This window comes from Haliotis asinina, chromosome 9 (assembly GCF_037392515.1).
Source record: "Haliotis asinina isolate JCU_RB_2024 chromosome 9, JCU_Hal_asi_v2, whole genome shotgun sequence".
In the NCBI taxonomy this organism is placed as follows: domain Eukaryota; kingdom Metazoa; phylum Mollusca; class Gastropoda; order Lepetellida; family Haliotidae; genus Haliotis; species Haliotis asinina.
Window position 1 is genome coordinate 7,537,373 of NC_090288.1, and position 115,035 is coordinate 7,652,407.

At 39.1% G+C, this 115,035-nt stretch overlaps 7 protein-coding genes across 7 annotated transcripts in view; all 7 read right to left on the reverse strand.

Annotated features, from left to right (window-relative positions):
* The window catches only part of LOC137296844 (C-type lectin domain family 4 member E-like), a 4,189-nt gene extending 1,904 nt beyond the window's left edge, over positions 1-2,285 (reverse strand). Inside the window, exons 1-2 of the mRNA XM_067828712.1 lie at positions 1,988-2,285; positions 387-566 (exon numbers count right to left, since the gene is read on the reverse strand). Coding sequence (XP_067684813.1) covers positions 387-566; positions 1,988-2,285 — 478 coding nt within the window. The remainder of the gene's footprint in view (positions 1-386; positions 567-1,987) is intronic.
* Positions 2,286-10,547: 8,262 nt separating this feature from the next.
* LOC137296787 (perlucin-like) lies at positions 10,548-13,668 on the reverse strand. Its single transcript, XM_067828641.1, has 3 exons — positions 13,371-13,668; positions 11,348-11,527; positions 10,548-10,777 (listed from the first exon to the last, which is right to left on the reverse strand). Exons 1-3 carry the CDS (start codon positions 13,666-13,668, stop codon positions 10,548-10,550), a joined length of 708 nt encoding a protein of 235 aa, XP_067684742.1.
* Positions 13,669-18,230: 4,562 nt separating this feature from the next.
* On the reverse strand, positions 18,231-27,273 carry LOC137296775 (C-type lectin domain family 17, member A-like). The gene is made up of 3 exons (XM_067828626.1): positions 26,976-27,273; positions 19,290-19,469; positions 18,231-18,460 (listed from the first exon to the last, which is right to left on the reverse strand). Exons 1-3 carry the CDS (start codon positions 27,271-27,273, stop codon positions 18,231-18,233), a joined length of 708 nt encoding a protein of 235 aa, XP_067684727.1.
* Positions 27,274-47,672: 20,399 nt separating this feature from the next.
* Positions 47,673-53,695, reverse strand: LOC137296538 (C-type lectin domain family 17, member A-like). Its single transcript, XM_067828344.1, has 3 exons — positions 53,638-53,695; positions 48,531-48,710; positions 47,673-47,848 (listed from the first exon to the last, which is right to left on the reverse strand). Exons 1-3 carry the CDS (start codon positions 53,693-53,695, stop codon positions 47,673-47,675), a joined length of 414 nt encoding a protein of 137 aa, XP_067684445.1.
* Positions 53,696-62,815: 9,120 nt separating this feature from the next.
* LOC137296721 (uncharacterized) lies at positions 62,816-76,776 on the reverse strand. The gene is made up of 3 exons (XM_067828551.1): positions 76,470-76,776; positions 64,126-64,305; positions 62,816-63,341 (listed from the first exon to the last, which is right to left on the reverse strand). Exons 1-3 carry the CDS (start codon positions 76,774-76,776, stop codon positions 63,103-63,105), a joined length of 726 nt encoding a protein of 241 aa, XP_067684652.1. The 3' UTR covers positions 62,816-63,102.
* A 17,378-nt stretch (positions 76,777-94,154) lies between these two features.
* LOC137296741 (collectin-12-like) lies at positions 94,155-96,985 on the reverse strand. Its single transcript, XM_067828578.1, has 3 exons — positions 96,688-96,985; positions 95,831-96,010; positions 94,155-94,390 (listed from the first exon to the last, which is right to left on the reverse strand). The coding sequence occupies exons 1-3, from the start codon at positions 96,983-96,985 to the stop codon at positions 94,155-94,157; spliced, it is 714 nt and encodes a 237-aa protein (XP_067684679.1).
* Positions 96,986-104,472: 7,487 nt separating this feature from the next.
* Positions 104,473-106,264, reverse strand: LOC137296839 (C-type lectin domain family 4 member E-like). The gene is made up of 3 exons (XM_067828707.1): positions 105,967-106,264; positions 104,872-105,051; positions 104,473-104,734 (listed from the first exon to the last, which is right to left on the reverse strand). Exons 1-3 carry the CDS (start codon positions 106,262-106,264, stop codon positions 104,496-104,498), a joined length of 717 nt encoding a protein of 238 aa, XP_067684808.1. The 3' UTR covers positions 104,473-104,495.
* Positions 106,265-115,035: the final 8,771 nt, after the last annotated feature.

Sequence of the window (115,035 nt, forward strand, 5' to 3'; positions counted from 1 at the left end):
GTTTTTGATTGGTCACTGAGATCGTTTATGGCTCGGCTGTCGTTGGGAACTGAAGCCTCATAATCTCATTGTTCCCTGAGAGGGTATTTTAGGCATGTCGTTTAAGATTACAATAGGCATTAATCTTCTAGTCTGATTGTTCTTCAAATATTTCATTGTGTCTCATAACAACTAATAGTATGTTGGCATCGGGGATATCCTTGCTTTTCACGAGCGTTAGCTTGTGATAATGCTGGTTCAAATTTCCAATGGGAACAATGGGTAGAACTTTTGGTATTCCATGCCGTGGAGATTCCTATAAGTGGTATAAAATCACTCACTCACTGACAGTGTGCATATGATTGTGATTCCTATTAATAGACCAAAACAATGACACATGCACAAACCTGATGACGACTTGATCTGCTTGACGACGTGGTTCTGCTTGTCCTCGCTGTCAATCACAACAAAATGTTCTCCTTTTGACGAACAGTCAGCAAGGCCATTGTCGTACGGTATTTTGTCAGGATGAAGCTGGTAGCAGATGTTGAGGAGGCGGTTGTGGACGTATCCAAGCGGACAAGAACCTCGATAAACAAACCACATGTTTCAACACAATCAGATGAGTAAAATACTGACAGAAGTCAGGGTGTAGTGTCCTAGACAGTTTCTAACAAATGTCACATCTTCATATTAATTTAATCAAACTTTGAGGTTCTTGAGAACCATATATACGTTTGTATTTGTTTATTAAGAAGCGTTCATGTCCTGTCCTGCATATGCACCACCATGTCAACTTCCTCTCTATTGCATACACAACATTCTTGACTATTCCTTGCTCCGTCGTCATTCACCGGACGAAGGGACATGGAATAACCCAGAAACATTGTGCACATGATAAAGAAGAAGTTGATATCTATAATATTTTGTCTTATACTGTTACCTTTGTTCTCCAATACCGGATGCTACTAGACTAGCTGTGTACTATCAAACTTGCATTGGAACATACTAGTCTTGACATGGTTGTATACGGACATGAGAGCTTCAGAATAACCACATGCGCATAAACCATACATCATACGCACGTGTTTGTTAACCACTCTCAGGTAGTGGCGACTGAAAAAACCCAGAACATTCAAGAAGGGGAGGTCAAGATGCGTTTGTGATGATACACGTGCAGATGCGTATGTGCGCCCACGTGTGTTGTGTACCTGAGCAATCGGAATAGGCATTGCATGTGGTCGCGGGTGATACATGGATAATTAAACGTGCTTTTGTGTAAATAATTCAGTATAATATTTTCACTCGGGATACCAAAAGCTACGGTCTCCACACAACTGTGACAGTCATGAGTCGGATGACTGCGGGTATTCATGCCATAATGGCACCCGTGACACAAATGTGTTGTATATTGTGAGTGAGTGAGTGAGTGAATTAACGTCACCTCGACAATATTTCAGTCTTAAGGTGACGAGAAATATTTCACAATAAATTTGAATTGTTAAATAATTGTCATAGGTGGTGTCTAAAACTACCACGGAAAAGTAAAAACACATTTAACAAAGACAATACCATATGAAAAAAAAAGCTATAGGCGGTCGCTAACAACAGAAGGGGCCACCTTGGAGACCATGGGGATTAGCTACCTGCAGAGACCCTAGTTGGATTTACACCATCCCTTCAGTCACTGGTGACTAGGAATATTTAGCCGAAATTTCAAATAGCAAATATATGTTTAAAAAATTGGTAAGTATAAAATTTTACGTTGAAAGTTTTGGAATTAAGTGAGGAATCAAAAGGCAGATGTCTGCCTCTGGTGTTTGAGTGCCTGCATATGGTTTTACGCAACTTTAAGAAATATTCCAGAATTATCACTAAGGTGGACACCTGAAATGAGCTTCAGACATTGTAACTATCAGACATTGTAACCATGTGGGGAATCGAACCTCTGTCCTCAGCCCTGATTGCTATTAGCCACGTAAAAGTCACGAATATTATAAAGTCTCACTTGTTGTTAAGCTGTAATACACAGTTCCGTTCTCGTGCTCTCCGTCTTCGGGTGACATAAACAGAACATCATGGAACTGGCACCGTCGGTGTTGCCGTCTGTAAAAGACAGATACACACGCTTCGTTCTGGAGGCAGAGAAGTACACATCGTGTACGACTGTAAATATTGGAAATTTCAAACATGAAAGGTTTTGACACAAGAACATGGTCAAAATCTTTCCATTTAACTCCAAATCCCGTGTTTATCAAAGCAGGCATATACTTCACCAGACAAAGGAATAGTAGCGTCCGAATCATTGCGTCCTTCTTATCTGAAATGGCAGACAACGTGTGGTAATTGATAAAGGCGTTGACTATGTTTGGACATAGTGTGATCGGTGGTCCACTTTCAAAGCGCGAATGCATCCTCTGTTGATATGTTACCATGGATTTAGTCAATGAAATCAGTGGACTCGGTGTCTTGAATTCTAGACATACTAAAGAAAACATGTAAATGAGAGCCTGTGAATGCTGTTTATTCTGGCTGACGGTCGTTTATGACAATGCAAGCCTTTTAACCAGGAACTAAACAAGTAAATTTGCAAATGCAGATTGCTACTAATATTGGTAAATATTCTGCAGGAGTCATATCACTCCAGATATCCAAATGTCATACCACTATTTAAAAGAACCTCTAAACAATGATTTTGTTGAGTGTTCATTGTATTCTTGATCGTCTTAATTGAAATTATTAGTTTTCTTTTTGCTGTTTAGACATATGTAGGCATACACCGGTTAGTTAGATTTGTTTGGTTCACCACAAAACTTTACCTCAGTTAAATCAGTATGAAGTCTCAGGTTTACCTTTGTTATCACACAGCCATGATAAGGTTAGCTTTCAAGTTCCATCTGGAGGCTGGAGGAACATTAGATGGATTCACATGTTTTGAGTATTAATGAACGGTCTCTTCCAGGGAGATTGTTGTAGAACGAGCAGTCAGGTCGATTCTGTGTGGTTTGAGGTTGTAAATGATTAATTGCGTCCCTGTACCAGTATGTAAAATATCTTGTTTGAACCACCAAGTTATAAGCAATATAACTGCTCCAGTATTTTACCTTGAGCCAGGTTTGCTGTACAACCTCTGAAACTTCGAACATTTCAGTAATCTTAAATCTTACCTTCTTCACCAAGGAATTGTGTACATTTACTAAAGTTTCAGTAAGTATACCTAATTCCTAAATTTAAGAAGCAAAATTATACGTATATGTGTCGTCTTATTGTATGTAAAACACTGCAGTATCAAAGCTTGAGTGTAGTTCACTCTCATTAACTCTAAGTAGTTGGAAAGAAGCTGCTGACAGATGAAACAATACACACTTCTCTCTTCAGAATTGTTATGCTGCGAGTTGTTCATGCGAATCATTAATTCATTAACGTACACACGATCCACATTGTATATGGAGATTGCAATACCCCGAGGTACCACTGCGGGATACCAGTGATGACTAAGGTTTTAAGCATCTGTTTTTTGAGAGCAAGACATGTTTCTGATATTGATTTTGTCAAATTCATTGTTATTGTATTTCAAGCAAACGGTTCCTCTTGAACCGGGTAGCATAGTGGTCAAGGCGTTCGCTCGTCACGCCAAAGACCCGGTTTTGATTCTCCACATGTGAAGTACATTTCTGGTGTGCCCATTGGTGGAATCTTGCTAAAATGGTGGGATAAAACTAAACTCACCTACTCCTCTTGAACCAGAAAATGGTTTTAAGATTGCTTCTATATCCCTGTTATCCTGATTGCATCCATCACGAGGAATACATTCGGAAGTTGACTCAGTGAAACATAAATATATTTTCATTTCACTTTTTAAATGAACCTTTCTGAGCACATGTAGTATAACGATTTCTTTCTTGCAAGTTGGTGATAAAATCGTATCGTGAAAGTGAAAGACCACCAAGCAGTGGCGGACCTCGGAAAACGACGTTATGATGTGACGCCATCACGTCGCAGCAGATTTGCCAGTGCACCAGATCCTGCTCAACGTCTTCGGTGAACTAAAGCGGCGCGGCTGCATCCGCAGCTCGTCCGTATTTGCTTCCGTTCTGCCCAGCCCCGCACTTCTTGTATGCGTGTGTGAATTTCACTAACCCACTCCGCACTTCTTGTAGTTCACAGGTTTTCGATTTTGTAATGACGTCACATGTGTTTGTTTAAGGTTTTTAATAAAAAAATGGTCAAAGTAAAGTTTAAAATTATGGAGTGATTATTATCCTCAGTATTTCTGTTTAGTGGACTGTTTTATTTTGTGTTGCTTAACTTTTGTACATATGTTTCATGTCAGCTGTAATGTACTCGGACATCAGGATTGCGTTCCCTTTATATTTTCTTCTACACTTGTACTTTACGGGAGCTTCTTTTACTCCAAATCTCCAAAGCCACGCCAGTTGCGGAATATATTTTGAAAAGCATACTTATATAGACAATTAACTGACGACGTCGTATTTAGATTTTTTCTTTATGCACATTCCGATACGGGAGTTTCTTTCTTTCCAAATCACACACAAATATTGAGCTTTCTGAAAGCCTCTCAAGTTGCAAAACATATTTTTCGTATATTTTACAAACCAGGATTTAAATAATCCATGTACATTCCGATACCAGGGCTTTTAACATGTAAATTAATGGAGACATGACAGAAATTATCTTAAATCTGTTTTGAAAGAATCTAATCACGGCTGCGTAAAACCGAGTTCCTTTCCTGAAGGGCGAGGTGATCTATTCAGCATCACATAGTGCCAGTAGTTTCACATTGTGTCCATTCACAGATGTAGAACTTTGATTCCGACCTTTCCCTGTATTGCCACAGAAATGCATTGTCTCGCTTTCTGGCCACGAGGCAGTCTCCCAGATCATTACCATTTATCGTGTAGCCTGGCCTCCAGGCGAAGTCGGTGATAGGTCGGCCATCATGAAATATATGTTGTTCATCATTTGCCGCATCAGAACCATCGATAAGTAGTTTGTGGTCACAGTTGCTGAAAGTTTCAAGCAGGCACTTTGATCTTTTTCTATTGAAACCACAAACAACCATGTTACTAATGATAGAAGTTACGTGTATCTGACAAGACCAAAGAAATACAATTAATAGTGTCGGACAAATGCCAGATAGTAAAAGTTCAATAACCTGTCAGTAATTATGATACCCTTCCCTTAGGGCTGATCGGATGGCTGGGGGTCTACGTTGTCCATATGTGACTTCATATTCAGTGGCTGGCTTGTCAGTGTTCATGGGACAAGGAATGTTTCGACTCCATATTTTTCCCCTTACTATAGAGGTAGGTGTGGTATTTGTGTTATTGGTTTATCGCCGTCCTAATTTAGGGTATTTATTTCACTAATCTCAACTATTTTCAGTGAATATACATAAATCCTTCTACTATCGATCTAGGAATTGTGGAATCTGTCACACAAGGATTTGGAGGAGCCATTTTCAGCGTCCCATTCAGCTACAGATATTTTGTCAGAGCTTTGGAACAAGAACAAAAAATGAATTAAATAAAGGAAGACATGAAATAAAAAAAATGAAAATGTCATACGATTCATGACACTTCGGCGTTTACCTAACCAGAAAACAAAGCCATGGTATAATCCAAAAAGATTATAATACGGTTTCGATGGTAGTCAGGTGATGTTTATTGTTAATCAGTTAATTCAGTGACTAACAACATGGATACGATGTTGAATGCCATCGACGGGTGGACATGAAGAAACATTTACAAACCCGATGACTACGTGATCTGCTTGGCGATGTGTTTCTGCTTGTCCTCGCTGTCAATCACAATAAGGTGTTCTGTGCAGTCAGCAAATCCGCCGTCTTGAGATATGTCGTCAGGATGAAACTGGTACAGATGGTGAGGAGGCGGTTGTGGACATATCCAAATGGACAAGCACCTAAGATATACAATAAGCTTTAACACCAATACATATGGGGAAAATCGCTCAACACTTATGACTCCCATATAGCCATTTTTACATTCGAATCATAATCATGTTTGCATGACTATTTGAACCTTCGGGAACACCATATCTTGTGATTATATGCTGCGATCAAAGGCGAGCATAATATGTAATGGTTTGTTATAAAAGGAATGAACTATATTTTTGAACAACAATTGATAGTTTTAGTTAGTGACTGAAGTCTGTTTTAGTTAGTGACTGGTTGGAATATTACATCGGTAACATCTCAGTCATAGCTTGACGAGACCAGTCAATGTATTCATTATTACAAATCCAATGAGACTACTGGAATATTATGGACTTTCCCTTGAATATGGAAAGTAGACTTTGCAAGATATTGTCATTGCATGCCCTACTTTGCCCCAACGGATGATTTGATCGTTGTAATTCATATTTTGACACGCATGTGGTTTTGACTCGGAGATCCATGTTACGACGTAAACGGCAATGTGCGTATCTCTATTATTCTCAGTGGGTTGAAGTATTGTAAAATTATTGTTCCAACACATTCACAGCTAGATTTAAAATTGCCAGATTTTTTAAACGTATTACGTTTGTTCTTTTAACGTTTGGGTAAGTATTTCATACAATCGCCTGGTTGTAAATCGAAACAGGGTCCGTGAAGGTAGCAAAAGTACTGTAGTTCCCCATGGTTCCTAGTATGGCGATCTACTTTCAGTTGTTGGCGATCTATTCCGGGTTTCATATTATTTTCTGGAGACACAGAAGTACACGCCTTGTAATTTCAAACATGAAAGGTTTTGACACAAGAACATGGTCAAATGTTTCCCATTTAACTCCAAACCCTGTATTAATCAAAGCAGGTATATGGTTCACCAGACAAATGAAAAGCAACTTCAGAATCATCGCGTCCGTCTGAACTAGACGCCAGCCAATGATGCTCAATTGTGCTGAACACGGTGAGGTCATGCCATGCTTGTGTATAACAGTCTTAAACCCCAGTGATAAATGCATTTAAGAACCATTCGATCCGACCAACACCAAAATCATCACCAAAAAATAATATATTCTTGAAACATTCTTTCAATAGCCTATGCTATTCTTCCCACTGCCTCTAATTTGACTAATATATCCTAACGTAATATCGTTGTCGGGATATATGTCTTGAGACACTCGAATGACTTCAGACTCTTATTTCATACATGTAGTGAGGGTGTCAACATGGATACCACACCGACCACACTGCTTTTAATACCGCAACGTTTATAGCCTGTCATATACCATATACATTAGAAGTTGTATAAATTGACACTCACTATGACCGGGAAAAAATGTCGGATCATACAGCGTTTTAGATGATTCAGTGCCCCCTTGCTTGATACTTTTCAAACCATAACATACATTGTCACTGGCTTATGATCAATATACCAGTAAATTTTGAACACTTAACTTTTCATGCCCAAATGCGCACCGATATTGATTGGATTTCGAAACTATCTTATACAGTACGTCTGTCACTGGCTCTGTTATGACTTTTCAGGAGGTAAGAGACTTGAGTCTCGAATATATGTTAATTTGGCTTTGATATTTCTAATGCTGTTTCCTCTATGAAAGAAATACGAATATCAGCAGTTTGGATCAAATACATCCACAAAGCGGTTAGTTGGATTAATCGATGAACTGAAGAGACGGGTGGTCGGTCAGGTGCACTGAGAGACTGATGTGGTAATAGAGGACAGTCTGACTGACTGAAGTTGTACCGCTGTAACGAGACTGTTGAACTGGTTGGTGACCTGTAGAAAACTGTACACAGTTGAAACCACATACATTTCTTCAGAATTGTGCAGTTGTTAGAGAAAATGTTATACTGGCTTTGGTTGCTTCACATTATAAATTCATTAGTATTTTTGTTGGAGGCAATGAAACATACATCAATATTGTTGAAGAATGCAAATGAATTGTTTGGGGAAAACAACATCCCTAGGAACTGCGGCATACCATTAGTGACAAAGGTTTTTATTATCGTCTTCTGAGAGCAAGTAGATGAAGACGATTCTTATGGATTCACAACTTCTTTATTCTGTATAGGCGACTTTTCGACATAGATTCCAATGTTGTTGTCATGCAAGTGATACATGCGATACATGAGAAGTGATGTGTTTATATGAGATGTTGAGCATTCGATGACTACTGTTATGAGGTGAAAATTAGTTGTTTGTAAAGTAGATGAGATTGACAAAACAGATGGTTTTCAGTACTTTATCTTACCTACACATAAAATCGTTTTTTGACTGGCTAAGAACTTTTCTATAATTTTTTTATGTACACCGATGGGAATGCCGAACTCTGGTTGGTACTTAGTGACAATAGTTCTCTATCTCGAATAACACTGCATCACGTACGCGTATGATGTATGGAAATTACAGATGTTTTGCGAATGCTAATCGGTGGAAGGGATTGGTTATAAAATGGTTATAATATATTTTTCTGAAACACTGTTTTCGAGTGCAGACATGCTTTTTCTGTTGTTTGCATCACAGGGAATAATTATGAAAGATGATTGGAACTATTCCCAATCTCACATGTGTGCTTCTGAAGGGTTATGATCCCAATGACAGTGTTCCTCCAAATGAATTTGCTTGACTTTCTAAGCTATATAGACTGGTTGCTTGATTGCCATTTAGAAGCTGGTGGATGACATGAAAGCAAATGGTATGGATTTAAAACTTCTTTAATGTATACAACCCGGAATGAAGGGGCATGAAGTAGCCCAGTAACGTCGTGTTGTAAACATTAAAGAAGTTGTAAAGCCATACCATTTGTTGTCATGCTATATGGACTGGTAGATTATGAGTGTAAATGCGCTGAAACCATTGCTGTTATAGTTATTGATGGGTTCTGTCATCATTTGACTGGGACAGTTTTATAGAGAGGTAAAAGCTTCTTACTTGGTCTTGTTTTAATCTCATACAGATTAATACATGAATAACAGCACGATGAATTACATATTCATATACTGCATTGAACCCTTGTAGATACGTTCCATTGTCAGTTGTCCTGTGAAGATCCGGGTTAACCCATGCTTGTCATAAGAGGCGACTGGCCGGAACGGATGGATAACTTGTTATCGTATCCCAATTGCGTAAATTGATGCTTATGATATTGATCCTTGGATTGTCTGGTCTAATCATTATTACTGACAGACCGCCGTCACATAGCTGGACTATTGCTGAATGTAGTGCAACCAACCAACCGACCAACCAACATTGCATTCAAGCATGATCTTGATATCATAATGTCTTTCAGAGTTGAGTATTATTCATGTCAAACAAGGAGACCTAACATTTAAGTTACTGAAACACCATATTCTCATTTCACTTTTACAAGGGTTTCATTCCGCGAGTTTGTGAATAATTATTCAGCGTCACATTGGCGTTTTCCATCCACATAACGCCATTGTCCATGCCCGTGTGTTTGATCCCACATTCCGATGGTACAACATGGAAAGACTGACCGGGAGTAGCAGTTTCAAACTTAATCCTACGCTATGCTGAAAGTTTGTGTTCAGAGAAGATGTAGAACATTCATGAACGTGAATTAACATCCGCTCGTAGCGCTGAAGACCAGGATTCCACTCACCATATGAGTACAATGTGTGAAGAGCATACCTAGTGTCCCCCGCCGTGGTATTGCTGGAATTTTACTAAAAGCGGCGTAAAACCCAATGCACTCAGCTCTGTTGCTTTACTGATAATATAAACAAAGAGGATCACCCAATGTGGTATACACAAACTTGATGAAACTAAGCATTCTCGTTTACGATGTCACTGACTGACTCTTCCGAAATAAGACGTTTGTAACTTTGATCATTCAGTTGTTTAGCCAAGCAAGAGAATTGGTCTTCAGGAACCAAATGTTGCGACTACCGGGATTGAGTGGACGGACTCGCAATCGTACTGTTACCTTGCGCCAATTGCGCAGTGCGATGATCACGATGCTAGCCATGGAGGTGTGAAGTTCATAAACCACTATTTACAGTGCGCCTTCATAAATCAGGAGGATTGAAATACATAAGTAAAATTCACATTCAGGTCTGCCGTTGTTATTAGTATCATCTGTCCAAATAATTCTATTCCAGCTGAAAATTGTGAAAACGAAATGAATGCTTTTCATGCCAACATACCGAGAGACTATGAGAGCAGTCCCTTGGTGTTTTCTCCTACACTTGTATTTTACGACAGCTTCTTTCACTCCAAATCACAGACGAACATTGTGGGTACTGAAAGCCTCTCAAATTGCAAAAAACAAAATTTCATATATCTTATAAACTATGATTTAGATAATTCATGTACAATCCGATATATAACTTATAACTTGTTGTTTATGTGACATATCAATTACCTTGAACATCAACTTTCAGAGAAGGAAACACGAAAACTAAAGCCAGATTTCAACTACTCAGGAGTGCAAGGATCATGCACGTGGGATCGGGAAGGGTCCATTCTGTGAAAACCGAGATGATCTCTAACATTGCTTATTTCGCAAATTCTGTTGCAAGAGGACACACTACCAGTAATTTCACATAATGCCCATTGATTTCAAAGGTCTTTTTCACAGATGTAGAACTTTGTTTTCGACCTTTTCCTGTCTTGCCATAGAAATGCCTTGTCACCTTTGTTGGCGGCGATGTAATCTCTGTCATCAGAGAGATTTGTCGGGTAGCCTGGCTTCCAGGCAAAGTAGGTCATAGGTCGGCCATCATAGAATACCCATTGTCCTTCATTTGCCGCATCAGAACCATCGATGAAGTAGTTTTGGGCCATAGCAGCTGAAAGTTTCAAACAGGCACTTTGAATATCCCTTTTCTATTGAAAAAAAACCCGTGCCAAAAAATACTGATGAATTAAGTAAGGTGTATCTGAACAAAGCAATGAAAATACAATTGATAATGTCGGACATAGTCCAGTTTGCAAGAGTTCTCTGACATATCACTGATATGATACCGTTCACAGAGGACTGTTCGGGATTCAAAGGTCCAGGTTTTTACCGAAGTGTGGCGTCAGATCCAGTGGCTGGCTTTAAATGGCTAACCTTATGTCAGTACCAAAGATAAAAAGAGATCATTAACCTAATCTCACTAGACTCGCAAAATACAATTTTATTCATAATATATGATGTTAGTAACGCGGAAACACTGGGTTAATAATATCTATTATTTTTATTAAATGTGCCTAAAATCTTTCTTGTATCAGAAGAGGAATTATGGGATCTGCAACAAAAGGATTTGGAGGAACATTTGCTGCAACCTCTCTCGCTAAGGAGATTTTGTTAGAGCTTTGGAACAACCTTATGATGTTGAATGCCATCGATGGGAGGCTAGGAAGGAACATTTACAAACCCGATGATGATGTGATCTGCTTGACGACGTGGCTCTGCTTGTCCTCGCTGTCAATCACAACAAAGTGTTCTCCTCTTGACGAACAGTCAGCAAGTCCATCGTAGTAACCGACGTCGTGAGCATGAAGCTGGTAGCAGAAGTTGAGGAGGCGATTGTGGACATATCCATACGGACAATCTCCTAAAATACACAACGAAAGTTACACCCGTTGAAAACAATAGTGCAACACTTATGACTTTAACTTCCACAGAACCATTTACATTCAAATCGTTATCATGCTTGTATGATTATTTTGACCCCTTAGGTGCACCATACATTAATAACATGCTGGGATCAAAGGCAAAGATCACGTGTCATTAAGCTAATTTGTAGTCGAAGTTAACCGTTTTCGGTTGTAAGCAATTCCATTGTCGATATGCAGCTATGGGAACTTAGGAACTGACAGCTGTTATTTGTGGCAGATTATTAGTATGATTATTATTAATAGAATGCATGTCACTAAGGGCCATTGCCAAATATGTTCATACGCGGAATGCAGGTCACTAAGGGCCATTGCCAAAGATCTTCAAACCAATCCCCAAGATCAACATTAAAAAACTGATGACATCAATACAGTTAGCGTTCAGGTAGATGATTCCTCAGAGGAAACCATCCTTTGCAGAACCACAAACTTGTAATCCTGTTTCGTCAAGTCGAGTGGTACAAATTCTGGATTCGACGTCATTCGACTTAAATGCGTTTTGAAATTGCCGCCCATGTGCCGAGTGTATAGACAAATGACTTATCCCTAGAGCTTTGTCTCAAACTCGATGTTACCGGAACTTTATGTCACTGGAAGGTTCCCTGGTTGAAGGAAAGTCGAATTCATAACTGAACGTTTGTGTTTGGCATAAAAATAAAAATACAAGACGGAATGTCTTGGAGCATGTACGGGATAGTGGGTGTTCATAAATTTATACTACTGTAAACATGACGTGAAGACTAGACAAAATCTTAATGGATAACGGCACGTCACTGACATCCTAAACAGGGTTGTATTACATTTCCATGAACATCCTTAAACACACGGTCCGTCGTTATAAGTCACATCTTGAACGTGCCACGGGTGACTTCTCAGTCCAGAGGCAGTAACAGCCCAACCATGGCCCACGAGAGGTCGAGATCTCAATCCCATAGTACATAGTTAGGACATTATAGTTCAGAATGATCCTCCAGCTAGTGAGGGTTACACAAGATACTGACACTGTGCTTTGTCATTGATACCTATCTGGTTTCTTGAATCCCAGAATCTTCAACCTGACTTCTTAATGTCATTTGAAAAGTCAATTTTGCAAGGAATTTAATGAGACAACCCAACACATTATCAGTGGATGCCCAGTTTGCCACAAACTGAGAATTTAAGCAAGACGTGGCATCGCTTGATCGTTGTCTTTCTTCCTTTGACACACAGGTGCTTATGACTCGGAGATCCATGTTACGACCTAAGCGACAATATGTGAATCTCTAGTATTCTCTTACTTAGGTTCGAATGTGACAAACCAACAAACATGACGCAATTCTTTCATATATCTCAAATTCTTTCTTCCTTTGTGTTGATAATTTTGTGTAATTTTGTTGAAATATTGCTCATGATCTATGCTATACCACTTCTCGTGATGCTAAGTATTTCAAACTGACAGTGGAACTTACGTTGACCAGGACATTATGAATGTTCCTGATTAAATATACACATCTGAACCATATTGATATTTCACATTCACAAGAAATATCTGTTGAAATCAGACAATTGTCCGTGTGTGGCCTCTGGATATAGCCCCATGTTAATAGTGTGTGAGTGAGTGAATAGGGGTTTAAACCGGTCATAGCAAAATTCCAGCAATTTCATTGTTGGGACACCAGAAATAGATTCCGGATTATGCAACCAAGAGGGGAATCACACTGTTCTATTGTTCGAAATGATAGCTGCCATTAACTTTGTGAAAGCATACTCTCTGTCACTCACACGGATATTATAAAGTCTCACCTGTTGTTAAGCTATAGTACATAGTTCCATTCTCGTGCTCTCCGTCTTCAGGCGACATGAACAACACGTCATGGAGCTGACACCGTCGGTGTTGCCGTCTGTAAAAGACAGACACACAAGCTTCGTTCTGGAGACACAGAAGTACACACCGTGTGTGACTGGAAATGTTTGACATTTCAAACGTGAAAGGTTTTGACACAAGAACATGGTCAAAAGTTTTCCATTTAACTCCAAACCCCATGTTAATCAAAGCAGATGTATAGTTCACCAGCCAAATGTAAATCAGCGTCAGAATCATTGTATCCTCAACAAGACGTCATCCAGTTGTTGGTGATTAACTTCGTGGAGTGGCATTTACAAGCTGGTGTAATGAATAAGGACGAGAGTTCTGTGGATATACAGCCTCTTGGATATTAATAAACGTCGCACTCATATTAATATTAAAGAAGTTTTATATCCATCGAACTCTCCTCGATTTTGATTGGTGATACATCTAGCGTTAAATTATGTTGCGTACCTCGGAACTAGACGCCAGCCAATGATGCTGAATTGTGCTGGACACAGTGTGGTCTCTGACCCTCAATAAGTGATTGTTTTGTTGATTCGTTGCCATGAATTTAGTGTCAGTGGCATGTACAGCTCTCGAGTCTTGTTTTCTAGATATACGTATTGACATATGTAAATGAGAATTTTAACGACATCATACTGAAATACAAAAGAAACGTTGTAATATTGGAAATGACATCGAAGTATCAATGGACTATTTGAACTTATTTTTCAGAGAAAAATATACACTGAAAACATTACTTGTGGTCGTATGACCTGTTTTGCCCAATACAGTATTACTTGACATTCAAGTTAGAACTGTCCTCACATGGAGAAATGGAGATGCACGTGCATTCAGACACTGCCTCTGTAAAAGGCAACCGTACACTTGTTTTCTAACTATAGCTCTGTTCTTTCTGAACAGTAACTCATAGCTAAGCTCACAGCATAGCAAACAGCTGTTATATGTAGAAAGCCAAGGAATTGTGTCCTGTATCTTCCAGTTGTCCTAATTTCTTAATGTGCCTCCACATTTAAGTACTAAAACATGAGATTTGTCCAGATTACTTTTCAAACCCCATTTACCATAGAATATTTGTAAAGCACCTATGTTCCTTTGTAATTAGAGGACTATCTGAAAACTGCCCAAAATCGTCTTCAGACAAATATATTTTATTATAACAGAAACACTGTCCCATGAATTACGTTCAAGTAAAGAGCAAACCAAAGCGGGCCCCTATTAAAGTCTCTTCTTACAGTAACACCTTCCCTTTGATTCCTCGAGAAATATTTCTGAACTAGAGATTGTAGTAAGAACATATTAATTGTCAACCGTGAATTTACAGATCGCCATATTGGGAATATTTCTAGACAACAAACTAACAAAAACAACAGTAAAGCGTTGCCACTGGTAGCGTGTTGTTGGATTATCCCCTGAATCAATTATCACTAATCATACTTCAAGGACATTTGCTTCGCTCAATGCTTGTGGCAAAGTTCTGTTTGGCACAGGTCTACGTGACGAATGGTAGCAAACAGTGTCAGACGCCTAAGCTCCATAGAGTGGTTGATCATGGCCATGTTTGGGCAGAGTTTTAACATAAGTGTTAGTGTTGATCATCGCTAAACACTAGCCATTGTCTATTCAGGTTATTATCCTGTTTTGGAAGGTGTAAACAAATTAACTGAATATATGACTTTTATTATTTCAGTATTTAATTCTGATTTTGTCTATGCTTCAGGTAAGTGAAATCCCACGATAACAGACAGGTACAAAACTACCCCTTCAGTTCAGCTTACCGGTAAATTCTGAACACTTATCAAACTCCGTATGCCAAAATGCGCACACATGTTGACATGAGTGAGTGACTGAGTGAGCGAGTTTAGTTTCACGCTGCACTCACCAATATTCCAGCTATATGGCAGCGTTATGTAAACAATCATGTCTGGACCAGACAATCCAGTAATCAACAACATGAGCATCGATCTGCGTAATCGGGAATCGATGACATGTGTCAACCAAGTCAGCGAGCCTAATCACCCGATCCCGTTAGACGCCTCTTACGAGAAGCATAGTCGCCTTTTATGGCAAGCATGAGTTGCTGACGACCTATTCTATCCCGGGACCTTCACGGGTCACATGTTGATATGATTTAGAAGTAAGAGACTAAAGTATCTAATATATGCTGATTTGACTTTGATGTTTCTGGTGCTGTTTCCTCTTGTATAAAAGAAATACAAATATTAGCAATTCGCAAAGTGGTTCATTGGATTAACCGATGACCTGAAGAGACGGGTGGTCGGTTGAGTGCACCGATGTGGAAAAGGAGGACAGTCTTTCTGACTGAAGCTGTAGCACTATAGCAAGACTGTTGAACTGGTTCCTGACCCATAGAAAAGTGCAAGCAGTTGGAGCCACAAACATTTCTTTATAATTGCTCAGCTGATATAAAAGTGTTTTAATGGCTTTTGTTTATGCAAATTTATATAGTCATTTGTATTCATGTTGGAGGCAAGATACATCGATATTTTTGAAGAATCCAAATTGTATGGGGAAAACAACACCCCGAGGTGCCACTGCGTGATACCGTTGATGACAAACGTACTAATTATTGGTTTCTCAGGGAAAGACATGTTTCTGAAAATGCATTTGTCAAACACATTAATATTGCATTTCAAACAAACGGGTCCACTTGAATCAAAAATAGTTTTAAGATATTTTTTTGCCGACGCGTTGTTTTTTGAGTGGAACCATGTATGTTCTGTTGTTGTGTTCGCACCATAGAGAATAGATCTGAAAGGCGATTGGAACCTTGCTCAAATACGTGAAAAACGATATCGTCACTGTAACCACTTCACTGACGGGGTCTCTAAGTATGTCTTATATTTTGTAGTACTTCATACTTTTCTTAGACTCACTATGGCGTTTGGAGTTAGATGTACATATCTGACATGTCTGGACATGAATAGGTGTTATCTAATATGCATCATGACAATGTGTTAGAAAAATAAATAAAAACTTCACATGAGTGCTTCTGAAGGGCCATGGTCCCTTTGACAGTGTTCCTCCACATCAGTTTGACATTTTACTGATGAGGCAGATTCTGAGTGTCAATACGTTGAACCCACCACAATAAGTTTGTGAGGTTCCGTCCTCATTTCACTGAAACAGTTTAAGGAGTGGTGAAAGGTCCTTCCTAGGTAACGTTTCATTCCGTTTAGATTAGCATACAAATATCGGCTTGATGTCTTATAGACATATACACTACCTTGACGATTCGGGTTAGAATTGGTCGTCAGTAACCCATGTTAGTCATACGAGGCTACGAACGTGATCGGATGATCAGGCTCGCTGTCTTGGTTGACACATGTCATTGCCCCATATTGAGTAAATTGATGCTCATGTTATTGATCACTGGATTGTGTGGTACAGGCACTTATCTACTGACTGACGGCATATAGCTGGAATAAAGCTGAGTGTAGCGTCAAGCAATCAACTAACCAACGTTTTCAAGATATTGGCCTCGATATCAATCTTTCAGAAATGAGTACTATCAATGTCAAACTGGGACAAACCTAACATTTTAATTATTGAAACATGAAAATTTAAAAATTCTCTTTTGAGATGTCACTCACTCACTTTCTTTTTCGAAACAAGACATTGTGACTTTGATCATTCAGTTGTCTATCCGGGAAAGAGAATTGGTCTTCCTGCAATTCTTGTGACTAACGGGTGGACGAACTCGCAGACTTGCTTGTCACTTGTCATCGTGTTCAAATTATGCAGAGCGATGATCATAATGTTGAGCTTGGAGGTGTGTGGTTCATAAAATATTATTTACAATCCACCTTCATAATCCAGAATATTGCTAAGGAAATACATTCACATTCAGTTGCTTCGCTGCTTATATGAGTAGCAGCTATCCAAATAATTTTATTTCAGCTGAAAGCTGTGCAAATGAAATGAGTTTCTTTTATGTCCACATTCCGTGAGATATTATGAGAGCAGTCTCTAGACGTTTTCTCCTACACTTATATTTTACGAGAGCCTCTTTCACTCCAAATCACAACCAAATATTGTGCTTCTGAAAGCCTCTCAAGTTGCAAAATGTTTCGCATATTTTACAAACCACGATTTAGATAATTCAGGTACAGTCTGATACCGCGCTTATAACATGAAAGTTTATGTGTCACATCAATTACCTTCAACATCAACGTTAAAGGAAGGAAAACGCGAAAACTAAAGTGATTACAGTGTTTGCCCCAACGCCGAAACGTCGAACTCACTGCAATAAAAAGCTAACTGTCCATAGAACCTGGTTTTCCTTTACCTCTACAACTTCTAAGATGCCTGCCAGGGACGAAAACTCAAGCTACCCAGGTATGCCAGAAACATGTAGGTAGCTAAGTCCCAGATTTCAGTTACCCAGGTGTGCCAGGAACATGCAGGGAGCTAAGTCCCAGATTTCAGGTACCGAGGTGTGCCAGCAACATGCAGGTAGCTAAGTCTCAGATTTCAGTTACCCAGGTGTGCCAGCAACATGCAGGGAGCTAAGTCCCAGATTTCAGTTACCCAGGTGTGCCAGCAACATGCAGGTAGCTAAGTCCCAGATTTCAGTTACCCAGGTGTGCCAGAAACATGCAGGGAGCTAAGTCCCAGATTTCAGTTACCGAGGTGTGCCAGAAACATGCAGGTAGCTAAGTCCGAGAAGAGTTCATCCTGTGAAAAGCTATTTGATCTCTAACGTTGCTTATTTCACAAATTCTGTTGCAAGAGGATAGACTACCAATAATATTACAGATTGTCCATTGATTTCAAAGGTCTTTTTCACAGATGTAGAACTTTGATTCCGACCCTTTCCTGTCTTGCCACAGATATGCCTTGCCACCTTTGTTGGCGGCGATGTAATCTCTGTCATCAGTGGTATTAGTCGGGAAGCCAGGCTTCCAGGCAAAGTATGTCATAGGTCGGCCATCATGGAACACCCATTGTCCTTCATTTGCCGCATCAGAACCATCGATGAAGTAGCTTTTGACCGTACTTGCTGGAAGATTTAAAGAAGTACTATGGACATATTTCTTTTGAAAAGTGAAAATTATTACTTTAAATGGACATAAAATGACATGAAAAGTGACATAATTCCCGCAGCAAATTATCAAAGTGATGAAAGTGAAGGTCGTAGTTTAAAATAAAGTTAAATGTGAATGGTTACGTGAAGGTCACCAAAATAGACTTGGGTATCCCCTGGATATAGCTTGGTATCATATATGAAGAGAATCCAGTGAACAGATCTTGACATGGGCGGATCTAGAAATTTGTCGACGTGGTCTTAATTAATTTTGAAAAGGGACTCAGGGGGTAGAAAATAAAAGACTCTAGTCAACAATTCTTCAGATATTCAAATTCACGTATCTACGGCGAAGGGCGGGGCCTAATATTACATCCCGCTTCGCGCTCAACGCGCGGCAAGGGATGGAAAAAAAATAGGAGTGTTTACCCTACTAATCCCAAGTCTCCAATACTTTCTGGGAATATACATAAAATCCCGCCGTTATCGAAATCGAATGAGAAATTGTGTAATCTTTGACAAGCATTTTGAGAAACATTTGCTGCACCCTATTCCGCTACGGATACTTTGTTAGAGCGTTGGAACAAGAACAAAAAATGAATTAAATAAAGGAGGGGTGAAAGGGTAATACGATTCATGACGTTTACCTAACCAGAAAAATCCATGGTATATTGAAGCACCATTACAATATGGTTTCGATGGTGGTCAGGTCATCGTTGTTGTTATTCAGTTACTTCAGTGACTAACAGTATGGATATGATGTTGATTGCGATCGATGGGTGGCTAGGAAGGAACATTTACAAACCCGATGACGATGTGATCTGCTTGACGATGTGGTTCTGCTTGTCTGCGCTGTCTATCACCAGCAAGTGTTCTCCTCTTGACGCACAATCAGCAAGACCGTCGTTGTAATATATATCGTCAAGGTGAAGCTGGTAGCAGATGTTGAGGAGGCGGTTGTGGACGTATCCAAATGGACAAACACCTAAGATACACTATACCAGTTATCGACGATACACATGGTAAAAAAATAGCGCAACATATATGGCTTTTAACTCCCATATATAGTCAGTTTGCAGTGAAAACGTAACGATGAAATTAATTTTAAACAAAAAGGTAAATCAATAAAATAAGATCGTTAATGCTCATAGTTTTATCTTCCCAACAGAACATTTATATCTCAGAAAGTTAGGAAAAAAGTTGTTTAACAAAAGTTCACAGATTCAAATGGCTATTATTGCCTTTCAAGGGGATATGGACATTAAATGAAACACCAAGAACAAGTTAACGCTCATCACATACCGCACATGCATTTGTTTCACTATTCCAACTATAGCGTGTACTTTATTTGCTTTCTTCTGTTGAGTGAAATTCATCAGTACCTTTTCACTGCAAACAAACTATAGACATTACCGTTCGCGTCATAATAATACTTGTACGATTATTTTGAACCTTCGGGCACATCATGCATTGATTTTATGGACGTGCTAAGATCAAACGCGAGTACCACATGCAATACGTTTTCCCGTCATTAAGCAAATATGTTTCGATAAACCACATAGTGTATAACTTGTAAAATTGATCGATGTCGTTGTTGGTAAGGCAAATAAGTAGGTAATCGATTGTCAGCTTCTCAAAGGTGTTGAATTATTGGTATGTGAAATGATATTATGTCACTGGGGTTTTTGAAAACGATATTGGCTCACATCCATCGACTTGAGCCGATTGGAAAGAACAAACATGAGCAAACTGATGGCATTAAGGATCATTAGCGTTCAGGTCGATCAAGAGTGACAACTCCTTAGAAAGATACAGTCATGCTCAGATCACAAGACTTAATCCAGTTATGTCAAATAGCGTGTCAAAAGCTTGTGGATTCGATCTCGCCGTTTGTGCAATGAAAAGGTAATCATTTTAGTTTGATGAAGGGTGTATAACGTTGCATATGAAAAGAGACAGTGTCAATATCAATCAACATTTGGAGGCCACACATACGTTCCCGTTCCGGGTGGTTTCCATCTTCGATGTCTCCACTATACCACTATAGATGGATGTACCTATGGCACAACCCGATAATGTCATTAATGTTCATTTTATTACCTCCCTTTGCTGGCTCCGCATTCTCACAGTAGCCAATTATCTAAGCCAACGTCACAACCGAGCTTGCCGGTGTCAACGAAGATAGCGGTCACAGCTGCGAAGGTTTGTTCGCACGGCGACTTAAATTTGTGGAAATCATACTGACAAATTGACAGGTCCGAAACTTAAAAAAGTGTATATGCAAGAACTCCTTGCATCCAGTCTATAGTGGAGATTCATTGGAACTTATACGTATACGCAAGAGACATGGTCGTTTCATTTCAAGTAGTTTCACCCGAGCTGTTCCATTCTATTTCCAAACTAGGTCAGTTCATCCAATACTAGTGTTGTTCCACCCCTAATCAAATCTGTCATACCCAACTAATTGAAATACTATCGAATGTTATTAATGCTTTGTCTGATTATCTTCATCAGAAATGTTTCACAAAAATCAGGTAAGTGCTGTTGTGTCAGTGTTGAGATGACACATAGGACTTTCTCATCTAATCTGAAAATTTAAATGAACATTTAAATAAGTCAACACAGACTTAGACATTACACTTTGTGCCATGGCGACTGCATGTTCGGAAGATCTGCTTCTCGTCTTAAAAACCACAGGGTTCTATGTCCACTTTTGACAAATTTGAGTTAATACGCTCGGGGTAGGTTTTGGAGCATAATCTATTACTCTAGCAACTTTTTACTGTGTTTTCTTGATTTGAAGGTGTTTTTTTTTCAAGAGCATATTTCATGCGAAATCCCATGTTGTTAGTTTTCCAGTGACTAATTAGTAGGCTCTGTTTGATCACATAACCTTGAGATTTACCAATTTTGAAGTGATCTTCATATTGAAATGGGACATCTAATTCATGTCTTGATTCTGCTTTATTTCCTTAGATATAGTCGTTATGAAAGCACAAAGAGGTTTAAACGATAAAAGCTGTGTTTTCGACACTTAAAACGCTTTGGTTTCGAGAGAGATGACGATTTCTTTGGTCAAGTGTTCTATCTCCAATCATTTTGAGAGAGTTTCGTATTTATTTTAATTCATTTGCCCTTTTCTGATACTGGGTGCTATATCATGTGCAAAATTACAAAGAATTCGATTAAATAGTTTCGAAGACATGTTTCTCCTAAACGTCAAGATCGATTTTCTGGAAAATAGGTTTGTGTGACTTTGTACTTTGTACACTCTGGTCGTCAGAGTCGCAGTCTGCCTGACCCGTGAAGGTCCCGGGGTAAAACTAAACTCACTAACTCACTCACTCGCAGTCTGCCTGACAGTAATAATGATAATGATCATTGTATGCTAGGATGAAACAATCTCTAAATGGTTTGTAACTGTGTGGGGTGAAATAACCTGGGTGAAACAGTCTGGGGTGAAAATGTGCTGAGATCAGCGTGTTTAACGTCAAATAACCCGTTATAGCTCCGGAGCATTTGTAACGGGATGTTACAAATTATTTGTCAGTTGTAGTATCTGAACTGAACTGTTTCATTACTGGTAAACGTGATGAAAATGATCTAACACAAAGCGAGTGGTTTACACACAGTAAGATTAAACATCTTTGAAATCCTTCTGACTGTTTAACTGAATTTGGTCACGATGTTACACAATTTCTTGCAGCGCGTGATAGTCTTCCATGTGAAATCTGAAATTTGTTTGGACAACGACATGTTATCAGATACCACCAGCCACGAGGAAATAATCAAAGACATCTTTGATAATTATTAGATCGAGCAAATCACATGAAAGAGGAGACATTCCTCCACAACTCCTAAAGAATGCACATTCCCTTGTTGTTCATTTACATGCATTGTTTAATGTTATTTTGATTTAAGAGTATTTCCCTCTGTTTGGAATGTTGGTTTACCCGGGTTTATTCGGGGTAATAATGATCAGATTGCCTGTACGCTTTGAGCATGCATAAACATAGGTATGTAGCACTACAGGAATGCTACATAGAATGTTATCATTATCATTTCTGATACCTTATCTATAACGAGGGAACTATGTCTGATCTCAGCAATTATCGATGAATATCCGTCTTAAGTGGCATTTGGAAAACATACGCTTATATTCTTGAAAGAAGATTGCGTAGATGGGTTTAATGATTTACTGAAAGACAAGGAGAAGTAAGAAATACACCGATTATTTGTTCTACAATAGATAATATGTTATCACTCCATACAACTGTTGGTGATATATAGCCCATTTTACATTGTATTGTCCAAACTGCTTTACTCCTTTTAAAGATATCTGCTAGATAGTTTTAATCACCCAGTCTGTGATGATCTGTCCTTCGTCGACAGGGTTATATATATTATATGTATGTATTATGAATTTATAACTAGTTTCAGTTATGATATGGCTGAAATATTGCTGATGTGACGTTATAATTAAATATTAATTAATTAATTAAATATTTTGCTTTTATTCATAAGTACATTTGTAGCGTAACGCATCTTTTTTATGTTGTTTTAAATCGATTTCCTCAGGGACTTCGATATTATTCATAGAACATCATTGTTATATTTTCTACTTGAAAAGGTCCTTAGTATGGTGATCTACCTTCAGTTGTTCGTACTCTATAGCACGTATTTACATTGTCTTGTCTATATTTTTTAGTTAATATCTATTATATACTATCTGTTTTACAATCCTTGACAGGTGTTTATATATAGGAAAGGAAAACCAGGTTCTATGGATAGAGTTCTATATTGCAAGGTGTGCGACGTATCGATGTAGGTAGTAACACCGGTACCGTTATCAACCAAGTGATACATAGAGTTGTAGCATGGGGATTATATATCGCGCCGCAAGTGTGTATATATAATTGCAAGGTTCATATACACTGGGTTGCTGATTAATGGTTGAGCAGAGTAGGATGATGTACAGAGTAATAGTGATTAAACAACATGTTGAATGAGTTTATACAATAGATAAGTTGATATATACTGAGATGGTTGAAGAGAGTAGGTTGATGTACATATTGATTGGGTGTGATTACCATACACAAAAGGGGAGCATGGAAGCCAGTGGACGGGGTATGGGTGGTGATAGGCTGAGGAGATGAAATAACCTGGATCCTTGTCCATGGTCGGCTTGAGGCGCCGGATTTTTGTGGCTTCTAGAAGTTTTCTAATCTTATTGTCTGAGCGATTGGTTTCCAGGATTTGGATGTTGTCCCATAGGATGACATGGTCAGGATTGCCTTGGGTGTGGTCGACTATAGTGGATTTGGAATCTTTTTCTGGACTGAAGCTTAGTGTTCTTTAATTCGTAGTGCGAGAGGGCGAGACGTTTCACCTCTGTAAGACTCTCCATACTGACATTGAATCTGGTAGACTACTCCTGTGAGGTCTCCTTTAGTTGTTGATGGGTGGTGTCTGTGGCTTGGATGAGGTTTTGGATGGAATTGCCTTTCTGGAACAGAACATCTACACCTGCTTGCTGCTGAAGAAGTCGTCTTATCTGGTGGCTGACTGCTGGGATCCATGGGATACTTATTACGAAGTTTGCTGATTGCCGACGGGGTGCCTTAACTCTTGGGTTAAGGGTGGATCTGATGACGATGTTACCTAACTCCTGGGGATACTGGTTATAATGAGTTAAGATATGACGAAGGTTGTTTAGGTCGATTTCTCCGCCATGTCTTCACTCATAACCAGTATCCCCGGGTGTTTAGTTACATTGAGATTTGGTTAGGTTCCTTTGCCATGAATAATGGTAACATACTGATATTTTGAAAATGTGGGTTTGTTCTGTTTCGTTTTCCGTGTCTCGGTTACAGCGAATGAGTGAAACCAGGGATTTAAGGAAAACCCTGAAAGAATTAGTGATTGTGTGACGTCAGCGTGACCCCCAGGGATTTCATGTATTACGAAAAATATTCAAAGAATTTCATGCAAGTCTTTGTCGAAATAGAGAACACCAAATATATAATGCCCAGTATAGAGTATATGCTGATTATATTCATTTATTGGGACTAGATGTTATGACACTGGCTATTACTCTTCATTCTCGCAGTTACATCTCAATTTACATTGGTTAGAACCACAGATACATTCCTAGAAACATTGACCACCACAATTCGGTTCGGAAATCACAGCAGTTCGGACACTTCTTTGTCCTTTGTCACATCATTCCAACACAGAATTCATTTGAGGCGACAGTTTATCAGACGTTTATCCAATCCAAACTACTGAACTTTTACCGCAATTCACGTTTAATCCTGAGTAAATAGCGAATTCTTTTTAAGAGTCTTCATGACTTCTGATAGATTTTGTTCGACCGAAAACTTTGTATCATTGTATATTGGAAAATAGAATATTCTACTCTTTTCACATCAATGCCAGTGTTATTAGTGTTACGTTTAACAGAAATAGGAAATAATTCTGCACATATTATGAATAGGTAAGGTGCAATAGGGTCTCCCTGTTGACATCCCCGACCCAGACTGGAAAAAAAATTAGAAATATGTCACGAGTTTATTAGAGCACTAAGGCTATTGCGAGTAAAAGTGTCCATTCTCTAAGGGAGAGGCCAAGAAATTAAATGCGTCTCCACATTTTTTCGATAAATGCCCACTCTATAAAAGTCAAATGCCGTTTACAAATCAACCGTTTCTGTGAGTTTACAGTGAGAAGAAAGTTGGTCCACGCGAAGGAAGAAGAATACCCCTATTTGCTCACCAAGTATGATGAGAAAGGGGCAAAAGAAGCACGAACTCAAGATATAATGCAGCGAGAAAATTATCTTGGCACCCTGACATAAAGTGGTAGTTAGCCTAGAGTGTCATCAGTAACTTGCCATAGTTTTCAACTCCAATGAAGTGAACGATAAAATGAGACTCAACAGTCCACTGTCAAAGTTACAAACATTACCTCCATACATTCACTGATATAATAAGAGGATATGTCTGTAATTGAACACCATGAAAATCATTAATTTAATTAAATAGCTTGAAATTCCCGATTTCACGCATTCCCTAGTAACATGTGTATATGTAAAAGAATAGATCATTTACCATTGTCACAACTCTGCACATTGTGACGATTCAAAGAGAAATCGAATGAACTATATTTGTGAACGCAAATCAATAGAATGTCTGTCGGTTTTGATCTTCAGCGAGTGGTGGATTAAAATGTTACATCGGTGCATTTTCATGTTACATCGGGGCATTTGAGACGATGTCCAGTCAATATATTTCTTCTTATTACATTTGAATCCCGTCGACGTAGAGATTCTTACATGCGAAATGTAAGTTTAAATATGAAATAGTCTAGCTATTTTACTTTCAATTCCGACAGGTACGAAAATTGCCTAAGTTTGTTTTCATTAATTTAAGACCCCATTTACACGAGGCCGCGACCACTCTGCCTTCTCTCTGCGTTCTGAAGATTGCCAGGACGCCAAACCCATGTCCATGTGTATCTGCTGTGGCGTCCCTTGTGCCTTGCTTGTACGACTTAATTAAGCTGCCAGGTTTTAACATTTTAGTGGCGTTCTTGGAGCGTCTTAGTTGTCTCTCTATCCTCCCTCTGTCTTCCACTGCCTTCTATGTACCATCATATGCAAATAACGGCGTCCGTTCAGCATTGTCTCTGACTTTTCGCCGATCATTGTGTTTTTCTTGTGCATTCATTGGCGTCCGCTCTGCCTTCTCTCGAGATAGAGATTCGTACGCGCATATTTCTTTTAAGTATGAAATAGTCTAGTTCTAGTACTTAAATTGCCTGAGTTAAGTTTTAAATAATTTATTAATATACAACTTTCAAGGTCACGATATGGCTGAAATACTACCGATAGAGCTGCAAACTTTACATCACTCACTTGGCTTGTGTCTGTCTCCTGGATGTGTTTTTCTTGTGACTCTCCTTATCAGCGTATGTTCAATAGTAAACATTGCAGTAATGTTCAATAGTAAACATTGCAGTAATGTTCAATAGTAAACATTGCAGTAATGTTCAATAGTAAACATTGCAGTAATGTTCTAGGAGTGAGTGAGTTAATCTTTATCGTCACTTCGCCAATATTATCGTTACCAGAACAATTATTGATTATATCATGCATGTATCAATACAATTAGAAATTAAAAAGAAACTGTTAACTGAGAACAGTAAAACACGTATCCATTTAAAACTTGTAAATGTAAAACATCTCAACTACATATAAAAAGACAATGTAAAATTGACTATAGATTGCCAATAACTGAAGGCAGGTCACCAACCTCAGGACATGAAGACTTACAGTACATTCGTGCATGGGCCCTAGCTGGACCTATACCATCTCTTCACTTGTCACCACGTTTCGCCATTTTAGCCGTAAATTAAAACAACGTATGTTCTACGGTTAAAACTAACAGTCTCAGTTTACGTTGAATGTTTTGGGACTATTATCAAGTCTCACCTGTTGTTAAGCTATAATACACAGTTCCGTTCTCGTGCTCTCCGTCTTCAGGCGACATGAACAACACGTCATGGAACTGGCACCGTCGGTGTTGCCTTCTGTAAAAAAAGGACACGCAAGCTTCGTTCTGTAGGCACAGAAATAAACATCGTTTACCACTGTAAACATTGGAAATTTCAACCGAGGCGGTGTTTGACATAACGACATGATTAAAAGCTGTCCATTTAGCTGCAAATGCCGTTGTAGTCAATGCAGGTGTATAGTTCACCAGACACAGGAAAAGTAGCGTCCGAAACATTGCGTCCTTCTCGGCCAGATACCAGCCACCGTATGATGATTGATGGTGGAATGAATTTATATTTGGATATGGTCACACAATCAATTCGTTATCCGTTCATGCTGCTATTGATCTATTGCCACTGAGTTTAGCATGAGTGAAATGAGACCGTGTGTTGCCCCTTTCGCATGGTATACCTTTTGGAACATGCAAAATGAGTATGTGACTATGTTTTAAGCGCTTGAGATCTTACCTTCACATAAATTACTTTCATTGGTCAATGGCCCTTTAAAAGTTTCTCTGTCACCCCTCCCAGAATGGTGACACTTGAAAACATATATGCTGCCACGGGGACGGACATATCACCACCGGGGACGTGTATCACTAACAATCGTATGACACCATAATATGACGAAAATGGAGTTCGAAAACCGACTTTCACATTTATCTTTTACACTAAATTGTTCGTACACTCAACCGATTAACCATTTTATACAGCAATTATAACCTTTTCAGAGTATGTGTCACTCATTTTAAAAATCCAGGCAAGAGGCAGACGCCATTTTGTTTACATGTCATGTAGTCAGTGGCGATCTTCCAATTACAATAAGATGATATTTTGTACATTAAACATGATGGTGAGATAAATGTGTTGTATCTGTCTTCCTAGCGTGGCGTACACCAAACCATATTTCCCTGATAGAAAGGCACAACTTATAGTATAATGTGATACTTGACAGAATTTGGTTGTTTGTGAATGTTGTCTTTGATTGTAGGATGCTGATTGCACAAAATCAAGTCTAATGTCTGTGTTAGAGTATGTGAATTACGATCATCGTACCAAAAATGGACTCTGGTCTTGTCTCGTCTGTTCCCCTTGCACATCTTCCCGGCTGATCATATCAGTAAGGCATTAGATCACGTTGTGAAATGTCACTGACCTGACGTGTACACGCAAGATCTGCTCACGTAGGGAGCTGTGCACTAATATTTACCGATGGCATTGAGAGTTATGTGTCCTGCCAGGAGGGGGATTACACCGAATGTTTGCTCAATACATAAAACAGACGTAGGCGATAGAATTTCGGTGCACTTTGGACATGTACTGAAACAATTATAGGTCGTTTGAATACATGAAATTTTAAAGAAACTTATTGAAATGGTTTCTTTGTGACACAAGTTTACCTAAAATACCTGAGAACAAGGCACGTGTATGTGCAACGGGATACACTAGTCCAGTGGTCAACAACATGAGCATCGAAACTGGAGTAACATGATATGTCAACCGCGAACGCCCTTACAAGTATGGGTTACTGAAGGCCGGTTCTACCCCGAATGTTCGATTGTCCTGAAAATCAGAACTTTACTTCGGTTTATTTCATTTCATGAAACGGCAAACGCATGGATACGGCATGACCGCGACACTAGTATATATGGTCAGAAGACCGATGGTAAGCACCCACATGGAAACGTCGCTCTATGCAACAAAATAAGAAGTTGTCATCCATAAAGTTGTATGTTTCATTTTTGAGTCACGAACTTCTGGAATTACCTAAGCTGGTGTCAATCCAAACAATTACCTCAGCTGGTGTCAATCTATAGCCTGTTTCTATGTCGTATTGTCTCCTGTAACTAACATAATTTAGATTTACACACTAGTTTTAAATTCATAACTCTGATATTCAGTTTGTTTTGATGTCCTTCGTTGACTGGATGTTTATATTTTACAGGTATGTATGTTGAAATCAAAACTCGTTTTAGTCACGAAATGAAAGATGTGACTGTAACTCGTAACTCATGCTCTATCCAACGCGATCTTACCCAAGTAATGGCATTAATACATTATGCAAAACGGTAAAATTCGGCAAGCATATCCTCAATCGCTGCTTTATAACCGGTATTTAACGGGCACAAATTTTACCTTTTCTGTTGCCTTGTTGCACTGATGTTCTATATCAATATTAATACTGTTCAGTTGAAGCACGATAAAGTTTAATCAGGAAAGTAGTCTGTCATAATCTGACAGTGGGCCATCACCATGGATCACCAATCACGGGCTTCAAGAACGATCCCACACATAGGCATGATGCGGGTTTTGTCACACAGGTCTCTCAGTCATGGATGTGTAAGAAAGAACAACCATCATACCCAGTCATGATAATTTTCGTCCTCCGAAACATGTGCTCCATGAATGAATCAATACTGTATATTCGACGAAAGCTTTAAGACAACTGTAACACTCGTCCACAGATACATTTTGTGACAAATGTTCCGCTACATCACAATATATGTAACAACTGTCCCGAAATGGACCACAGTCTTTCCCGCCAGCTGTTTCTACAATTTTCTTTTTAACACTTTCTGCGTGATCATGCTTCTTTGGAATTCATTCTTCCTTAGCTCTGCATGGAGCCTAGTATGATCTACCTTTAGTAATTGGTAATCTACAGCCCGTTTTCATATTGTATTGTCTTTCATGGTTAAGATATTTTAGATTTTGATACTAGTTTTGAAATGATGTCTTTCATATTCTAGTTAATTCTACTGTCCTTCGCTGACAGGTTTCACAATTTACCTTTGCCACTTGTGACATTAAAGCCTGTTTTAGGCCCGATATGGCTGATAAACTGTCGATATGACTAAACATTTTAAGTCCCCCACTTTCTTATCTCTGAGATACTAAGATACATTATAACACGTCACAATTTAATTCTGGACTCACAAAAGTCCAGAAACTCTCAGCACTGTGGCCACTCTCTCACAGGGGATTTCGCAAAATTAAACATACAGCTGTTATGTATATGTGCTAAGGATGAAAAAATGAAAAAAAATTTTTTCGAAAACTCAAAATTTAAACTCGCTCGCCCATGGGCACGCCCATGGGCGAACAGTGGCCAATGGGTAGGCCCATGGGCAGGCCCATGGGCGAAAGTGTTTAATTTCATCCAGAATAAATGTTTTGGAGGTTGTAAATGAATGAAAAAATGTTGATAAGTATCATGACACAAATTTCAGCTTGTTGTGACTTGACTCTGCTAACTGACAGCGATTTTAAAAAATCTCGCCCATGGGTGAAAAACATATTGGCCCATGGACGAGAATAATTAATTTCATTGAAACTACATGTTTTTTTCCAGGCTTTGCAGCTTTTCAGTGAATGAACGTGTATTTATTATTGTCTTGACACGAAATTAAGCTTATTTTGACTTAATTCGGCTAATTAAGAGTGATTTTTCAAAAAGTCTCACCCATGGGCGAAAACCATTTGGCCCATGGGTGAGAATATTTACTTTTACTCAAAATTCACCTTTTCCCATGTTTTGGAGGTTGTGAATGGATGAAAGTATGTTCATAAGTATCATGTCACAAAATTCAACCCATTTTGAATTAATTCCGTTAATTTAGAGCTATTTAACAAAATCTCACCCATGGGCGAAAAACATTTTGGCCCATGGGCGAGAATATTTCCTTTTACCCCCAAACCCATCTTTTCCAATATTTGGAGGATGTAAATGAATGAAAGTACATTTATGAGTATCATGACAGAAATTTCAACTCATTTTGACTTAATTCCTCTAAATGAGAGCAATTTGAAAACTCTCGCCCATGGGAGAAAGACATTTTGGCCCATGGGCGAGAGTATTTGCCTTCACTCAAAATACATCTTTTCCTGTGGTTTGGAGGTTGTAAATGAATGAGGATATATTTATGAGTAACATGGCACAAAATCCAACTCATTAGGACTTAATTCTGCTAATTGAGACCGATTTTCAAAAACATCTCGCCCATGGGCGAAAAACATTGGGTCCATGAGCGAGAATATTTCCTTTTCACTCCAAATACATCTTTTGTAATGTTCTGGAGGATGTAAATGAATGAAAGTGCCATTGTGAGTATCATGACACAAAATTCAACTGATTTTGACTTACTTTTGCGAATTCAGGAAGATTTTTAAAAATATGCCAGAATAATTACTTTTACTCAAAATACATCTTTTCCTGTGTTTTGGAGGTTGTAAATGAATGACGATGTATTTGTAAGTATCATGGCACAAAATTCAACTCATTTTGACTTAATTCTGCTAATTTTGTAACAAGTACAAGAATCTGGACTTCCACTTAAATTTTCATAGCTTTTTTTATTGTCTTGGGGGTTGTAAATTTATGAATGAAAGTGTGTTTATAAGTATCACGACAAAAAAATGAAATCATTCCGGTCTTAATTCGACTAATCTCGCTCGTGGACGAAAATATTTTTGTTTGCTTGTTTTCTTTATTTTGCAAACATATGGTTTAAAAATAGATGAAATTCGAATGAAAATTCAGTTTAATTTCGTGAGTTTAGTTTTATGTCGCACTCAGCAATATCCCAACAATATGGCGGCGGTTTGTAGATAATCGAGTTTGGATCAGACAATCCAGTGATCAACAGCATGAGCATCGACCTGCACAATTGGGAACTGATGACATGTGTCAGCAAACGTCAGCGAGCCTGACCACCCGATCCCGTTAGTCACCTCTTACGACAAGCATAGTCGCCTTTTATGGCAAGCATGGGTTGTTGAAGCCCTCTTCTACTCGTTAATTAGCGTAGAGACAGGTCCTGCTATTCACGGGTCCCGAACACAGAGCTTTACTTCCAGCAACATATAACAGTACACTTAGAATGCTAAGCCTTGAGATTCTTTTGAATTTAGGTATTCTATAAATATAACAAAATTCAACCTATATCTATGAAGTTGAAGTTATTTGTGAAAGCCCTAATCAAGAGTGACCAAACTCCAGTGACTATGCTGGGACACATTAATAAACGGTGTTGTGAGATCTTTAAACTGTATTGAAATATGTCTTGTCAATTCCACTGACATTCATCAAATGTACCTACTTTGTAGTTTTAAGTGTACCTACCCAGTTTAGCATGTTTCGTTTTAATAGTGTGGTCTCCATTTTTAGTAATTCCCGTTTGCCCGTCCCGGCTTTTCTTCGTCCGAGGTTTTATGGGGTATTCTCCTATTTGTCAGACCAGAAATAATCTACAGCAGGGGTAGGTCACTCCCTTGTTTTCTTTACCATTTGTACTAATTAGTATGCGCCTCCTCATGCTCCAATGCACACAGTGACCTGATTCGTCTCCATCGCAACTTAGGCTGCGTTTAACAGTACTTCAGCCAGTTTACTGTATCAGTCGAAATCTTACAATGAATGAATGAAGAGTAAGAAGTATATGTGAATGAATGGAAGAAATGATAAAAGAAAGAAGTGCATATGCGAATGAATGAGAAAGATATAATAAAAGAAAGAAGTACATATGTGAATGAATGAAAGAATAAATGATACACCACGGCCATTCCTTCCAAAACATGCTAAAGAACGCAAAACTATCGTTAGGTCACATGTGTTAACATCAGCTTGTTATTGTCTAACTGGTCAGACGTAACAATTGTCAGACAGGTTAAAACAACAAACTATCTGGTTGACTGCACAGCTGCCTGTTGACGTAGTCTACCCACATCACCTACTTTTCCTGCGTAACCTTCATCTACATCACCATCCTTAATATATTGAGCAGAGAGCACAGAAGGCCCTATAGCTGTAACCACTGAACCGTGGTGTCTCTCTGCTCCCAAGTTCCCAAGTGGGGGTGTCTTTTTCTACCTATTCCATTAATCTTTAAAACATCTAACAAGTTCAACGCATGCATAAGAGTATTTTTTATGTATTATTCAGTTGATAAATTATTATTTCATGATACATATATGTACAATATTTTGCTTCGATTCTGTAACTGCCCACATTATGACATTGAAACCATTCTGATTTATCGAGTAAAATACGATTGTATAGTTTTGAGTTTGAATCTTGGCATATTTTACCGGTTTGCCACTTTTGCACTCTACCTGTTTAAAGGGGGCGTGCATATTTTGGTGGTTTTTAGTATTCCATCTATTCATTTGGATTTATTAATTTATTTGTTTTTGTTTTGTTTTGTTTTGTTTTTTACTGCTAGCGGGCCTGTTAGTCTGCTTTGATAACTGTAAATTTATTCTGACGTTTGACGAGCGGAACATGAAGTGTTGTTATCATGTGTGTTATGTAATTATATTATTGGTATGGAGCGGCATTGATATGTATGTTTATGCTTGCCAATCCAGTCCCGATTACTTGAGGAGATTAGTTTAAACTATAGATTGACGTATCCATACTATTAATGTGTAATCATTATATCGGGCTATGAGGAATACGTAATGTAATCAAGATTGACTTTGCATTTACTTTTCTATTTTTTAAATAAATTTTCACTATTTTTGCTTCACTCGAAAAGATTTACTTTGGATTTCGTGATTGTGGTCTCTAAGTATTTTAGAAATTATGTTGTTGAGACAACTGGAACTGTTGATCTGCAGTCTTTCAAAATTCCTTTTCACGAGATATATTCTCCCTTTTTACCAGTTCTCAAAATGAACATATAGCTGTTTACACAAAGGTATCTTCCCGTAAAATAAGTAGGACGAAATGTGAAGCATAGCAGCGCATTTGCCATAACTGAAGTTGTTAAAATGATCCTGAAAACTGTCATTTTCAACATTCACCTTGCAGGCAATTTTATCAAGAAACTAAATAACTCATTACTAATGGAAGGAGTGAACTGAAAGCCCATTTTATTAACTGAAGTCATTGATTGAACTCGCCAACATCGATTCACTTACATTCCTGTACACGTGTCTTATTTCTTTTCCTGAGAACACTCATTTTACTTTTTTTATAGAAAATCCGTATAATCCGTAATCTAATCCCATAAAACAACACCGTTGTCACTACACCAAACGATTTTGACCACGACCCAAAACAAAGGTTTAACTTACAGGACTACCTGTAAGATATCCCTTTCTTGATAACGAGTTTAACAGCTACGCCGAAATGCTGCTTACCTTATAAGAAGTTGTACATCCATAGAACTTCCGTGTTGTTTTCCAAATGATAATGACCTGAACAGATATTATTTGTCAGAGACTTCATGAGTGATTTTCAAGTTCTAATCCACACACTGATTTCCACTTTTTCATCATTTTTACTTTTATCTCAGTTTGCTGAGTATCTCAGCATAACTCGCAAAGACAATGGAAACTGAGCGGAACGATGACACTTCTGTTTCTTCCGCGTTCACTTACGTAATTTCCGCAAAGCGCCTACGACAATTTGCGCCGAAAAAGTCATGTCTCGTCCGCTGGTCTTGTTTATTGGAGTAAAACAGCTGCCGCTTTCAAGTGTATTTTACTTGTCATATACAAAATTCATCCATGGATCACATTAGGTCATTAGGGGACACCAGCTTTGAAATGAACAGGTGTTCGTGAGTGTATATGGATGAAAAGGACTGATTGCGCAAGACGCGCAGCCAAATATCTCACATTCAAAGGAAATCTCGAATTGATTGTTTTATAAGGCGTCGAGCTGACCAGTTGGTTTTGGTGTTGTGTATAAACCCCCTTTGCAAGAACTTTGTCAAGCATACCTGCTTTGTCCTTTTGCAAGACCTGCACATAGTAGTCTTTGAAAGACATTGACATTTATGTGCAGGTGCTCTGGAAAACCTTGTCCGGCACGATATTCCTTCCAATTTAGTTATTGTGTGCATGCTGCATTTCAATTTTGGAAATGTGCTTAAAACATATTTTGATTCTCAAAGAATGTGGTTCGTTTAGCAAGCAAAATATTGCTTTGATTAACACTTCACCAGTACCATACAGTATTACAGAATACACAAAACCGGATACACAAAAACGACAAATTATAGCATTGTGATTAGGGGTATATGGAGTTATAGGAGTCCATTTTTATCCACCGAGACAAGTCCTACACGCCCTGGTGGGGTGTGGATTCGGGGAGGGGGTAACGGAGGAGATGACCAAGACACACGTACTCCATACGCTATCATGGTCTTCCTTACTGCTTGAAGATCGACCTTTTCTCACTGTGGTCTATGATTCGGTGAACGGAAAAGAACTTATTCACTGTGAAAACCAGGAAATAGTTGAATCCGTCCACGATTTTATCATAAAGCACAAAGCTTAATTTTTTAACAGGAAACTAATTAACTTGTTAAAAACTTTCTCACAAATGTTCAGTGTTTCTACAAAGAGCTAGTCAGACACAACAAACCATAACTCTATTTTTCATGTTTACCTATATGATTGTTGTATTTGATGTAATGATATGTATGCATATGTTATTATATGATAGTTCATATGGATGACGACACATGCTTCATTTATATTTTGTATTATATGCTGTATGGGTGAGGTACAGTAAAGTTCTTCTTTATTCTTTATTGTGGCCACTGTGTCACAATATGCAGTTTACATGCTCACAGACCCTCGATTCACGATGACGCCAACTTTCTCGACTACTGTTCGTGCGACGACTATCATTCAGGAATTGGTTCCACAGCTCATTCTTTCACCGATGTCTTTGTGTATGTGTTTTAGCTCGTTAATTAGCGTAGAGACAGGTCCTGCTATTCTCGGGCACAAGTTCTCCAAGGTCGTCGACGCTCCGAGTGTCATTAGAACAGTGTTGAGCACTGTCACACTCCACTGCTTTTCGACAGTCCTGTTGTGTATTGATAAAACAATCGACAATCCGGGTGTGAACCAAAAGAGGATACCACCATTCTCATCGGTGGATGAAATGGGATGAAGAAAACCCGCATACTCTTCATCACATTGCTACACCGTATTTACCATAACGGATGTTTAAATATCACTTTATGTAAATACAGCATCAAAAGAAGCTGAAACCATGTATTATATTAACATGGTACTAACTATAGTCGATTCGAACCACTGCTTTACAGTTCACTGACTGCCGTGGATGCAGGTTTTTCCCACGTGGCGGGGTAAAACTTAATGATCTATTCTCCCTCGCAAGGCCACGTGAACCAATCAGAAATGGACATTCTTAAATGGGGTAGGAGAAATGTGCCCTGTAGTTCTTATGAACCTTGATCTTTCAGGTACATTTCATCAGTTGTGTACAAATACTGGTCTAGAATAATGTTTCAAACACTTTAATACGTATTGATGCAGGGGCTCCATATATGTTCTTGTTTACGTCCCGCTCGTCAAACGTCAGAATAAATTTACAGGTATCAAAGCAGACTCACTCGCTGGGCCACTAGCAATAAAAAAACCCAAACAAAGCAAAAACAGATAAATCAATTAATTTAAACAAATAGATGGAATACTAAAAACCACCTAAATATTAGTATGCACGCCCCATTTAAAAAGATAGAGCGCTAAACTCAAAACTATTCAATCGTATTTTACTCAATAAATCAAAATGGTCTCAATGTCACAATGTGGGTAGTTACAGAATCAAAGCAAAATATTTTACATGTTTATGTACGTTTTATTTAGCAAAGCCAGAAAAATCCCCGACAAACACGGCCGCTTCTCCGCAATATGTGGGTTTGTGAGAGTGAGGGTACTCCCTACAAGGCTCACTCCCATTAGTTAACAAGGCGCCCTCCCAATTTATGTATTTTTTACTCGATAGGTACGGAAAATTAATTAGGCGATGTGGGTATGTCATGACTGGTTGATTTCTCAGGATAAGGTGAATTGGGTATGGCAGAGTCGATATACTATGATCATAGGGGATTTAGCAACCATGTTGGAGTGAAGGAATGACAAAACTCCGTGATAGATTAATGAGTGTCTTTTTTAAGCATTATGAAAATGGGAATGGTAAATTAACACAAAATGCCCTAGACCTGTCCAGCGTGTCATACATATATATATATATACATATCATAAAATAATAATTTATCAACTGAATAATACATACAAATACTCTTATGATTATGTATAACATCACATTTTAATAAAAAGATGCATGCGTTGAGCTTGTTAGATGTTTTAAGATTAATGGAAGAGGTAGAGAAGGACACCCCCACTTGGGAACTTGGGAGCAGAGAGACACCACGGTTCAGTGGTTACAGCTATAGGGCCTTCTGCGCTCTCTGCTCAATATATTAAGGGTGGTGATGAATGAATGAATGAATGAATGAATGAATTTCTTTATTTCCTCCAGAATTTACATCCGAAGATTAACAGCATCTCTGATGTTACTCAGAGCAAACACATAATGTTAATATATAGAATATGAATGCTAGAATAGAAATATGAATGCTAACGTCATAAGCTGTGTAAATAACTATTCAATAACATACGTACACAGACTGTCGGTTATTGCTGCACAGAAAAGAGAGGACTGTCCAACACATTCTTGAGATGAAATACATATTTACAAAATAATAGTGACACATTGTCCCATGTGGTCAAGCTAACAATTCCAGGTAATGTTTGAGCCGCTCCCCAGAATAATGCAAGCATTTCATTTTCATCCAAAAGTTCAATTTTAACATAACTGTCAACATCAAGTTGGTCAATGAGGGTGGAGAAGAATTCATTTCGTTCAGTTACATAGTACTCACAGTACATAAGTACATGTCTGTCATAATGGAAGAGGTAGAGAAGGACACCCCCACTTGGGAACTTGGGAGCAGAGAGACGCCACGGTTCAGTGGTTACAGCTATAGGGCCTTCTGTGCTCTCTGCTCAATATATTAAGGGTGGTGATGTAGATGAAGGTTACGCAGGAAAAGTAGGTGATGTGGGTAGACTACGTCAACAGGCAGCTGTGCAGTCAACCAGATAGTTTGTTGTTTTAACCTGTCTGACAATTGTTACGTCTGACCAGTTAGACAATAACAAGCTGATGTTAACACATGTGATCTAACGTTAGTTTTGCGTTTTTTAGCATGTTTTGGAAGGAATGGCCGTGGTGTATCATTTATTCTTTCATTCATTCACATATGTACTTCTTTCTTTTATCATTTCTTTCATTCATTCACATATACTTCTTGCTCTTCATTCATTCATTCATTCATTGTAAGATTTCGACTGATACAGTAAACTGGCTGAAGTACTGTTAAACGCAGCCTAAGTTGCGATGGAGACGAATCAGGTCACTGTGTGCATTGGAGCATGAGGAGGCGCATACTAATTAGTACAAATGGTAAAGAAAACAAGGGAGTGACCTACCCCTGTTGTAGATTATTTCTGGTCTGACAAATAGGAGAATACCCCATAAAACCTCGGACGAAGAAAAGCCGGGACGGGCAAACGGGAATTACTAAAAATGGAGACCACACTATTAAAACGAAACATGCTAAACTGGGTAGGTACACATAAAACTACAAAGTAGGTACATTTGATGAATGTCAGTGGAATTGACAAGACATATTTCAATACAGTTTAAAGATCTCACAACACCGTTTATTAATGTGTCCCAGCATAGTCTTTGCAGTTTGGTCACTCTTGATTAGGGCTTTCACAAATAACTTCAACTTCATAGATATAGGTTGAATTTTGTTATATTTATAGAATACCTAAATTCAAAAGAATCTCAAGGCTTAGCATTCTAAGTGTACTGTATATGTTGCTGGAAGTAAAGGGCTTCAACAACCCATGCTTGCCATAAAAGGTGACTATGCGTGTCGTAAGAGGCGATTAACCTGATCAGGTGGTCAGACTCGATTACTTGGTTGACATATGTCATCAGTTCCCAATTGTGCAGGTCGATGCTCATGCTGTTGATCACTGGATTGTCTGATCCAAACTCGATTATCTACAAACCGCCGCCATATAGCTGGGATATTACTGAGTGCGACATAAAACTAAACTCACGAAATTAAACTGAATTTTCATTCGAATTTCATCTATTTTTAAACCATATGTTTGCAAAATAAAGAAAACAAGCAAACAAAAATATTTTCGTCCACGAGCGAGATTAGTCGAATTAAGACCAGAATGATTTCATTTATTTGTCGTGATACTTATAAACACACTTTCATTCATAAATTTACAACCCCCAAGACAATAAAAAAAAGCTATGAAAATTTAAGTGGAAGTCCAGATTCTTGTACTTGTTACAAATTAGCAGAATTAAGTCAAAATGAGTTGGATTTTGTGCAATGATACATATAAATATATCGTCATCCATTTACAACCTCCAAAACACAGGAAAAGATGTATTTTGAGTAAAAGTGATTATTCTGGCATATTTTTAAAAATCTTCCTGAATTCGCAAAAGTAAGTCAAAATCAGTTGAATTTTGTGCCATGATACTCACAATGGCACTTTCATTCATTTACATCCTCCAAAACATTACAAAAGATGCATTTGGAGTGAAAAGGAAATATTCTCGCTCATGGACCCAATGTTTTTCGCCCATGGGCGAGATGTTTTTGAAAATCGGTCTCAATTAGCAGAATTAAGTCCTAATGAGTTGGATTTTGTGCCATGTTACTCATAAATATATCCTCATTCATTTACAACCTCCAAACCACAGGAAAAGATGTATTTTGAGTGAAGGCAAATACTCTCGCCCATGGGCCAAAATGTCTTTCTCCCATGGGCGAGAGTTTTCAAAATTGCTCTCATTTAGAGGAATTAAGTCAAAATGAGTTGAAATTTCTGTCATGATACTCATAAATGTACTTTCATTCATTTACATCCTCCAAATATTGGAAAAGATGGGTTTGGGGGTAAAAGGAAATATTCTCGCCCATGGGCCAAAATGTTTTTCGCCCATGGGTGAGATTTTGTTAAATAGCTCTAAATTAACGGAATTAATTCAAAATGGGTTGAATTTTGTGACATGATACTTATGAACATACTTTCATCCATTCACAACCTCCAAAACATGGGAAAAGGTGAATTTTGAGTAAAAGTAAATATTCTCACCCATGGGCCAAATGGTTTTCGCCCATGGGTGAGACTTTTTGAAAAATCACTCTTAATTAGCCGAATTAAGTCAAAATAAGCTTAATTTCGTGTCAAGACAATAATAAATACACGTTAATTCATTGAAAAGCTGCAAAGCCTGAAAAACAACATGTAGTTTCAATGAAATTAATTATTCTCGTCCATGGGCCAATATGTTTTTTACCCATGGGCGAGATTTTTTAAAATCGCTGTCAGTTAGCAGAGTCAAGTCACAACAAGCTGAAATTTGTGTCATGATACTTATTAACATTTTTTCATTCATTTACAACCTCCAAAACATTTATTCTGGATGAAATTAAACACTTTCGCCCATGGGCCTGCCCATGGGCCTACCCATTGGCCACTGTTCGCCCATGGGCGTGCCCATGGGCGAGCGAGTTTAAATTTTGAGTTTTCGAAAAAAATTTTTTTCATTTTTTCATCCTTAGCACACATGCATAACAGCTGTATGTTTAATTTTGCGAAATCCCTTGTGAGAGAGTGGCCACAGTGCTGAGAGTTTCTGGACTTTTGTGAGTCCAGAATTAAATTGTGACGTGTTTTATATATATTTCACTGTTATTTGTTGACAAATATTATTTAATAATATAGATATATGTATCTTTGACATTCCTCATCAAACCGCTTTGGTTGCATGCCTGTTTGTTGCGTACACAGTCGCTACGGTGACGTGCTCATTCAACAGGACTTTGTACTTCTTTAGAATAAAAAAAATATCTAGACAGCATTATCAATATTGGACGACAATATAATAGAGTTCCTTACAGAATGTGTCAATATTTCCGTAAATGGTTGAGCAAATTCATCCATCCTTTTGTTGTCCATCGTGCACAACTTGCCCAACCGTCTGATATACGTGGATTTGTTATGTTTACAGCCATGGGTGGAGATAATGACCAAAGGCTGAGGAAGCTTTACCTCGATGTTTTAGTTCCACTTATACAAAGTATACTCGGGTTTAATGACCATTCACCCAGACGAGTCCCGAACTGATGCATTATCTTCGTTCCCTTTGTTTGCTAATGTAGCCAGATCTGTATGACAAAGGGCTAGGTTGACGAAGCGGGCTCGGCTATGTGAACAAGAATTGATTGTCGCTGGATGCGTTGTATTTTTAAAAGATGAAAGTAGTTAAACGAAAGTGGGTCCACTCATACTGATTACTCAAAAAAGCATCTCTACAATCACATATAAATGTAAAGTGAACTTCAAACCAGAAACTGACTAAAGCAACGAATGAATACAGATATTTCGTTTTGAAAAGGCAATAATCAATACATTTTAACGATTAAATATACCCGACATTTATAATTATCAACCAAGACACCTCTGTTCGATGGATGCATATACCATTTGAAGGTTTTGAACATGACGCTGAACTAAGAGAATATATTTGTGTGCTTTGTTGGCATGGTGAAACGAAAGACGTTTTCTCGCCACGAATAGTTGCAGCATTGCTAATGCGGCGCTAAGCAATATTCACTCACTCACTTAGCATGTTCCTGTTGTGTTTTTAAAGTAAAAATGAGTGCTGGTTTTTGCACATTTACTGAAAAGTGTTTTGACGACTTTGATATGTTCTGTTCGTTTTTTGACGCCGCAATGTCAAGGCTACACGACTGTTAAATAGGTGTTTGGATATGACTCTGATAACTTAATTTGATTCCACACAAACTACCTAACAAAGATTAGAATATAATGTCATAAACTACAAACTGAAATAGAACAAAAACATCGATAGAAAAATATTCTTGCTTGTGTCTCCAAATCACCATACAAACTGAGTGTAATATAATAGGTAAATATTACTCGGAAATTCCAGCTGAAATTTAGCTGATAGAGCTGTTGCAATGTAGATGTAAATTTCCATTGTTGAATCACGATGAGTAATAATAAACCGTGTTGTATAAATATTAAGCTCAGCTTCCAGTGTCGGGCACAAATGTAAATCGCTGTAGAAAACAGACGAGGAACGAACAGTCCAAGTCTTTGAAACAAATAAACAATTGTCTTGTCTTGACGAACTGTGCAAGCAGTCATATCTGTCTAAGCATGCAACTCATGTCGTGTTCAGTCTGCTATTTAGGAGAAAAACATCATGTGCTGACCAATTCCGGTGTTACTGAGCATTAGAGGCACGGGAATATTTCATTTGAAACCTCCGGTCGGTTCAAATTGAATTCCCGATATCTGTACGTGTCAATACGCAATGAAACAGATTGCGTTGCAATGTCCAGGAATCCGTCGGTCGCGAAGACGTTTTGATAATGTTTTTCAACCAATCAGATTAGATAACAGAGCGAATTTTGGTTAATAATTCCCTTGAAAGGGCGAAGATGCTTCTACATGCATTTATGTTCTATGTCAGTGTCGGTTTGCCATGAAACATATGTTTCCTCTGGTGTGTGTTGGTCTTTATGGAAAGCGTGTTCAGCCAAAATACTCACTATTTCTGTTTTGGCTGTGACTATATATGGTCCGTGATATTAAGATTTTATGTCAGTGTCGGTTTACCAAGAGGCACATGTTTATTCTGAGGTGTGCATCGATCTTAATGGAGAGAGTGTTAAGCCAAAATAGTCAGTATTTTTATTTTGTCTGTGACATATGACAGCATGTCGACGTCTGGCAAGCGGATTCTATTTGTTCTAAGTCTGTCTGTCCCCAATGTCAAATATGTAGCTCTGTGAGTGTCGTCGTTAAACCGAAAGCTGTTTTAGAACGGTTTTACAAAAATGGATCTGATTCAATCGTCTTGTGTCTCAGTACGACCAGATTGATGTCTGCCGAGAATGGTACTTTCCTGTCGATATTGGCTTTACTCACATCAGCTGCCTATAAGGGATGCGATCATGGAATCTCTTGAGTGGTCCACTGCCCCATGGGAAAAAAAGTTTTACCGGTTTCAGTTTATGTATTGCGTATAGTGAGCTCGGTTCATCATATACTCACATTTGTTTCTTGTTGAAACAGGTTCCTCAGATTCAAGGTCGGTGCCAGAAGGAAAACGAGCTGTCGTGCGGCGCGATTCTCAATCAGATTCTCCAGACAACGATGTAAGTAAATATGGTAACAGATCATTTGTATTCTGGCATGTGTCTGGATTCACCTCGGAAATAATTGTATGTATGTGTGTAAACGTGAATGCTCAACTTGCGATATTTGAACATAGTGAAGATGACATCATTCAGTCACAAGATGATAGTGTTGTCTATAAGTGGAGAATTGAATGCATGAACCAGCTCCAAACCAGTCTTGTTGAGGATGTTATTGTGGGATATACTCTGAAGGAAAGGTTACACAAACCAACAAAAGTTTCAAGGTAAGGCAACGGTTACATGACCATAAGAACATACCATATCCAAAGAAAAAATGTCGGAGTTTTCCTTGTGTTCGACGATTCTGATTACAGTGTAAACAACACCCCAAGTCATCCCAGTCGTGTTTATTCCAATATTTGTGGAATATACTCAAAGTGGAAAGTTACGCAAACTACTGTTGAAAGGTATGGCAACGATCCACAGTCCATGTGGAAATGCGTGTCCATGTGGAAAGTGAGTCACAATACAGGTGGGATTCACAAGTTCACAGTGTGTCCACCTTGTGCATTGATGCATGCATGGTACCTTCACGTCATTGAGACTACTATATGTCTTTCAAAGGAAGATCGTCCCGTATCCGGAGAACAATTTGGAGTTCCAAATGTTAAAGGATGCTGATTAAATTGGAAACCTCACTTGAATGTATTCCAGTCGCGTTCAGTGGGTACCAGATCACAGAATCTTGCGGACCGGGGTTACACATGAATGGATAATAGATTCAAATCAAGCAACAGACGTTATTTTGTTCAAGAGGCACTTCAGGGCCGTCGTGTTTCGAAAACGGTAAATCTCGTTTCTCAGCATTCAAGCTATTTTCAAACGCGGTTCGTTGTCCATGGTTACTGAAGTCGTTATACGATATTTTCACGTACCCTGTTCTTGTGAAACTAATGACAAAATGTCGTAGCCAGGTACTGAAATGTCCACAGCATGTCGGTTGTCAAACAGTCGCCAGAGAGCACAGAGAGAAGGCAGAGCGAACGTCAATGAAGGCACAAGGAGGCCACAACGGCCGGCCAAAAATCAAAGGCAATGCTGAATGGACGCCGTTACTTGCACATGATGGTATATAGAAGGCAGAGGGTAGACAGAGGGAATACAGAGAGGATGCTTGGACGCTCTTAGAACGCCATTAAAATGTCTAAATTGGCATCTTAAGTCGTACAAGAAAGGCACAAGGGATGCTAGAGCAGTTACAAAAGTTTGGCGACAGTTCTGCTCCTGGTAATTTTTAGAACGCAAACAGAAGGCAGAGAGACCGCGGCCAAGTGTACAGGGGGCAAAACTTGTGTACTCTCATAGTTAAGAAGCGGACGTAAACTAACCGTGACACTGGATGATGCAATGACTCAACTCTCGGGCATATGTATGTTTAACAGTCTCCCTTCAAATGTAGATTTACTCTCTTCATGTGGACAGACATGTATGCACCTTAAGAGACCAGAGTCTCTGTACATATTGTAATATAGACTTACAATAATAACGAGAAGAATCCGCAAAGTAATATGTCTGTAAACAAGCAATGGTAACGCATATAAGAATTTTTAGGACAGTAACAAAAGTGGCCAAGTTATAGATTAGTCTTCTTGAATGTTTTCCACGGAACGGTTCGGGATCATTACAGATCTCTTCATCAGGTGAACATCACTTGATCTGAACATTCAGTGTGAGTTCTGTAGTGATCCCGAAACGTTGTGTGGAACTGATTAAAGAAGATTAATGACTAAATGCTTCAGCCAATTATTTGACAGAGGCGTGTACCCAGATGAATGGGCTAAATCTGTCTTCACAATCATACATGAAAGTGGTAACAAATGATCTAGATAATTATAGAGGTATTTCGATTATCAGTTTTTTGTATTTTGAATTCCAGACTTACTATGTGGTCTAACATGAGAAATATTATCCCTGAAACAAAGCCTGGTTTTCGGAAAGATTATTCCACTCAAGAGCGTGTATTCTTGTTTCATGCCATTATTATAAAGCAACTGTTAGTTCGTAAACATAAACTGTATATATCGTTTGTCGATTTTATGAAAGCGTTTAGCTCTGTGGATCATGTAAAGTTGCTTGAATGTCTTAGAAAACTTGGTGTAAATGGCAAAATGTACAGAATGGTTAAGTCTTATGTATTCCAACCTGATAGCTTGTGTCAAATGTAACGATGGCCTAACAGATTACTTTGATTGTCCAGTTCGAATTAGACAAGGTAGTGCTCTTAGTCCGAATCCTTTTTCGTTTTTTATTAATGAATTGTCTAAAAAAATACAACACTCGGGCAAACATGGCATTCAATTGTTTCCTGACATTGCTGAAATTTTACTGTCTCTGATACAGTTGTTGGGTTACAAAATCAAATTAATATCTTAGCGTCTTATTGTGACAAATGTTGTCTTGCTGTTAATATAAACAAAACTAAAATTTTTGTATTTCGTAGAGATGGACCCCTCTCTGCAAAAGAGATCTGGTTTTACAAAGGTAAAAGCATTTCTATGGCGAAGGATTATAAATATCTTGGTTTGTTCTCCATCAGTTCGGGGACAGCGGTCAGGGACAGGACGACAAGCAAGTTGACCACAGAATGACCAGAGAAGGACTCTTGAAAGGATTCTTGAAGTACCCTCCTAAATTGCAGGACAAGCAGAAGACTCTCATAAACCGCAGTGACAACAGCAGTGAAAGATGGGGCGTGAAACAAGTGTTTAACCACCAAGTGGTGAAGCGATGACGTATGCCCGACCCCTGGTTGACTGGTTGACTGGTCATGGGATATGAAGCAAATATAAACCCAGGACTCCGAGCCTTAAGAAGGGAGGCAGAAGGAGAGAGGCAGACACAGACACAGTCTCGGTAGCTGTCCGGTGTACACGCCAGCCAGTTTGGACTCAGACCTGGTCCTAACGTCTCTCTGGGCCTATGATAGGAGTGAGTGAGTGAGTTAATATTTGACGTCACATCGGCAATATTGCAGCCATATCGTGACGAGAGCATTTAACGAGTACCTATGATAGGACAGGTGTCCTGCTTGGAATAAAATATCCACATCCTTGTACTTCTGGTGTTGTCTCTTACTTTGTTACAATAATAATCTAGCGTCGCAACGTCTGTGTGTGATCCCACATCCTGATTGAACAACATGCAAGATCTGACCAAGAGTAACAGTTTTAACGTAATCACACAATATTCTGAAAGTTTGTGGTCAAAGAAGATTGAGAACATTCATGAACATTCACATAAATTCACATCCACTCTTCACGCTAAGACGGGGGTCCTACTCTCCAAATGAGCACAATGTATGCAGCCCATTTTGGTGTCCCCCGACTTGACAGTACTGGGCAGGAATACTGCTTAAAACGGCGCGAAACCAACGTGCTCACTCACTTCAAATACCTTACTGCTAATGCAAACAAAGAAAAACTTCCCTTTAGGCATGCCACTCACTCTTTCAAAATCAGACCTTTGTAACTTTGATCATTCGGTTGTCTATCTTGGGTAGAGAAATGGGTCTTCAGAAACAAACTCTTGTGGCTAATGGGATTAGTGGGACGGGCTCGCAGACTTATTATCACTTGTCATCCTCTTCCAACTGCACAGAGCGATGATGATGTTAAGATTAGAGTGTGTGCTTCGTAACCGATTGTCTACAGCCCGCCTTCACAAAGCCGGAATACTAAATAAATACACAGTTACGTAAAATTCACATTCAGTTGCTCTGGTGCTATTATTAGTAGCAGCTATCCAAATAATGTTATTTTATCTCTAAATTGTGAGAGCGAAATAAATGTCATTCATGTAAAGATAATAGTTAGCTATCAAGAGACCAGAGCCTTGATATTTCCTCCTTCACGTGCATTTTACAAGGGCTATATTTTACTCCCAATGAAAGGGAAATGTGCTTTCTGGAAATCTCTAAAGTTGCAAAAATATTTATCGTATGTTTTACAAACTATGATGGAGATATATAATTTATGCTAATAACATGCCAGTTTATGTGACACATCAATTAACTTGAACACCAACTTTAAAAGAATGAAAACACGAACACTAAAAGACAAATTTCAAGGTGTGACAGCGATGTGCAGGTAGTTTAGTCATAGAGGGTTTCATCCTCTGAAGTGAGTGAGTGAGTTTAGTTTTACGCTGCACTCAGCAATATTCCAGCTATATGGCGGCGGTCTGTAAATAATCGCATCTGGACCAGACAATCCAGTGATCAACAACATGAGCATCGATCTGCGCAATTGGGATCCGATGACACGTGTCAACCAAGTCAGCGAGCCTGACCACCCGATCCCGTTAGTCGCCTCTAACAAGCACAGTCGCCTCTGAAGAGTGTGATGATCACTAAAGTTGCCTATTCCGTGAATTCTGTAGCGGCAAGACACACTACCAGTAATTTCACATTATGCCCATTGATTTCAAACGTCCTTCAAGGCGTAGTACTTTCTTTGCCACTTTGGTTTGTCGTGTCACAGGAGTTTCTTGTAACCTTTGTTGGAGGCGACGTAATTATCTTCCTCAGAGTAATTTTTGGGGTAACCTGGCCCCCAGGCGAAGTAGGTCATAGGTCGACCATAGTGGAATATCCATTTTCTTTCATTTGCCGCATCTGAGCCATCGAAAAAGTAGCTTACTGTCTGTGTTCCTGAAAAATGTGAACAAGAACTTTTTTCTTTTGAAGTGAAAATGATTAATTTTGATAAACGAATTCATGTGTAACTAACAAAAGGAAATATAAATACTGGACATGATCCAGATTGTAAGAGTTCAATAACACGTAATTTTGGGGACTTTTGGGGATTCAGTGAGTCTTGTTTGTCTGCCAAAATGTAGTTTCAAATCCCGATACGTGTCATCTGAGCAACATTTGTCTTGAAAGAAAGTATGAGCTGAGTTTGTCTCACAACAAAACTCGCCGTACACAGATCCAGACTCACAATTGTTGAGTAAAAACAACAGGGGCTACCGGAGCCAATAATGCTTTGAATGAACGAGGTCAGGGAGAAAACGACGCAGCGATGAACATTCTGCTTTAAACGTACCTTAATAATACCATGAGAGGCTAACTTGTTATCAATGTTCATGTGAAGTTTCCAAGAATGTTTCGCTTGCACATTGTGATTTCCTTACTCTAAGGTTGCAGAAGCCTCAAATATCTTCCATGAATATACAGAAAGTCCTTTTGTTATCAAATTAAAATTGTCTGGTTAATCTGCCACAGAGGGAGTTTGAGGATGTTTTGCTGTAGCCGTCTTAGCATGGATAATTGAAACAAGAACAAAATAGAAATGAAACAAAAGAAAGGGTAAAATTCTCCATCTACAAACGTGATGACGATGTGATCTGCTTGGCGATGTGGTTCTGCTTGTCCTCTCTGTCAATAACAACAAGGTGTTCACCTCTTGAAGTACAGTTAGCAATACCATCGTCGTAGAAGATCTTGTCAGGATGCAGCTGGTAGCAGAAGTTGAGGAGACGGTTGTGGACGTATCCAAATGAGCAAGCGCTTAAAATACACAATATCAGTTACACATGGTAAACAAAGCAAACCCTGCAAACCCCCTTGCTTTTAACTACCAAAGAGCCATTTACATCAAATCACAATAATGTATGCATGATCACTTTTTGAGCATGCGGGCGGATCATGCTTTTGTTTTATGCACGTGCTGAGATCACGTGCGAGCAATCACGTTCAGCACACGTTGACATCGTTAAGGAAATATGTGTCGCTGAACTGCGTAGTGTACAACTTGGAAAATCGATTCATTACGTTGTTGGTAAACAGAAAAGGGGCTCTCCATTTAGCAGCTGCTCAAAGGTATTGTGCTACTTGATGTTTTGTCATTTTGTGCTATTGCTAAAAGACATTACTTGTCATCCATCTACTTTCAGGCGATTGGCAAGAAGAAGGAAAACACAATAATTTCTGAAAATTTGAATTACTTGTCAAGTGTAGCAAATAGTAAAGGATGCATGGAGTTTTGGAAACAAATTAAATATCTCACTGCTAGTGAACGTCATAAAATGATTTAATACAAAGCGAATGGTTTACATTCTTAAAAGATCTGGTAATTCTTCTGATGGTCAAACGTTCTTTGTAACACATTTTCCTTGAAGCTAATGATAGTTTGCCTTGTGAAAAATGTTTGAAGATTGATATGTTAGCAGATACCAACCGGCCAGTAGGAGAATGTATTAAAACAAAATCTGAAATTAATCGGGCAAGTCACCTGCAACAGATGGCATTCCTCCAGAATTCACAAACAATGCACACTCTCTTGCTGTTCATTTATATATGTTTTTTTAATGTGGTTTTAGATTCCAGAGTATTTCTCTGCTTGGAACGATCATATTGCTTGAGCATCGACATGGATATATGCACGATACAAGAATGCTATTGTTATTATTTTACATAGATTACAATGCAGCAGAGAGGGTTTGGGTGATCCTGGCACAATCCGGCTGGTAAGACTCATCATCAGCTCAGGACCCTTGCCCCATCTACACATAGCCCAGACAGCGAATGGAACTTCTTCCAGGAAACACTGCCTAGTCGAACGCACCAAGAACTTTCAGGAGGATATGAAGGCTCCCCAACACTGCAGCCATCTCCATTACCCAGAGTGTCAGAAGGGTTGTGCTCCCGGTGGAGAACCCGGGAACTCTCCTGATCTTCGCCAAGAGTTCCGGTGGTACCAAACCAAGGGCATCGAGAACAAATGGGAGGAAGCCTGACGACAGTGTACTTGGGATGCAAGCGAGACATTTCAAAGGCGAAGTCCGCATATTAATCGTCTTTTCCTGAATCTTGGCAGTCACATTGCTGTTAAAAGGGACAGAATATTCAATGATATAAATAAATTCATTGGCTTTATCTTAAAGAACAAGATCAGGTACGTTGACTGGAATTCGTCTCAGGCTGTATATTGGCCCATTCCAGAGAAGTTACAAAACATCATTTTCCAGGACGCCCTGGACATGTTCAGGGTCGTACCATGGATGGAACTTGGGGTCAAAGCCAGACGATAGTAAAAGCAGCGAGCCATGCCATCATGTCTTTTAAGATATGCTGTTTGTGCCAAGGAAGAGCATCCACTGACAATTAGTTGGACAGTCTCTGAATTCATTGCATAGTCGACATTTCATGTCGACATTTTGATTAAGAATCACATTCTGGCGACTGCGAGTGGGAAGTGACTGGTCCTGAGCAGCAAGAAAGGAGCCCTCAGTTTCACATTTGACACCAGCTGACTTCATTCAGGCGAAGGAGTCGGTTGGATAGCTGTTATGTTTCACACACTGATTGTACACGATGCATTGGCTTCTCAGACAGCTTCCCCACAAAGGACGGACTCTGGGCAGACTTGGTGAAGGAATTCAGCTGGTTTATTACCATCGCTGTACCGCCGATCATTATTATTATTCTACCAGGACCAACATTCTGGAACACCATACGGCTCTATTTGTGATTGGGAGAAACAGCACCCCACATCATTATACTCCAAACGAGTCTCTTCCAGGACACAATCATGTGCAAAACACTCTCCGCGTCGTCGCCTCTCTCTCACTCTGCCATCAGCCGTCGAGACAAAATACCTGCTCTAGTCGGAGAAGACTACAGTTCGCCACTCCCGGTAACGCCAGTTCCGATGATGTGTGGCCCACGAGAGACAAGCATGAAGATTTCGAAAAGTAATGGTTGGACCCCGATAAGGCCTGCGACATCTGACGCTTTCTGCCTCAAACGCCTCCGCCCTGTGTCCACGCCGATTGCTTTCTGGTAATTGCGAATGGTTGTACGTGCACTTTCCGTAGCCCTAACGAAACGATTTTAATAACGGACAATCTGCCGATTTTGCCTCAACGTTGTCATAGGCGGTTTGCCACTGACAGGACGGTCGGCTGTGCTTCCAGTGGCTTGGACTCGTTATAGTTCGAACATGAACAGAAAAATGATTTGCAACATGTCTTGCAGTCTGGCCAACAGTCAGTTTTTCTAAATGGTGCAGGAATGTATCACCTCCCTTTGCTGGCTCCGCATTCTCACGATAGCCCATCAGCTAAGCAAACGTTACAACTGCTAAACTTGCCAGTGTCAACAAAGATAGCGGTCGCAGCTGCGAAGGTTTGTTCGCAGTGCGACTCTGATTTGGGGGAAATCATACAGACACACTGATAGGTCCAAAGCATATTCAGTGATGAGAATACCGAGTCCGAATACAGTCCATGTTAGAGCGTACATGAAATTTTTACATGAGCTTTCAAATATATACTCACAAGTTCAACAATTTCCCCGTTTACATTTTGAGACACTGAATTCTGTAGGTTTAATACATGGGTCGAATTTGGCAAATGTCAATATGTGTTTTAAGTTACGGCTTTGGCGTTTACTTTTTATCATAGTTACATTTGCCATAATTCAATTCATTTTAATATCAGCATTTAAGATTGGAACATTTTGTCTTATGATATGAAAAAGTCCCGGATTCCTGGGGTTGTGTGTTGACTCATTGGTCAGATTGACAGCAGTATTTATTTGTTTATCACGAACTTTCAACGGTGTCTTTCTGTCTATGTTCATTGATTTCTTTATTCCATCTTTCACAAGTAGAACTGGGTACCCACGGGACTGTATGATCTTAATTCTTCAAGTAGTATATTCCTTGTCCGTATTTGAAACAAAATCATGCAGATACGCCTTGCTAACTTATATGGAATGCTTCTCTTTATATCTCTGTTATCGAGGTACACATTCACAGCTTGATGGACTAGGACACTGAGTCACAGTAATTTGTCAAAGTTCACTGCATGTTGCTGTACCCGCAACTAGGCTTTTACGCGTATTCATGTGACCACCATCTGGTCATATATCAACGGATTTGTGGGTTCCTTTAAGTGCACAGGACTGGGTACCGTGCACCAGGCACTGTGACAATTCTGCAAGTGTCTGCACACGAAGTTGACTCCAGCGTTTTTACACACGGTCACAGGTGGGCTCTGTCCAGATATTAACCCAGCTTGCCCACACCGACTATGATGACTACCATTCTTTCATGCACGAAATGCCAATACATTGTCCTACATAGTTACAGTGCTGGAACGTTTATTTGTGTTGATTTATATAACAGAAACAACTGGTCAATGATGCTTTGAATTTGCGTTTCTTTTATGGAAGAGTATACTGTCTTCACTATCTAATTGACTTGTCCTGGAAACACACCAAAGAGATCCAGGAAGTTTCAATGAAACCCATCCAGTAGTTTTTGAGTAAAGATGATGAACACACACACAGAGGGTTGAATGCATTCCCTCTGCAACGCATCAAAACTTCTGGTTTGGCAGAAGGAGGTTTGATTATATTGAGTATAATGCATACATATATTTTTGAGATTCATAACATATGATGGTAGTTGTATAGCACATCACACAAGGTGCACTTTGATATTCTACATGTCTAAGATGTGTCACATTGACGTTGCAGTTCGATTGTGGGTACCGATGTCCAGTCACCCCAGAATGTCACTAATAGTCATCCATAAAAAAACCAAAAAAAACCCCAAAACAAACAAACAAAACAAAACAAAAACAAAAACAAAAAAACAAAACAAAAACAAAACAACGTATTTGCTACATAAGCCCCTGAACTGAAACCTTGTTCCCACTGCCACTCTTCAACTTTGGCTACGAATGAGGTCTAGCTAAAATATGGAAAGTGAAAATTACCATTAACATTGAGTTGAGATCAAGCATATCTGGCAAAATTTCTTATGTTGTTCAGTACATATGGTTCGGTCATTTACCTGAGTGTTCTTTGTCTCAGAATCATTCTTTTCTTGTCGGATTATTTCAATTATGTGTCCAGCTATACTGGAACAGTGCCTGGAGTGGCGTTCATATAAGCCACTAGGCTTGTTCGCCCAAAATAGGTTTAAACCCATCTCGATCAGAGGTAAACTAAACGATGGAAAGTTTAACAGGGTTTCGAGCGATCACATTGTTCTTATTAAGATGGCGTAGTGCTATAGAGCAGTAATGAAACGAGATCTTCACGTTCGTGTCTCTCCATGGTCTCTAGCGATCTACATCGATCCATTGATGTTCATTTGTATTGTTGCGTGTATACGGTAGAGATAGAGATTATTACGTGCACATTTCATGATTAAATCTGGAATAATCTAGTTATGTTAATGCCCTTTCCGACAGGTACATAAATTGCCTAAATTTGTTTGGATAAATGAGGGAGACGTTACTATACTGTCACGATATTCGGCCCATGAAATACGGCCTATATGGCTGTAAACTGTAACTCATTCACTCACACACATTATGGTTTGTGTCAGTCTCCTCGATGTTTTGTCTTGTTACTCTCGTTAACGGCGCATGATCAATGCCAAAACATTGGAATAATTCTGTATGCATAATCGCAAGCATCACCTGCTGTTAAGCTGTAATATTCGGTTCCTGTCTCTTTGTCCCCGTCCTTAGGCGACATGAACAACACGTCATGGAACTGGCACCGTCGGTGTTGCCGTCTGTAAAAGACAGACACGCAAGCATTGTTCTGGAGACACAGAAGTACACACTGTATACGACTGTAAATATTGGTAATTTCAAACATGAAAGGTTCTGAGACAACGCGACCGTCAAAACATCTCCATGTAACTGCAAATCCCGAATTAATGCATTGTATTAAAGTTGATGCATATTTCACCAGACACAGGAAAAGTAGCGTCCGAAACACTGCGTCCATCTGAGCCAGATACCAGTCACAAAGGACTTTTATGTTTTACCCTTGTCAACAAGATAACTCAAGAGCCGTTCACTGAATTTTGTTCCGTATTCAACACTGAATCTTTATCAAGGAAATCGCAAACTCAATTTTCAACATCATAGCGAAACTTGAATATTTCAGCACGTCAACCTTGTCAGCGAGATATCTCAAGAACATTTCACTGGATTTTCTGCATAGATCTTCAAGATTTCTCTTGAATAATTTTCCTACTCATAGGCATCCACGCAAAGCATATGAAATGCTGTATTCATTGGATACTGTTGATCACCATACATTGGAATCATCGGTTAAGCAAGTTTTATTAACCTCCGGCTTTGGTTACGCTTAGGGTGTGTTAGAGTGTTTGCAGTGTTGGTGTATTTCTTCAGAATTTAAGCAAAAAGGAAAGAGTCTTCATCTTGATATTAGAATGGTTTGAAATTACATTTCTTAATCTCGATAGGCTCAGTGATTCTCAATTCTCGGGTGGTAATGAATCGCACAATTTAACGAAATCTGGAAGAAATCTACAGTTTATTGTCTGAAGATTTGATTGCGCAGATTATAACCAACGACATCTGATAGTCTAGTCTAGTTACTAATAACATGCCACGGTGCTATCAACTATTTTGTAAAACATGGTTAGTTTATGAAGCATCTTCTCCGACACAGCTAATGACAATTAGTTTCTTTGTATATTTGTTTTCATCGTTCATTACAATAGCATTTACCTCGGGATGATCATGATAGCATATAAAACACATAACGACGTATCGTCCACATTACTCATTATACCGTCAATGTATTATTTATATGAATAATAAATACGAGCGGCACCAAAACTGAACCCTGAGGTACTCCGGCGAAAACAGCCCTATTATGAGATCTAAATCCATTAATTACGACACTGTTTTCAAGATGACGTTCAAACCATTTTATTAAAATACCGTTTATACCATATCTTTCTGATTTATAAATAATACCCCTGTGCCAAACTCTGTCGAATGCTTTGCTTACATCACAAAATACTGCTCTAATTTCTTATCCTTTAGCTACAACACCGGCAACAAAATCTTATGAATACGTCAGTTGATTAACAATAGAATCTCCTGGTTTGGGGATTGGGAAACTATGGGATTGGGATTGGGGATGAGAAACTATGTCATTATCTCTAGAATAATTGAAGACGTGATTTGAAAACGCACTTTGAAAAAAAGTATGTGTGTGCAACCAGTGTATAAAGGAACAGTCATTAATACTACGTTTTTGGGAACAGGGACAACAAAGGCTTCATTCGTAACTTGAGGAAAGACATTTTCAGAAAGGGATTGGTTAGAGACATCTGATAGGGGTCAGCTAAAAATCGAGCGTTTATTTGCAGAAAGATATTGGAAATTCCACCTTTGTAGTGTCTGCTGAAGACAAAAATATCATAAACTTCGTTTGGATACAGATAAACGGATAATGAATTATCAGTCTACAAAACAGTTTTATTTTTCAATATTCCTGTCTGGATACAAAAATTTTGTTTGATTTGTGAAATATTCATTTATTATACTTCGGTGCTATCCTCATAAAGTTGATCATTATTAAATACTGGAGGAAAGAAGTTTAATGAAGACTTGCCGTTTGTATAATTTCTAATCAACGCCACAAGACTTTGGTGAACGCTTGATATAAAATAATTTACCATTTTGAATCCCAATCAAAAGTTCATCGGCAAGGCCTTTGATGTCGGCTGACCTGTAGATTTCTCTTGTATGAGTGACTGTGTTAGGTATATTCCTTCACGGTAATATGCAGGTGATCACTTCATAAACGTAAGTAAACTCTGCATATGTCCAAATTGAATTAACATTTTTTTTTTATCTCAGCAGTTCAACATTTTTGTACATTTTGTCTTCATGATAAAATTCGTACATACACATTTCGCACATTATCAGTTGTAACTGAAGACATAATTAATATGCATAAATGCTTTGTTCATATATATATATAATTTATATTGTTTTTATATATACATAAATAATAATTATTCCAACACAGGGACACTAATCAGGTCTGAAACATGGCCCCCTTGAATTTGGAATGAATGAATGGTTTATTCTCATGAAGATCACAATAGTAACGTAGAGCAATATGCAAATGTACAAGTTTGTTTTATGGGAGTATACGCAGTCCGGGTTTCACAAAGTTGCTTATTTTCAACAGAAGTGCCTTGGGTAATTACAATAATAGTTTCGTACAAATGAATTTTTTAACATCTACCTGTTTCTATAGGGTGTTTATGGTTACAAGTTCTAATATAGCTAATGAACTTAATGTTTACTAGTGCGTATGCTATTTTGCAATGAGGGAACCATGTCTACATTCTTTATACTCAGGGACAATGACAAGTAATCATTTGAATAGGCTTAGCTCAATTTAGCTAATGTAATGCGAGTTCACTCAAATTAGGTTCTAGAAATCGAGTTCACTCAAAATAATTTGGTGCCATGTAATTACTGAATTGGAAGTGTGCCAAACTCTCATGTCTCCAAAATGAGACTATGGGTGGCAAATAATCGCTGAAGACAGACTATAGCTGGCAAACTAGCGGACCATTACTCGTAACCCATTATCGTCACATCAGCTGTCCGGCAAAGTAGGGAATGACCAAACATTACAGTTTATCTGGGTTGTATTTGAGTAACCAGTCCTTAACGAGCTTAATTTCTCATTCATAATTACTTGTAATGATTGCCCGTGTTTTCAGATGCTTCTAGGGATTTGTCATCCGCAAACAGTCTGGCTGAGCAGTTTAATAATGTATTTTGTTCATACAAGAACGTTGTTTGAAAACCCTGTGGGGCTTCGGCTTGTAGTGTTGTCAAAACTAGATAAAACTGGATTGCGTACTTTTGTTTATATAACTAGCAAGCCAATTTTGTAAATTACATATAACACCATACATATCCAATTTCAGTAAAAACCCTCTCTGCAAGAGACACAGCCAGAATGTTTCAATATTATTAATTTTCTTCACAAAACACCATACAATAGGTTTTTGTCATCAAGCGAAGTACATATATTGTGGTAAATCTCAATATAGTTGATGTACAGTAGAATGGCCTCGCTGGAAAACAGCCTGATATTTGTATAACAATTTGTTATAGAAGCGCATAAAGAAACATCTGTCTACAAGAAAATGCGACATCATCCTTCCTTCTATTTTAGATAGAATTTTAGATGACAATGTAAAAGAGTTTTTTAGTGAATGTTGAGCAAATTCACCTATCCCTTTTTTTTTGTTCCACGGACCCAACGTGAAGTATCTGCGTGCAGACTCGATTGGAGCTTGTTTTTGTAATGACTACTGTCATAGGGAAAATGACTAAAGACAGGGAAAGATGTACCTGAATGTTACAATTCAGCTTATACAAAGTAGGTCACGGGCCTATTGACGGCTGTCAAGTAATCTTTGTCCCTTTGCTTAATGTAGTGAAATCTGTAGTGACAAAATCTAGGCTGACGAAGCGGCCTGGGCTGTATCAACAAGAACTGGCTGTCTTTTTGGTGCATTGTATGTCTAAAAGATTACAGTAGTTAAACGAAATATGGACCACTCACCCTGATTAATTATAAAAATCTACAATCACACGTACATGTAAAGTGGACTTCAAACCAGAAAGTGACTAAAGTAACGAATGAATACAGAGTTTTGTTCAGTATAAACGTCAAAGGCCTATAAAACAAACTAAATTAGCTGAAGTAAGCTCACTTAAAAGTGACAGGATTTATGTTTACAGCTGCAGCTCTAGTTTCATGTATATATTTTAAAAAAATTACAAACATTTATGACGATATTTTTTTGAATGCAGATATTTCGTATTGGAAAGGCAATAATCAATACATTTTATCTATTAAGAAATACCAGACATTTATAATTATAAATCAAGACACATCTATTCGATGAAAGCACATACCACTTGAAGGTTTGGCACCCGTTAACAGTCACCTCCCCGTGGTGTTGCTGGGTAACGTTAAGAACTGTTCAGCCCTCCGTGTGGACCCGGAGGAATATTTGGTCCACCAATCTGTTTGTCATGGGTTGCGCCCCTTTAACTTTGCCTAGAGTCTTATGCCCAGAAGGCGATGTTTCGTGGGCCAATGTACAATGGGATTTTGATGTACTAGGAATAACGCTTAATCCGAACTAAATATCCTCTGGGTAATTAACACGAGAAAAAGACTAGAAACTTTTAACAGAACTCGAGGGAATTAGAGGAAAGGAAATGTGGCATTAACTGTTGTTAAAACTTTAGCACTTTCATCATTGGTGCATATATTCACTTCACTCCCAAGTCCTCAAAGGGACCTCATTGACAAACAAATTAAATGATATTTTTAAAAATTCATCTGACATGATAAGCAGGATAATATAAAGCGAATGACGCTAGAAAATATGAAGGGGGAGTCAGAATGGTTAATGTAGAGGTAACCATAAACCCATTAAAACTATCAGTATTAAATAGATATCTTCCAAATAGAAACAGTACTAGCCCTAGTAACTTTCCATCTAAGGGAACATTTCTGCTTGAAGCCAATATTGAAAATTATGAATATTACAAATGCCTTTTGAAGAGATGTGTTGGCGGCATGGGGAATATTTAAAAAACACATGCAAACAATTTTACAGATATCAATCACGTCTTATATGAACCCCCATGGTTTAATCATCTATTTCAAAAAGCAAGTTTATTATGTTACAAGAGTGTATTTTCTGTAATTTGTATTGCTATTGATTGAGTGATAGTTATTATTGGCTCACAATGTTTAGAGGTGAAAGTGATAGTCAATATGGTTCGCATTTTGTATCATCGGTAATAGTGTTTTAGCGGCGCGCCTTTAAGGTAACGTTTTAGAGTTGCCTCCCTTTGGTGTGTTTTGTCTGTTAGTAAACACACGGGTCGATCGCGAAGATTCCATACTTTGGTGGAATGCTGAAGAATCAGTGACTGGATATAAAGGCTGGTTGTGATGACGACAAACACGGACTTACATTGGAGTTGTGTCATCATTCGGCCTATTCACACCTGTGTGCCTTTTCTTCTGATTATCAACATCGAGAGACATCCAAGACAGACCGCTTGCTGCGTAACTTTTAGTAGAGCTGTCTCTCATTCTCACTGAAACCAAAGACTTTGTTGAGTTGATATTATATTTGTGATCCTTTACTTTAGATTTGACTCAGTTGCACTGTACGAGAAACATCAACTGTGAGTCATTGTATCTTGCTTTTTGGTCATATATTATACGTGTCTGTGTTATATTATGGTTCATAGGGGATTTCATTTACCTTTTGTCACGCCAAATCATTAACCGTAACAAGTTCTAAGGCACAAGTATCATAAAAGGATGTTCCCAACAGGCCAAGTTCAAAGCCGTATAATCTGAATACGGTCGGGATTTATCACATCATGGGGATCATTTTGATGTATAGTTCTTGTATTCACCACGTATGTTGAAGCACTCTCCTATATCTAGAGACACTACAGATTTTGCAGCCAACATATGGTTCTTTTGATGCATTATTGTACAGGGTTCAATCCAGGCATCAGCAAATGCCACAGGATCAACTGGGCACGGACTATGATTGTAAATACCATTTTCAACAGCTACATCTGTGAATGCTCAAACCAAACTGAAGTTGGCAATGAGGCCAGTCTTACATGACATATTCCACACTGTCATTAACAATCTCAACGATTGCATGGTTTGTGCTGTCGGTTTTCATTCTGCAGAGGTATTTTAGAGATACCCGTTTTGCTCGATGGTAAGAGGCATTTCTGAACACCGATCTAGAATCGCTGGGGTTGTAGTTGTTACCAGTATCTTATAATTGTTATGGTGAATAATTTGCCGTGAAAAGTCCTATTCTCAAAGCTCTAGTCTGAATACGGCTAAGCTCATTAATATGGCCGCTACAGACAAGTCTTCATAAGATTATAGCCTTGTAAAGCATAACATAATTGATATATCAGCACCAAGCTTCATTTTGAAATACATTTATATAGAGTGATAACCTTTTTACATGCTATGAATACACAATGCCAATGTGCGCTTGCCATTAGGTGTGTGTTCGAATCCCGGATGGAACTCATCGCAACAAAAGTACTAGAAACTTTGCTGAGAAAGTATGGCATGTATGGCAGTGCTACTGCAGATGGTACTGTCGGTCGTCAATTTTGATAAGTTGCTTCATTGCTCTCAATACTAGTCATCACTGGACATCTATACAATTAGATAGATAGATAGGATATTTATATAGCGCACATATCCATGCACTAGTGCATGCTCAAGGCGCTGGTATTTTCTCCGATCACTGGATGTCAATCTCAACAGCACATCGTATTTCCATCTTAACTCCCTGGGGAGTATACAACTCTTGCCACCACTAAGCGCATCCAGTTTATTGTGGCTCACTCATCCTAACGAGGTACCCAATTGACAGCTGGGTGGACTGGGACACATAGTCACAGAACCTTTTCCAAGTTTACTGCACGTTGCTGTACCCGCAACTAGGTGTATGTACGTGTTCATTTGGTCACCCTCTGGTCATATACCAACGGATTCGTGGGTTCTTTTAAGTGCACAGGGTTGTGTACTGTACGCTAGGGGTTGTGACAACACTGAAAGAGTCTGTACACAATGTTGACTCCAAGGTTTTTACACCCGGTCACAGGTGGGCTCAATCCCGACACCTCAACCTCGCTGGATCACTAGCCTAGCGCCTTAGCCAGCTCGCCCACAGCGCCCCCATTATATTATAGATATATGTGTGTTATGTGTTATCAAAGAACACATGATACATTATATGGTCTGGTGTGATGGAGGGGAAGTTGCGCGCTAGTTTTCTCAATGATCTGAACAAATGTGGAGCGTGCTGAAGCCGAAAGGGGCAAACCATTTTATGCCATTAATAAATTCCGTAAGTGAGGAATCATAGACTTTAAGAGCATCAGCAAGGGTACTGACAAATGTTCTGGAACACAAACATTGTAAGGGTGATGTGAATCAGCTGGGATCGTGTCAAAACCACACAAATTACGTAAGCTTCGGGGTAGAATAGGTCAGTACTCTGTGAACGCCCTGATATCGTTCGCTTGAGAATGAATTTTCTCAGGGTAATGAAGGAGAAGCGCGAGGAAGGGTTCGAGCCATTTTACTTGGACGAGATCTGGGTCAATGCCCCGCAACTGCCAGCAGTCAGTGGATAACCGATGGGGGTGATAAGGGGCCACGTAGAGCACTGCCTCTAGGGAAAGGAGAGCGACTAATCATTCTCCATGCTGGTTGCTCCAGCAAAAGATTTCTCCCAAGTCAAAGGCTGTTTCGTTTCTGCGGTTTCACGGTTTTCCGTTTTCAATGATGATAGTTTCTTAAACAACTATTTTGGTGGAGTCCAAAATATGTTCAAAGATAAGAATGCTGTTGGATATTAGTATATGATAAACACGTGCACTATATATATTTATGTGGCAGTTTTGTACACTGATAAAATGTGCAATTCATCGGTCCATTTCTGACTCAAACGGATTGTAGTACATGAATTTCTTTCCGCGACTGTGTAAGTAATAACTTAGCGACACGTTTGCGTGTTTGATCCCACATCGTAAGTGTACCCAATGGAAGATCTGACGAAGACCAGTAGTTTAACATCCGTATATTCACATCCACGCGTCATACTGAAGACCAGGGTTCGACTTCCCACATGAGTAGAATGAGTACAGTCTATTTGTGGAGTCCTCTGCCGTGACATTACTGGAATATTGCTGAAAGCGGTGCAAACCCAACGTGCCTACTCACTTTAAATCGCCTTCTGTGTAATACAGACAAAACGGTACACTAAATTTGGTAAAAACAAACTTCATGAAACTTAAAGTATTCCACTTCGTGATTTCACAAACAGGATGTTTGTAACTTTGTTCATTCAGTTAGAGAGGTAGAGGTAGAGAATAGATTGTCAGCATCTAACTAACGGGATTGGGCGGACTGGCTCGTTGACTTGGGTTGTCGCCTGTCATTGTTCCTTGCGCAGAGCGATCACAATGATGTTAAGCATGGAGGTGTGAGGTTCATAGATGAATGTTTACAGTCCTTCATAAATCCGGAATATTGCTCAAGAAATGCATATGTAAAATTCACATTCAGTTGCTCTGCTGCTGTTATTAGTAGCAGCTGTCCAAAGTTTAGATGAAAATTGTGAAAGCGAGATGAATGTTATTCCTGTATAGAGTAGTGGCTTGATGTTTTCCCCTTCACTTGTGTTTTACGAGAGCTTCTTTTCACTCCAAATCAAAGAGAAATGTTGGAAGCTTCTGAAGCTGCAAAACTATTTTTCGTGTATTTTACAAACTATGATTGAGATAATTTATGTACTTTCCGATACAAGCGATTATGACATGTTAGTTTATGTGACACATCAATTACCTTACCAATAACGTCAACTTTAAAAGAATGAAAACACGAACACTAAAGCCAGGTAGGTGTTCGTCAAGGTGTGACAGCAACGTGCAGGCAGCTAAGTCATAGAGGGATTCATCCTCTGAAGTGAGTAATTTAATATTTAATGAGTGAGTGAGTTTAGTTTTACGCCACACTCAGCAATATTCCAGCTATATGGAGGCGGTCTGTAAATACTCGAGTCTGGACCAGACAATCCAGTGACCAACAACATGAACATCGATCTGCGCAATTGGCAACCGATGACATGTGTCAACCAAGTCAGCGAGCCTGACCACCTGATCCCGTTAGTCGCCTCTTACGACAAGCACAGTTGCCTCTTATGGCAAGCATAGGTTGTTGAAGGCCTATTCTCCCCCGGGACCTTCACGGGTAAATTTAATATTTAAAGTCACATCGGCAATATGTTAGCCATATGGTGGCGAGAACATATTTGTCATTGGATTGGAATATGTGTATGTTATAAAACCTGTCAATGAAGTAAAGCAACTAGAATATGACAACTTGAATTAAAACTAGCAGGTACCATGGGTCACCCGCTGAAGAGTGAGATGATCCCTAACGTTGCCTGTTCCGTGAATTCTGTAGTGGCAGGACAAACTACACAGTCATTGCACATTATGTCAGTTGATCCAAAGGTCTTTTTGACAGACGTACCATTTACGCTCTCGTCCTCGTCTGTCGTGCCACCGATATGTCATGTCACCACCGTGTGCGGTGATGTAATCTTTGCCATCAGTATCATTTGTCGGGTAACCTGGCGCCCATGCGAAGTAGGTCATGGGTCGGCCATCGTGAAGTATCCATTTTCCTTCATTTGCAGCATCTGACCCATCGAAGAAGTAGTTTCTTTTCAGAGCTCCTGAAAGATTTAAACAAGCACTTTGAGTATATGTTTGTCTTTTGAAGTGAAAGTTATTACTTTTAATAAATGAATTCAGCTTTAACTGACAAAATGAAAGATGAATTTGGACACGACCCAGATAGTAAGAGTCCAATGACATGTAATCTACTAAGATAACATTCACGGGGGACTTTGGGGGAGGTAGTGAGTGTGGGTTGTCTGCCGAAATGTCGCGACAAATACCGATACGTGTCATCTGAGAGGCATTTCTGTTGATACACACTGTGAGCTGAGTTTCTTTTACAACAAACCTCGCCGTACACAGATCCAGATTCACAGAGGTTGAGTTAACCAATTCCAATAAATCTTCGTGAGAATGAACAGGGAGAAAACGATGCAGTGATGAATATTCTGCCTTGAAAGTGTCTTAGTAATACCCCGAGAGGCAATCAGTTACACTGACTAACTTGTTATCAAAGTTCATGAGAACTTTCCAAGAATGTTAATCTTCGAGAGACGGATTTGGAGGATGATTTGCTTTACCCCTCGCAACAAGGATAATTGAAACAAGAACAATTTTAAGAGATATGAAACAGAAAGAGTCCGATTAATCATGTCACCTTGACGTTTTCCTTACCAGAAAATATTCCATCACATTTATGAATAAAACCAAAGATATTTTTCTTTTACGGTTTCGGTGGTTGCCGAGGGATGTTTGTAGTTAATAAATTAATTGACTAACAGTATGGATTTGATGTTGATTGTCACTGATGGATGGATAAGAAGAGAAACATTTACAAACCTGATGACGATTTGATCTGCTTGACGATGTGGTTCTGCTTGTCCTCGCTGTCAATAACAACAAAGTGTTCTCCTCTTGACGTACAGTCAGCTAGACCACCGTCGCGACGGGCTATGATGAGACGAAGTTGGTAGCAGAAGTTGAGGAGGCGTTTGTGGACGTATTCAAGTGGACAATCACCTAAAATACACAATACCAGTTATATCTATACACATGGGGAAAAAGTAGCACAAAACACCTGTCTTTTAACTTCTAAAGATCTATTTACTTTAAAATCATAAGAATGTTCCTATGATTATTTTGTACCTTGAGGCGCACCATGCATTACATTTATGCACGTGCTACGATTGAAGGCAAGCAGTCACGCGCAGCATATGTTGTCAGTAAGGAAATATGTTTCGATAAACTGTTTAGTGAGTAACTTGAAACATCGATTGATTGTAGGTAAGCAGATAAGGAGATCCTCATTTAGCAACTGCTCAAAGTATTGACGTATTGGTATTCCCTTGGGAAACATTCTTGTGATAAAGCCCCTGCACTATATACGGAATGATGATGTGTTATTTGGGGCTATTGCAAAATGATACTGGTTGTCATCCATCGACTTTCAACCGATTGGCAAGAACAAACATGAGAAAACTATTGCCACTGAGGATCATTCGCTTTCAGCTCGACCACGAGTGACAATTACTTCCGAATTTTTGAATTATTTGTCAGTTGTGGCAAATAATAAACGCTGCATAAAGTTTTGAAAACAACTGAAAAGTCGCATCACAATTAAATGTGATGAAAATAATTGGTTTACATAAATGAAAGATCATTTAAAATTCTTCCGATTGTCAAATTTTATTCGATCACGATGGTACACATTTTCCTTGAAGCTCATGATAGTTTGTCATGTGAAACATGTTTGACCATTGATGTGTTATCAGATACCACGGACCACGAGGAAATTATTAAAACAAATTCTGATAATGAAAGAGAATTCATGAAGAATGCACATTCCCTTGTTGATCATTGATAAATTATGCATTCAGTTTGATATTTCCCTCTGATTGGAATGCTTGTTTACCGGGGTTTATCCGTGGTAATAATAATCAGATTGTGTGCTTTTATAACATACGTAGACATGAATATAGCCGCAATACAAACTTGCCAGAATGTTATTATTATTACTGGCACCAATCCATAAACAGAGAACTATGTCTGATCTCAACAACTATCGAAGATTTCCATGTTAAGTGTCAAATGGAATATATAGAGATTAATACACGAGCGAATGTGTCATATTGTTTTTACGAAACGTGTGTCAGAGAAAAACGACACTCGTTTCGTAAAAAACAAGACACACTCTCTAGTTTGTTAATTTCTTTATTATCCATTTGTATCCAACTTTGTATTTCTAAACAACTCCACGTAAAATGAATTCAGCTTCTGTCGCTTGACGTAAAGGTCAAGGTCGCGTAAGAATACAGCGATACGGCACTATGAACGTAAACTCAGAGCGCGACATATTGAGTAGCTACTCTTGCACGAAGACAAAAAATACAAACATAGTTTGAATTTTGATGTGGAATGTCCCACATGTGTACGACCTGCATTGGGATGTCAGATTTATTTAGGACAAATTGCCTATGACGGAACGATTGAAGATGCGCGACGTGAGCATGGAAACATGGCAGGCTGATTTCCGGTCGAAGACAACAGATTTCTCTTCTCCAGTTTTGTGCATCAGAGAGGCGTAAATGATTGTTCACACTCTGTTCATTTTTATGTACAGGCACTTGAATGATTTGCGTTGGAGCTACGTCATTGTCTTGAATGAAATGTTTGCGGGCACTGTGATTAGTTAGCCGTTTCTCGCCATTGACGTGTGGTCCACTTGTTATCGAGCCGAGTATATTTTGACCTTTTCTTGAAATCTCGTATTAATAAACACGGTGTCTGTGAAAAATTGTTTGTTTGTATCGATTTGTGTTTGATAGCATTTCATTGGTTTGTTCTCGTAGTAGCGAGACTGAACAGTCGTAGTAAATTTGTAGTATAAGTTATGAATGAAAAAAGTAGTTCCACATTCCAATGGGGTCATGGAGGTCATGGTCGGATAACTGACCAATGAAATTCGTTTTAGGGTTTATTACACGTGTGCAACATATTATTTTTTATGTACTCCGTTATGTTTCACTGTATGGATAATAAATACACTTATGTTCTTCAAAGGAGACTGTGTAGCTGGAGGGGGTTTAATGATTTACTTAACGAAGTATTCCAGCATAAATAATAAATTTACAATCTATTCTTTACTTCATAAGTACTTGTGTAAAGTGAACCATCGGTTTTTTATGTTAAGGCTGGGTGGGACAGCTCAGGAATGACCAGCGAGTCCTAACTTGACACACAGAAGGAAGCGAGCTATTTTGTTCCATTGGAAAGGTCTCGAGTGTGCCATTGTGTTCACTTGTTCACCGGGTCACAAACTGTCTCTGAAAATTTAATTACTGCATTTTGAAAGAACTGCATTTGTTCAACGATGGGTAAATAGATAAATATTTTATCATTTGAAGTTTAATTTGATAACAGATTGTTAGTGGTTGTATCCGCAATGAGGATTAAAGTAATGTGCAATTATTGTCATCCTGACAGGTTACGTAAGTCCCAAAACTCTCAAAGTAAATTTCAAACTTACCAGGATTTTCAGGATTTTTGTGATTTTAATTGTGGCTAAATTTGACTACAATCCCCAGCTGCTGAAGTCATGATGTAAATCCAACTAGGTTCTGCAAAGTCCTCATGGTCAATTGTATGACCAACCTTCAGTTGCAGGTGATCTACAAACCGTTCTTATACTGTATTGTTGTCTCGGGATATACGTTTATGATAACGTACAATTTTAAATCAAGAGCTGTGATATTCTAGTAGTTTTGCTATCCTTCGATGACAAGTTTTTACATTACACATTTATTGATTTGAATATTGATATAAACCATTCTTGTCACGATATGGCTGCAATATTGTCGATGTGGCGTTACATTTTAATGCACTCACCTACGCATTCACTCCAGCTATATGACGGTTGTTTGTTAATAATTGAGTCTGGGCAGACTAGTGATCATCAGCATGAGCATCGATCTACGTAATAGGAACTTTGTCATTGAAAATAATGAGTATATCTTCTTTTTGAATTGCCTTTTCATGTAAAATTACATGGTTTTAAATTTAATCACTAGTTTTAAATATATATTTGTGATAGACACAGATATCATAGCCCTTCACCCCCATTTTATTTTGTAATTTACCCGTGATTGTTATCAAAGCTTACATACATCTTTGCATATTCTAATACTTCTCCGTACGGACTAAGAGTAACAAATGATCAAAAATGCAAATTCAGCCTAGGAAATTGAGAAATAACGCGATGATAAAAATCCCTCGAAATCGGAGTTCAAACGATCAACTTAAGCACCCAGCTGGGGTGAAAAGTGGTTTCAACTCATCTTCAATTCCAACTTCTTTAATCTCATAAAACCACAATTGATGGTACAAGAGCAAAGAATATACAATATTTACAATGTACGCAAGGAGAAATGTACATGCGTCATGGTGATGAGTTAGTTACAATTTATACAGGTGAGACGTAAAAAGTGGTAAACATTTTCAAGTCATAGTGACAGGGGAGATTAATTGCAGACTGAAAAGTACACATGTCAAGTGTAAAAATGACAGGCGACATGGCCTAGTTAAGTGTTGCTAAATTGGCCCAACTGTGATACTTGTGAGGGATAAATGATTTTCTGAAAGAATTAAGTGATACCTTGAAAAGATAATGGAATTCATCACCAACTTAATTAGTTACATAGTTTACATAACCTTTACATCATGGGTATATTCTGCCATCTGTCGGTTTCGATTAGGTTTAGATTTGATGTTTCTTAATTTAGGGTTATATATGTGCTCACATGCATAAGAGACGCAAGTGTTTTAACAAATAGGAAACAAACTCGGAATTTGGAGAAGCCTGATGGCGGTATCAATATTTTTGTTGCGTTTTTGAAGGTAAAAGCACTTCAATAAAAGGAATCGCAAAAGCGCACAAATGAATGAACATGTGGGTATCATGCACACACTTCTCGTGACATCAGACATGCACGAATTGTAACCGCCATTGGTGGGCGTGACACTGCACAAAAGATGGGTCTATCATTCCTTGTTTAACAATGACACATTTAACTCAAACTGAAAGGAACCAGGCCATCAGAAATTTAAAACAACCGCTCTGATGACCACTTTATCTATGTTGTAACTCAGCAACCACTGATTTCAGTTTGATAGCGTTGACTGGTCTCTTACCCAGCAGTCCCGTTATTTTGTGATTCATGGCGTCAACCACCTGAGGTATCTGCGCTACCCATTCAGTCGATCGTTACCCTGGGTTGGCTATCTCCCTCATGTACTGATGTCCGAACAAACATTTAGCCAGGAAGCGATTGAATCTCTTGACTATAGCTTGGCTGTGATGTTGTCCAGCCTCACCTGTCTAACTCGTGCATTATGCTTGGCGAGAAGCTGTGATATAGAGCCCATGAATTCAAGACCCAGGTCGACTTGCAATAAATTAGTCCATGTGAGATATATTCGTTTGAAGCCACGGACAACTTGGACCGAGTCTTTCGGGGTGAAGGGTTCTGTTTCCTTGTATCGACTGGCTACATCTACAATGGTCAGAGCGTGCTTGTAGGTTTTACCTCTCACCCTGTCATGTGGTAGAAACAGCAGGTCGACCTGGTGAACTTGATTAGGCGTGTGAATGCCGACTTTTCTCCTTGGTATATATTTGGGTGCCGGTAAATAGATCTGCCACGGGGCTTGTTTTTCAAGCCACGCTTTGGTCTCATCCCGTGACACTCGCGCCATTTTAGCCAGCTTATGTATGGTGCTAGCTCATTTCCAGTACCTGCACGGTCTATAGTAGATACCCTAAAACCTTTTAGACATCGTATGTGCTTATGTTCTTGGTTCAGTTTTCTCATGCCCATACTCGTGTTTATCCCATCGATGGCTATCCAATGCTTAGTGTCCATCGGCGACAGGGACGTCTTGTTAATCGTCAGTTCATATATCCTGTGCCCATCAATTCTCAGTGTGTTCAGTTGATGCCTGAAGGTGCGGGTCTTGAGCAGGGCTTCTTTGAGTATGATGTGTTTGATGTGTTGTTTCAAAACGTACTTCTTGACTCCCTCCGCCTATCAGATTTCTCCTTTATCGGCATTCAAGATGGAGTACGTCTTAAGTCTCAGCTATTGGCATGCCAGCACACTCGTCCTTCATCTTGCCGAGCACTTTTTTATTTACTGTGCTGTGCATGGTATGGCCGTGGACATAGTCGCTGGTGTTGTACAAATGAAGGCATTTCTTCATGTCCTCGTACATGTCCTCGATTCGAATCTCCATCAACAGGAAATCCATGTCCGTGTACAGCATTTCACACCAGAGGATACTGCTTCTTTAGCACGTTGTAGTAAAAGTCGTGCATCAGGTGTTTGGATAAATTGAGGATGCTCATCCCCACGTAAACAGACCAGTTGAATTTGATTTGGCTTTTGTTCATGTGTAGGTTGTTGTGTTGGTAGTCGGACATCCATTCCCTGAAACGTTCAGGAGGCCAGGGGGTACCTGTTGTTAGAATTGTGTATCTCCTCTGGATATTCCAAGTCAATTTCGAGTATATAACCAGGATACAAATCCGGTGGAATGCTCATGACCTGTGGTCTGCTCCACCCATCTTTTTTTTATTTTGCTCCAGCTCCTGCTGATATATCCTCATGCCGTGGCTGAACAGCTGGTTTGGCATGCCCCCGATGGTCACTTCCACATTTGTGATCATTGGGTTGAAAAACTTCTCGATGTCTCTTTGGAATGGTGCGTACTCTTCCACTGAAATGGGCACCCATGGCTAGCCATCTCTTCGTGGTGGGTGCTGGGTAACACCAAGAGCTCGCCAACAGCCCCGTTGTGGACCCGGGGGTATATTTGGTCCACCAACTCGTTTGCTGTGGGTTGCGGCCCTGTCTTTGTGGAGGATGGGAGTCTGGGGGTTGAGGGCACTGGGAGCCTGTGACCACGTTCCCTTTGCCCAACACACACCCCTCGACCCTTACTTCACCTAGACGGGAGGTTGAATGGGCCCGGTTCAACCAATCGGCTGGTCATGCCAAGCCCTCAGTGTTACATTATGTAATGTTAAAAATTTGAAAATTATATTCATGTAAGTCTTGGCGAATTTTTGGACTTTCACGTTTTTGCCTAGAGTCGTATGCCCAGAAGGCGGTGGCTCATGGGCCAATCTGGTGGAACTTTAATTTTTATGCTGGAGTACATCATCCGGGTATCCTTGGTGCTGTAAGCTGCAGATCCGCTTGTTTTTAGCATTGTCCTTGTGATACTCCGTGGTGGGTGGGGAGCCCGAATGATGAAACAATAAAGACTAACCATGGAATACCAAACCCCTACCAAAAAGACAAAACGTCCACTTGACACTGATTCAGAAAATACTGAACACAGATCCAATAAATCAATTGACTACTGGCCCTGCTTTATCGTAATTGAGACTCTGGATAAGACACCATTGAAACTGAATCCTTTTGTGGTATCTAAGGGAATACAAGGAATTGCGGGTGAAGTAAAAAAAAAAACATCAGACACTTGCGTTCAGGTGCTTTTCTTGTTGAATGCAGTAAACGGCAGCAAGCCACGAACTTGTTGGCGATTGAGTCGTTTGTGAACATTCTTGTGTTGGTCACAGCACACAGAACCTTGAACACCAGAAAAGGAATAGTGCGAGACCGTGATCACTTGTTTGCTGACTTGACAGAATTTGATATCGTGTCAGAAATGAAGGATCAAGAGTCACTTATGTTAAGCGATTAAAAACTCATAGAAATAATGAAACCCTACAAACTAACACATACCTGTTTTCCTTTTCGTGTCCGATTGCTCCAAAATCAATAAAAGCTAGCTACTGTAACATCAATGTGGATACTTACATTCCTAACCCTTTAAGATCCTTTAAATGCCAAAGATACGGCCATGGTGTCAATACATGTAAATCATCTGTTACATGTGCTCACTGTAGTTAGAAAACTCACACGACAGATGACTGCAACAGCACTTTAAAAAAATGTATCAATTGTGAAGGAAATCACTCATCTTTCTCAAATGAGTGTCCCATTTGGAAACAGCAAATGGAAATCAACAAAATAAAATTTACACAAGACATAAGTTTTGCTGAAGCCAAAAAACAAGTGCGAAAATCTAAACTCACGGAAACTTATGCTTCCGTATCTTAATCGCCATCCGATACAGCCAAAATAACCAAAATGTCTATAAGCTGTCAAACTAACTGGACATGGATAAATACCGATTCCCCTCAGATTCTAAATCCCAGTCACAATCTAAATCTGATTCTGCAACAAATGTGAAAGACACTGCGAAGCGCCCAGTTAATTCAAGGAATGTATCTTCACTAAATGTCAAAGTGGCAGAGCCTCGAAAGGTTCAACAAACAAAATCCAGCTGTTTAACAAATTTGGATCGTTAAAGGATATGGATGTGTCTGAAACCATCCCCCACAGGGCACATAACTTGTCGCCCTCTAGGCAAGGGGTAGATCCCAATAAATCCTCCGAAAAAATAGTTTCTTCAACCATTCTACCGTGGAACTGCAGAGGCCTTAAAAATAACATTCATGAACTTCATCTGCAAGAGCAGGATCTTCAACCATCTGCAATCTGTTTACAAGAAACGTATCTGAAGCAAACAGATTCTATAAACTTACGTCAGTACAACACATATCATTGTTATTCTCCCCCAGGTGATAAAGCCACTGGTGGATCCTCCATTCTTGTGAGACATGGCGTTGTCCACAGCCCTGTGACGCTCAAAACAAATCTCCAAGCAGTTGCTGTGCGCCTTATTTTGAACATTACACTTACTTTCGGTTCACTGTACATTCCGCCATCATCGACTCTCCTTCTGGCTGATCCTTAATCTCTCTATGATGAACTACCGAAACCATGTGCACTCGTGGGTGATTTGAATGGGGGAGTGCGGGGGAGTGCGACCACAAACACAAAAGGTAAAATTCTAGACGATTTTATTTTAAATAATAATTTATGTTTATTCAATGATGGTACGGACACGTATTTACAGCCTGGTACAGGAACATATTCAGCTCTTGATTTGTCAATAACTGACTCCAACGTACTAAATGAATTTGAATGGTCAGTCCACGATGATCTTTGTGGAAGTGACCATTTTCCTACTATATTGAAATCTGTAACCCCATCTGATATTCCTCCATGATTCCAAGATGGAAGGCTAACTGGCATTTATATGAAAAATTGTGTCTTGACAAACTTAAACCTGAACTTTTATTGATGTTCCTAATGCTATCAGATGTTTTTCTGATGAACTGAATTACATAGCTGATGAGTGTATACCAAAGTCCTCCGTAGTTCCACATATCTGGAAACCATGGTTTAACCATGAATGCAAACAAGTTAGGAAGGCAAGGAAAAAAGCAGAACATTATTTCCGTCGCCATCCTATGGTGCATAATTAAAATAAATTCAAAATTTTAAATGCTAAAGCGCAACGTACGTTTAAACAGAATAAACGCCAATCTTGGCAAAATTATGTATCCAAAATACATTCTTTGACACCCATGTCCAAGGTATGGAACATGGTCCAGAAAATTAAAGGTAAAGGTACAAAGTCTAGAGTCCATCATCTTAAACATGGAGGTCAATTACCTATGGATAAATCAGATATCACAAATAAATTGGGTGAAACCCTCGCTAAATATTCTTCCTCTTCTGATTATACACCTAAATTCCAGCAGTATCAAAAACAACAAGAAAAGAAAACTGTTAATTTCAATTCAGATAATAGGGAAGATTATAATGAAACATTTTCTATTCATGAACTCCATACTGCTCTTGATTAAGCTCATGACTATGGAATCCGAGAAGGGACATTGTTGTGTTGCATTGTTGCGTTATCGCCCTTTTTGATTACCAGTGCGTACTATAATCGACTTTCTACTCATGCGCAGGAAAAGTTAAACTCTGTTTCATACTTCAGTGGTCTTTTTGCTACTTCCAATGGCTTTTCCAGAGATCTGTGTAACAGTAAAACGCGTTGCTGTCATCTATGCTCGACACCTTGTTACTGCTGATTTTGGTGGTGGTTTTCTTGATGATGGCATGACCTATATTCCCTGTTCCAAACCTGTAGTTTGCATTTGTCATTGCTGGAAGCCAACGTGATGTTGAACGCCAGTCAGATTGTGCTGGGCACCATGATGTCATTCTCACCCAGGCTGGGGAATCTAACCAGCAGCGTTTGGTTCTGATCGATCTTGCTCAGATTGTTGGTAATGGTGACCAAATGACGCAGAGCTTTGATGCCAAGAGGCTGTCTTAATCTTCGAAAAAAGTCTGTACATGGTTATACACATAAGATATAAAAGTGTAATATTTAATAATGGCCAAAGACATCGAGATGGATGATTCTGGGGATGCGGTGTTGGTTTAACCCTTGGCTCGTGAGGTTGGGCTACTATACCCGCCTCATTAGCCATGGGTGGTGGCATGTGGATGACGTTGACATCGGGATAGACGCCCAACTTTTGGATGGCCGTGGCAATGACTATGTCGTTGTTGTAACCCGCCACCCCTTTGTGTATTCTCATTCGCATGTTGCTAGGGGCCATGTACAGCCCAGTGCCGAACATGTAGTCTACTTTCAACTGGGTGTATTTCAACATGTTTTGGTATATCTCAATGGCCACTGGCAGATCAACCGGGCTGGCTATAGCGTCCTCCATATTCGACACAAACTGTTTCTGCCTGACGTAAGCGGTTCCCTTACATATGATAGTGGAGCGTATCTGCCTCTGTGTGCCAGACACGGCCCACATATATTTTCGAGTAGATTCCTTCACGTGGATGGTGCCGGAATGAGTGAACCCCTTCAATGTATCCAGGATAAGCATTTTCCAATCATCACCTGGTCCTTGTTTGAAGCTCCAAACGCGGTAATCCTTGCTGTCGCTGAAAGCCATGTAACGGTCATCCCACTCTTTTGTTTTTAAATAATGATATGACATGTAAGCCACATCATAGCTGGTTTCCGTGAAAGGCTCGTTATGAACGATTGGAATGCATGCCTGTGGTTCGGCCCTGGCAAACGCCAGTCCGTCTTCAGATCAATACCGAATTCGTTGCAAACACGTTCGTATGCCCGTCTATTGTACGGATTGTTTACTGCATTCCTCGCCTTATCCTGAGGTATTGTTGTGGTTATTTCTTAGAGAATACGCCTGATATGGTTGTACACGTAAAATGTAAACACAGATTTACTCAGTTGATCACGTCCGGATTGCACTAGATTTGACCTTGTCCGCATCGGCGTTGATAGATGAATGGTACACCCATCATTCGGTGGCAAACTGCTCGACTTAGAAGATGTTGCGAGCAACGCGACTGCCATCACCAAACATAAGCCACATTCACTCGTCTTCACCGATGGCAACAATTGGGTGTTGTTGCCCACTCGACTGGTTTCTCAATATTAATCTCAACTCCCCCATGTGTTCACAGAGAATGAAAGACAACTACATAAGCACAGTCGTGAACAATGGAATCCTGCTCGTAGCTTACGTTCCAGTGCAGAAGCATAGTGTAATCACCAGCCCAGTATCGAGCATGGCGGCACACATGCTATCGAGTAAAGGATAACGTGGCATTGCCCTTGGTGTCTGAATTCGGTGGCATGATCAAAATCCTGGAAGACTTACCTGCGAACTCCACGCCAAAATGGCATCAGTTTAACATTTGCATTGTCTGCATGCGGGTGGGTGCAAACTTTCACACCAGTCTGCAGGGGGTCACCATGACAGTGGAAGACACGATATCACTCACTAAGATGTTCCTACCCAACAACATACACCTCATGGAGTTGAAGTGCACCCTGCGAGATTATCAAGAAAACAATTGGAAGCTATCTTGTAATAATATAGAACAATGGCAACTCATCACCCCATCGTCACGCTTAACAACCTAGGGGATGTGGAGGTGGTTGATCAAGCTGAGGAAGACACCTTGTATGTCCTACACTATCAAGATGGAGTGTTTAAGCATGTGCGCCTAAGAGATTATACAGAACCTAATTTGTTGATCAACATGGTCCTCACCACACCTTATCTGTCTTTAGACGAAGATGAGTTTGCCACTGAAATTAAAAACATTGGTATTTTTCATTCCAAATAAGGGTTCAGCAATTTGCCCATGATTAAATTCCACTGATAACATAATAATGGCAACAGATCCGGAGTTAGGCTTGAGATGCTTGAGACTTGAGATTACTATGTAACTATGGTGCAAAAGTACCATAGAGCTTTCAATATTGTGGATGGTTCTGATACTGCCCTTATGACTACAGGTATGGTGTTGTGAGGATTAATTGCGGATTGGAAAGTGGTCTATACAGTGGCGGTCAGATCAAAGGGCTTGGCAAAGGCTGTATCTGTGGAATAAAACTTTCCAGCAGGCTTTCTTGAAGGTGATCCAGAATCACCATTCTGTAAACTACTCTATCCTTCCATTTGTGTATTGTAATCACAACCAGTCGATGTGTACATCAACCTACTCTCTTTAACTCCCATTAGCATCTCAGTGAAGATTTACTCATCCATTATATAAACTCGTTCTGCACAATTTTTAATCACTATCACACTTTATATATAACCTACTCTGTTCAAATCACTAATTAGCAATCCAATGTATGTCAACATTGTCTGTTCAAATCACTAATTAGCAATCTGGATTATGTATGTCAACCTTCTCAATTGTAAATACAATATACACACTATGCAGCTGTGTATATACACCCCATGTTATCACTTGCCTGGTAACAGTGATAGTTGACTATCCACAGAACTTGGTTTTCCTTCTAATTAGGATGTTTTAGGAGGCCCAGCACCAAAATCGGTTTTCGTTTTTGCTAAATTTACGCTTACCTTTCGGCTTCCGCAATAACCATAAAATGAGTAGCAATTTTTGAAGATCTTCTTTTGTTTTTCCAAAAAGAAAATTATCATCAGTATATGATAGTAATGTAATAATAACGATATTGCGCAAAAACCTCCGATATGAATGGAAACTTTAACTCATTCACTAACTGATTGTTTGTGTCTCCTCGATGTTTTGTCTTGTTACTCTCGTTATCAGCCCATGATCAATACGGACACATTGGAATAATGTTGTATGAACAATAGCAACTCTCACCTGCTGTTAAGCTGTAGTATACGGCACCTGCCTCACGCTCTCCGTCTTCAGGCGACATGAACAACACGTCATGGAGCTGACACCGTCGGTGTTGCCGTCTATAAAAGACAGACACGCAAGCTTCGTTCTGGAGACACAGAACTACACACTGTATACGACTGTAAATATTGGAAATTTCAAACATGAGAGGTTCTGAGACAACGCGACCGTCAAAACCTGTCCATTTAACAGCAAATCCCGAATTAATGCGTTGTATTAAAGCAGATGCATATTTCACCAGACACAGGAAAAGTAGCGTCCGAAACATTGCGTCCATCTGAACCAGATACCAGTCACCATGTGCTGATGATTGATGGTGGACTGGTGGAGCTATGTTGGCATATTATTATGCAGGTAGTATTTTTGCTGCACCACGATTGGTCAAAATAGCGTCACGTGATTGTCTTCAAAACAAACTGTTGACTTGAGTTTTCTGATAAATTACGATACTGACTTGGGTCGTTGAGCCAAGCTTTCAGCTTTCGGAAATAGAAATAAGCGTTTCGCTGTTATTACAGGTGATAAACAGATCTTGGAAAATATTGCTAGAAAGAAGGTCAAATAACACTGCTGTGAAGGTTTTCAGAGAATATCTACACCAAACGGACAAATCAGGTGGTTTTGAGGACTTTAGCGAAGATGTTACGCGGAGGACAGGTCAGAGAAAGGAGAACACTATACGAAATTAACTTTAATGTCTTATCGACATGGCATCCAAATGCACTAGGAATAAAAAGAGAAACTGGTATCACCAGGGGGCCAATTTCAAAGAATCAAAGACAGCGCTCAAGGTTACGAGAAGGAGTGAGCGAGTGAATATTTACATCGGCAGTATTTATGCCATATCGTGAACTTGTTTGGCATTAAAATGGAATAAGTGAATTGTAGAAAAAAACTGTCGTCAAAGGACAATAAAATAACTAGAATATCACAAGCACTTTAAAAGTAGCGTGGAAAGGTAAAACAAATAGCACTGTTTGGAATTCAATATAAACCATGGGCTAGGCATTGCCAACAACTGAAGGTAGATCCATGGGTCCATGGGGACTTGACCCGTGAAGGTCCCGGGGGAGAATAGGCCTTCAGCAACCCATGCTTGCCACAAAAGGCGACTATGCTTGTCGTAAGAGGCGACTAACGGGATCGGGTAGTCAGGCTCGCCGACTTGGTCGACACATGTCATCGGTTTCCGATTGTTCATGTTGTTGATCACTGGATTGTCTGGTCCAGACTCGATTATTTACAGACCGCCACCATATAGCTGGAATATTGCTGAGTGCGGCGTAAAACTAAACTCACTCACTCACCCATGGGGACTTCCAGTACTTTGGCTACCTGCATAGACCCTAACTGGATTTACACCATCCCTTCAGCCGCCGACGATGGTAGAAAGTTTGGAAGTAGGAAGCGAAGGAACTAAAAAGAATCGGATGCGTTGTGATCAAATACAACCTGCCTGTTGCAGAAGCTGATTTGGCGAGGAGGCTCTAAGACTACGTGTGCAGCTCACATTCCCCACTATTTCTACAGCTTAAGGTGAATACTGTCCAGTGAGTACTTTCATTAAGCACATCCGTGACTTGAAATGAAAAAATATTGTCCGAAACATTTCCAGCAACCAAATTCTGAAATGGAAAATGGGAATTTTTACCACGTTGTTTCCCTTGGACACACCGTCGTGGTTCCATCATGGTGACGTTTTATACGTTTTGTAAAGGTATGTTTTTTACAAAACTATGCAAACAATTCCCTGCGTACTACAACAGTCAATGTATTGGTTTTTGAACAGGTGCCATCGTTCTCGTCATATTACGACAGCCATAGGACATAAAACAGACACCAGTCTGGAAACTGAGACTGGTTTTACTGATGACAGGACCAAGAAGATCTTTTCCACCGCCATTCGTGATATGGCTTGTGCTCAACCTTCAGGGGAGAAGAACTCATTACCTATCCTCAGTGATCATGACCTAAGTTTTAGACTGACTGTGAGTTTGATGAAATCTTCAAAACTATCCCTGCACCTGAGTCATCTCTGTGTGTATCTCCTAACAACATGCATGTTCTTAAGCACAATATTTAATATGACTATGTAATGAATATGAATATGAATATGTAATAGTCATATTACAGATGCCAGGACCAGTTCTTAATACCTGTACTGTGACCATCAATTATAACATCAACTCTAGGCAGTAATAAGGTAGCTAGATGAACAACTATCTATACAGTCAGACTCTTTGAATATTTCATATTTAAAAGGTGATGTTTTTTCTGGAACATTTAATAAATTATTTTATATAAACCGGGGATGATACAGTGTGTGCATTGAAGGTTTATGAAAACCTGCTTCTGTTTCATTATGTAACAAAACAATTATAGACTCTTCTAGAGGTCGATATCGGTTTTTATGGACCTGAGTATAAAACAATATCGACCTTGTTTAACTCAGGTCACTGAAAAAGCAAGGTCGACCTCTACAAGGGTCTATGATTCTATAGTGCCACACAATGAATTCGTTGTTCGTCAGTTTTGATATTGATCTCTTGCCATATAGTTCAGCATCCTTGGTTGTTGCTCCTTTCTCTAGGCATACCTGTTGGAACACGAGAATGACTATGTGACTATGTTCTTAACACTTGGGGTGGTCATATACAGCGTCAAACTATACTGGCTATGGCTGTTGTCCGCGAATGTTGTTTCTGATTCTGGCTTGCCCACTTGCATAAAATCAGGTCTAAAGTCTGTATTAGAGTATGGGAGTATTATCTTATCGTGCACATGGATCCAGGTCACAGGTACAAGCCACGTGTATACATAGCGGTGGATAATCTTTTGTAATAACTCAGTATATAGAAATTCATATACTCCTGATTTGATGTGAACAGATGGCAAAGATTAACAGATAAACGGCATTTATGTTGACCATTTACTGCGAAAGACAGTCACAACTTTTGAGATTTTGCTTGCAACTGTTACACCACTCAACCGTAACATAAACAATATATACTGGACAAAAATAAATGTAAATTTTGAAATAATGTACAATGATCTATGTGCTCAAGGCGCTGGTATTTTCCCCTCGGTCACTGGATGTTCATTTCATCTTTTTATGAATCTCACTCAGCTTCCTGGAGGAACATACAACAAGGCGCACCAAGGTACCCATTCACTGCCGGGTGGACAGGGACATGTCACAAACACTTGTGAACGTTTACTGCACGCTGCTGCACTCGTTCACTTTGGGTTTCCCTACCTGTTTCACAATACCACTGATCACGAGAAGTATGTTTTAGATGTCCTCTCACTATGCGAGCTGCTTCTAACTGTTACTCCTCTAAAGAGTTAGTTTCGTCAGCTGTACATACATTCCATAATTCACAGTCACATTCAAAATGAGGACGAATAAAAACAGTGTAGATCTTATTTAGCGCTGTTCATTTTTAAGAAAAATCTTCTCGTGGAATTTATCATTTTGGAGGTTTTCTAATAAATATCATTTGTGTGATGGAACCAGCCTCCGTTTGAAGAAAATGTTACACCAAGATGTTTGTGAAACGGTGAAGTTTAGTGTTACAGTCATCAAGATGTAAACTTCTTTGAGAGGCATTTAGAAGTTGGAATAGGAAGGACGAATGACAATATATTGATGAACAACTTCTTTATTGCTGTGAGAGCGACCTTTCGGTGTAGGTTCTAACACTGTTCAAGCAGGTGATGAATAGTATGAGGAATTGGAGCATACATGTCTGCAGTCTGTTGACGGATGGTTTCCTCTTTTTGTTGTTGAAATTCTGTATAGTGTGTTCGGGGTAGTTGTACTGTATGAAGGCTTGTTTCAGGTGTTGGAATTCGTTGATGGGGTGTTGCTTGGTGGTACAGATATTGTGGGCTCGTCGTACCAGGGTGATGAGTCCTTTCTTGACTTGGGGTGGATGGTTGTCACTATCTCTGGTGGAGAACAGTATGTGGATTCACGTTTCGCTGTAGATAAAAATTCACTGATCCGCGATAATCCCTTAAGCAATAGGGGACAAGGGGATTAAAGTTTAGCCTAAAAAGTACACACTATAACTTCATCTCGATTTCATCAACATTTTTTGTACATTTTCTCTACATGATAAAAATCATAGAAACACATTCCGAACATTTTCAGAAAATGGTAACTGAAGACATAAGTAGATATTTTGTTCACAATTATACCTAAATATTTTTGTTCTTTACAGTATATAAATAATAATCGTTCCAACACAGGGACACCAACCAGATCTGAGACAATAACCCCTCGAATTTGAAATGAAGTGATTGTTAACTAGAGCGTTTGCAATGAGGGAACTATGTCTTCATTACAAAATGTATTTGTATAAAGGCACGATGACTTGAATAAGCTTTACTCAATTCAGTGTAATTCGAGTTCCCCAGTCCTTAGTCCAATCACTTAACGAGCTTAAATTTTCATTCATAGTTACTTGTAATGACTGCATGTTTTTGAAGATGCACCGAGTGATCTGTCATTAGCAAACTATCTTGTTGACTTAATTCGTTCACATACACAATGAAACAAAGGGTCCCAAACCTGAACGCTGTGGAGCACCGCCTTGTAGTGTTCTCGAATTAGACAAAGTGCCATTCACAAAACCTGAGTACGTTTGCTTTTATAACTAACAAGCCAGTTTAGTAAATTACCTTTAACACCATACATATCGAATGTCAGTACAAACCCTCTAAGCCAGAAGAATAGCCTCGCTGAAAACCAACGTGATATTTGTACAATTATTTGTTTTAGAAAGTGTCAGTGTCATAAGAACAGACTTCTACATGAAGATAATGCGACATCTTACTACTTCAATTTCTGAGCTGGACAGACGGCTGACATTGTATGCTGGTGATTAGGTGCATGACTCTGATAGTGTAGGTTCGAATCCCGGATGGGCCTCAACCCAACAAACGTACTAGAATCTGTACTTTACTAAGAAAGTATAATCCCAAATGCAACACATTTTACATTTGTTGTGTAACTGACCACTGGTGTATCTGGTGTTTGATTGGCATTTAGAAGCTGGAAGGTAACAAGACAACCAATCGTATGGCACAACTTCTTTAACATTTACAACAACCGTTTCTGGGCTACTTCATGCTCCTTCATCATGTGAATGACAGAATATGATAACGAGGAAATATATAATATTACAGGTAGCCAATGAGATAGTATTACAGACTGAGATGTGCAGATATCATACCCTAGCCAGTGATAGAGGAAGCAGCGAAATTACGCCCAACTGGATGGTTTGTGTACTAACTGAAATGTACAGGTGGCAGAACCTACATTGATGCCTGTATGCACTCATATGGAAGAGAACAATACATCGGTGAGAAACTCGGACATGAAATCAGCCTTTTCAGAACATGTGATCAGAAATCCCGGCCGCTGGAGCGTGGTCTGTAATAATTACTACCATATGCTGGGTAGGGATAATGACCAAAGAATGACCAAAGTCTAGGAGAGCTGTACCTCAGTGTGACAGTTCCACTTATACAAATCATACACGAGCTTAACGACCATTCACCCAGTCGAGAACTGTCGCATTATCTTTATTCCCTTTGCGTGCCTAATGTAGTCAAATCTGTCAATCTGTGACAAGGTGCAAGGTTGACGAAACGGGTTGGGTTGTGTGAACAAGAATCTTTGGATGTTTTGGATGTCTAAAAGATTAAAGTAGTTACACAAATGAGCATGCACTCATACCGATAAAAGAAAACAAACCCATCTACAATCACATAGAAATGTAAAATGAACGTAAAGAAAGAAAGTGACTAAAGTAAAGAACGAAAGCAGATATTTCGTTTGGAAAGGTAATAACCAATACATTTAAAGATTAAGAATACAGTGCCCCACTACATTAATCTGCACATTCATATGTATCGTGGCACATTAAGAAACAATGACTATACAAATACAGTGACAAATGAATTAACATAATCATCAATTTATTTAATGACTCAGTCACAGATTTGCAGATATAAGTCTTGCCCTCATTCACAGGATTTCATGAATTTCAGCTCAGCTCTTTTGGGGTTTAGACCCAGATATGAATTTTAGTTTTTCTGGTTTCCATGAAAACATGACAGGCTGTGACTATGAGGGTGGTATTTGTCCGGATCCGAAATTAAACATGCTACCTTCATCAAACCTGGTACGTACGTAAAGCATGATCCCGCGATGTACTTTTTGGGGGCTTAGAACCAGATATGAATTTTATGCGGGAGATATAGTCGAAGCCTTGTCTGTTTACCGTCTGTAATCGTTTTGTTCCCGGAGCAAAACCGTTCAGTATTGTTAGACCAAGATTGTCTAAGATGACAAAATGTAATAATCTGAACCTATGATTGTGCCTTTTGCTATTCAAAACAGACAGAACGTCTCTCCAATAAGGATTATCGTGGTCAGATAAACAGTCAAAAGTATTGGAGTCAAGTGAGGATAAATGCATAATAGGAAAGATGTTTATCGATTCCTTGATTTGTTTATATACTTTTTAACTGAGGATTAATAAAACATTCTATATCAATCATTCTTAGACCTCCATCTTGATAATTTCTCTTTATAGTTGATCTCTTTATTTTGTCACTTTTGTTTAACCATAAATATCCAAAATTATTTCATTGAATTCTTTGATGAATGTTTCAGGTCGGTTGGGCAGTGCTGAGAAAATGTGTACAAGAGTTGAGATGGCCAAAGTTTTGATGACAATGATTTTTCCAATAAGAGTGAAATTTCTTCTGCGCAACTGGCAAGTGGTCTGTTGATATGTTCTAAGCGTTTGTTTGTGTTAATCTGTTTGTTTGTGGGAATGTCACGGCAATCATTTAACCGTAACAACTTAATGCAGAATTTATTGTTCTGTTAAACTAAATATTTTCCACCTCAACCGTCTGGAATAAACCGAACACCTGAGTGTTTGTCATTTTGTAATGACAGTTGACATGAACGTGTCCCTTTTATATGCATCCTTGTTATACTCACAAACTGAATTTATTTTATTACATTTGAGTACATAAGATGACGGTGTTCATTAACCCCTCAGTCGGTTGGACGAGGGGACCATTTTTCATAAGGGTGAACAAACTTTGCTACAACCATACAGCCATAACCTTTGCATAACATGGAAAGTTGTCTCAACAGTGTCAAATCCTGGATGTCAACCAACATGCTTAAATTAAATGACGAAAAGACAGAGGCCATCATCATCGCTCCACCTTCTAGACAGCAAAAATCCCGAAAGTATGTCACTTTCATTTGAGAAACATAGGATCAATCCGTCATCTTCTTACAGCTGAAACCACAGCCACTCTGGCTAGATCTCTCATATTTCTCGTCTGGATTACTGTAAAAGCTTACTGGTGGGAATATCAGGAGATCAGCTGAACAGACTGCAGAGGATACAGAACAGGGCTGCCCGTATCATAACCAGGACTAAGCTCCATTCTCACATCTCCCCTGCTCTAAAGTCACTGCACTGGCTCAGGATCCGTGAGAGGATTGACTTTAAGATCCTAACTTTAGTCTACAAGTCTTTTCAAAACACTGCCCCTGTCTATCGTCAGGACATGTTTGTCCACTACAAGCCCTCTAGAAATCTCCGATCAGCTGACCAACTGCTCATGACTGTACCAGTATATAAACTGAAATCTATTGGGGCTCGATCCTTCTCACATGCAGCTGCCTCATTATGGAACTCTCTCCCATTTAACATCAAGAGTGCACCTACGCTATCTTTGTTTAAATCTGGACTAAAAACATACCTCCTCCAACGCTACCACTAACTGTATCCACTGTTGTCCGCCCTGTGCTTATGCATAGATGTCATACGCGCTTTGAGCATGTCCCTCAGTGATGTGGAACTAGCGCTTTATAAATACCCTTACTATTATTATTATTAATTCTTAATCCCCCCAGCCCGCAGGACAATTGAAACCTCTGTAACATTACATTACATCTGCAACAGTGGGACCGCAACACTCAATTAATCATTCTACTTTTTCAATGTAAAAAATGGGTGCGGTTTTGCACATTTATTGAAAAGTATTTTGGTGAATTTGACATGCTTTGTTTATTTGTTATTTAATGTCGCAAATTCGAGCTTACACGACAGTTTAAAAGGTGTTGTTGTTTTTTTATTCCACAAAATGTACGATGCTATCTAACAAAGATTACAATATGTCGTTACAAAAACATGGATAGAAATTTGAAATATTGTGAATTTTGTATGTGATCTGGTACATATGTCATAAAGAACGAATGTCTGGAGGAGTCTAGTTGATAAAGCGTTTGCTCGCCAGGGTTGAACTCTCAGGATGTGTGTTATGTATTGAACCCAATCGTGGTGTGATTACACAATGCCATTTAGTGAGTGGTCAAATGCAACTCAAACTAAAACCAAAACAGTATTAGAATTTGTATTTTACTAAGAAAGTGAAATCCCAAACATGACATATGTTCCAATCGTGGTGGCCTTAAGTCACGTCCGGTGCATTTACAGGATGCGATCATGGAACCTCTTGTCTTATCCACTGCGCCACGTGCACAAAGCAGTTCTGCGGGTATCAATTTTTGTATTGTGTGTAGTGAGCTCCGTGCACAGCCTGGTTCCCTGGGTTTGGTGCGCCTGCCCTAACGCCCCGACACTGACCCAGGCAACCACTGCCAAATGGCGGCCTTCAGTGTAGAGAGACGCGCCATACATGTACTATAGGAACACCCGAGAACGCGTGGTTAGAATTTTTCATAGCATTTTCATCGATACTTTGTCAAAGTCTGCCTCACTAGAGCAACGGCCATCGTTACTTTCAGTGTTAGGAAAACGTTATTTTACTAGTTTCGAGACACGCCATCACTGCATGGGCGATATGCAATCAATGTCACACACCCTATTTTCATCACCGACATTTCGTGTCAGCTCGCTATTACCACGAAATCGTACACATAAAACATGGATCTGAACGATCACACTGATTGAATATAGTTAGCATCTTCATTTGAGCAAATTGGATGACGTGTATTTGGCCCCTATGTCACCAAACCTGGCACATCGATAGATTTGGTGGTGTACTCGTGCCTTTTGGTAGTTTGTGTATTCTGAATAAGATATGTTTGGCAATTCCATGGCAACAACTTTGACTTCGACGGAAAGTGGTAGTAGTGCTCTTTTCCGGAGCAGAACTCTAAACCTGTTCACTATTTCTTCAGCAAACTTTGCACATATCTTGGTCTAGTGGTGGAATGGTGCCTTTTGGTAATTTTTGAAATTTCATGAAAATATTTTAACGTTCCTGTGGTAAGTTTGACTTAGAAATTGATGGTTGTGCTCCTTTCAGGAGCAAAACTTAAACAACCTTTCATTGCTCCCCTTCCACTTTTCTATATACACACCGAAACAGACATACTCCTGATCATGACGGAAATTTTGCCGTTGCAGGGGATATTGATCACTTTGTCTTCTTGTTAGTTGTTGTATTGGTAAGTAGAAACGATGTCTCCGAAACAGGTCCCTCAGATTCAAGATTGAGCTCCCGTTCTGATGCCAGAAGGAAAACGAGCTGTCGTGCAACTTGATTCTTGGAGAAGTTCAATCAGATCCGACAGACAATGATGTAAGTGAATATGCTAACATATCTTTTGTATTCTGGTATGTGTCTGTATTCACCTCTGAAATACTTGTTCCTGATTACATCAACCTCATTTGAAAAGGAGCAATGATTGAAAGTCACAGACACTTGCGTTGTCGTTCCTTGTTTTATAGTTACATGTTGGTCGACTCACAGGCGGTGTGACCATCTAAGTTCGATGAGACACAAGGTTAAATTGTCTATTGTTTGTATGTTTATGTTCAACATACATAATTGATAAACTACTAAAGTTAAAGTATTCGCTCGCCACGGGTTCGAGTCCTTACATGGGTACCATATTTGAATCCGAATTCCGCTGTCCCCCACTGTTATATTGCTGGAATATTGATAAAGGCGGCGTTAAAACTCACTCAACCCACGCAAATTGACTTACGTGCTTCTAACTCATGTTACCGCACATTCTTGAAGCGGACGTAAACTGACTGTAACACCGGATGGTGTGATGACTCAACCCTCGATTACGTTTAACACTTTATCTTTAAATGCAGATTTACTCCCTTGTTGCGCTTGATGTAGATAGATATGTCTGCAGCTGAAGTGATCGGACGTTAATGACTGGGACAACAGGATTAAAAGTATACTTTTGTATTATATATTCCATGCGATGAATTTAACAAACGTAACAATGTGATTATTATTATACAAGTGTTCTTGTATAGCGCACAAATCAAACTGCAAGGCAATTTCTCTAGGCACTAGGTATTTTCCCTCGATCACCGGATGTCAATCTCAACAGCACATCGTATTTCAATCTCAACTCCCTGGGGAGTATACAACTCTTGCTGCCACTAGGCGCACCGAGTTTATTGTGGCTCTCTCATCCTAACGAGGTACCCATTTGACAGCTGGGTGGACTGGGACACATAGTCACAGCACTTTGTCCAAGTTTACTGCACGTTGCTGTACCCGCAACTAGGTGTATGCACGTGTTCATGTGGCCACCATCTGGTCATATACCAACGGATTCGTGGGTTCTTTTAAGTGCACAGGATTGTGTACTGTACACTAGGGGTTGTGACAACAGAAAGAGTCTGCACACAAAGTTGACTCCAAGGTTTTTACACCCGGTCACAGGTGGGCTCGATCCCGAAACCTCAACCTCGCTGGATCACTAGCCAGATGAATTTGTTACACTCCCAAAGAGTGTACTGTGAAGTCTGTGATTATTTTTGACTACTCGTATTACCAATACATAATGCCGTGGAGAGAAATCATTAACGAAACCATTGGGGTACACTAAATCACTAGTTCATTGTGTGGCGCTTCCTTCGCGTCTCGTTTTCCGGGCTTAAATCATAAAGCATTCTATAGGCCTTTACTCGAACGCGAACCAATAGTACTCTGAACTAATGCCGTGTGCTATTCGGCAATCATTCTGATGACGATTGGACTCTCTGGTCCAGACGCGATTATTACTCACCGCCGCCATAATAGAATATTCAGCTAGAATTTTGCCGAGTGCAACTAGACACAATCACCATGATTCTAAACATATCTTTGTATCCAGACGTGAGGAATATGCGATTTTACAGTTGGGTTTAAACTGCAATTTAGGCATAATATGAGGGACACCAGAAATGAACTTCACGCCTTGTACCCATGAGGAGAATGGAACCCGGATCTTCTGCGTGACGGCCCCGTGTACACACCCAAGACTAGCAGCTGCTCACGCACGACCTCATACTCTGGACAGCCGTATTGTTTCAAGCTCAGCGGACCTATTCACTGCGCATGCCTTATGAGCGCAGCACAATAGAGCTGTTGGAACCACTTTTTTCCCCAGCGCTGGTGGAAAATTAGTGAATCCTTTGAACTTCCTCTTCGCTTGATTTTTTCATCGCGTTTGTTTTCAAGTGTATAGGTTGAATTGGCATTTATGATGATTTGTCTCGGTAAGTGCATACCGAAAGGTATCAGAATCTGGTGTATTTTACGTTGCATGTGACCTTTAAGTACACGCTTCCATTTCTGAAACTTGAAATACCCAGTAAATATAAATGCACTGGGTTAATGTTAGAGCATTATAATGATGTAAAATCAGAGCTAAATATGTCCAAGCCACGTCAGAGCCTCTCTAGTTTACATCACATTTTTCAGATTGCAAAGATGCACGGAGCCACACATGATATTGGGGTCAAAACTGTAACAAATGAAAATGTGTGACCCATTTCAAGTAGAACATTTCTGAGATTTTGTCTTATGTTGTTATGCTCAGGACATGTAATAGCATAATGTTCAATATTTTTAGTCATCTCCAAATTGTCATGATCACGTTTAGAAGGGACCGTGTTCTATGATACTCCTGTAGGTCCACGGTTTCTTGTACGAGTCATCTCGCCTTTTTCGAGGACTGCTTCTATGACCAGTCGTAAAGATGATGTACTTTTTTTGCACTTAGTCGACCGGTAGTGCTACTATCCCACCACTGTTACCAAGTCCTTGACACAGATTTTGATGTAACAAAATCGTTAGGGCTTGGTAGCAATTTCAATAAATCAGGTCTAGGATATTGTAGTCCTGATAAGTGCAAATTATCTCCGATCTCATTTCCTTGTATTCCACCAAGTGCTGGAACCCAAACAATATCGCATACAATGTACTCCATGCTATAGAACCGTATCGAACGTCAGTATCCCATAAACAATGTCACCTTGGGGTATATTTAGACTAGCCTGTGTAGCTGTAATTGCTGTCATGGAATCTGTAAAAATGATTGCTTCAAGGGCACGTTCAGCTACCCATGTCAGTTCTTGCTGAATGTACAAAAGGTCAGCTGCCCAAACCGAAAGATTGTCAGGGAATCATTAGATGGTACATCAATGTACAGAATTCACTGAGTTTGGAGTTGTTACATAGGACCGTGCGTACTCACAAAGCTTTTGTCGGAATATGGTCAATCGTATTAAAATGAGATGGAGAAGTCTAGGTAGGATCAGGACCTTATAAAGCAATATTATAGTTGCCTTTATGAGCACCCTACTTCGGTTTTAAATAGACTTAAATAGATTGATGATCTAGTTATATGTTATACAAACGTGTCACAAGGTAAGGCCAAACTCCACACCAATACATTTGAACACTGGTACTATTTCCCACTTACAATCAACCACTGAACCACTCGTGTTTTGCACAAAGGGCAGCCGAATCACACAGTAGTGACCAACCGTATCATATGTTCATTTCCTTACAATGTTGGAATTTTCACGGTTGTCATTACACCAAGACGTTGGAGAGAATGCCGATTTATAAGACGTTTTTTCCCATGGTCTTTCCCATGGTCTTTCCCATGGTCTTGGTAGTTGTGTTGTGATATTTGCCACAGGCATATCAACATCATCATTAACAAGGTCAGATGTGATATGTTCAGACATGAAAAATGTGTCCAGTTAGTGTCTATGAACTTCCAACGAGGGACGTGGTCGGATCGTAATATTTACTGCAAAAACGCAAAAAAAAAATGATCACAATGTACCACATCTTCTGGATATACATTTACAGTTACATTTGTAGGATATTGATGATGATTTGTTCGGAGATCCAAAGGAGAAAAGATTGGTTTGCCAAGATCCATGGGGTCATTTTACCATCGTGTGAAAGGACAAGATTTGTTTCATCTAATACGTGTCCAACGTTTTGACCATTGTTATAGGAACCCACATATAAAACAAGGGATAAATCAGTTTCAGTTGTCCCTCTACTTTTAACTTACCTGTATTAAAGATGTTAACAATAGTAGTGGTTGTATCTTCTTCATAATGAATTGTTTAATACAGTACCCTCATGCACTGGACTGGTAATTTGGGGACCATTTAAGACAAATCCGATTTTGTAAATATGAATACAGCACGACCACCTCCTCAAGGAGTTCTAGTATACGGATCGATTGTTAACCAGTCATATCAAAGAACAAGATAATTATTCATTTTACAATGGCCCTCTGGTTTGTTACATACAAAGAACTGGCAAATCACCTCCAACAAGAAAGCTAGAAAGGTCTGAGTGGAAGCACTCATGACAGCACTAACTACCTGAGGAGTGTTGACAGGTGGATCAGTTGGATCAGTTGCATCAAGGTTGTAACAGGTAGATCAGGTGTGACAGAGGTGTAACAGGGTTGTCACAGGTGAATCAGGTGCAACAGGGCTGTACAAGGTGGATTAGGTGCAACAGGGATGTAGCAGGTGGTTAAGGTGTGACAGGGCTGGATTAGGTGCAACAGGGATGTAACAGGTGGATAAAGTGTGACAGAGCTGTAATAGGTTAATCGGGTTAACAGGACTATAACAGGGATGTAACGGATGTGTCAGGGCTGTGACAGGTGGCAAGGTGTGACAGGGATATATAACATGTGTAACATCTCACCACTATCTAAATGGCATTGTGTATTCATAGCTTTCGACCATGGGAGCTGTGTTAGTTTAGACGTACCAGACGGGTACACAGTGCTCGGCCTAAAGTACCACTTCCCGACTTCCACTTTTGTTGACGCTGCCGTAGCTCAGTGTGCTGCTCCAGTAGTTATTAGGAATACCTTATCTCGCATTCCATCCATCGCATTATCTCGTTATCCATGTCCTTTTTCCGGCGAATGTTTTGTATGCGCATAGTAATAAACCTGTTGCATGCCAATAAAGCGTTAACCTTTATGCTTCCTACTGGCGGAGGGATTAGATGCTTGAATCCAAAGGTATGGATTCTAATCCTGGATGGGACTAAAACCAGTAAAATTACTAACATCGGTACTCTTTGAAAGTGAAATTGTAATCCCAGTTTTTTTTCAGACAGACAGGAATCGGTACCCCTTTCGCCATACCAAAATAGAAGGGACCGCCATTTGAGGCGAGACTTTTGAGGATTTCAAACGATTTCAAGCGACTAATTCACATGACAAAATATACTGAAAGTGAATATACAAAAAGGTTAGTTTTGAAATTGTTATATTTCACATTAAGAGTAACTTGGCTGTTAATGCAACACAACTGAGTAGGTTCGAACATACATATGGTCTTCAACGTTGTTTACACGAAGTCGGAGACGGATGTGGAGAAGCAGTTGTTCTCAAACAAACAGTGGCTTTCAGTGCTGCTTTGTGATATCAAGGACAGAACTGATTAATCACTCTGGAGTCTTTGTATGCGTTCTAGATCGATGCTTTCAAATTTAGATTTATGCACTTACTCAAATCAATCAGCTGGTGTCTTTGCTAGCGAACCATAAACACATGCCCACGATAAAGTAAAAATCTTTCAATTGACTCTTCCCTTCGCATAAATGTGTGTTTACTGAGATGCTTCTTATCGCACGTAACAACAATGACCTGCACAAATTATACAACAATGTCAACATCTGTCATGTAATGAGTAATTGATTTACGCATCCTTGAAAGCATCTATCCACATGACACATGAGATAAGTAGTAGGGAGAGTCGGAAATTGATTCAGATACCGTACCTTACACCAAACACCGGAAACCATATCCTTTCCTCAGGTGATTAGGTACAGACCACCTTTATGAAACTCAAAAAATGAAGTGATTAATTGGCTAGCTATGCCATACTCAATGCATGTAAAACCTGATTTGGAAAGATCACAGCAAATTACGAATATAAATCATGAAACAGAACACTTTCCATTCTAAACCTGGCTAGCTATTCTCGAAGCGTTTGTAGCCCTACGAACTTCTTAAACCCATTCTTAACACATTGGCTACAAGCAAAGTTAAGAATTCTTAGGGCTACGAACGTTTCGAGAATAAGGGCCCTGTTCTGATTCCTCTTCCAGTAAGAGTTGGCTCGTGAGTCTATCTATCAACACAGACCACTGACTTTTACACCTGTTTTATTGGCGACAGCTTTTGATCACTGTTGATATGTCGATGGAGGTGTGGGAAACAGGGACTGGTACCACATTATAACTGACTGCATGATGTTTTTGAGTTTTTGAATGGCAGTTGAAGTAATACACATAATTTCTTTATCCATGTCAACATCTTTACTGCGACCCTTTAATCACCTGATGGACACGACGTTTCCGCGTATTTCCGATGTAACAATATTCTCAGTCTGCAACGTCATGTCGGAATAACAATCACAGTAAGGAAGTCGACAACCTTAAACTCCTTGCATTTGTGCCATATCTCATTTCTTCTGGTCCGGAACGAAAGATCAACAAATGTCGACAGATCTTTGTTGTCTTATGGGAATGTATCTCTTACAGTTAAAGATTCTTGGCCGAAAGGATTCTAAAATTCAACCGTTTGTTTCAAAACAGTATTGAATGAAAGAAACAATTATAGACTGAATTTAATGGGTTTAACATAAGTTACTTATTTTCCAAAGTGCTAACTTTAATCAGAGTTGTTTGAGCGAAGACACATCTGCTGAGAGACAGAACCACGGGTCTCGTCGGTGTCTAATTTCACTAAATTACGTTCAGCGTGAGCTTAGGCTTACGTCACAATCTGCAATACACCAGCTATAATGAGGTATGCACCAAAACACCCTTGTTAACGAATTCAGGACATGTCCAAAAATGATTGAAAAGCTTGGGTGCAGTGGCCACATCACTGTCTACATTCTGATTCCCAAGGGTGTTGATGTCATGACGTCACCATGATTGTCCAATTGTATAATAGATGGTGATCTTGCCGGGCTGGTAACTCCGTCTTCTGGAACTGTGAGATGTATGGCCAGTCTGGGTAATGCGTCTCATTAGTTAGTGTCTTGATTGTACAACCGAACACGCTGGCATTGTGGCTGTTCGAACCCTATCACCATTATTTGAACAAAAAATGACGTTTCTTCTGTATTGTTCTTTCAGTTGATGACGATGAATGTTTATATTCACCAAGATGGTTTAGTTAATAATCAATATGACTACTAAATTTCGAACGTTTTTCTTTAATATTTTGGACCATGTTCTATACCTGTGAGAATATATTTTTGTCAGACGTTTGTTGTCCTCAAACTTTCGCCAGTCACTAGCCGTGTTTTCGTTTGCCAGATAAGAACTGAATTGGGTTAGGAAAATACATGAAAATGCCTGTCTTAGATTTTAGAGTTCAGTTCATCTGAAATTTTGACCAATGCGCGTTTGCAGAAATCGGCCCTTATGAAAATTTGTTCATCGGCTGTATATAGTAGAAGACACTAGTATATAGACACTATTCATCTGCTTTTGTAACACAAAATGACTCTTATGAATCAACTGTCTGGATCTTTCTGGGTGACTTGAACGATTTCATTGTAATTGTAGGCCGAAAGCGCAAATCGCTCAGAATTTAACTTCAGGAATATTTGCACTCGAATATTAATTGGTCAGCTAGGTCATTGCTGAGTGATAGCAAACTTACAGAGGAACATAGCTTTCGTATTGAAGCAAGAAATGGACAGCATTTGAATTGAACTTGTTACTGACAAAATTTCACGTTTGATTTCATCATATAATATTTCAAAAGACACATCTTCATTTGCACTCCAGAATTAAATAAAGAGTGATAAAGATTTGAAAAACATGATACATCCAAAAGAAAAAATATTTTTGCTTAATTCTCCAAAAATGTTTTTCTCTATTCCAATTATTTGATCCACAATGAAATTTCTTGACCGTCAAAATATGATGTGCTCCCATATAGCTATACGTGCACTCGTGCGATGTATTCATAGAAACAGTAAAAACAAATATGGAACGATATATACTTTAGTTGCGTTTCGAACGTTTTACAACAAATATTTGAAGACAGTATTATGTAAACAATATGTTTCATAGTACATATAAATAACACTGGGCAACACAAGGATCACAGCGTTTGGTGCATTGGTTTGGTCATGTGATAGCCATGTACACGATGCGTCCCATACGGAGTCATCCAATGTATCTGGTGTCAGATGACGCTGAGATGAATGTCGACCGTTAGAAATACTTGAGATCAACCAGTAGTTTCATTTTGTTTTTGAAGTGTCAAAGGTCTTTCTGACAAATATAGTATTTTTTTTCTACCGGGCTCCTGTCTTGCCACGTGAATATATATTCAGGAATTATTTTGCTGGCTGTGATGACATCGAAATTAGGCGTTTTATTTTCCGGGAATCCTGGGCTCCAGGCGAAGTAGGTCATAGGTCGGCCATCATGTAATAACCATTGACCTTCAGTATCCGCATCAGAACCATCGATGTAGTAGCTAAATCTTTGACTTGCTGAAAGTTTCAAAAGACATTTTGAGTTACCCTCGCTTGTGGACACACTGAGAGGTGGGACTGAGACTAAACATTACAGTTATGACGTAAAACGTTCAAAATAACGTAAAACGTTCACTAACAAAATCAACAGAAAGGATATGAAAATGAGGCACATTTTCATCTCTGTATGGCTGTAATATTGGCGGGTTGTTGGTTATCCGAGTGGTCAAGAGTTCCGCCCGTCAAGTTTAAGACCAGGATTCGATTTACCATATGGGCACAATGTGTGAAACCGACTTTGTGTCGCTCGCCTTGATTTTGCTGGAATGTTGTTAAAGGCGGCGTAAGACTTAACTCAATCACTCTGATGCTACTTAGTTGGTCCTGGCGCTGGCGAGCAATGGTGTCGTTGCTGTAAATAGAGACTCACATTGGCTTTGGCAACCATTAGCATAATCTGGCACCAACAAAGCGAAGTCTGGTTTCTCTGGCTCTCCAAAAGTCTGAGCGTATACTGTTGTTAGAATTGATACTAGAATATTCCACCCAGGAATCGCGATGCCTTTATCAGAAATCTTTATCTTTACAAAGACATCAACGTCCATACATTTTGAATTGTGTGCGTGAGTTTACCCTTTGGCTGATATGATATTTGCAGTATGCAAGCAATATAATGAGTGGACACCAGGAATGGATTTAACACATTTTATCCATGGCGGGAATCGAACCCGAGTCCTCGACGTGACGAGCGAACGCTTTAACCACGTGGCTACTCCTACCGACCCGATTTGAATGGAATGCATACTAGTGTTTATAACACTGTTGCTTGTTAAACCTGGGACCATTTGAACAATTTAACAAATGTCGAAACGAATATGCTCAAAAAATACATTGATGTTTCAATGGAATACTTTCACGTATTATTTTGTTATGCAGATGATATCATTGATACAAATCCAGTATGTCAGTCATACTTTGAAACATTTGAGGTCAAATGGAATTTTCATATAATGCGTCGCCAGAATTGTAAATACTTCAACTGCCATCATGAACATGGAGAAACTACTTAAGATATTAAGGCATTTAGCATAATGACATTTGCAGCTCAACGTTTCTCAGCTACTATTCACAATGACCTTCATTTGGAACCGTAAATCACCGAATTGAACACCAAAAACTTAATGCCTTCGAATTTCCCATAACAATCTAAAGATTAACAAATTTAGACATAAAAGGGAAACCCCCATAAACAGACTGTGTCTGCACAGTACGTAATGCGCTGGAAGTTAAAGACGAGAGTCTCAATGTAAATACTACGAATGTTGGTGTGAAAAATGTTTGGTACAACTTCGAAATGTGTATAAATGTCCGTAAACCCTTCGGTATTATATTTTACTGCTGTTTTCTGCATAATGTATTCTAAACAAATCTCGATCCAGAGAAGGCAACTTTACGAACCTGATGACGACGTGATCTGCTTGACGATATGGTTCTGCTTGTCTTCGGTGTCAATAACAACGAGATGTTCTCCTCTTGACGTGCAGTCAGCAAGACCGTTGTTGTGGTTGATTTTGTTGAGATGAAGCTGATAGCAGAAGTTGAGGAGGCGGTTCTGGACGTAGCCAGGTGGACAACCATCTAGAACAAGCCAAACGTGCTTGATGGTGATGTTGTTATCGCAAAGATTACATGTAAAATAATACCGATGCCATCTCACCCATCCACTCACAAAGACCACAGGGTGGAGGATCCGTACTTTTAATTATTCCTGCATAGGCAATGTATGACCGAGTCTGACATCATAAGGGTTCTGAATTATGTCTATACCCAAATATGTGTTCCGCTTTATTTGTAAGCAGTAAGGTATTGTAAGTGAGTGAGCCGGTCGGGGTTTACATCGCTTTTAACAATATTCTGGCAATATCACGACAGGGACTGCAGAAATGGACTTCACACATTATATCCAAGCGGAGAATCCAAATATTTCAGACTAACATACACACTGACAATATGTACAGTTAAACAGATATATTTAAATGGTAAAATGTGTCGACCATGGGCAACACAATCAGAATATCACAGATTATGATTGAAAACTAGCATGCATATCTTACGATAGTACAATTCGTCATGAGATTACACATGAAAACGCCGTAGATCGCCAGCAAGGGGATTAGATTCTCGAGACCAAGGACTCATTCTGCAGTAATCTAATGATCGATCAAGGACGTTCGAAATAAAATACACAAAAATTGTAACTACAACAATGAATGAAACCCCTTTTCGTATTATTTCAATAACGGTGTCGGTCCCACCTGTTTTTAAGCTGTAATACTCGGTTCCTGTCTCTTGCTCTCCGTCTTCAGGCGACATGAACAAAACGTCATGGAACTGGCACCGTCGGTGTTGCCGTCTATAAAAGACAGACACGCAAGCATTTGTCTGGAGACACAGAATTACACACTGTGTACCACTACTAACATTCGAAACGTGTGACAAGACACTTATTGACATAATGATATCGTCAAATTGAGACAATTTAGATCCAAATCCAGCATTTATCAAAGCCGTTGCATAGCTCACGAAACACAGAATAATTAGTCTTGAAACCATGGCTTCCATTTCAGGTGAGCGATCGAACAAATGTGGTGTTGGGGTAGAGACGCTAAACTGTGCTGTGCACACCAACATGTATATGCTTTCAGTTGTTGATCTGTTGCCATGGGTCCGTCTTCAGTGAGGTAATATGACAAAAGTATAGATGTACATTTGTACCTAATTGTATAGGTAGTTTCATTCAATGTTCAATTCATTTTTTAAACAAAGACTTTGCTAACGTCTTATTTCGCCACTCAGCAGGGTGTTGTCATTAACCAGAGAAGCTGATATATATTGTTTGGATGCATTAATTGTTTATTAGTTGCTGTGGTTTCGGTTAGAGTATCAGACAGTGTTTCGCTCTAACCTCGAAAATATACCACGAACAGTATGCTACACAACCAATAAAAGTATTAAAACATAAATAGAAATGGGTCGGAGCGGCAAATTTTCTTTTACATTTTATTTTGTGTCCAAAATACCTTGATTTCTTTCTAAAAAAATTACACCCGTTCCTTTAATGAAGGTTAAATCTCAGACAACTGTATCAATGTGGACACGTGTACACTTTCGATGATTAATTTGTAAGTTTTGCCGAGTACATAATTAATGCTGCCTTGGGTATAACCCCAGCAGTAACATAATAACCCACTGATATCTCCGTTTGAATTCTGTCCCCTCACTCCCGATTTCACAGAAAAAAAACTGTTTGATAAAAATAACCATTGTATTTTTAAAGTACCATAGTTTACAAAACACAAGTTAAGAGAACTAACTGGAATATCAAAGATATTACAACTGGACAGTAAAACACGTTGTGTTGTTTGTTTGTCTGTAACACCGCACTCAGCAATATTCCAAGTAAATCTATATGACTACGGTTTGATAATAATCGAGGCTGAGTATCGATCTGCTGTGTGAGACGATGCCTTGAGTCAGTCATATCAGCGAGCTTGACCATCCGATGTCGTTTGTCGCCTCTTACGACGAATTTAGGATGACGAAGATTAATTCAGATTAAGTTTTAGCGGGATTATTGATTTTTACCAATGTCCCCAGTATGGAGAATTACCTCCATTTGCTGATTATCTGTCGATCCAATGATCTCCTCTTCTGTATTGAGTGAGTGAGTGAGTTAATGTTTAATATCGGCAGTATTCCAATCATTTTGGAGCGAAAATAATTGAATTTATATAAATACATTTAGAACATACAAAACCTGTACTCGAAGGACTAAAAACTATTACAGTGTCACAGCTCTTAACATAATTTAAAACTGATACGTGATCACAGTAAATATATCACTACAGAAAACAATACAATGTGAAACTGGGCAACAGATCATCCGCAACGGAAGGCTGTGTCTGGGGACTTGCAGTACTTTGGCTCTCTGCATGGACCCTAACTGGATTTATATCAACCCTTCAGCAGCTGCGATTTTGGTCAAAGTTAGCCAAACCTAATATGAGAAAAATACTACATTTTAAATATCTGCTAAATCTTCCTTTGAATGGTTCAGCACCTACTGTGCTTCAGATGGCCTGAACTATGGCCCTACATTTGTATTTCCCACAATCCATTTAATACAATCGATATCACAACACACAAAATGCCTTGATCTGAGGGTCACAGCAGGACATTTACTGCTCAAAAAGTCCAGCTGAATGTATTTCGTTTGTTGTTAAATGCTCAAGTGGAAACAGTAGTTCTACCAATGTTCCCTTGTTATGGTCGACTGGTGAGGCAATGTACAAAGTGTGTGCTTAAGTAATATCCGAATCGATAATGTACACATATGTTTCATGTTGTTGATTACAAAGTGGAAGTGTTGATCCCAAGTCAACAGATATTGTGAGGCGACAATGCATTAGCAACTTATGGAATAAATTCTGTTAAACCAGCTTTGCATGTAATATGTTTGGACTTCATATTTACCAACAATATATATCGACACTAGAAACTTTAATCGGTGTTTGATATGTTATCCGTTGACAGTTCATACTGTCTGTACAATGTTGATATCTGTTCCCGCTCAGTAATGATGGCTTTGAACAAATCCTTTATTAGCATTCTTTCCCCTGTCACTGTTCATCAGTGGTGTATTTTCGAATGAAATTGTGAAATCTCTGAAACACTATTGGTATCAAACACTTATTGTTTTAAATATGTATATAATCAATGTCTTTAGTAAAATCCAGTAAAATAGCCACAAAAACGTTGCAAAAAGGTCGTTCCAGTGGTGCAGCAGGATGCATGCACGATACGAGGTCTCGCATTGGATAGCTAAGTGGTTATAGTGTTCGCTTGTTACGCCAAAGACTCTGGTTCAAATCCGAACGTGGGGACAATGTGTGGAGCCCCTTTTTGCTGTTCCCCACCGTGATATCAGCTGAAATAATGTTGAAAACGGACAATGTTGAACTCGCCTACTAATGCAACATTTATGGCCAGTTGGGGCAACAGGTGTTGTCTTAAAATGGCAGTGGACATTAATTACTACATATCCACACCTTTTAACGTACAAGAACTTACGATTTTGTAAGAATGTAAGAATATTATATTAAACGGACATAAAGAAAACGCTATTATTTAGATAATACATGACTTTTTTGTCATCCCGTGTCTGTTATTCATTATGCGGGAACCACGAGACCCGTGGCACACCCATCAGTGTTAACATATAACTGACTGTTCCGTTATATGACTATTTTAAGATGTAATTTCAACACCAATTTACGTGTTAAGTATCAGCGTCATACAATTGACTACGCATCTCCATTTCCACTGAAATACAATTTCGGCACACGTGAGACGTTATCAGATGCCGACTACTTACGTGCAAGACGTCCACGCGTCACAACACCAAATGGATATGATTGACACATATCCGGCACAGATTCCAGATTTTTGACACGTATCAGTAAGCGCTTATCATTATAGGGGATCTACGCCATTCTACCTATCATGAGACAGGCAAAAGTCGTGCCGAACTTACGTCCGTATGCGATAGACGACTCTTGTTTTTACTAATGAGAAAAGATTCCCCTCTTTGACGGAGGGGAAGGCGTCTGCAGAATTCGTGGTGAGCTTTATCCTTAACCATGGAGAGGAATTCCTTTGTGGGTGGTTTCATGATGATTTGGTCATGGATGAGTGCACGGAGTACTTGTTTAGGCAATAGGTTCTCGAACTAGTCGTAATTCCGCTTCTGTTACGTCGTGGTCCAAGGTTGACATGTACTGCTGTGTTTGTTTCCAAGACCTTTTGTCATCGGCTTATTTTTAACAGCAGAATCAATTTATTGTAATATCTTGGCCTTGAACAATCACCAGATCTCTCTCCTACTGAGCCCAAATGGAATGAAATGGGTTGACGTCTACGACGTGCCCTAAATCCGCACGATATCTTTAGGCATTTGGCTTCCGAGTTACAGAATATATCAACGAAAACGATGAAACCTCTCCGTGCTGTTCACTTAGCATTTATGTGTGCAATTTCTTTCTTCTTTCATGCGTTCGTGAATGTAAAACAGTGTAGGAATACAGTTCCAGTTTCTTCTTGACAAGGATGGATCCGTGAATATCCTGGTTAGAATTGGGTTTTGAACAACCCATGCTTGTTGTAAGTGGCGAGGAATGGAATCGGGTTGTCAGGCTTGCTCACTTTGATGACACATGTGAACGTAGACTGACGAACGTAGACCGATGCTCATGCTGTTGATCAGTGGACCCGGACTCGATTATTTACAGACCGCCGTCACAGCGCTTGAATATTGCTATGAGCAAAAGAAACAAAATATGATAATGGTGACAGGCCTTGAACGCAAATTGACAGGGGTCCTTGCTTACAGATTTTAACAGGCATTTGAAGTGATGCAGAACTGATATCAGCAACTCAGTTAAGTTATATTGAGTTATTTTGATTTGAGCCATCTTGGTTAGTATGTAAAATGAACAGGCTGCATCTGTAAGAAACAGAAAAAAGAACAAAAAAAACAAAAACGAAATACGTACAACGTGTGGCAGTGTAAAATACTGGAGAAATATACGTCATACGTCATAGAGCATACGTCAACAATGCTAGAGCACGTCAGCAAACAATTCAATTCGATATTGAAGAGTTTTGGCCTTGTATACTATTTTTGATGTTGTTTGTTTACATGACACCGTTGCTTGGCAGAAGTTCGAAACAGGTAGGGATATCCCGTTGTACCAGTAACAGTCACCACCCACATCGTGTACATAATCTAGGTGGTTCCTAATTCCTTAATTCCTTAATTCCCGAGAAGCAGGCCTGTAAACAATCAAGCAATTAACCTTTCAGAATAATCTCGTGACACGATATGTGATGATTTTGCTGAAAGTAATATCTTTGTCATACAAGACAAAGCTTATAGGTAACAACTTTATCTGTTTCTCACATGTCTGCGCTAGACATCGTCCTGAAGAAGGGACATGTTGGTATTCATAATATTTGTCTTGTATAATTACACCAATTTCTCAAAGCCTTTCATGAATTTCAGCATCTTTGTCGTATCTTATATATTTTGAATTACATGCACTACAATCGTGTAAGTTTGTTTAGCACAAATATTATAATTTTAGCGTGATATTATGCTCACTAGAAGAATGAAAATTACAACACACATGTGTATGTATATAGTTCAATATTTTGAAACACGCTAGTATATGATTATATTCTTTGGTGGAGATTGAAATACTGCAAAATATTGTGCCTCTGTGAGCGAACCGTAGACAAACAACTAGTCTCTCTGAAATGAACATACTTTACTGAAAAAAGTTCATAGTAAACAAATATAATATAATGAAATGGAGCCCTGAGACGTCCTTCATTTTCAGAAGGGAATCTAGACTTGCCACACTTTCTACACTTGCATGGGCTTTGTTGGATATATTTGCTTCCGGGTCTGTATGGCAGACTACGGGTAACGATGTGACAATACATTGTAACGGACTCACTCACTACTGGGCTGTGTGCACGAAAGGTATGTTTGAGCTAAGATACTGTAACACTGTCCAATAATGTGCTGCAAAACAGTGGATTGCTTCTTTACCTTTGAGCAACAACCTTTCTCTATACCCGAGACATAATTCAAAATATGCTCTTCACAAAAAGTTAAGCAACAAGTATTTTCAGTATAATATCTTTATCAATCTCTTTATCAACAACATTCCGCATATGGGCTGGCACATATGACCTTAATCCCATTGAACATGCTTGGGGCATTATTGGAAGTCGTGTTTACGGTCTCCATGTCTACCCTTGATGACCTTCAGGAGGTGTTACAGAGAGAATGGCAAACTGTTCAAAAGCAACATTAAAGGTTCATTTGGTCAACGCAAAGACGTGTAGAGGCTGGCATTTGTGCTTATGATGATATTGAACACTGTTCCACTGTCAAAAACTGATTTGAACCTTGGTGTTAACATTATGCTCCATCAATGCTGCATATTTTGCACGACTGTTTCAGAGCTACATGCTTTTGATGAGTTTTAAATCTGTTACTGCCAAAGACTATTTTATTTCATTTTGTTAAATGTGTGTACATAGGTTTCACTTTTCTATTGCATCATTCCATAATTGGCAATTTCAGTAAATGAAGATGTAATGAGAATAACAATTTGAGTCGGTTAGGCTTTGTGGGGAGTGTATATTAGATATGACAAAGATATTAAAATTCTATGAATTTGATTCACTCTGACTTTCATACTGATACTTTAGATAACATTTGAAGGTCGTGATCTCCAAACATATCATTTTCAGTTTCCTTCCATTTTCTTTTCAAAATCTGTAGAATAAAATAAATTCTTCGTATTTGTATAAAAATGTCTCCAGAAGCAAATTGCATTTTAAATTCTATGTTTTCGTCAGAGATATCTGGAATACCCCCATCATCAGATTAAGGATCTTCATGTCCTCTTATAACATCTGTTTTGTAGTCAAGATGTTTGTAAACTTCCAACGTCCTCGTCCCTTTCTTTCTATTGTTGATTGATAACGGCACTGTAATGGCGGAATGGTTTGTTTTGTAGCCGAGTGATTTCACACAATGAACATTAAGATAAAGATATCTTCTCATACAAGGACAGGCCCAGTTGTTAACGACGGTTTTTTTTAACCAAATCGATTTATTGTTGTTTGGATTTAATTCACTTCACGTATTTATTAGATTTAATAATTCAATTATATCGAAAATAATTTTCTTGCTTCGGGGTTATTTATATTTTTTATAGCTTAGTGGACAGGTCAAGCACATACTTCCATTCTGGGCCATAAACTGTGCTGAGGGTTATATACTGTATATAGTAATATCTAAAGTAATGTAAATACCATCATTCTCAAGGTCTTGTGTATTATATGTTCAAAATTGTTGATGAGGATTGCTGTACCTCGAGCATTTGGCAACAACATAACAGAACAATAGGACTATCGGGACCCATTACTTTTATAATAACACTTTCACTTATTTCTTTTTGTAAATTGTGTAAATTGCTGACGGCTGAAAGTATGGTGGAAATTCAGCTTGGGTCCATGTAAGAAGCAAATGTACTGCAAATATCCATGGTCCTCAGTATAATGATATACTTTCAATTGTTGGCAATTTATAGCCTGTTTTATATTGTATTGTTGTTTGTAATTAAAATATTACATTTACAAATTTACAACTTTTTCTTAGTCATTATATGGCTGAAATACTGTCACTATGACTTTAAATTTTATCTCATATGTTGGTTTAAAGCAAAATTTAAACATTGCCCTTGGATTCATGTCGTGCTTCATTAATGTACGTGTCAATATGCCCTGAAGGGGTACAAAATACTTCAGGAATTGCAGCATGGGCGTTACCAATGTATTATATATGAAGGTGATAAGGATGATATTCACGTGTTGAGGTACCATATTTCCTGCACATGTAATACACCAGTACATTTTGTTTAAGTCACCGTGAATGATTGTCACATTTTCTAAAATCATTTATGAAATTTACAGCAAATCGAAAGTCGTTACATATCATTATTGAACGAAAATGCAGACTCGGTGCCTTTCAGAAAGTGAATTTAGTTTTACGTCACTTACACTGACTTGGTTGACTCAAGTCAACGTGTTCCAACTGCGTAGATCGATGTTCATGATGTTGATCACTGGTTTGTCTGGTTCCGACTCGACTATTTACAGACCCTCGCCATATAGTTCAGCACAGATTCGAATTCATGCAAATTTAATTGATGGATATCATCTACAAGTACATGGAGATAACGATGCAATGAACTTTTAAGTATTAACTTGTTCGATCAAAATGTCGTCTCACACACAGATATGAGTTATTGACAGAAATGATCGAAACAGGTTATTGAAAACTGAAAATATATAATCACCGTTACACATATACAATGTACGACATCGATTCACTCAGTCCATTGCATTTTCGCCGTATTATGTCAAGCGGAGTGTTTTCTTGAAGCAGGAAATATTGCCGATAATCTCACATTTGTTTGCAAGGATATCATATGTCTCTTTGACAGATGTAGCAGTTTGAGTGAAAACGAGCCCTTTCTGTCCACAAGTATGCACTTCCATTTGTGACTAACTTCTTGGCGATGATGTAATCAAGCGAAGACGACGCGTTAGCTGGGAAGCCGGGACTCCAGGCAAAGAAGGGCATAGGTCGGCCATCATGGAACTCCCATTGTCCTTCATTTGCCGCATCAGACCCATCGATGAAGTAGCTGCATTTTGCAGTTACTGAAAGTTAAATAAACACCAATTAGAGTATGCGTGTTGTCACAGAAAATGCGCGAAACGATTACTTGAGACATATAGAAGTTGTACACGCAAAATCACATTTCCTGTTGTGTATATATGAAGGCACCAATACCAACCTTTGGAAGATGTGCTCTGTGTCACGAAGTGAGTTTGCTTGTCCTCACTGTCAATGACCATAAAGTGCTCTCCTCTAGACGTACAGTCAGCAAGGGCATCGTCGTAGCTAGTTGTAACAGTATGGAACTGGTAGCAGAGGTTGAGGAGGCGATTCTGAACGTAGTGAGTTGGACATATCCCTGAAACAGTGTTTGTTAAGAGAGCGAGTGAGCACACTCCACCAGAAGTGATACATTATAAAGAGGAGTAACGTTCGGGACCTCCAAATACATTCCAGATATGGCTTTCGAAATAGCGAAAGGGTTGCGTTTGAATGGAAGAAAATCCGTTCGTTGAATAATTACGAATTTAGCACAAGAATCAACATTTGTAGAATTTTGTCCAACTGAGTTATCAAGTGCAAATCAAATCCCTGTATCACACATTACTAGTGAATTTCGTTTTACTTACAAAGGGCAGTTGAGACAAGTTGAATTAATTACATGCTACAAATATTTCCTGATCATAAATATAGTAACGTTTCTTTCTTCAAAGGTTCAGTAGTGTGTGTGTGTGTGTGTGTGTGTGTGTGTGTGTGTGTGTGTGTGTGTGTGTGTGAAAGAGACAAAAGAGTATTGATAGCTTTTGTTTTTTTTTATTAATTCAGCTCCAGGAAGGCGCGCTACCACCAAATTCAGTCGAACTCAAACTTGTTGCCATGAAAACACAATAAATAGTGTATTCAGAGTTCCAAAAATACACAAAGCACCAGTACATCAACAGGCCTATCGATATGAGACTCTGGGTAGCGTTATTGAACAGTTTTAAAATTCTGCTCCGGAAATGTGCAATAACACCAATTTCAGTCAAAGTCAAAGTTGTTCCATGGTAACGGAATTATTTTTATCTCCAAATCCGAAACTACCAGAAGGCACCAGTTCCTCAAGAGACCTATCTATGAGCCAAGTTTGAAGAAGAAATACTGACTGGTTTCGAAGGTCTGCGCGGACAGACGGAGTGCACTTTAATACCCCAGTAAAAGGTATTGCGAGGGAAAATGTAGATTCAACAATAACATAGAACACTTCCGTATATATACTTATGCCTGTCCTCACCTGTTGTTAAGCTGTAGTACTCGGTTCCTGTCTCTTGCTCTCCGTCTTCAGGCGACATGAACAACACGTCATGGAACTGGCACCGTCGGTGTTGCCGTCTGTAAAACACAGAAATACAGCCATCGTTCTGGAGACACTGAAGTACACACCGTTTCCCGCAATGAACATCTGATACTTCAGAGATGATGTTTTTTGACATGATGATGTTGTCAAATTGTGTCCATTTTAGTCCAAACCCCGACCTCATCAAAGAAGTGGCACGACCCAATAAACAGAGGAGAAGTAACTTCAGAGACATTGTTTCTGTCACGACCGCTTGTTATATTTGAATACAGCCTCTAAATTCTGATAGCTGACCGCAAATTCGCATTGATGCATGGTTGCTTTGTGTTTGTTGCCATGGGTTCCTTTTCATGAAACGAGCATAACATCAGGGAAGAAATCAGCTTATGTCAATATGCTCGTAGGAGTTCTAAATATATACGTGAGGTTAGGTAAAACGGGATCGCACGTCGCACTTGAGAATATTTCGCTCATATGAAGACGTGTATGTGTGTGTCTGCTTGTACTAGTCCAGAGGTAATCAGTTTTAATAGTGCTGTGATGCCCAACTCAGACACACTATACTCCGAGCCATCCAGTTTTGTTGTACCCAATAATACCGAGAGACATGCAGGAACCAACAAGATCCGAATTTTAACGTCTTTTGGCATGACACGTCTGGGGATCGAACCCACTACCGACTGCTCCTTGAACAGATGATCTAACCACTACACCAAGGAGTCTGTCAAATATATACCTACACAAAGCAGATGTTGCTCAACGCAAAGGTTCACGGTTGTGATACCTTATGCGGGTTTAATAGGATAGGATAGGATAGGATAGGATAGTATAGGACATGTATATGTCACACGTATCTGCGCAAATAGTACATGCTCCAGCGCCGATGACTGTCAGTTTCAGCGGCACATCGTATTACTTACCAATCTGAACTCTCTGGGGATCGCAACCTCCAGACGCACCATGTTATTGCGGCTTTCCCATCCTCACGAAGTACCCGTTCATAGCGGGGTGGACTTTGCCACATAGTCACAGTACTTTGCCCAAGTTTACTGCACGTTGCTATACCCGCAACTAGGTGTATGCACCTATTCATGTGGCCACCATCTTAACGTTTACCAATGCATTTGTGGGTTTTTAAAGCGCATATTTGTGTGTTGTACAGTTTGGGTTGTGACAAAACACTGAAACAGTTTGCACACAAAGTTGACTCAAGGTATTTACACCGATTCACAGGTGGGCTCCATCCCGGCACGCTAAACCCGCTGGATCATTAGCCTGGTGCCTTACCCATATGGTGGGACCTTTTATCTCCTGGGCACATATCACTTTTGCAGAGCAACCATTGTTTCTATGATTCATCGTCTGTGACGTCATCAAGCAACTGAGCGCGACATCAGTGAAATGGGCTGTCACACTTGCTTACCTTGTTTATACGGAAATGTACGTGAATAGACTTGATAATAAATAAATCATTACCCTCGGACAAGTGTGTCATATAACCTATGCGAAACGAGGGTGAACTTTTGCATGAATTTCGTATGAGCATTCTGTTGAACGGCAAATACAGTTGTGTTTCAACAAAATAAATACTCGGTGTCTTGAAAAAGTCTTTAAATTTGTCTGTGTCATAAACTAATTGTATTCACTTCTGTAGAAAATATAAGTCGCTTGAGGACCCAGAACTATTATTAAGTGGCACTAAGTCTTCAAGGTGGGCAAGTTCTTGGGTCTAATTGTTTCGACTACCATTTAACTTGTCTCCGCATACAGAATGCCAAATATATGTTGGAGCCATCAAAAGTAAACTTAAAATTCCTGATTCTGTTCACCACCAATATCTAAGAGTTAGTCATGCATCCTTTATTCAAATGAAATGAAACCGTACGTGATAAAAAATTATATTTCGGGATTTCATTACGCTGCTTTCCTGCCGAATGGGTTCGACAGCAGCTGGGAGAGAACAAATAATTCTTATGCTGTCTTATTCTTATGTCTCTGTGCCATGTTTTAAACAGCATGTGCACTAAATCCAACACCATATGCAAATGACTGTATGATGGGCCTATGGTCTTTTACTGAATAAACTTGTCTGTCTGTCAGGAACGAGATCACTACGACCTATTGTAAGTGTTTGATGAAGACTTATTGCATTCTAACATCATCACATAGGTTACACACACTCAGTTTGCTTATTTTGGGCAAGATGACATAACAATGATCGACAACCGCAAAAATTACCGTTACTGTCTTAAATCATTATTTAATGTATCGGCGGTATCCATATCTACGACCTGCTCCCTATAAACGATGTTTATAGTTACTTCCTATCCATGTTTTCCCAGAACTTTAAGATCTATAACTGAATTGATGTGTTATCCTTCAGATATACGAATTCGTCGTGATCGAACAATGCATGAAACATGAACAACGTAAACAATATCTTTACTTATCGATTGGGAACCCGAATGGTAGTGATCTCTCAGCGCACTGACGGACAGAACCCCTCTCGAAGATTCCAACTGTCCAAGCACCAGCAGATTAACACGATTAAACATGTACTGTAGAAATAAAACCTTTTTGGTAATTAATATCGGTGAAAACCAGAGTCGCGGTTATAAAGTATGAGCACCAACCATAAACATAAAACCAAACTTTTAACAAGGATAAATTCTTTGAGAGGCATGTTGGATCAATAAGAAAGAGGACAATATATGGATAAACAGTGACTGCAACGTTGCAGAGACTCTCTTCTTTTTAATTACAATTTACAACGTAGCCCCTCGAGAATTTCTGAATTTTGCTCACGCAAAAAGTGTTTTCATCTGTATTGAATAACGGACTTATATTATGGGTTGACAAAGATGACGTCATTTCAGATGCCCAGTTTTGATTCAGACATGGTTACTCGACTGTGGATGCATTATTTGTACTCCAGGGACTTGTCAGCATCTATCTACAAGAAAATACACGATTGTATTGTTGTTTTGTTGACCTTACAAAGACGTTTGATGGTGTCTACAAAGATGGCTTGTTGCTTAAAATACATAACTTGGGAATGCATGGTCACGTCTGGACTATTATAAAGGCTATGAATGCTGAGGTTAAAGCATGCGTTAGGTATAAAGGTAATCTCACTGACTACTTCCATGTTACTGTTGGTATAAAACAGGGTGAGATATTGTCTCCCATACTATTTTCCTTGTACATGGAAGATCTGGTTTTCCACAAAAGACGAAAATTAAAACAGGATGAACATTGCCATTTTAATACCATGCCGCTTGAGGTTGTAGGTGAATTTAACTACTTAGGTAATATGATTACATACACAGGCAATTTTGGATTTACTCAAAAAATGTCAGCGGGTAAGGGTTTAAAAGCTATGAATGTTCTGCTCCATAACATCAGAACTGGTCACTTTACAGCTGAAACATGTTGTGGTCTGTTTGATTTCTTTGTTACATCTGCTATGCACTATGGTTGTGAAGTCTGGGGTTTGCAAAACGCAATCTAAATTGAACGTGTACATGAAAATGCAATTGAAGATGAATACCATTTCGTTTTAATTTGCCCAAAACATACAGTATATCGAAAACAGCTGATTAAACCATATTTTTACAAGAAGCCAAGTATATTGAATTTTTTGGAATTATTAACAGGACTATCTAAAGATAGTATTGCAAGATTGTGTAAATACATAAAATTATGCATGTAAGTACTCAAATGATTTGTCCAGCCTCCATTTACACATGTAAATCATTATGCATATTCCAACAGATAACCATATTCTGTCATGTATAGTATGTAAAATGATGACGAGGGACATACGGCCCAAGTCTTTACTGAATGAAGAATCGAACTAATAATAACTAATATCTTTGCCTGTCGGCATTCATGGAACTACCCTTGATGGCTTGTAAAATACTTTTAGGAACAATTGTGTGTAATCCCGGAGTTTTTTTGTCACAATGGTAGCTACGCCCCTGGGAGTGAAAAACAACAACATTAATATGCATGCAAAGTGTGTGAATGACGGCTACACTTACCCTTCCAAGGGTGTACTCCCAGTTTGTCAGAAGCCAGGAACATTAGCATTACTCGTCTCAGGTTGTATTGTAGTGACTTGAACGCTCATTGTTGTGATAGACACATTTCAAATACTCCATATTGTGCATGTGGGTGTTCATGGGGAGATTCTTTCCATTGCTTCTTCTCTTGCCCTTGTCATGACTTAATAAAATCAGGTAAAATCTCTACACTAATGGTTTCGACTTGAATACGGTTCTTCAGGGTAATCAAACTTCAAGAAGCAGTATCAGTCAGCTTATTCTCGATTTTCTTCATAAATACATACTGCTTTCAAATAGATTCATTTTTTTCTAAACTGTTTTAATTTGTGGAGACATTTTCTTAATTATTATGGATCTCATGCGTTTGTCGAAATAACTTTATTCTTAAATAATTCATTGATTTTATACTGTATTACATGTAATTATTGACTGTATTATATTATATTTTAATGGAGCGGCACTTATATAAGCCTTTGACTTATTGTGCCAATCTATATTCAAATAAAAAATGATGTTCATGTAAGTGGGTGTTGGAAGAGTTGATTGTTGCAGGACATCCAACCTTACAACACTTCCAGTGCACAGTCTTTCATCTTCTGGTTTTCACTCCATCATATAGTAAACTCAGGCCAAGTCGAGAATTTGGGATGAATGTGTGCTGAACTAGTGCGTTTGCTATACTGCAATGATTTAGTTTAATCACTAACTCGTATTAGTGTCAGTTCAGGTGAACTGTTTTCAACCAGCTCAGCGGAAAGGTGAACCGTGTTCACCAGTTTAGGGGTACCTAAAAAGTGCATTACCCGTTGTTTTAAGAGCACGGTTCAGTGATCGGGAGCCATTGAACAAACTGGTGACTCTCCGCGTTGATTGGTCCATCGCATATTTCTGCATTTTCATTGGATGTCGGAACAACTTCAGCACTACTACTCTGGAAATCAGTTTTTAATGAAATATGTAAACACATTCTTCTCTTCCCTACGTTTGCACAAATGTAAATAATTTTGGCCGACGCCTCATATCCATCACATCCATTTTGTTAAGAGACGCACTCAAACGTCGCAGCAAATCAAAGGTTTCGGATGACCTGGGTTGTATTCTGTGAGTCGGGCAATTTAAAAATCGATTAAGTGATTATTCATGCTTTGTATAAACATTACACGTTATTGTAGTTCGACACTGGAGAACCTGTTTATTCCGATCGATGATGTGTTTCAACTTAAATAACCTACTAAAAGGATTATCTCATCATCACTCATCAATAGTAATATCCAGTGAATTTCGATCCTGACCGTAAACATCAAGACCAAGAATTCTTAAAGGTCACATGCAACCAAAAAATCAAACATTAATAAAAAAAACAGTTGTCACTTATTCATGATATGTAAAAAACATTGCTGATTAAAAAGACCCCAAATTAAGATAATTATAAGCGTATAATCGCACATCAAAAGTGCAATATTTTGTACTTACCCCCCGTGAGACGAACCCAGTCAGAGCCGGTTGGTGTGCGCTCAAGTGTAACGAAGCCTTTTCAATGGTCATTGGTTCATTTGCCGATACCCTTACCCGGCTCTTTGTTTATGGCTTATAAGCCCGATAGGTGGTAATTTCAAATTGCATGTGGTCAGTGACTGAAGTGCATTGCATATTGTTATTAGCAGACAGGCAGACATATAGGTGTCAGTAAACCAGACATTGAGTTTTCTCTATGAGAGAGTCTGCTTATCACAATCAATATCTGTTTAAAAAACTTTTTCCTCCTGCGCTGGGTGAAATTTAGTGAATCGTTTGAACTCCGATTTTCCGGGGTTCTTATCAACTTTATTGGTTGAATTGTTTTTGTTTGATTATTTGTTTCGGTAAGTGCATACTGCGGGGTATCAGAATCAGCAAAGATGCATTTTACATTGTATGTGACCTTTACCATTTAACGATACACTTGTACTCAAGCAGGCTGTTGCCTCGATAAGCTGCATTTCGCGTCAGGGTCAGTGTTCATTGATTGAAATTTGAGTGCAGACATTGGTTTCATCACTAAGCTACCAATATGATGAATGTTTCTTCAACCAGGCTATAATTTTGCATGTCTTAAAAGGGTATTGCAACTTACAAGTGATTAATTTACAAAATAACTCCATAAATATCACTCAGTGATTGGTTTGATACAACCTTGAAGTAGCCCAGGGCATATCTTCTTAAGCCATACAAGAGACATCTGTTGGGTTGCTATGTTTGTTAGTAGCTATACCCTCTAAGGGGGTTTTGTTGAATATTCCATCACAAGGGATAACTATTTTACATCACGAAGTATGAAGGATCTTTTTAGTAATGTTAGTTGTCATTTAATCATTGCGTTTTTAAAAGAATTAGATCTGTTTCAGGACTTGTAAATAGATAAACATTATATGATTGGAAGTTGAATTAGCAGATAACATTGTTAGTGGCTGTATCCTCGAAGGGGGTTGAAGTACCGTAAAATTATTGTCCTCCTGAGAGGGTACGTAAGTCCCAAAACATTTGGAATCAGATTTAATCTTCCACATTTTTTAGCTGTAGTATATGTGTCATTGTAATTTGTGGCTAATCTTGCATACAGTCGCCAGCAGCTGAGGGATGGTGTATATCCAGCTAGGGACCATGCAGGTAGCAGAGGTACTGTAAGTCCCCATGGCCTCTAGTATGGTGATCTACCCTTTGTTGTTGGCGATCTATGGCCTGTTTTTATATTGTACTGTCCACATACTGATACTGATTATTTTTTAAGTTTCCACACTAGTTTTAATAATAGCTGTGATAGTCTAATGGTTTTACTGTCCTTCGTCGACAGGTTCTTCATAATATGCATATATATTCTTTTTGTCACGTATGTTCTCCTCACGATATGGCTGCAATATTGCCGATGTGACGTTAAATATTAACTCACTCACTCACTCTAAGGGGGTTTAAGTTTTATAACATAATTATCTTACGGATAGGGTAGTGCGTAACACCACATTAGTCAGCATCTGCTCTCCCTTGCAATTTTTGTTATTTTTATGTAAGGTTAATTTGCCCAAAATCGCAAACCGGCTACAGGTATTGTGGCGTAGAGATATTTACCCTATTATATACACATTCCTAAATTAGATATTCAACTCTTTATTCAGTCCCCCCCCCCCCCCCCCCCCCCCGATTACCTAAGTTGTGGGAATAACAGTTACAGGCCCCGGAATAAAATGGCGTCAAAAGCACATCGCCTGGACCTTGCTGATTCAAGGGGTCGTCATCTTTCATTGGGTAGTTGACAGCCACGAATCAGAATGATGTAAATTCAGCTGGAGCCCATACAAGTAGCAAAACGTACCATAAGTCGCAGTGGTCACTAGTGTTGCCATCTACGTCCATATAACCGTGATCTGAAGCCTGATTTTGTATTGTATTGTTCTCCTTAATGATATCTGTGTATGCTTATTTCAACGTTATATCTGTGATATTCTAGTGATTTTACTGTCCATGGGCGACTGATGTTTATGTTCTAAATGTATTGATATTCAATTCATAAATTGTTCTCGTCACGATATGACTTAAACATAGCCGTGGTAAAGTTAAATATTAAATCACTCACACTGTGAAATTGCGCAATAGCCATGTGAGACATTGACATATTTGGAACACACCTAGACAACTGGGGTGTCGTAAACTGTCAACGATAACTGAGGTGAGACCTTAGTAAGCGTGATGAACGTTTTTGTTTTAACGGAAGGATCAATCGGTTAAGTGTGTACATTACAAACACCCATCCCACAGCAAAGTGCATATATATAAAAGAGACAAAATTAAAGTAATTGTGTATATCCAACGCAGACTCCTTGATGGCTCATTTAATACACAATTATGTCCACAAAGAAATGGAATCAATTATGTGCCTCAAAAACGGAATCAATTATCTGCCCCAAAATGGAAGCTATTATGTGCCCAAAACATGGAATAAATTATGTGGAAAAAATCATGGGATAGTTGAAGTGCAAAATAAACGGACGGGCCGAACCCACCGCCCCCCGTGTCTTTGCTTACACAAATGAAATGTTCTTACAGAGATGTAATGGGTACTTCGGTGTTGGCTCAGTCAGGCCAGTGGGTTCATCACAGTCGACATAGTCAGAAAATAGATGTTTTTCCAGCATGGTTGGTCCCCATACCTCACGTCTGTCCGTCCACCCGTAAATTATTCCATTTCCGGAGTTTAACTACATTTCAGTGTTTTTCCAAGAAGTATTGGCATATATATCAAACAGAAAATTGAATGGTGCCTTTTGTCATGAACAGATGTTTTTGTTACTGTACTTTTCTGAATGTCCATGGGAACAATTTGGACTTCTGGGTGTTTGTGGAGTGTAACTAAAATCGCTCTCTCAATACTTATCAATACGACTTGGCGGATATATGAGTTAGATCCCAGTGAGGTGCCTTTTTGGTAATTACATAGTGCTGACACATTCAGTTTCCATGCAAACAATCTGGACTTCGAAAACGAATGGTGAGCTTGGTTTCCGGTGCACAACTCCAAACCATTTCTAATCTTTGAAAAAAAACTAACCTGGCACATATAAGAGACAGATCCCAGTGAGGTGCCTTTTTGGTAATTACATAGTGCTGACATATTCAGTTTCCATGGAAACAATCTGGACTTCGAAAACGAATGGTGAGCTTGGTTTCCGGTGCACAACTCCAAACCATTTCTAATCTTTGAAAAAAAACTAACCTGGCACATATAAGAGACAGATCCCAGTGAGGTGCCTTTTTGGTAATTACATAGTGCTGACATATTCAGTTTCCATGGAAACGATCTGGACTTCGAAAACGAAGGTGAGCTTGGTTTCCGGGGCACAACTCCAAACCATTTCTAATCTTTGAAAAATAACTAACCTGGCACATATAAGAGACAGATCCCAGTGAG

Bases quoted from the DNA above. Each gene is read 5' to 3' on its own strand.
- LOC137296787 (XM_067828641.1), bottom strand. From the start codon at position 13,668: ATGATTCTGACGCTGATTTACATTTGGCTGGTGAACTATACATCTGCT. The intron at 11,528-13,370 runs GTGAGACTTTAT...TGTGTATTTTAG, and splicing joins GTACTATAGCTTAACAACAG to GAGATTGTCCGTATGGATAT. The intron at 10,778-11,347 runs GTTTGTAAATGT...TGAAACTTTCAG, and splicing joins GCAGATCACATCATCATCGG to CTGCTATGGCCCAAAACTAC.
- LOC137296775 (XM_067828626.1), bottom strand. From the start codon at position 27,273: ATGTTTCGGACGCTACTTTTCCTGTGTCTGGTGAACTATACACCTGCA. The intron at 19,470-26,975 runs GTGAGACTTGAT...AGTGTATCTTAG, and splicing joins GTATTATAGCTTAACAACAG to GTGTTTGTCCATTTGGATAC. The intron at 18,461-19,289 runs GTTTGTAAATGT...TAAATCTTCCAG, and splicing joins GCAGATCACATCGTCATCGG to CAAGTACGGTCAAAAGCTAC.
- LOC137296538 (XM_067828344.1), bottom strand. From the start codon at position 53,695: ATGTCGCCTAAGGACGGGGACAAAGAGACAGGAACCGAATATTACAGC. The intron at 48,711-53,637 runs GTGATGCTTGCG...TGTGTATTTTAA, and splicing joins ATATTACAGCTTAACAGCAG to GCGCTTGCTCATTTGGATAC. The intron at 47,849-48,530 runs GTTTGTAGATGG...CACATTTTTCAG, and splicing joins GCAGATCACATCGTCATCAC to GAACACAGACAGTAAGCTAC.
- LOC137296721 (XM_067828551.1), bottom strand. From the start codon at position 76,776: ATGTTTCGGACGCTACTTTTCCTGTGTCTGGTGAAATATGCATCTGCT. The intron at 64,306-76,469 runs GTGAGAGTTGCT...TGTGTATTTTAG, and splicing joins ATACTACAGCTTAACAGCAG to GTGATTGTCCACTTGAATAC. The intron at 63,342-64,125 runs GTTTGTAAATGT...TAAATCTTTCAG, and splicing joins GCAGATCAAATCGTCATCAG to GAGCTCTGAAAAGAAACTAC.
- LOC137296741 (XM_067828578.1), bottom strand. From the start codon at position 96,985: ATGGTTTCAAGACTAATTATTCTGTGTTTCGTGAGCTATGCAACGGCT. The intron at 96,011-96,687 runs GTGGGACCGACA...GGCTTGTTCTAG, and splicing joins GTATTACAGCTTAAAAACAG to ATGGTTGTCCACCTGGCTAC. The intron at 94,391-95,830 runs GTTCGTAAAGTT...TGAAACTTTCAG, and splicing joins GCAGATCACGTCGTCATCAG to CAAGTCAAAGATTTAGCTAC.
- LOC137296839 (XM_067828707.1), bottom strand. From the start codon at position 106,264: ATGTCTCTGAAGTTACTTCTCCTCTGTTTATTGGGTCGTGCCACTTCT. The intron at 105,052-105,966 runs GTGAGGACAGGC...ACACTGTTTCAG, and splicing joins GTACTACAGCTTAACAACAG to GGATATGTCCAACTCACTAC. The intron at 104,735-104,871 runs GTTGGTATTGGT...TTTAACTTTCAG, and splicing joins ACAGAGCACATCTTCCAAAG to TAACTGCAAAATGCAGCTAC.